General features: G+C 45.8%; 2 protein-coding genes across 5 annotated transcripts in view; one reads left to right on the top strand and one right to left on the bottom strand.

Moving 5' to 3' along the window:
- RNF11 (ring finger protein 11) overlaps window positions 1-39177 on the top strand; it is a 44628-nt gene extending 5451 nt beyond the window's left edge. Inside the window, exons 2-3 of the mRNA XM_044300766.1 lie at window positions 34683-34852; window positions 37375-39177. Of these exons, the coding sequence (XP_044156701.1) occupies window positions 34683-34852; window positions 37375-37546 (342 nt within the window). The 3' untranslated portion in view covers window positions 37547-39177. The remainder of the gene's footprint in view (window positions 1-34682; window positions 34853-37374) is intronic.
- Window positions 39178-54889: 15712 nt separating this feature from the next.
- TTC39A (tetratricopeptide repeat domain 39A) lies at window positions 54890-119890 on the bottom strand. 4 transcript variants are annotated; one of them, XM_044301822.1, is made up of 18 exons: window positions 119603-119890; window positions 102368-102472; window positions 96827-96958; window positions 91654-91730; window positions 90648-90715; window positions 86777-86841; window positions 83568-83667; window positions 77236-77301; window positions 72801-72909; window positions 72605-72672; window positions 69851-69910; window positions 67335-67496; window positions 65863-65954; window positions 63121-63241; window positions 62252-62372; window positions 60752-60866; window positions 56653-56769; window positions 54890-56052 (listed from the first exon to the last, which is right to left on the bottom strand). In XM_044301822.1, the coding sequence occupies exons 1-18, from the start codon at window positions 119623-119625 to the stop codon at window positions 55959-55961; spliced, it is 1695 nt and encodes a 564-aa protein (XP_044157757.1). In that variant the 5' UTR covers window positions 119626-119890; the 3' UTR covers window positions 54890-55958. The 4 variants fall into 4 exon arrangements, with proteins under 4 accessions (XP_044157757.1, XP_044157760.1, XP_044157759.1 ...); XM_044301825.1 differs by lacking the exon at window positions 119603-119890 and adding an exon at window positions 107364-107382; XM_044301824.1 differs by lacking the exon at window positions 119603-119890 and adding an exon at window positions 105295-105346.
- Between the last annotated feature and the right edge of the window lie 7820 nt (window positions 119891-127710).

Below are 127710 nucleotides of genomic sequence, written 5' to 3'. Positions count from 1 at the left end.
GTTCACCCCTTAACCTGCCCATGCAATGTGGTGCCCTAGAAAGTCCTTAGAGCTCACTAAACTTGACCCTGGCACAGGCAGCTTCAGCCAGACGGCTTTTGGCAGCTGCAGATCATGATGGATTGGTCTGCACCCGTGGTAGACGTAGGAGAACAGATGATTGTGTCCAGAGCTATGACATTGTTCAGCGCTCATGTCTGATTGTGTAACACGTATGTACAAGCTGTGTAAACATGGCTCAGCTGGTGCCAGCCGTCCGCAGACAATGGCTCTCATTTCATATGCATTTAAAGGTAAAGTGCCTATTAGAAGATATCTCGGAGGAAGTCCTCCTCCTTATCAGCCAGAGCACAGACCATCTGCAGAGCTCAGTCTAGCCTCATTTTTTTTATGGTCGCTCATTGACCCCAGTGGACGCGGAGTTAAGGGCCCTTTACACGGGCTGAGACTTGAACAGATCATAGCTAATGAGTAATGATCTGGCAGTGTAAATGCACCGCCGAATTCCAGATGAACAAGCGAAACTCGTGTTCATCTGGTAATTGGATCGTTTGTGCAGCTCAAAAAAGGCTTGTTTCCCGGTGGCAGATCATGCTGTGTAACTGCGATCTGCTGCCGGGCAACGATGAGTCTGTATGGGGATGAGGGATGGCACTAGCGATCAATACTCCCCATACTGTGGAGGAGATCGCTGCATGTAAATGCAGTGGTCTCCTCCGCTAGCGATCAGCAGATTGTCAGCAGGAGTGCTTCCTTCGTGACAATCCGCTTGTACATCGTACCGTGTGAAGGGGCCTTAAGGCTTGTTTCACACTAACGGTAAAGCAGATCCAGCAGGCTTTTCCGGCTAGGATCCATCCTTGCCGGGCGCAGCCGTCAATCCGTCTGGCCCCATTGACTAGAATAGGGTCTGACAGAGATACAGCCACAACCCAGCAAATATGCCGAGGAGTGGCCGGACGAAAACTGCTGCGTGCTCGATATTGGTAGGATATGCCATTGAATGTTAGATGGAAGCAGGTCCTATAGGTGGGACCCGCACTTATCTCCAGGACAGAACCTCCTGACGTAAAGGAGACGTCACTGTGCATACGTGGCTGCTCTGCATTCACTGCTATGGGACTACTGGAAATATCCGAGCCAGTGCTCTGCAATTTTCGGAATTCCCATAGCGGTGAACAGAGGGTGGCCGCGCATGCATGGCTGCTCTAACTCCTGGTGATGGGAGCCAATCCCAGAGGTTGGAACTGCACGTATCTGACATTGATGACATATTCTAGCAATATGCCGTCAATATCTGAGAGGGGGGAGGGGGTACATGGATGGGAAGAGTTGTCCTCTGCCAAACAACACTTTTTCCTGTAATACCTAGAACGTCCTGTAGACAAGTGTGTCGCTATTGGTAAACGCTGTGTTAGACCAGGGCAACCAATCGGAGTCCTGCTCCCATTTTTATTTTGGAAGAAGAGAACTGACATCTGATTGGTTCCTTTGGGCGTTTCTCTCCAGCTCTCCCATACCCTACTCGTAATAAATCTCCTCCCTTGTGATTTCTCACCAGATAGGTCTGTTGGGTTGGCAGCATGTGTGTGAAGATTAATGGACGTTACGGGATCACTTAAGCCCCGAGGTTGCGGCTCCTGGTGCGGCTGCACGCTCGCACCGTCGCTGAACGCGTCCTTTATTGTTCCCCGTCTGAATGTGAATGTTCTTTTGACTGTAAAAATCCAGCCGTCCTGCAAATGTATAAAGTAAATATCCTACGTAACAATGTGTGACTTTCATTCCCCTCCGCGCCTCCGAAAGGCAAACAGCTGCGCACTGTGCCGTGATGAATGAGCCTTCTGCCTCCATGTCAGTCCCTGGGCTTTCCGTGCTAGACGCAGCTTGCTTACAGAAAATACTCGGATTTATGGCATAACCTGAGATTGGCGCATGGGGTCACATAGATCAAAGAGCATTCCCTCGAACCAAAAACGGGAGTCGTTACAACGTCAGTTTGTCAGTTGTACGTTTTATACTCCTTTATACACCACATTCAGACGGCCGTAATGTAGCGTACTTTAAGAATCTGTAATATGGTTGCAAGTTCTGGCCCGACCGGGACCTGTGGTGCTGTTTATGGCCGGACCAGGATTTAGAGTCATCGAGGGCAAAGATGTGTTCATATAATGCTCGTTTTTGGCAGCCCCCCCCCCCCCTTGGTAGACCTATGAAGATGAGCGTACTTAGGCTGGGTTCACATCTGCGCTTTTAATTCCGGCAGTCGAAAAGCGCGGATGTGAACCTAGCCTTGCCTGCTTTCCGGCTCTGGATCCAAGAATCGGCTTCTCTGCTCGGCACCGCAGCGGTGACCTGCTCCCCTTGCGTCATGTCAAATGGTCAGGTGGCGCAAAGGGGGCAGAGGGAATGGCCGTAAAATGGAAGTTTACATCCTGGGAGCTAAACGGAGAGGCTGAGCCGGGGAAGAGAAGGAGCCAGTGCTGAGATGCAGGTAAGTGTGCCCCCCTTCACAGGTCTACTCGGGAAGCAAAACCACTTCAGGCCGCCTGCACACGAGTGCGGGTGAATGCGTATATTTGTGCGTTTCTGGAGCATATCTGCACCAAAATCCGCAATTTCTAACCGTGTTTTTTTGGTGCGGTTTTGCCGCAGATCCCACTATCCCATTGAAAAGGGTGACATCTGCAGCTAAAACAGCAATTAATTGACAGGATGCGGATTTGGAAATCCTCGCGGCTGGTCAGTCTCCGCACAGAAAAAATCTGCATCGTGTACGTGAGATTTGTGTAATCTCTAACCCTTTTGCTGGTACTGTGCTAAACTGTTGTTTTTCCGCACGGGAGTTTGCTTGGAAAAAAACGCACTTATTCCACAACATGTGCAGGTAGCCCTAAAGAGTGTCATCAGAAAATTACCTTTTTTAAATTCACATTTTGTGCGTTATTTTTTTACTTTTCCATGTCACTATCTATACTTAAAAAAAAAAAAAAAAAAAAAAAAAGTATATAATCCTGCAATTTTCACACTGGCAACAGGGTCTAATAATCTGTCATGATTTCCTGTTTTGTTCAGGTAAATTATCATTATCACCACAGGCAGAATTACTATGACGAGTAACACCTTTGGATAGATAACACAGGATCCACCATTCACAATAGGTGATGTAACAGCTTATCTACTCCCTCCACAGATCAGAGCATGCATGGTAAAACTCTCCCATACAGGTCAGACAGCTCCTGTCCTTTGTGTCTATGGCCATATAGCCAGCTGCTCCCAAAAGATAAGACTTTTTATGTGAAAAATTGGACATCTCCCCATTCATTGCTCCAGTTGATCTGCTAGATTTATATCAAGCTTTGCAGCTGAAGGAGTGTGTCCTTTCTGCTGCAGCACTCTCCCTATCGCAGGAGGCAGTTAAATGATTAAACTGAGCATGTGCGACCATCTCAGTGAGATGGACAAGGAGATATGGAAAAAGAACAGACAGCAGGTGGTGCTACACAGATTATATTGAATAACTCAATGGGTGTACAGAATTTGTATGCAATTACAAAAGTACTGGTTTTTAAACTGTAGAATATTTTTCATGGGACAACCCCTTTAAAGGGAACCTGTCACCAGAATTTTGGGTATAGAGCTGAGGACATGGGTTGCTAGATGGCCGCTAGCACATCTGCAATACCCAGTCCCCATAGCTCTGTGTGCTTTTATTGTGTCAAAAAAACGATTTGATACATATGCAAATTAACCTGAGATGAGTCAGAGCTTGAAAATATGACTCTTCTCTGGTCACACAAGTAAGATATGACTCTTTTATGTTCATTTGCATATGTATCAAATCGTTTTTTTTACACAATAAAAGCACACAGAGCTATGGGGACTGGATATTGTGGATGTGCTAGTGGCCATCTAGCAGCCCATGTCCTCAGTTCTATACCCAAAATCCTGGTGACAGGTTCCCTTTAACTTATTTTAGGCCTAGTGGCCAGTGTGAAAACTACAGGATTTAACTTTTTTTTTTTTTTTTAAAGGGGAGTTATGAAAAAGAAAAAAAAGGAAAATGAATATATATATATATATATAATCTCTATATCACTTTAAATATATAACTGAGCTAAGTGGATTTTAGTTAAAAAAATATATATTTTCCCTCCTTTCCTTAGTTCTCTTCTGGCCCTTTGTTTACCTGCAATAACACTCTCTGCCCCTCCCCCTGCGGTGCAAAGGGAGTGAATACAAGAGCTGCCCTGAGTGACATGTCAGCCTGCTGGGAGACTCGGCAGCATGTTGTACGTGTAGGACTAACCCTGGGTTCACACTTGAGCGTTTTACAGCGCGTTCCTACGCGCTGTAAAACGCACAACAAGGAGAAACCAATGCTTCCCTATCAGCATGGTTCTCACCTGGGCGTTTTACAGCGCGTACGATCGCGCTGTAAAACGCCCGACGCTCAAACAAGTACCTGACCCTTTTTTTGAGCGTTTGTCGCGCGTTCCCGTACAATAGACTTTCGGGAACGCGCGACAATGTGTGCACGGCTGTCTCTGTATGCGCGCTTGTAAACGCCCGTACAAGCGCGCATACAGAGCGCTCCTTTCGGAACGCTCAGGTCTGAACCCAGGGTTAAAGTCCCAGCTCTACAATGACACTGCTGATACACACAGGATCCTGTTGTGCAATGCTCTGCAGAACTCCTCTGTCCACTCCTGTGCCCGGCATTTGTCTCCTCACTGCCTGCAGCTACTCAGTAAAGCCTTCAGCCCTGAGTCTGTGCTGCTGAAGTGGTTAAAGGGAGTCTTTCACGCAGATTCACCCTATTAACCTAATAACAGTGTTATGTCCACGGCATCTCCCCTATTAAAAACGGAGAAAAACACTTTTAATCCGCATGCAAATGAGTCTGTGAAGGTGCCCAGGCCCCATGGTCATTTTCATACGAAGGCACTCGACTTCCACCGCGTCTGCCTGCCCTTAGTCTCTGTTCCAGCCTCCCTCCTCCAGTCCGTAATCCCGCGCACGCTAAACTGCGATGCCCCGGCCCGACACTCATCTGACAGATGCCCAAAAAAATGCATCGACAGGTCCCTTTGCACTTCAGAGCTGCAGCTTTGGTGCGGTTTTTATGTTTAGGAGTGGAAGATGTGGTCGTTCCATGTGCTCTCCGGTGGCGTACGTACGTATGCCGCTATTTTCTTTGGAGACAAGGGACGTCTAATGCAGAGGCCAAGTAGAAAAGAAGTGCTGTGTGACGCTGCTGGCTGATTCGTTTCCCAGCTTTCGGTCATTGAACTAGTTAAACGTCCACTTTATTGTTACATCCCTTTTAATTATGTCATTTTTTTCCCCAGAACATTAATCAGAAGTTCTGCATTTCCCGGGACCGTTTGATTAGAGAGAGCGCGCAGTTTTCTGCAAACACATTAGTCAGCCGGGGGGTGACGGCGAGGTCAGCGTGACTCCAGTGTTTGGGTGCAGGGCCGAGGCCTAGCTGCTCCCTGTGAGGAGCTTCCTTTGTTATGCTCAAGATGGTGATCTCACCGTCTGCGTCTCCATCTTTCCAGGCAGACGTAACTTTCCAGTCACTGACCCCTGATGTTAGATTGCAGCAGAAGCTTTGATCAGTCATTTGCAGAAAATTGAGTTTTATTTATTCTTTTTTCATGTTTTTGCAGGAGACTTTGCTTTGTTTTTAGCTGATTGTTCGATGTAAAAGGCAGCGGGTTTACAAGGAGGCACACCGGGAGGTGGCATACGCTATATATCGGTATGCACTGTCAGCAGCTCTTCTGTGCTCTGCGGGGGACACAGGATTGCAGTGAGCCTCCACTGGCTAACTGAATGAGCTCAGTGTAGTCGCATCATGTATTTTATGAGCCTAAAAACTGTCCCCCAGACACGAAAATCCCTCTGCGTGTGATGTGCATGGGAACCACTTTTACTCCCATGTAATAATGGTCAGGGGTTTGCTCTTGAGGAAAAACACTTCTGTGTCCAAACTCTGCAAATTGCAGCTCCGCCTGTGTATCTCACAGCAGGAAATCCCAGCAAGACGATCAGATGTGAGAAAATCTAGTTGCGTGTGTGGAGTTTTGCTTTTCTCTTCTTTTAGTATAGTGATTGACCCGCTGAATTCATTGGGATGTCAGCCGGACCCTGCGGCGCTGCGGGAGAGATGAGTCCGATGTGGCCCATGGCGCTGCCTCCAGGAGATGACTGTCAGGTTTCTTTTCTACTCGTAATATGAAAACCTCTGTCAGTCATGGGCAGGGCCACAAGTCTCTTCGGTCTCCCTCTCTCCCGGCGCGCGCTGCGTGGTCCGGCCGGTCTGTACTGTAAAACTACTGACTACTACCCCAAGAAGTGACAGCTCTCTGAAATCAGCAGGTCCGTCACTATACTGTGCTGCCCTCAGGTTTAGCTGTCAGCCAATCGAGCTTTCAACAGACCCTTATTTTAGGTGTATGCCTGCCTTTAGGGTACATCCACACAGGACGGAAACTCTGTGGATTTGCCGTCATGGATATGCGTACAGCAAATCCGCAGCACTTTACAGTACCAGCCAAGTGATGAGACTTTAAGAACTCTCATCCACATGCTGAGAAAAGTCTGTAAACTGAAATGCGGGATAATTTTTTTTTTTTTTTTTTTAAACCCTCAGCAAAATTTTTGCTGCGGATTTCACCCTTTGCAGCAGGTAAACGGCAAAATCTGCAGAATTTCTACAGCATGAATGCAGCAAAGTCCGTAGTGTAAATTCCTTGCCGTGTGACCGTACCGTTAGAGTTAAAGGGGGTTGTCCAGTTTCCTATATTGATGACCTATCCATCAATATCAAATTGGCTGTTGGGCAGTCTCCCAGCACCCCCACCGATCAGCTGTGTAAAGAGAAGGCAGCGCTCGTATAGGACAGGTCATAAATATAGGAAACGGGAGAACCCCTTTAAGAGTTGTACAGAATTAGAGAACAAGGGCTTCTTTTCTAGAAACAGCATCACACCTGGCTGGGTATGGTATTGCAACTCCGCCCTTTACCTTTTAGGCTAGGTCTACACGACGATTTTTGTTGCGCGACAAATAGGGCGCAACAGTTGTCGCGCGACATTTTGTTGCACTAATGTCGCACGACAATTTTTATAATGGCAGTCTATGGTGTCGCACTGCAACATGCGACATGTTGCGACTGCGACGCGACAGTCGCAGAAAAATCCATCTTGAATGGATTTTCTGCGACTGTCGCGTCGCAGCATGTCGCATGTTGCAGTGCGACACCATAGACTGCCATTATATAAATTGTCGCGCGACATTGATGCAACAAAATGTCGTCGTGTAGACCTAGCCTTAGTGAGTCTGACCTGCAATACTAGACACAACCCATGGACAGGTATCCAGAGAAAAGCAGCCATAAGTTTCTCAAAAGGGTCCTCGCTACAATTCTGGTCCCCACATGTAATCTTCCTGCATGGACGTGATCACGTGAGCCAATGACGTGCCATCTCCTCTTTCAGCGGGGGTGTCAGACCCCCCCTCTAATCTAATATTGATGACCTATCCTGAGGATCGGACTTTTAGGCCTCCTGCACAGGAACGTGTGCTCCCCGTGGCCATGCAGCGGCCCTCAATACACTAACCCTGGGTTCAGACCTGAGCGTTCACGATGGTGCTCTCTGTATGCGCGATTGTACGGGCGTTTGCAATCGCGCATATAGAGACAAGCGAACGCCTATTGTCGCGCGTTCCCGCTGAAGTCTATGTACGGGAACGCGCGACAAGACGCCCCAAAGAAGCTCATGTACTTCTTGGGGCGTTTTACAGCGCGATTGTACGCGCTGTAAAACGCTCAGGTGAGAACCCAGCCTAACACCGTCCGTGGGGCAGCGGACCAAGTGAATGGGTCCGCGATCCGGCCGTTCTGCAAAAAGATAGGACATGTTCTATCTTTTTGCGGAACGGAAGTATGGGACAAAACCCCATGGAAGCACTCCGTAGGGTTCCGTTCCGTGCTCCCATTCCGCATCTCTGGATTTCCGTACCCATTGAAGTGAATGGGTCCGCATCCGTCTTGCGGAATGCACAGGGAATGGAGTCCGTGTATTGGGGAACCCTAAATGCGGTCCGCAATACAGCAACAGGACACCTACGGTCGTGTGCAGGAGGCCTTATAATAATGACCTGAGAACATGGAATGAAACTTTTTGGAATGTGCTCCTCGTTTAGGTCTGTCCCTCCTTGTCCTGATATCTTACTGGTACATGGAGCTCCCCCCCTCTAATATCCATAGGATTATGTACAAGGATTTATCCGGGGATTGGGTAGACATAATCCTCTCCCTTGTTAATCCCGCTGACTGAAACCATTCATATCAAATCACTGGACATGCAAAATCTTTCCAGTGTCGAATCTTGACTCGTGTGATCCTTAAATAATCGGTGCAGGTGTCGCCCGCCCTGATAGTGAGATTTCCTTGCATCGTGACACAGCAGATCTCGGTACGTGTTGTTCACGCCCCCACGTCGTCGTATCTCACGGCCACACGTGGTGTAAAGTGCTAGTTCTCAGGATACCGGGAACTCTTCTTCTGATCTCATTTACCGCAGCCTGGATGGTTTCTCAGCGGCGGTGCAGATAATTGGATCTCGCAGTTCATGGACAAGGGCTGTCCTGATTCATCCATGATGCTCCATTTTATTAGTCACACGGATGCCGGGGACTGTTCTGGGCACATCGCCTTGTGTGTCTGGGTTCGCAAGTGCTTTATGAAAGGGAAGCTGAGCAGTTAATAAGTAGTGACTGTCCGAAACGTAGCTTTATTTCATGTTATTTCATATGCACGAGCGTTGGTTTGTAAGGTGGCAAAAGCGCAATGTCAATTAAAGGGGTTATCCCATGATTAATGTAAAAAATGATAATCGGACATCATATAGTAGACGACAACAAGCCCTGTACCTCACATGGATCCTGAGATCTCCCCATTCATTGGTGCAGTTACTCCACTAGATTCTTTTTAAGCTGTTAGCTCAGGGCGTGTCCTTTCTGCTGTAGCTGGTGACAGCAGATTTGTACCTATGACGCTGGCAGACCTGTTACTATGCACTTGGCATCTGTGTTGTTCCCATGTTCATATGTGCCGCCCGCATTGCTGAGAAAAATGATGTGAATGAGCTTCGAGGGGCAATGGGCGCGTTGCCCCTAGAGGCTCTGCTCTCCCTGCAACTGCTGCCTTCGCTCTGCACTTTCATTGAGAGAGCCAGGAAGGTGTGATCATAAAGTTAAAGTGCAGAGGACGTGGCAGTTGCAGAGAGAGCTGAGCCTAAGCCGCTAGGAGTAACAGCAACGCCCCCGTTGCTCCTAGAGGCTCATTTGCATATATCAAAACATACATTTTTCTCAGCAATGCTGGACACATATGGACATGGGACCAACACAGACGTCTTCAGCTGCCAAGCGCACATGTCACAGGTCAGACAGTGTCATGGGGACAAAACTGCTGACAGATGCTCTTGAAACAGGTTGGGGTTCACAAATTTTATTTTTATATTTTTTTTATTTTTATTTTTTTAAATAAATAAAAGTCTGGAAAGCTGAACAACCCTTGGGACGGCTGCCCTGTCTGCACAGTGACCTGCTGTGTGCTTTGGGTCTAGCTGATGTGTGGGAAGTAACGGACGCGCCAAGAAGCCATTCGGCAGCTCTTGGAGCCACAAGAAGGTCGCCATGTTTTAGTGAGACTGCTATATGTAGCTGTGAAGTGAGATTTTTAGCTGGACTCCTTATGTAAGGTATAACTAGTTCAACAGTCTTATTGGATTTGCAAAAACAAAACAAAAAACACTGCGTCGCCGGATCTCAGGTGGAGATATTTCGGGGCAGCGTGCTGCAGCCGATAAGCTCATGAATTATGTCAGCCATTGTTACCACTTCCTGTTTTTACAACGGACGCGGCTCTTGTGGCATATTTTTATTGTACGCCCCCAGTGTGTCATTTGACTATTTTTACATCGGTTGTTTCTTTCTTTTCCTCTAAACATTGCTGTGTACGCCGGCACAACTTCAGAAAGCTATGCGTTAGGGCTCATTGCATGCCGCATCACGTATGCAGACCCATTCACTTCAGCGGGTCCGGAGATGCGGAACACTACGGAAGCACTACGGAGTGCTTTCTGGGGTTCCGTGCCTCTGCACCGCAAAAAGATAAAACTTGCTCTATCTTTTTGCGGAATGGACGGATCGCGGACCCATTCAAGTGAATGGGTCTGCGATCCCCATGCGGCTGCCCCTCGGACAGTGCCTGTGCATTGCGGACCGCGGTGCACAGCACGGGGGCTTCACACGGTCGTGTAAACAAGCCCTTATACAGTGGGTTACAGTCCATGGGTGCTTGCCCTGTGGCACTTTCCCAATATACTTTACTATGCAGCTACAAGTCCCAAATTCTGAAGGCTCAGACCTAATTAAGGTGACCTATTTTCAGATGGAAGCTGGATTGTTCTTGGGTCCTTCAAAAGAATACAAGCTATATGGGCAATTAACCCCTGAGCCGCTTGTCACAAGGGCCCTAGCGGTCCGTTCACTGGCTGTGTAAGAGTCCCACCATCACAGCTGCCATGTCCATGGGAATGAAAATGGTGTCGGTCACCTGGCTTAATCCATGTCTATGTTCTAGCTTCATGGCCGTGTCCTCTTCTGACACATGATTAATCCTCGTGACCGCCATTGTTTTGGTCCCAATGGATGCAACCGTGAGATGTTCACAAAGCTGGTGGATGAGTCGGGGGCAAGCAAGTACATGTGTGATTTCATTAGCACGGACTGGACTGCGGGTCCATTTAGCCTATATCCCTTTTTAAAAATTAAAGAACTCCAGTTTAAAGAGGACCTTTCACCGATCCTGACACTGTGAACTAAGAATACAGACATGGAGAGCGGCGCCCAGGGATCTCACTGCACTTACTGTTATCCCTGGGCGCCGCTCCGTTCTCCCGCTATGCCCTCCGGTATCTCCGGCCACTAAGTTATGGTAGGCGGAGTCTGCTCTAGCGCTGGCCAATCGCAGAGCTCACAGCCTGGGAGGTTATTTTCTCCCAGGCTGTGAGCTCTGCAATGCGATTGGCCAGCGCTAGAGCAGAACAAGGGCAGACGCCGCCTACCATAACTTTGTGACCGGAGATGCCGGAGGGCATAGCGGGAGAACGGAGCGGCGCCCGGGGATAATAGTAAGTGCAGTGAGATCCCCGAGCGCCGCTCTCCATGTCTGTATCCTTACTTCACAGTGTCCTAATCGGTTAAAGGTCCTCTTTAAGGCTACATTCACACTTGCAGTTCGGGGCTCCGCTTGTGAGTTCCGTTTGAAGGCTCTCACAAGCGGCCCCGAACGGATCCGTACAGCTCCAATGCATTCTGAGTGGATGCGGATCTGCTCAGAATGCATCAGTCTGGCTCCGTTTGCCCTCCGTTCCGCTCAGTAGGCGGACACCCGAACGCAGCTTGCAGCGTTTTCGTGTCCGCCTGGCCGTGCGGAGCCAAATGGATCTGTCCAGACTTACGATGCAAGTCAATGGGGACTGATCCGTTTGACGTTGACACAATATGGTGCAATTGCAAACGGATCCGTCCCCCATTGACTTTCAATGTAAAGTCAGGAGTCCCTATTAATATACTATCGGATCAGAGTTTTCTCCAATCCGATGGTATAGTTTAACTTGAAGCGTCCCCATCACCATGGGAACGCCTCTGTTAGAATATGCCATCGGTTTTGAGTTACATCGTAAAAACTCAGATCCGACAGTATATTCTAACACAGAGGCGTTCCCATAGTGATGGGGACGCTTCAAGTTAGAATATACTGAGAACTGTGTACATAACTGCTTCCTGGCAGCACCCGATCTCTTACAGGGGGCTGAGATCCGCACAATTAACCCCTCAGGTGGCGCACCTGAGGGGTTAATTGTGCGGATCTCAGCCCCCTGATCGGGGGCGGCCAGGCAGCAGGGGCCAGACCCCCCTTCCTTCCCTCCCCAGTATTACTTTCATTGGTGGCCAGTGCGGCCCCCCCCCCTTTCCTTCCCTCCCTAGTATTACATTCATTGGTGGCCAGTGCGGCCCCCCTCCCCTTCCTTTCCTCCCCAGTATTACATTCATTGGTGGCCAGTGCGGCCCCCCCCCCCTCAAATCATTGGTGGCAACGGAGAGTTCCGAATTTGCGGCACCTGAGTGTTTAATTGTGCGGATCACAGCCCCCTGTAAGAGATCGGATGCTGTCAGGCAGCAGGGGGCAGTTATGTACACAGTAATTAGTATATTCTAACTTTAAGCATCCCCGTCACCATGGGAACGCCTCTGTGTTAGAATATACTGTTGAATCTGAGTTTTCACGATGTGAAAATTTAGATTTAAAAAAGCAGTCTGTTCAGATACCAGACAGATCCGCACCGAACGCAAGTGTGAAAGTAGCCTAATCTCTAATAAAACAAATGAACAACTTTCTTAGTGGTATATATATTTTTATTTATTTTTTTACATTCCTTTGCTTGGATAAAAAAAGTAGCAAAAATTATTTTGGTAGGCCATTAAACCACCCGCTGCTGAAAATCACTAAAAAGTGTCTGGTCCCAAAGCACTGTAATGGTGCACATTTTTAGTCTCTGGACTTTTGTACTCATGTGCCAATGGGACATTCAAGGCATCTGTCAGCAGTTCTGTACCTATGACACTGGCTGACCTGTTACATGTGCACTTGGCAGCTGAAGGCATCTGTGTTGGTCCCATGTCCATATGTGCCCTGCATTGCTGAGAGAAATTATGTAATATATGCAAATGAGCCTCTAGGAGCAACAGGGGCGTTGCCGTTACACCTAGAGGCTCTGCTCTCTCTGCAACTGCCGCCGCCGCTATGCAGTTTTATTGAGAGAGCCAGGAAGGTGTGATCACTAGGGATGAGCGCATCGACTTTGCATGCTTCATCCGAAGTCTATTCGCATAAAACGTTGTTCTGATACTGTACGGAGAGGGCGCTCTGTACAGTATTAGAATGTATTGGCTCCGATGAGCCGAAGTTATTACTTCATGAAGTCTCGCAAAACTTTGTGTAATAACTTCAGAAATGAATTTCTACTGTAAAAAAACCTTTGTACTGAACTCGGGACCAACACAGATGCCTTCAGCTGCCAAGCGCGCATGTAACAGGTCACCAGAGTCATAGGTGCAAAACTGCTGACGGATGCCCTTTAAATAGATTCAGAGGTCCTATTTGAGGACCACCATAGTATGAGAGTCATGCATGTGTGCTACCGTGTAGGTCTGCATAGAATAAGGTAAGGCTAATGATAGTAATATCTTGATGAAAATGATTCACAAGGATAGCGCAGCCACCAGTCGCCTCCATGGTCACCCACAGTTCTGTTTATTTTAGGACTGGTGCAGCTATAATCCCCCGACAACCAGAAAGAGCAGATGTGTGCCGCACACTAGAGAGGTCATATTTCGGCTCTATAGTATTCAAGGACACCAGTAATGGCAGAAGAGTTTACATGTACATATGTAGACACATACAGATTGTTTGCTTAGTGAACAAACTCTTGGCCCATTCATGTCAGACAAGCCGCTCCCGACATAAAGTGGAAATAGCCAGTCTGCCGCCTGAGAAGACGCGCCATATACCTTCATTACGGAGTAGGACAAAGGTCCGCAGGCTTCACACTGCTCGATTGGAGAAGTTTACTTTAGTGGAAATTCTGTGATTAAAAATGTTATTACTGCAAATGTTCCATCCAACGTTGGAGTCTGACCGTTTACCCTGCAAAACCGCCAGCGCGCTGTTTATGGCGGCCTGTCAGTCATCTCCATATACAGACGTTTTATAAAACCTGCTGGTGTCAGCTGATGAGATTCCAAACAAATGCAATGAGGTCATATTTTTGGAATGTACCTGAAATAACGCCTGTAATAACACCGTATTGGTGATCTGATATGTGCAGTGTATTGCCAGTTTCTGCTGAAACTCGGAGGTGATGTCAAGTATCTAGCTCTTGTGTATAAAAAGAAAATAGGACTAAAAACACTTAAAGAAGAAAAAAACTTCATTTATAAGGAATTTGACTTCTATATCTTAGACAGGAAAGTTGCTGTTGTGACCATCGTATCGCGAATATCGCCACTTTGAGAATATAGTGCTATATATTCGTATTTGCGAATAATGTTTAATATTCTAATCGCGAATTTTTGGCGAATATATTGCATTGCCGATTTTTGAAATCAAGTAAACAATGACTGAAGATCTCGAATTTCCAAATTTATGGCGAATGTTCGGGCAAAAATTTGCGAAATATTGTAAATTTGAATATTACCTTTGCCGCTCATCCCTAGTGTTCTGAAAGCTGTTTGCATCAAGGAATGTTCACACCAAACCATCTTTTTTGAGAAGATTTGTCCGTAACCAAGCTTTGTGTGCCTTTATGGCTACATTCACATCTTCGCTTTCCCTTTTCCGCTATTGAGATCCGTCATAGGATCTCAATACTGGGGGGAAAAATGCTTCTGTGTTGTCCCCATTCAATTGTCAATGGGGACAAAACTGAACCGAATGAAATGAAAGTGCACCAGAATGCATTCCGTTCCGTTTGGCTGCGTCCCCCATCGTGGACAGAATAACGCCTTTTCTGTCCGTGATGTGCTGCGGTGCAAGACGGATCTTAATGTAAATCAATGGGGACTGATCCGTATTCTCAGACCCGATAGAAAACGGATCCGTCCACCATTGTCTTGAAGTGGTGTTCATGACTGATCCGTCTTGGCTATTTTAAAGATAATACGATGGATGAAGACGGTTCTATTAAGGTGACAGAAGCGTTTTTGCTGATCCATGATGGATCCAGCCAAGATGCTGGTGTGAAAGTAGCCTGTTTAATGGGCAAAGCTCTTGTGGAACTCGCACTTCTATTATTTTAATTGGAACAGATTGTGCCAGGTAGCTCTTGGGGAAGTCATTAACACGAGGTCACTTACTTTTTATCCCTGGTAGGGGTCATTTATTAAGATCGTAATGCCAGTTTTTGGCGTAAAAAAAAAAAAAAAGTTGCAAGACCCTATTTTGTCGTATGGGTGTTTTACTCTGTTCTCGCCACTGCTGAAGCTCGAAGGTGATTTTAAGGACCTAGTTCTGGTATTAAAAACAAAATAAAAAAACATTTGGGGCTCATGCACACAAACGTATTTATTTTTTCCGCATCCAATCCACATTTTTTTTGCGGGTCCGATACAGACCCATTTACTCCAGTGCGGCTGCAAAAGATGCGGACAGCACATTGTGTGCTATCTGCATTTGTTTGTCCATTCCGTGGCGTCCGCAAAAATCTAAACGTATACTATTCTTGTGGTCATTACGGACAAGGATAGCACTTGTTCTGTTATGGGCTGGTATCCATGTTTTGCGGACCGTCGTGTTCATGAGCCCTTAGAATGAAAAATGTCATTTATAAAGGAGGTGAATGCTATAGTGGGGAATCTTACAGAGGAAAGTTGTCGTAAAAAGGACCTGTCGCAACCATGTGCAGTTTCATAAAAAGACATTCCGTGGTGTTCTAAAAGCTGTTTGCTTCGAGCCTTGTTCACACCAGTCTTTCATGAGAACAGATTTGTCAGTAACCAGGCTTTGTGTGCCTTTTATTTAATGGACGAAGCTCTTGCGAAACTCACACTTCTCATCTCGTCTCCTTAAGGCTGAATGCATGCGGCCGAGAGCGGTCCGTGGTATCCCGGGCTGGATTCCTGTTCAGAGCAGGAGCGCACGGCGCCATTGGTTGCTATGACGCCGTGCGCTTCATGCCGCCGCTGCTCTACAGTAATACACTATACAAGTGCTATGAGCTGTGCGCTGCGATTGGCCAGCACTGCAGCAAGGGACACGCCTCCTACAAAAAATCAGTCCAGTACAACAGACGGAGCTGAGACACCGGAGCCTATACCGGGCGAACGGAGTGGCGCCCAGGCATACTAGTAAGTGCAAGGGGACCCCTGGGCGCCGCTCTGCCCACAGGTATAGTTAGTTTTTAGTTTGTATACTAGTGAAAGGTCCTCTTTAACATAAGGTTCACTTACTTTTTATCCCTGGACTGGGTATTTCTACTTAATGGGGGACATTTATTAAGATCGCTATGCCATTTTTTGGCACCACTGGAGAGTGGAGGGGGACGGGCCATCGACCCCAGCAAATTCACCAACATGTATGACTGTTTCCAGGCATAAATGGAGTCTGAAAACTACTCCAATCAGGGACTTGAGTAGATTTCAAACTTGGCGCTCATAAATTTGGTGCATCCTATTAGGGGCCAGTCTTTGGTAAATGACCCCCAGTATTTATAATAAGACTTCAGTGGTAGGTACAACTGTTTGTTATTAGCACAGTCAGATTGTGTTTGTCTATAATCGGTGCCTGGATAAGGCCTCTTTGTGTTGTCCTGATCCAGCGTGTACTCCACTTGCCGGAATTACACGCTGGATCCGGAAAAACGCTGTGTACTGAAAGCATTTGAAGACGGATCCGTCTTCAAAATGCTTTCATTGTTACTATGGCAGCCAGGACGCTATTAATGTCCTGGTTGCCATAGTGGGTAGCGCGGGAGCGGTATACTTACCATCCGTGCGGCTCCCGGGGCGCTCCAGAATGACGTCAGAGCCCTCCATGCGCATGGATGACGTGCCATGCGATCACGTCATCCATGCGCCTGGGGCGCCCTGACGTCACTCTGGAGCGCCCGGGGAGCCGCTCGGACTGTAAGTATACTGCTCCCCCACTCCCCGCTACACTTTACCATGGCTGCCAGGACTTTAGCGTCCCGGCAGCCATGGTAACCACTCTAAAAAAGCTAAACGTCGGATCCGGCAATGCGCTGAAACGACGTTTAGCTTAAGGCCGGATCCGGATCAATGCCTTTCAATGGGCATTCATTCCGGATCCGGCCTTGCGGCAAGTCTTCAGTTTTTTTTGCCGGAGCAAAAAGTGCAGCATGCTGCAGTATTTTCTCCGGCCAAAAAACGTTCCATTCTGGAACTGAAGACATCCTGATGCATCCTGAACGGATTTCTCTCCATTCAGAATGCATTAGGATAAAACTGATCAGGATTCTTCCGGCATAGAGCCCCGACTGCTGGAACTCTATGCTGGAAGACAAGAACGCAGGTGTGAAAGAGCCCTAAGGCCTCATGCACACGGCTGTTTCGTTCCACATCTGATTTTTGTGCTTTGGCTGCCGACCCATTAATCTCAGCGGGGCTGCTAAGGTTATGACCGCACCGCTCATCTGTTCTGAGGCCCTGCAAAAAAAAAACCAAATAGAACATGTCCTATTCTTGTTCGTTTTGCGAAGTGAAAAAAAATGGTGCTTTGCACTTGGCCGGGATCCATGTTTTGCAGATCTGCAAAACCCTTACGGCTGTTTGCAGGAGCACCAACAGTGAGAGCACGTTATATTAATAATCAGTGCAAAATGCCAGGTAATTGCATAGGGTTCACTTAGTTTTTATCGTTACTATATTCCATGGTCCTTTTTAAATGTGCATTTTGTCCAGCCGTATTTCCACCGCTGTGGGATCAGTTGGCTCCTTAGATTAACAGCTGATCACTGGGGGTAGAGAAGCTGAACCCTTGCAACCAGCTGCCTTCTGGTGGGGGAGGTTAATTCTAAGAAGGCGTTGTCTAGGTTTAAGACCCCCCTTTTAAAGGGGCATCTAACAAACATAGCAATCTGCCAGCTGTCAATGCAGGCATCTGACTATTCATTTCCTCAGCCAGTGTGTGACATGCCGGCCATTTAAATGAACAGTCGCCCATGTGATGCAGGTCTCTTCTTTCTGGCTTGATAAAGAAGGGACTTTAATTTGACGTTCCTCGTCCCTAATGGGGCATACGGCCAGGAGGTGTCACGAGACAACCTCTGTTAAAATGAGGTTGGATTGCTCCTGCAGTTTATATTTCCAGCAAGGTTCTTTATCGGCCTCTCCCACTTGAGCGCCGCGGCCTTCCCCTTGCTCACCAGGCACAGCGCTGTATATTGGCCGTGCTTGGTATCGCAGCTCAGCCCTATTCACGTCAGTGAGACTGAGCTGCGCCTAGGCCATGTGACTGATGAACGTGTTGTCCCTCGGCCTAGGGAAAACTGCTAGAAAACCGCTACTGTGAGCCCCACCTTACTCGACTAGCTGATCGGCAGGGGTCCCAGGTGTTGGACCACCACCTGTCAGATACTGACGACCTATCCAGGAGCCTAGGTCATCCATATTTAAGTCTCGGAAAACCCCTTTAAGGCCCTGTGCTGCTGACCGGGTTCATTTTACGGTCCGCAAACTGTGTATCCACGAAGTACTGATGCGGTCTGTGTGCATGCTGCGTTTCGACTTCATGTGTCCATTTCGAAAATGTAGAACATGACCCATTGAAGTCAGTGGGTTCGCAATAAAATAAATCATGCACATGAACCGCATCCATATTTTGTGGATCCGCGGTTTGCAGACCACCAAATGGACCTGTTCCTGAGGCCTAAAGGGGTTTTCTTGCATTTTAATATTGATTAGTTATCCTCAGGATAGGCCATCGTTCTCTAATCGGGTTCTGGTTCCCCCACTGATCAGCTGTGGATACCAGAAGTACACAGCGCCATCCATTACTCTGAAGCAGCTGATCGGCGGGGGGCTGGGTGTTAGACCGCTGCCCATTTAGATTTAAAAAAAGGCCTATCCTGAGAGTAAGGGCTCATGTACGCGAATGTATGTATTTTGCTGTCCGCAAAAAATACGGATGATGTCCGTGTGCATTCTGTGTTTTGCGGAACGGAACAGCTGGCCCCTAATAGAACAGTCCTGTCCTTGTCCGTAATGCAGACAATAATAGGACATGTTCTATTTTTTGGCGGAATGGAAATGCGGACATACGGAAACGGAATGCACACAGAGTAACCTTTTATTTATTTTTTTGCGGACCCATTGAAATGAATGGTTCGGCATACGGTCTGCGAAAGCGGACACGGAAAGAAAATATGTTCGTGTGCATGAGCCTGTAGTCATGAATATAAAAATCCCGCAAAACCCCTTTTAAGCTGTTGAGAGCTCAGTATCTGTGAATTATTAGCCTTTGGTGATGTGAGCACCCAGGTACGCTCTACTGTACGCAGGATGACTCCGCGTCTCCTGCACTTCGCCCTGTGACATACGCTGCGTTCACCACATACAAGGTTCATGGGGCAGATTAGTTGCCTCGTGACATAAATTAAGCTTGTTTCGTGATAGCCGAGGCTGCAGAGTCACCATGACATCACCCCCATTGTGTCACTGGAAACTTGGAAAACAAGGATTTTTTTATTTTTATTTTTTATTCAGGAAGGACATGGAGAAACCATTTGCTTCGACCAGGGATGCCAAACTTACAGCCCTCTAGCTGTTGCAAAACTACAACTCTTAGCATGTCTGGACAGCTACCAGCCTACAGCAGGCCATGATAGGAGTTGTAGTTTTACAACAGCATGAGTGCCACAGGTTGAGCATCCCTGGCTTAGACCTTTTTTGGGAACGCTTTCAACTTAAATCCTAAATTAGTTTGGTGCCCCCTATTTCCCCCCCCCCCCTGAAATAATTTAGGATTTCATTTGAAAGACTTGCATAATGTACGTAGACATCTGGATCCCATAGCAAAAATCAATGGGGTCTTGTTGCTGAAACCCTCGGTGATTATCTTCCATGTTTTAGAAGTGTTCGGAGGAGTAAATTAAAGCTGCTGCGCCCCGTTGTGTAATCTAGAACATGGCCACCCAACTGTATCAGAACTGCAGCTCTCTCCAGAGCCAGAGGGACCGGAAAGGAAATACTACCTTTCCACCAATTTTGTAAATTACCTTTTTGCATCCGTGTGTGCATCCATTTTTATTTATTTTTTCTGACCGTTTATCCATTTTTTAATGTCTAGTTTGCATCTGTTTTTTAACGACTGTTAAAACTGCCATTAAAAACGGATGCGTTTCATCATTTTAATTTTTCTTATATTCCAACACCTTCAGTGCCCTCAGTATACATTATGCCCCCGCCCCTCTGAAGTGCCCCCTTAGACATATTATGGCCCCCATAATAATGCCCCTCACGCAACCCCCACTCCTGTTGGTGCCAAAAAACAATACTCGCTTTATCCACTTGCATGAACAGGGACACTTGCTCCTCCCCGGAGGCACCAGGACCTGATGGTCCCATCATGTGACGTCGTCACACGTCAGGACCTGCTGCCCTCTAAGGCTACTTTGACACTAGCGTTCGTCGGTCCGCTCGTGAGCTCCGTTTGAAGGGGCTCACGAGCGGACCCGAACGCAGCCGTCCAGCCCTGATGCAGTCTGAATGGAGGCGGATCCGCTCAGACTGCATCAGTCTGGCGGCGTTCAGCCTCCGCTCCGCTCGCCTCCGCACGGACAGGCGGACAGCTGAACGCTGCTTGCAGCGTTCGGGTGTCCGCCTGGCCGTGCGGAGGCGTGCGGATCCGTCCAGACTTACAATGTAAGTCAATGGGGACGGATCCGTTTGAAGATGCCACAATGTGGCTCAATCTTCAAGCGGATCCGTCCCCCATTGACTTTACATTGAAAGTCTGGACGGATCCGTCCGAGGCTATTTTCACACTTAGCTTTTTTTTTGCCATTTTAATGCAGACGGATCCGTTCTGAACGGAGCCTCCGTCTGCATTATTATGAGCGGATCCGTTCAGAACGGATCCGCCCGAACGCTAGTGTGAAAGTAGCCTAAGGAGCAAGTGCCCCTGCTCGTGTAAGTGGATGAGGTGAGCAGTTTGTTGTTTGTTTTGTGTTTGTTTATTTTTTTTACAATTATACTAGTTTTTAATGGCTGTTAGGCTTCGTTCACATCACCGTTCAGCCTTTCCGTTCTCCTGCTCCGTTTAGGGGCAGGAGAACGGAAAGGACGGATAAGCACATAACTGACACCAAACGGAGCCTGAGGACCCCATAGACTATAATGGGGTCCGTTATGTTTCCGCTCAGAAGATGATTTTTAAGCGGAGACAAAAGTTGTGCATGCAGTATTTTTGTCTCCGCTTAAAAATCATCTTCTGAGCGGAAACATAACGGACCCCATTATAGTCTATGGGGTCCTCGGGTTATGTGCTTATCCGTCCTTTGCGTTCTCCTGCCCCTAAACGGAGCAGGAGAACGGAAAGGCTGAACCGGTGATGTGAACGAAGCCTTAGATGGGTGCACTGCTATCTAAATGCCGTTTATAAAAGCAGACCCAATGTTTTTCATCGGGGTCTGTCGGGCACTGGCCGTTACCACTATTATGGGGGATCTGTGGGCGACACTATTATGGGGGATCTGTGGGCGACACTATTATGGGGGATCTGTGGACGACACTATTATGGGGGATCTGTGGACGACACTATTATGGGGGATCTGTGGACGACACTATTATGGGGGATCTGTGGACGACACTATTATGGGGGATCTGTGGACGACACTATTATGGGGGATCTGTGGACGACACTATTATGGGGGATCTGTGGACGACACTATTATGGGGGATCTGTGGACGACACTATTATGGGGGATCTGTGGACGACACTATTATGGGGGATCTGTGGACGACACTATTATGGGCATAACAGTGCACAGATCCCCCTTCCCATAGCAGTGCCGTACACAGACCCCCCCTCCTCCCCATAGCAGTGCCGTACACAGACCCCCCCCTCCTCCCCATAGCAGTGCCGTACACAGACCCCCCCTCCTCCCCATAGCAGTGCCGTACACAGACCCCCCCTCCTCCCCATAGCAGTGCCGTACACAGACCCCCCCCTCCTCCCCATAGCAGTGCCGTACACAGACCCCCCCCTCCTCCCCATAGCAGTGCCGTACACAGACCCCCCCCTCCTCCCCATAGCAGTGCCGTACACAGACCCCCCCCTCCTCCCCATAGCAGTGCCATAGACAGATCCTCCCCCCCCCTCCCCATAACAGCGGCCCGGCCCCGATGCTTGCATCTTTATTTTACCTTTTTACAATGACGCTCCCGCTCCTGTAACAGCCAGGCAGAGCGGACGGCGGCGTAACGTCACTCAATCATGTGACGCGCCTGCTCCGCCCACTTCATGAATGAAGGAGGCGGAGCAGGCGTGTCACGTGAGTGAGTGACGTTACGCCGCCGTCCGCTCTGCCTGGCTGTTACAGGAGCGGGAGCGTCATTGTAAAAAGGTAAAATAAAGATGCAGCGACCGCCCGCCCGCCCGAATAGCAACGAATCGGCGATTATTCGATAACTGGATTCGTCGACAACGAATCCAGTTATCGAATATAATCGATTACATCGATTAATCGTTGCAGCCCTAGTTATGTTTTCAGTTTAATTAGCGCTGGTGTGAACTCGGCCTTTACACTGGTTTTGTCACAGCGGCTAGGAGCAGCTGGAGAGTAGTCTGGACCTCCGCAGAGCAGAAGGAAGCCTCCATCCTGTAGATGATGGGGATAACGCCTGCGCGAACGTCCGAGGCGTCCTGCCACCGCTGCACAATAGAGAGAACATAGAAAGTGAGGATTGTGTGTTCAGCTCTGCCGGGCCTGTGATTGTGTTCTTGATGTAACCTTCATCTTCAGCCAGAAGAAGCTGCAATTACAGAAAAGCTGATTTTGTGGCTTTTTGATCCCGTATTTCATGTGGCTTCTGGGCAGGTATGTGGCATATAGGACCTTACCCTGAAGAAGGAGCTTTTTTTTATTCATGCTTTGATACATCTGTCTGTATTGGGCTACTTTCACACTGGCGTTTTGAATTCCGTTTGTGAGATCCGTTTTTAGGGCTCTCACAAACGGTTCAAAAGCGATCAGTTCAGCCCTAATGCATTCTGAATGGATAAGGATCCGCTCGGAATGCATCAGTTTGGCTCCGTTCATCCTCCATTCCGCTCTGGATGCGGACACCAAAACGCTGCTTGCATGTAAGTCAATGGGGGCGGATCCGTTTTCACTGACACAATGTGGTGCAATTGAAAACTGATCCGTCCCCCATTGACTTTCAATGTAAGTCAGGACAGATCCGTTTTGACTTGGATACAAGCCTTTGCATTATAGGTGCAGATCCGTTTGTGCAGATACCAGATGGATCCGCACCTAACACAGGTGTGAAAGTCGCCTTACACTAATCTGGTTAAGGCTGCTTTCACACTAGCGTTCGGGTTTCCGTTCGTGAGCTCCGTTTGAAGGGGCTCACGAGCGGACCCGAACGCAGCCGTCCAGCCCTGATGCAGTCTGAATGGAGGCGGATCCGCTCAGACTGCATCAGTCTGGCGGCGTTCAGCCTCCGCTCCGCTCGCCTCCGCACGGACAGGCGGACAGCTGAACGCTGCTTGCAGCGTTCGGGTGTCCGCCTGGCCGTGCGGAGGCGTGCGGATCCGTCCAGACTTTCAATGTAAGTCAATGGGGACGGATCCGTTTGAAGATGCCACAATGTGGCTCAATCTTCAAGCGGATCCGTCCCCCATTGACTTTACATTGAAAGTCTGGACGGATCCGTCCCAGGCTATTTCCACACTTAGCTTTTTTTTGCTAAAATAATGCAGACGGATCCGTACTGAACGGAGCCTCCGTCTGCATTATTATGGGCGGATCCGTTCAGAACGGATCCGCCCGAACGCTAGTGTGAAAGTAGCCTTAGACACGGTCTGTGGATCTCTACAGTTTTCACAAGATCCAACGACAGTCTAGTTTGTTGGTTGAGGTAAGGAGGAACGAAGATCCTTTTCTGTCAAGTCCTATTGATTCTTCTGGAGATCGGCAGCTCCTAAAACACCCAAGGTCAGGATGACCTTGAAATGCGTTGCAAATATGCAATAAATGTTAGCGTTTTTAATTCAGTACCCTTTACCATACTTAGACTTTTATTATTTTTAAAGTATCTGCCAACAATTTTTTCTTTAGGCCCTCCATTTAGCCGGTCCCACACACCTTCCTGTCAGCCGGATGCTCATTCGGCCAAAAGCTGTCCTTCCCCGGATTTCGGTGAGGGTGCTTCTTTTTTTTTTTCAGTAGAGGGGAGGTAAAGGGGTATTCTAGTAGACGCCACTGATAATGAGAACGAGAGCCCCCTGTAATGAGTGGAGCGGTGATCGAGCATGTGCACTGCTACTCTATTCATCGCGATGGGACTGCTGGAGATAGCGGTTTTCAGCACCCGGACATTTCTGGCGGTCCCATAGAGATGGAGGCAGTGCACCTGGTAGACCTGCAGGTGTATGGCTTTCAGGGGGCCTGCAGAAAACAGCCGTGGTCATCAGTGGAGGTCTCAGAGAATGGGGATAACAACATGATCTGACCAGAATATCCTTTAAGCACCGGGCATCACTTTTCTCCTACTAAACTACAGGGAGTGCAGAATTATTAGGCAAGTTGTATTTTTGAGGATTAATTTTATTATTGAACAACCATGTTCTCAATGAACCCAAAAAACTCATTAATATCAAAGCTGAATATTTTTGGAAGTAGTTTTTAGTTTGTTTTTAGTTTTAGCTACTTTAGGGGGATATCTGTGTGTGCAGGTGACTATTACTGTGCATAATTATTAGGCAACTTAACAAAAAACAAATTATATACCCATTTCAATTATTTATTTTTACCAGTGAAACCAATATAACATCTCAACATTCACAAATATACATTTCTGACATTCAAAAACAAATCAGTGACCAATATAGCCACCTTTCTTTGCAAGGACACTCAGAAGCCGCCATCCATGGATTCTGTCCGTGTTTTGATCTGTTCACCACCAACATTGCGTGCAGCAGCAACCACAGCCTCCCAGACACTGTTCAGAGAGGTGGACTGTTTTCCCTCCTTGTAAATCTCACATTTGATGATGGACCACAGGTTCTCAATGGGGTTCAGATCAGGTGAACAAGGAGGCCATGTCATTAGATTTTCTTCTTTTATACCCTTTCTTGCCAGCCACGCTGTGGAGTACTTGGACGCGTGTGATGGAGCATTGTCCTGCATGAAAATCATGTTTTTCTTGAAGGATGCAGACTTCTTCCTCTACCACTGCTTGAAGAAGGTGTCTTCCAGAAACTGGCAGTAGGACTGGGAGTTGAGCTTGACTCCATCCTCCACCCGAAAAGGCCCCACAAGCTCCTCTTTGATGATACCAGCCCAAACCAGTACTCCACCTTGCTGGCATCTGAGTCGGACTGGAGCTCTCTGCCCTTTACCAATCCAGCCACGGGCCCATCCATCTGGCCCATCAAGACTCACTCTCATTTCATCAGTCCATAAAACCTTAGAAAAATCAGTCTTGAGATATTTCTTGGCCCAGTCTTGACGTTTCTGCTTGTGTGTCTTGTTCAGTGGTGGTCGTCTTTCAGCCTTTCTTACCTTGGCCATGTCTCTGAGTATTGCACACCTTGTGCTTTTGGGCACTCCAGTGATGTTGCAGCTCTGAAATATGGCCAAACTGGTGGTAAGTGGCATCTTGGCAGCTGCACGCTTGACTTTTCTCAGTTCATGGGCAGTTATTTAGCGCCTTGGTTTTTCCACGCGCTTCTTGCGACCCTGTTGACTATTTTGAATGAAACGCTTGATTGTTTGATGATCAGCGCTTCAGAAGCTTTGCAATTTTAAGAGTGCTGCATCCCTCTGCAAGATATCTCACTATTTGTGACATTTCTGAGCCTGTCAAGTCCTTCTTTTGACCCATTTTGCCAAAGGAAAGGAAGTTGCCTAATAATTATGCACACCTGATATAGGGTGTTGATGTCATTAGACCACACCCCTTCTCATTACAGAGATGCACATCACCTAATATGCTTAATTGGTAGTAGGCTTTCGAGCCTATACAGCTTGGAGTAAGACAACATGCATAAAGAGGATGATGTGGTCAAAATACTCATTTGCCTAATAATTCTGCACTCCCTGTATAGGGCCACCCCTTTACACATTTGATTGTTGGCCAATCCCAGAAAAGCCGATCTGCCCAGTCGTGCGCTTCTCAGTGCACTGGGAACAACACGTTGAAATCCAACTGCCCAATCCCTCTCTGCCAAATCGTATGAGGATCATTTCCTTTATATTTTTACTGTCATGACTATCTACACCATGGATGTCAAACTCATGGCCCTCCAGATGTTGCAAAACTACAACTCCCATCATTCCCTGATAGCTGTAGTATGCCCAGGCATGATGGGAGTTGTAGTTTTGCCACAGCTGGAGGGCCACGAGTTTGACATCCCTGGTCTACACAGATCTGTTGCAAACAAAAAGTGGATGTCTTAGATTTTTTTTTTTTAGAAGTTCTTTTAAATAAGGCTACTTTCACACTAGCGTTCGGGTTTCCGTTCGTGAGCTCCGTTTGAAGGAGCTCACGAGCGGACCCGAACGCAGCCGTCCAGCCCTGATGCAGTCTGAATGGAGGCGGATCCGCTCAGACTGCATCAGTCTGGCGGCGTTCAGCCTCCGCTCCGCTCGCCTCCGCACGGACAGGCGGACAGCTGAACGCTGCTTGCAGCGTTCGGGTGTCCGCCTGGCCGTTCGGAGGCGTGCGGATCCGTCCAGACTTTCAATGTAAGTCAATGGGGACGGATCCGTTTGAAGATGCCACAATGTGGCTCAATCTTCAAGCGGATCCGTCCCCCATTGACTTTACATTGAAAGTCTGGACGGATCCGTACTAGGCTATTTTCACACTTAGCTTTTTTTTGCTAAAATAATGCAGACGGATCCGTACTGAACGGAGCCTCCGTCTGCATTATTATGATCGGATCCGTTCAGAACGGATCCGATCGAACGCTAGCCGAACGCTAGTGTGAAAGTAGCCTAAGATAGATAATCCAGCTAATTGCAGTGCAAAGTTCCTCCATTTTTTTTATTGCATTCCACACGTTTTAACCCCTTAACACATTGTGGAATACATGTACGTCACGTGCGCAGGCAGGTATCAGGAATCGGAGATGAGGCCAATCCCCATTCCCAGATGTCACGGTCAGTAGTGACCACTGCACCTGACGGGTTACACAAAGTGGAAGCTCCTTCCGTCCCCTGATATAAGGGCACTTTCACACTAGCGTTTTTGTTTTCCGGTATTGAGTTCCGTCACAGGAGCTCAATACCGGACAAAAACTGATCAGTTTTATCCTAATGCATTCTAAATGGAGAGCGATCCGTTCAGGATGCATCAGTTCAGTCCCTCTTGCGTTTTTTGGACGGAGAAAATAAAGCAGCGCGCTGCAGTTTTCTCTCCGGATAAAAATACTGATCACTTGCCGAAATGCCGGATCCGTCATTAATTTACATTAAAGTGTATTAGTGCCGGATCTGGCATTAAGTGTTCCGGCAAAATGGATCCGGATTTCCTTTAAAAATGCAAAAAAAAATGTTATACCGGCTCTGTTTTTCCGGATGACACCGGAGAGACAGATCCGGTATTTCAATGCATTTGTCAGACAGATCCGGATCCATCTGACAAATGCCATCAGTTTGCATCCGGATTGCCAGATCCGGCAGGCAGTTCTGGCGACGGAACTGCCTGACGGAATCCTCTGCCGCAAGTGTGAAAGTACCCTAACCCCAGCGAAGCAATCGAAAGCTGCTGTGGGCCTTATGATGGATACCAGGCCTGCCATCTTATTACTCGCATTACACCCGACCGGTAGGGTATAACAGGGTAACGGCAGAGGCACCATACACTGCAATGCACTGCTGATACACCGGGATTTTTGAAGAGCATTCGGTAAGAGAGTCTCCATTGCGATCAGCATAAACCTGGTGATCCCTTTTAAAGGATTGAATTGGATTAAAGGATTAAATTGCAATTTTTGTATGCCCCCATATTAAAACTACAGTATTTGAAAAATATTCTACCATTTCTTGTATACAGCACTTCCACCGACCTATGTGTCTCTGTACTTATTTTAGGTGGAGGTGAGGGACCTGTTCTACCTAAGTGTTTAGATTGGTTTGCGGCTTTCCACCTCATAGGAAAACATGTGCAATCCTATAATTTTTGCTTGCACTTTCAGTGTAATCAGTGGCCATACACTGTGGAAAGAGCGATTAAAGACCAGAATTGGCCATGAGCCAAGTGATATATTTTGCGCAAGGTCTTTGTTTCGTCGGCAAGGAATGACTCCCTTACTGGCTTTCACAATGAGGAGGAGCACTTGACGGCAGCAGAGAACACCTTGTCAGCCATGCATACCCATTAGTTGTACATTTAATTTAAAAGGACCTGTTAAAAAGCTGCTGAAACCTTTTAACTAAAGGAGCTGCTGCCTTCGTGTATTAGGCTACGGAAGTCATGACTCGATAGTGTAGGACCCCCGCGGATGCTGATCTCCAGGCGCTCCTTTACTCCGTTGGGCAGGCGTGTTCATCGCTGCAGCATCTTTTACCCTTTTCTAAGGCATCATGCACACGACCGTTGTTTGGGTCCACGTCTGATCCGCATCTTTTGAAATCGCACACGGGTCTAAGGGTCCTTTAAAAATGCGGACAGCAGACGGATCACATCCATGTGCTGTCCGCATCCGTGCGGCTGTTCCTCAAATTATAGAACAAGACCTATTCTTATCCTCTGTTTTGGGGACAAGAATAGGCAGTTCTAGTAGGAGAATGAGGGATGCGGGTATCTGTACTTTGCGGATCCACAGATTGCAGACCGCAAAATGCATACGGTCTGAGCGTGCAGCCTAAAGTGGTGGAATTTAGAACAAGTTGTTCCCTGTGACGGGATTGAGTTTTATGTAGGTTTTCCAATCTCTCTGAGCTCTGTAATCTTTCGCTAATCTTTATCCCCTGGATTACCACAGAGCCGCCATCACTGACCTCTTTTTTTCCCATATTTTGTCTTTATGGATGGATGTTTTTAATCTTTCATCATAATTTGGACAGTTGCTTTTCACATGCTCACCGTACACACAACATAGCTCTTGGCCAAAAATGATATATGCAAATGAGCCTCTAGGAGCAACGGGGGAGTTGCCATTACACCTAGAGGCTCTTCTCTCTGTAACTGCTGCAAGCTTTGTACTTTGAGTGAGAGGGCTAGGAGTGATGATGATGATGATTACACTGCCTGGCTCTTTCAAACAAAGTGCAGCAGGCGTGGCAGTTACTGGGAGACCAGAGCCTCTAGGTGTAATGGCAACACCCCCGTTGCTCCTAGAGGCTCATTTGCATACATTAAAACATTAATTTTTCTCAGCAATGCGGGCACATATAAACATGGGACCAACATGGATGTCTTCAGCTGCCAAGTGCACATGTCACAGGTCAGCCAGTGTCATAGGTGCAGATCTGCTGACAGATGCCCTTTAAGGGCCTTTTACAGACATTGCAGATGCTCTTGGCCATTTTCCAATGTAAAGTTGCGCAGCAATCAGATGCTTGTTTGTTGGAATCACTTCACTCCATCAAAACAGGGGATGTGTATCTGACAATGATGGAATCAAACAGCCGCATAAAAAATCCTAAGTAGTGAACAGACATTAAGACAATTATCTGCCTGTGTGAAAGGTCTTTAAAGGGATTGTCTACTTCTTTTATTCTGATGTTCTGTCTTTGGGATCCTCCATGGTTATCTGACCAGTGGGGTCTGATGCCCTGCACCCTCCACCGATCAGGAGCTCTGGACCCGGAAGTCTGTGCCCGAACTGCGCAGCTCCGTCCATTGTGTAATGGATGGTGCTGGTTACTGCAGCACTGCTCCAATTGAAGTGAATGGGAGCAGAGCTACAGTAACCAGCTCTGTCCACTAAAGTATTGCAGTGTAGTAGGACTGCCATAGGGATTACTGTGACCCCATTCCTTGCTATGGCAGCCCTGCTACACTGCGATACTTGGGCGGACCTGTGTAGCTCCGGTGCCATAGTTGCTCAGGAACAGTTGATCACCGGAGGTTCAGGATGTCGGACCCCCAGCAATCGGATATTGATGCACTGACAATAAGTATAAAATTACCAGAGAGCACGTATTGACTTGCTATATAGTCACTCATTACGTGCGGAAATCTTCCTATGTGAAAGGATCCCTCAGGTATATTCACGCTGTGTCAGACGTATACAGCTGGGGGATTTGCCGACCATTATCTTGCACAGATTCTTCTGATGTATACCGCTCTCCAGCACAGTCTCATCCATTGCCCATCGGATCCCTTGTTTTAAAGACCAAAAAATGTAATATGCATTATTATTTTTTTTCTTAATTTAATGCCTCTGTATAGAATAGCGTCAACTATACCAACATAATTCAGCCTGACAATGCCAAAAGAGCATGCTTGGCAATCATTGGGTGACTGGGACACTATAGATTGGCACATAAGCCATATGCACTGTAAATCCAGCGTGAATAGGGAGAGGAGAAAGGGCGCACCAGCAATTATCTGGACTATTTGCAGAGCCACACACATTAGATACCCCTTAGGCTGGTAGTGTCTAACCTCTAGCTCTTGTAAAACCACAACCCCCAGCATGTAGATGGGACAGAAGGGTGAAGCATTTAACCCTGAAACCAGTTTTTTACTGGAATCTTCTCCGACTTGTACAGAAGCCCAAGCAGACGCATTCCTGTGCTGAGCACACACCATAAATATCTATCTGAAAACAACTCCTGTCTTGGGTCTGATTGCACCTCTCCAGTTTATGGTCGCGTGTGTCCTTGTAGACCACAAGAACGTGCAGAAACCTTAAATTCAAGTCCTTTTTACTGCAGGACGCCCTTGATGGGATGTTGAGGGTTCTTGGCAGGGCAGTTCTGAACTGTTGACCTCAACATAGTTTATAGGGAGTAGTTTTTGTGGATACGGGTGGAGCTTGTTGGTCTCTGGTCCACAGCGAACATGACCTAGTGCTTTTGGTTTTTTGCCCCCAGTTGCATAACCTGGTACTGCAGCTTCTGGAAAGAGTTAGCAGAGGTCATTGCACTATGCAAAAAAAAAAATTTCGTTTTCATGGACGCTAAATTGATATCCTTGTAGTCTATGTAGACCCAATGTTTATCTGGGTTTCCCACCTGGTTTGCCAGTGAAGAATCTTAGTCAGCCAGTCCGCAGCCTATAATGGCTCCTTATCGAATGTATTCTGCACCGTGTAGACTTTGTTGTAGCACGCATCCTGTTGTGTCCTTTAGGCCTCTTTCAGATGAGCGTGTCCTGTGCGGAAATCATGCTCAATGTGTGAGAGTGGTTCCACGTTTTGGACACTGCTTGTTTTGCAGGAGCGCATGGCATTATAATGATCTACAGAATTATACTGATGTAATGCTGTCAGTATAATTCAGTAGATACAGGTCACGCAGTGACACACAGCGTTATAAATCAGTGTAATGCCTTGCGAGCAGTGTCTATAACGGGGAAATCGCGCTTGCACACGATGCGTGGTTTCCGCCCAGGACACGCTTGTCTGAAAGAGGGCTTAGTGTTGGTTGCTCTTCTGCTTGCTCTATTAAAGTGGTTTTCCATCAATGTTCGATCATCGGAGTCTAACCCACAGGACCATTATGGTTCAACAGAATGAAGCGTTCATGATCCTCTGGCAGGTACTGCTGCTTTTTTTATGCTTTCACACGTGCACAACCTCATATGGACGAGACCTTTATTCTGCAGATCATCGGGGTCCCAAAAATCAGACCCCTAATTACCAAACGTCGCTGGCTTACCCTAAGGATAAGAAATCAATTTTAAAGACCTAGAATATCTTTTTCAATGGTTGTCTTGTGAAGAAAGATGCCCAGGGTCGGCTTCTGGAAATACGTTTCCCCTGCAGTGGGGTATTAGGTGAAGTACGGTACATTTGGTTCTTGGACGCACTACCACCCCACGGCCATACCGTGTACCTGAACATAAGCTGTTCTGCTCAATCTAACAAAGACTAACACCTGTTGGATTCCATTACAACCTGTGGAGTCTAGTGGGGGGTGTTCACATGGGCTTGTGTTTTACTGCGAGATGCATTTCAGACAATATCCCACATTCATGAAGATTGTAAATGCAACAAAATTTGGCATCTCTAGTTTTAGAAAGCTCCCCTGCACCTTGCTTACCAATGGGGCACCATTTTAAACCAAATCGCACCACATTTTTTCCACAATTCTGTCGCAATATAGGCTGACCAGTGGGTGGTACAAAGTTAGACAAGTGTCTATCCATGGACCATATGTATTGTCTAGTGCAGTGATGGGCAAAGTGTGGCTCTCCAGCTGTTGCAAAACTCCTACTCCCACCATACCTTGCTGTAGGATGATGGCTGTAGGCAGTCTTTGCATCCTGGGAGTCGTAGTTCTGCAACAGCTGGAGAGCCACACTTTGCCCATCACTGGTCTAGTGGACCTTGGTGCAACGTTACATTGCCTGTTATTGCCAGATTTACATTAAAAAAATCACTGTAAACCTCAAATGGATTTGCCACGTGGCACACTACCTGACCGTGTGGCCACACCATTAGGCTTCCGTCTCTATCGGCTTGTAATCCATCACAAACTTGATGCCGATGAGCTTCACAGACCAGAGCCGGTCAGCAGAGGGTGACGGTAGTGGGTCACATCATCTGTGTCCTGGCCTCAGGAGGTCTACAGGCCCCTGGTCATTGAGTGTTGGGTGTATAATTTGACAACCTCTTGAGTGCAGACCATTAGCAGCTTTTTCTTGTCGCTCCTTTTCCCTTTGGGCGGGGATGATTGCGTGTGTACTTTTACCAGAAGAAGAGATCCTTTCAAGTATTCTTAAGCTATTCCTAAGGGCTTGACAATTACACAACTGTTTTACAGTCAAATGAGCTTGCATTTCTGGAGAGCACTGAGTGCTGGGAGGGATATGGATGCAGAAGCCTCTTTTTATTGCCCATGTGTCAGCAGTCTGGTGATTTAATGGTGTAAGACGGCAGCAACTGGCATGGCCTCGAGAGACAGCTGGCCTGGGAGGAGACACTGCTGTCTGGCACATTACATCTTAAGCCTGTGCTGCCCGGCTGGGCAGACTCCTGCGATAATTGGATGTGTCAGATCTCTCAATCCCAGCTCAAGACCTGCCATGAAGATGGGGAAAAAAACAATCGATTCCAGTGAACGAAACTAATAAGTGACAGTGTGAAAATGCATAACTTTACCCCAACGATTACTTTGGCTTGGCTAGCCCACCAGCCACGGCTTTGTGAGGTGAGGCAGTATGTTGGGTAGTGAGCCTTTGGAAGATGCTATGACTGTACTTGGCCGGGACACACCGCGCACCGTGTTCAGCAGCATGGCAAAGCCCTTTGTGGCCCATAAGAAAGTGCAAAGCCTGAGCCAGTGCATATCGAATCGGAGCCGACTCTCCACGCCTTCTACGTCTTCGCGTGTTTAAGATTTATTGCTTCTTGCAACTGGGCAGCCTGACAAATGACACACAGACCAAGCCTGACGCAGGGAAGGACACCTCCGTCGTGCCTAACTTTGGAAGCACTCCACAGGGCCCTATGTTGACCCCTATGGTTGAACACTTTATTTTTATTATTTATTTTCTGAAGTTGGCCATATTTCTTAGATAGCTGTGTGACACCCACTATTACTCCCGACACCCCTCATTGCCGAGTATACATGTCTTCTCAACAGGAAGAGAGGAGGAAGCCATTGTTTCAAATCCCTGCCATATGGGGAAAGCCTCATGCAGTTTAGATGGTCAACTATGGGGTTCGACCGACATATGTCTGTTGGGCCATCTTAAAAGGTTATGCCGAGATTGATGTAAAAAATGAAAAATCCAACATCGTATAGTACATGATGACCTCTAAGGCTAGTTTCACACCTGCAGTAATGCTATCCCGCAGGCTGTCATGGAAGAGGAATGGCTTGCCTGATACTGCCATGTAATACTAGACCCCATTAACTATAATGGGATTCAGAGGTTTCCAGCACGAACAACTGATTTCGGTCGGACAAAAACTTGTGTACACACCGGTTTTTGTCCAGCCGAATTGGATCAATCATGCTGGAAACAGTCCAGCTCCCTACCATTATAGTTAATGGGGTCTGGCGGTTCGTGGCAGTATCACGCAAGGCCGGATACAGTGAACACCAGCAGACGGCTGCTTCTCTGCTGTAACAGGCTGCCGGATAGCATTACCGCAGGTGTGATACTAGCCTTACAAAGCTAGAACCAGCCCTGTACCTCACATGGATCCAGAGATCTCCCCATTCATTGCTCTGCTAGATTTATATCAAGCTGACAGCTCTAGGGTGTGTCTTTTCTCATGGGGAATGTCCTTTCTGCTGCAGCTGGTATCCTATCGCCGCTCAGGGTTTGTGTCCTTTCAGCTGCAGCTCTCAGTAGATGTGAAGACTCATGGTAATTGGAATTAATAAAAAATATATATTTTGGCAGATCTTCATTGTGAATCTTTTCCGTCTCTACCTGCTCTGAGCACAATCGTCAATGTAACTGATCTGGGTTCAGGTTCACAAAGGGTTTCTGGCAAAAGCTCCAAGCAGAGCGAGCCGTCTGGGATTGTGCTGGACTTCCAGATCCGGATAATTAGTTTTGTTAGTGCAGAACAAGCAGTTTACAGCAGCAGCCACTTTTACTTCCTAAACTTGCAGCATGAAAAACCAGAAGCCATTGTCTGCTTTGGGGTTTGGGCTTTCTCCTGCATTGATTTGCTCTTGTTTTTTAGTATTTTTATTTTATTTTCTTGTGTCTTTTAGGAGCAGGCTCCGGTACCCGTATATCACCCAACGCCAAGCCAGACTCGTCTCGCTACTCAACTGACAGAAGAGGAGCAGATCAGAATAGCGCAACGAATAGGTCTCATTCAGCACCTACCTAAGGGAGTGTATGATCCAGGGAGAGATGGATCAGAGAAGAAGATAAGAGAGTAAGTTCTGCACACATACAACACGACCTCTAGAAACGGCTTTGATCTTCCAAAGGCTCTGTTTATATCGTGGATCAGTTGCCAAGGTCATCTTACCTGTGTCAATGCTATTCAGAGGTCGACCATATAGAAGTCAATCAGTGCTTGTGTTTAAAGTGTCTTTCATACGGCCTGATGCAAAAGTGAAAGGTGGACGAATGATCACTACGATCATTCATCCCCCATTCACTTTGCATTTTGTCGGCAGCACTTCCCCTGCTTACACAGGGCGACGTGCTGCTGACAAACGGTGGTTGTCGGATAATTGGTGGCACCTATAACACAGACCAGTTATCGAGAACACATTTTCATATGAACATTCGTTCCCAATAACTGGTTGAGTCCTCAGCCCCTGTGAAAGGGACCTTGGTCAATTTCCATGACCAATTATGGCCAAATTGACCTTTCCTCAAAAGTAATCCAATGTGGCGTCAACCCAAATCCCTCAAGACTCTACAGGTGTCAAGTGTCTGTAACCCCTCCAATGCACACCTTGTAAGATCTAACATTGGAGGGGGTCTGACGAACCCTATACACATAGGAACATTAGAGCCTTCCAGTCGGAAAACATTAATGGCTCTGGGCAACTTTACTCTTAAAGGTGGCCACCACATTAGGTAGAAGTTGGTTGAACAAACATCTGGTGAACGTTCGTTTCACAGACACTGCCTTACACATTTTAGTCCATCTTGGCCGTTACAGTTGTTCAGACTGCCCATACACGTTAAATTAAACTGGGCGATGAAATGTCAATGTGGTCGGAATTGTCTGTTGTGATGAACTTTACACTAATGTGTACAGCCACCTTTATATAAATGAACGTCAGCCGGCAGAAAGAAGCCCCAGGCACAAAAACTGGATGAGCTCACATAGCCAGGTGTCTCCTGAGAGAAGCGCATTGCAACAGAATATCTGCAGGGAATAGTCCTGATGGCAATACCTTGTTTGTGCATTATCATTTACAGATGTAGCAGTGCTGAGATTGCCACTGAAATAACAGCACAGTGCTTCAAAATCTGCTCAGAATCTGTTGCCACATACCTGCGTATCAATCCAAATTAATTGTCAGATGTGCACTGTTCTCCTGAGTCTGGTGCATATATATATATATATATATATATATAAAACACAAAGTCCTGCTCCTTATTGCTTCCCCAGCTTTGAGTGACTAGGCCAGTCAGTGACAACATAATCTCTCCTGGCCTTGTGCTCTCACACCTGCGTGTCCGCCTCGGGGATGCTTGCTAAGCAGAAAGAGTCTGTAATGCATGCACGTCGAATGCGCAGGCGTGAGATCACATGCCTGGCCCTATGGCTCAAAACTAGAGAGGCAGTGCGGGCAGCAACAAGGAGCCGGGCTTTTGGTGCAACAGGGTGCAATGGTGATGCCCTTGTTGCAACGAGCACTTAGTTTGCATATCTGAAAAAACCAAGAGTTTCTCCAGAATGCACCAATCGGAGTGGGAGAATGAGCGGTTTACTCAGGAGGCCACCAGTTTCAAGAGTAGATGATGGGAAGTGACCACTACTTAGAATTTATTCAGAAGGGTTGTCAGATTTCAAGCCTATTTACTCACTGACTTGACAAACTTTAAGAGTTTAATATCTTTACACCAGGACTAATTGCTGACCTCTATGCAGAAGAATATAGACCTGAAGGACGGGAATATTTCGTTAGATTTACTAAAACTTATTTTAGTGCAAGCGTAGACTTAGCCACTCTGAGACAGCCAACCGTGGGGGGTGTTGGACCTACACCGATCAGAAATTAATGGATAGGCCATAAACGGTAAGATCCTGGACAGCCCCTTTAAGCCGTGCCCTTTTCCCGCCAAGCCAAACCCACTTTCCACCGATCCCTGACGGTGGGAAAAAATGACTAATACCCTTAATAAATGTGGAGCAAGGCATGTGCACCAGAATTCTGGTGCATTTGCAATTGTTCATGTGCCCTGCTGTATCCAGATATCTGGCAGTATAAGAGTATGACCACGTAAAGAAGCACTCCGGGCAAATTTGATACAGTGCAGGCCTGAGGGGTTGGAGCATAGCATACAGGTTTTCTCATATGTGAAGCCAGGCCCTTGCACAAGGTGTAACACGGTGTACAGTTTTTCCTGGACTGTTATTTGGATTGTGTGTAGACCTTAAAGGGGTTGTCTGGGTTCAGAGCTGAACCTGGACATACCCTTATTTTCACCCAGGCAGCCCCCCTGAGGCTAGCATCGAAGCATCTCGCCCGGCAGTGTGTTCGATGATGTCACCAGCTCTGATGGGCGGGCTTTAGCGCTTTACTGGCTAGGGCAGCGCTAATTCCCGCCCATCAGTGTTGGTGACATCACCGGGGTTCCTGGCAGCCCCATGGAGAGCCCTGGTACGTCACCGGATCTCCAAAAAAATGCCTTTGCCCTGCGAGATGTATATAATGAAGTACACGGATCTCTAATTTCTTCTTTGAGGGCTAACTCTTATCTCGTTTGCAGGTGCGTGATCTGTATGATGGACTTTGTGTATGGCGATCCCATACGATTCCTGCCCTGCATGCACATTTACCACATGGACTGTATAGACGACTGGTTAATGCGTTCCTTCACTTGCCCTTCCTGCATGGAGCCGGTCGATGCAGCACTGCTTTCCTCTTATGAGACTAACTGAGCCTCCCCTGGACATCGCAGACAAGACACGGCTGCTGGGGGTTCAGCCTGTTTAAGCCCCCCCAAGATCCACACCATAGGGATTAGGAGACTGCACATTCTAGAAGCCACATATCTGCTGGCCTACACAGAATATATACCTTGACCTTGGAGCGAATCCTCTATTTCCCTCAGACTTCACCGTGAGATTGAAGCAGCAGCTTTGGCCGTACAGATAAATGATCGCTTCCTCTTGGATCCCGTGCACAAGAAACGATGCCCTAAATGTTCCTGTCGCTGGACACAAGGCCGGACCAGCGCCGTGTATGCGGATCATGGTTTTCTTTCCTGCCTTTGACTTTCAACAAATACTCGGCATCTTCTGCTCCCCTCCTCCTGTTTAAGCCGGTTCTATTGTTCCCAGTGAATTTGTGGAGGTTTTTGTCTATCAGTGTATGAAGTGCAACCTTGTTCTGGACATCAGGCCCGGAAAGGCGTCACCCACCCAGAACTGCTGTCTTCTCGTTTTTCCAACTTGGACGTTCACAAGAGGAGCTGCTCATCCACCCAGTTTCATCTGAACATCTTGCTTTTCCAACCAATAGGGGGCGTTTAACCCATGGTAGATACATCCTCTGCACACATAGCGGTGGTTCAGGGTGGGAATAAAACCTCATGCAGGCAAACTGCGGCCATCGGGGGGGGGGGGGGGATAGGGCTTAGGGCACCTCCATGCCAAATAGGTCTGGAGGAGAAAGAACTGGCACTCGACTAGTTTTAAAACCCTTGCCCCCCCCCAGAGTTGTTCACGCCGAACTTCTGGCTCCTCCTAGAACGGAGGAAATATTTGCACCTTTTATTATTATATTATTATAATTATTATATTATTTCTTTCCATTGGAAATGGAATTCCATGGCCTTGGGTCTCTGTAAAGTGAAGTTTTTGTAGGACAGGCTCCTCACCGACGCGTACCTACAGTCGTGCATCTCGCTCGATCCATTAACTAGACATCGACTGATTTTTATTATTCATTATTATTATTTTTATTATTTTTGTCAATCCATGTAGGACACCCGTTGCATATTCGTACGGTTTCTTTTTATTAACCCCTTCCCTGTCAGAGGGGACCCCAGCCGCGCACAGACTTAGGCAGCCACTGACTCTGGAGGGACTGACCTTCATTTGTGTTACGTTTATGTTCCTGTAATCACTACGGTATATGTTTTTTTTGTTTTTCGTATATTTTTATTTTTTTTGTGTCTAAAATCAAGCTGTCTTTTCATCAGCCTTTCACAGTGGTGTTGCCAGCTCAGCATCAGATTAAAGCTGTGTATAACGAAAAGGTTTAAAAACCCGGACTTGGCTCTGCTTCAAAAAACGCCTAATACCCAGCACTGAATAGTCCCTGTTCTCAGCATTTCGCCTCTCAAAATCTGCAACTCGTGCTGATGCGTCTGTTTCAGTCCTGTCCGGTCAATAAGATGCCTTGTTTCGATGTGACATTTCTACAGTGAGCTGAGGTCATCTTGCTGCCTGGTGGGCTCCGCAGCTGTCAGAACTATAAACCGTGGCTGGATCACTAGTAATGAGATATCACCCGTAGGACTGATGGCTCTTTGTTCCATATAGGAGAATAAAACCTATAAACTGCACGTGTGTAGCAAGGGTCTTCCAGAGTGTATCTAATGGGCGATGACGGCTGCCATTTTGCATTTTTTCTGATTATTGGCCCTTACCTGCTATTGATGTTTGCTATACCCGCCGTACAGACATCTTGGAAATCAATGGGAACGTTGGCTGGATGAAGAAGTTGGCCAAGGCTAAAACCAGCTTGTCCAAGGGGGGTTTCTGGGATTTTCCAGCTGATGACCTATTTATGTGACTGGGGTCCCCCATTGATTAAAGTCCACTCACACTAGTGGTGGATAGTTGGGGTTCCTCAGTAATCAGACCCCCGACGATCATACGTTGATATCCCTCCCCTAATGATGAAACGTCTTTAAAGTGGATTTTAATATGGAAGACTTATCCTTAGGTTATGCTATTGAATGGGGATCAACGGGGATCTGATTTGAGGCGCCCACAGATAACTGCCAGGTCCCATTGACTGTAATGGGATCCATCTCGTTTCTGGCATTAGTGTCTAGATTCGGCTGGGTGGCGGCTTTTGCCCTGCCAGATCCCATAATAGTCAGAGGTCTCTGGCAGGGAAAAGCAGTATCGGAGTATGCCAGAAACAATAAAATAGGTTGTCTGGGCTTTTTAAAAAAAATATTGATGACCTAGCCTGAGGATAGGTCATCAATATCAGATTGGCGGGAGCCCGGCACCCCTGCTGATCAGCTGTACGGGCAGACGCTGTGTGCGCACATGCCATCTCTTCTCTAATCCTGCCCACTGCTGCGGTCTCCTAGACGTACAGTAGCGGACAGGAAGTCAGAAGGGAGACGGCACGTGTGCACTGCGCGCGCGCGCCATCTCCCCGTACAACTGATTGGAGGTGGTGTGCACCCCCGCCGATCTGATAATATGCATCAATATTAAAAAGCCCGGAAACCCCCTTTAACTTCGACAGGCTGTTCCACTGCCATAAGAGAGTAACAAAAGTGTAAAACTAGCCTTAGTGGTTTCGCTCGCTGGTGACGGCTGCCATACACAACAGTGTCGGCTGTGCAGAGTTGCTCTGTTCAGGTGACTTGGATGGTGCTGCAGTACCCAGAACGGCCACTACTATATGTATGGAGCACTGTAATCAAGAAGAGACCACCGCCGTCCCCGATCACTGCGGTGGGGTCGCCAAGATCTAGTGTTGATAGCCTTTCCTAAGAATAGGTCATCGATATTGAAATCCCAGACAAGCCCTTTATGATATTACAATAATATTATATAGGTCCAAACCAGAAAACGAACATCCAGGTCAATATCGCAAAGGTTCCAGCGGTACTTTATTGATGCGGTTAAAAATGTACATCCAGTGCAACCAATCTCAGTCTACGTGTTTTGGGCTTACACATCTGATAGCCCGAAATGCGTAGACTGAGACTGGTTGCACTGGATGTACATTTTTAACCGCATCAATAAAGTACCGTTGGAACCTTTGCGATATTGACCTGGATGTTCGTTTTCTGGTTTGGACCTCAAGTTATCTGCACCAAGTGCGGTCTATCTTCCGTGCTCCTAGCAGAGAAGGCGCAGGTGAGAGCCGTGTTTCTAATCTGTCTCTTTGGGCCCAATAATATTATATAATAATAACGTGGGTAACTTTTTGTGGGTTTTATTGATGGTCTTAATGGGAAAATAAAAAGTTCCAGAATATATGAACACATCCTCAGAGCTCACAGGTAACGAGCCGTACAGCGGTGCCAGCGGGTCGCCATCATGTTTCTGAACGTAATACCCAATACAGTGTTATGAATGACAGGGACGTTCCTTATTAAATTGACATTAAAAAAACACCATTAGGCTTCCTTCACACACAACAAATTTGGTTTGTAAAGTATTTTCTTTGCTTTTAGAAAAAAAATGCCACAGCCAGAGCATACTGTGAAAAAAATATTCATGGACCCAAAAAATGCACCGCAGGTGAAGAAAAAAAACACTAAGAAAAAGCTTGTTGCAAAATTATCATAGACTTATAGCTAGCATCTGGAGGTGGCATATTGGGGGGGGGGGGGGGGCATATATTGGCAAAAACACCAGAAAAACCTGTGTGAAACTAGCCTTAGGCCACTTTCACACTACAGTTAATATTTTCCGGTATTGAGATCCGTCATAGGGTCTCAATACCGGAATAAAATGCTTCTGTTTTGTCCCCATTCATGGGGACAAAACGTAATAGAACGGAGCGCTACAAAATGCGCTCTGTTCCGTTCTCATACCGGAGAGCAAACCGCAGCATGGGATGCGGAGCAAGACGGAGCCGTCATGACCCACAATGCAAGTCAATGGGGATGGATCTCTTTTCTCTGACACAATAGAAAACGGATCCGTCCCCCATTGACTTTCAGTGGAGTTCATGACGGATATGGCTATGTTAAAGATAATACAACCGGATCCGTTCATAAAGAACCCTGCCGGATCCGGTAAAAACGCTGGTGTGAAAGTAGCCTTAAATGGGTTTCCACGTCTGTCCTCCTTAGACCATAACTATTTGATTGGCAGATCAGTTAGGGTACATCCACATGACGGTGTGTAATCCTTTCCGTTTTGCGGTCCGCAAATAACGGAACCATGTGTGCTCCAGTATGTCTTCCGTTTTTTACGGTCTGCAAAAAATGGAGGGAAAAAAAAAATAGAAAAAAAAATTAGAATTATTAAGGCCTTCAAAAATATGGAAACGGATCCGCAAAAAACGGATGACATACGGAAACCATTCTGTATGTCATCCGCAATTTGCGGATCCATTGACTTGAATGGAGCTGCGGACCGATCTGTGTGGACAATAGTAGTACAAGCTTCGTGTTTTTGCGGACTAAAAATGCAGAAACACGGATGCGGACACCATACTGAGCGCTGTCCACACATTTTATTCACCCATAGAAATGAATGGATCCACATCTATTCTGCAAAATGCGGATAAAATGACACGGTCGTGTGAATGTACCCTTATTCTGCAGTAGCTCCAGCCGTTGATATTGGGTGCTGCGGTAACCAGCTGAGTGCACTGCACCACGGACACGGCGATGTGGTTCCGGAGCTACATTATATCAGATTGGTGCGGGGTGTCAGAACCCATCAATCAGACATTGTACACTTGTAAAGGAGTGGACAACCCCTTTAAATGAGTCTCAAATGATAGGCCCACAATTCGTTGTATATTGTCCATCTTTCCCTTTAAGCCTCATTCACGCGTCCGTGGAACACGGTCCGTGAGATACCGGACTGGCATCCTGCTTGGTGCAGGAGCGCACAGCGTAATTGGTTGCTATGACGCTGTGCGCTTCGTGCCACCGCTGCTGTACAGTAATGTATGATCTATACAAGTGCATTACTGTACTGCGGCAGCGGCACAAAGCGCACGATGTCATGGCAACCAATGACGCCGTGCGCTCCTGCACTAAGCAGGATGCCAGTCCGGTATCTCGCGAACAGTGTTCCACGGACACGTGAATGAGGCTTTATGTGGGGGTAAGGGCAGTGACCACAACTCTGTGACGAGGGAATCTGCAAAGGTAACACAAGAATATGCAGCCGCTGTGACCTTCAGATCTCTCTTCTGCCTGGATCGGAATGATGGTCATGTGCTCACATCTTGTGTAAATGTCTACATGTCACAGACCGGTCTTAGGTCCCTTTCACACGAGCGAGTTTTCAGCGCAGGTGCAATGCGTGACGTGAACGTATGGCACCCGCACTGAATCCTGACCCATTTATTTCAATGGGTCTGTGTACATGAGCGTTGTTTTTCACGCATCAGTTCTGCGTTGCGTGAAAATTGCAGCATGTTCTATATTCAGCGTTTTTCACGCAGCCCTGGCCCCATAGAAGTGAATAGGGCTGCGGGAAAGACGCATTGCATCCGCAAGCAGGTGCGGATGCGATGCGTTTTTCACTGATAATTGCTAAGAGATGTTGTTTGTAAACCTTCAGTTTTTTATCACGCGCGTGAAAAACGCATCAAAACGCATTGCACCCACGCGGAAAAAACTGAACAACTAAACGCAATCGCAGACAAAACTGACTGAACTTGCTCGCAAAATAGTGTGCGTTTCACTGAACGCACTCTGAACGCATCCGGCCCCAATCTGCAACGCCCGTGTGAAACCAGCCTTAGATTTCACTGCCTATGGTTTTATTTCTCAGACTCATGGACACTTTTTGGTCCAATTCACGTTTTTGGTGGATTGCACATGGACGCATTCATTTCCATGGGGCTGCAAAAAAATGCAGACTGCACTGTGCGCTTTCCGCATCCATGTGGCCGTTTTTCAAATTATGGGATGTGTCCTATTCTTGTACGTTTTGTGGACAAGAATGAACATTTAGACAATGGGGCTCACAGAAAGTGGAGACCACATGTGTCCAGTATCTGCATTTTGACGACCGCAAAACACATACGGTCGTGTGAATGAGGCCTTAGAGTAATGTCTACCCCACAATGCAGAGATCATAACGAATAAGGGGACAGTGATTGGGAATGAACTTCCTCAATCCTGAGCGCTTCCTGCTCCAACGGCAAGTGCAGAAGGTCCCTATGACCGTCGTTTGGAGCACAGCATTGCTTGGGATTCGCAATCTGACCGTTCCTCCCTGGAAAAGATAACAATGACTTCTCCTCAGCATAGGTCATTTTTAGCACATCAGCGAGGGTCCAAGTCCTGGCATCCCCACCGATCAGCTGTTTCAGGGAGCCTCCGGTGAGCGATGCAGGCTTCCGGCAACTTTCCACGGACAGCGCCATACATCGTTTAGTGGCAGTGCTTGGTATTGCAGCTCAGCCCCATTGACTTGAATAGGGCTGAACTGCAACTAGGCCACATGACTGCTGTACAGTGATGACACTGGCCTAGGAAGAGGCTGCGGAACTCGAAGCCTCTTCTAACAGCTGAATAGCGGACATAGCCACTTCATCCCGCCTTAGGGCCGTAAGTGTTTTGCGGCCTGCAAATCGCAGAATCTGCAAAAAAACTGATGCTGGATGAGTGCATGCCACCGTTTTTTTTGAATGAGCTATCTTTGTTCGCAAAACAGACAAGAATAGGACGTTCTATTTTTTGCGGGACCGTGGAACGGACTTACGGGTGTGCTGTCTGCTTCTTTTGCCGCCCCAACGAGATGAATGGGTACATGTCCAAGCTGCAAAAAAACGTGCATTAAATGTGTACTGAAACTACGACCCTGTGCAGGAGCCCTAAGACACATTTGGGGTTTCCCTCGGTAATGATCCGTGCACAGTGAGGGCTGTGGGCGTTTGGTTGCAGGAAGCAATTATTGCGGGTACGCCTGTTACTTCATCTCCTCGGGGGGATGTTCTTAGATCCATTGCAACACAAAGGCCCCATGCACACGGCCGTTGTTCACAGCCGTGTGCGTGCCGTGGAACCGCGGCCTGGATCCCTTCCTGTGAGCTGGAGCGCACGGCGTCACTGGTTGCTATGACGCCGTGCGCTCCCTGCTGCCGCCGCAATACACTGGTATGATCTATACCAGTGTATTACTGTACTGTGCCGGCAGCAGGGGGCGCACGGCGTCATAGCAACCAGTGACGCCGTGCGCTCCTGCTCTCAGGAGGGATCCAGGCCGCGGTTCCACGGCCCGCACACGGCCGTGTGCATGGGGCCAAAGGCTTTCTTCTACTTCGGTTTTTCAGACATTCCGGAAAACCACAGCGCTCTCCCTCCTGCATATTATTGAATGGTGTTCATCGTTTTACCGTTTCCTATGTTAGAATCCAGGGACTGGACCGGCAGCCGTATAATTACATTCTATAACAGGATCCCTTATTTTAAGACGTCTTCTGCTCAATGGTAACAGCTTTGTATTATAGAGAACCTGTCGGCCCGCAACGTGCCATTCCTCTGCTCCTGGAAATTAACGGAGTGCTACCGGTCCATCGTCAGTTGGGCTTGTCCTTACATAGTCTGGCAATATCAGCACCGATTGGACTAAGTAGGGATAAGGGGTGACTCCCAGTTGTCAATATATTCATTCATTTCCAGGAAGAATAACAGAGGAACCACACAATGCTGCAGTTCCAATAAAAGTTCCTTGAGAATTGTCATTTTATGGGGAATACAAGTATTTCTGGTGACGTGATTAAAAAGAACTGCTGCTCCAGCGGGGCCTGATCCTTGGAGAAGGAGGTTCAGATACTTGCTGCAGTAGAATTTCTGCTGGAGCTCCATAGTCCTTTTGCTACAGTATAGGCCCCAGGTGATGCTACCATGGCGGTCACTTAGTCATTTTGTCTTCCCTTTTGCGTATCCTATCTGATACTACGTGTCTTTGTATTGTATCTCACTGGTATACAGAACTGACACATCCAGTTCAACCCTTTTGTTCTAGATATTGGTGGGGTGGGGGGGGGGGGGGTCTAACAACCCAGACCAGGCTCGGACTGGCCCACCGGGGAGGCGGGGGATTCCTCAGTAGGCCTCCGGTCTCCTGCCCCCGGAGATAAGACGGAGGAGTAATTATTTCTCTTGTTTCTCAGGAGAGATAATTATTGTAGCCACTAGGTGGCAGTATCGCACAGTGATGCAGCCTCCTACTGGTGTACATTGTACAGGAGGCCCTGCAGTATCTTCTAAGCTTCCCAGCTGCTGGCAGTGAAGGAGGAGAGAACATGTCTGGCCATCCTCCTGTCCTCCCTGCTGTCACAAAACTGTGGTTGCTAGAGAGAAGGACTCCTCTGCGGTGCTGGGCTGAGTTCTCAGGTGTGTGACAGTAGGGAGCTGTAGGAGACTGTAAGGGGGGAATAGGGGATTTGTTTATAGTAGACTCAGATCTGTGTATGTGTGCAGCTCTCTGCAGCGTTCAGAGTAGCATTGGGGGGACTCTGCCCTAGATCCCCCCAATGCCTCAGCTTGAGGTGCACCCCCATTAGTGCCCCAGCTCCAGATGCCCCCACTCTAAATGCACTGCTAATGTTGCCTCTCCTCCAGTTACCACTGCTCCAGGATCCCCACTATTACTCTGCCTCAGGTGACCCTAATACCTAGGTTTCAGTTATGACCCTCCGTTTGTGCCCTTTGCTCACGTTGCTCCTCTAGCGCCTTTTGCTTGGGCTTTGTTAAAGGTTATGACCTGCAAAGGGGGTTGGACTTATGTCCGAAAAATTCTGCACAGTGCGTCACATTCTCCAGTACTGACACGTATTGTTTACATGGCGGTAGTGATGATATTCCGTATTTACAGGCATCACTGCTGCCATGTAAAGAGATACTGGTGGTGGAGGATTTAAAGGGTTTGTCCAGGTTTTCAGGTTATCCTCTCCACACCATAGGGCATAACCCCCCAACCCCCACTGAACCCAGGAACGGGTCCCCCTTTTTGATGGTCTGGCAGGCCACACATATGCCCTGCTGCTCCACTTATTCTCTTTGGGACCACTGGAAATATCCAGCACTGTACGCCGCCATCTCCAGTGACCCCATAGAGGATGGATGGAGAGGCAGAGCAGATGCTCGACCTGCCAATCAAGGGGGATCAGTGGGGGCTCCAGGGTTCAGACCCCCCACAGATCACTTAGTTATCCCCGATCCTGTGGATAGAGGATAACTAGAAAAGTGGACACCGGCCCTTTAACTTCTATTTTAGTTTGACACATATTTTGGCCACCCAAAGAAAACCTTTAAGGATGGGGAATGTGAAAAGGTCTAACAGCTATGACACGACAGGTGATAAGTGTCTGATTGATGGGGGTCTGACTGCTGGGACCCCCGTGGTCAAGGGAGCGTGGTCTTAAGACTCTTGTGATCTTCAAACCACGGGCGTATCTAGATTCCACTCGGTAACGAAGGGAATAAAGAAAAAAGGAGAGATAGGGGGCGAACAATAGGATAGTGCGGCCAACACAAATATAAATTGATTGGAAGACAAAGGTGCTAATGATAGGCACAACACTATTGTAGACTTGTAGGATTATAGACCCTTTTTCCAGGACTGCAGCCGCAGTAAAAGAGTTTCTTTGGGATCAAATGCCCAATCCCCCCAAGGATACTTGTAGGAAAGGAAGTTCTGGTCGGGCGCAAAATCACTGGTGGAGAAGGTCTTTAGAGATCTAATCTTCATTTCATAGATCGCGTATATACATAAAACAACGTGTTTCAGGGCTCAACCTTCATCAGGTTATTAAGTAATAATGCGCCTGATCAGAACTTCCTTTCCATTAAGACCCTTGTGTACATAGATGGCGGTAATGTAACTGAATGTCTCAGGACCCTCTTTCATGATCACTGGGTGTTCCAGCAGTCAGACCCCAGCAATCTGATATTCATCACCTGTAGACGGGCGAGAGGTCATTACGGTAGGACAACCCTTTTAATCATAATGTAGATTATGTGCAATATGAGGAGGTTAAGATTTGGTAAATTTCATGCCAGACATTTATGCTTAAAAGGGGTTAAAGGGTTTGTCTCACAGTAAATGGCATTTATCATGCACTTAATACAAGGCACTCACTAATGTATTGTGATTGTCCATATTGCCTCCTTTCCATCACATTATACACAGCACGTATCCGTGGTTATTACCACCGTGTAATCCAGCAGTGGTGGCCGTGCTTGCACACTATAGGGAAAGGCTGGAAGTGCCACCGCTGCTGGATTACACGGTGGTAATAACCACAGATACGTGCTGTGTATGATGGAAAGGAGGCAATATGGACAATCACAATACATTAGTAAGTGCCTGGTATTAACTTTCTCTACATGATAAATGCCAATTGCTGAAGTGAGAGGACCCCTTTAGGTGTGCTACACTTTATAGGGTTAGGCATAAATGTCTTGGTGTGTGCATTGCGTGTTTCCTATGTGTGATTGGTGTGTGCTATATATGTTCTATGTATGTGGTGTATGTGACATATACATCAGTGGCCGGTGAGCCACGTATAAGTGCCTCGTGTGCCACATCCGTCCAATGAGTGATTAGTGTGCGCTGCATGTGTCTTGTTTCTGACTGACTTAAACGGGTTATCCCACTTCGCCTTTTCATACGTACCTGCTGCCAGTGCACCGTTCACTTCCTGGATTCTGGCTGGGTGGCGGGCTTCATCTTGATTGAAGTCTTCTCCCAGGCCGGGCCGCGCGCTGGACTGAACGCGCACGCCGCCGCCGCGCATGCTTCAAGGTGACTTATACCTGGCCAGTATAGTACAGAGCCGGCGTGCGCGCTCACGTCTCTGTTCTATTCTGGCCAGGAAGAAGTCACCGTCGCGCATGTGCGGCGGCACAGACAGGAGAAAAGAAGGAGTTTTCTGCGCAAGCGCAGCCATAACCGGGGGAGACCGAATGACAACAATGTGGTAAGTGGGGATGAATATTATCCTAAACGGTGGGAATTTGTTAATCAAATATATTTACAAAAATGATCACTGTCAAATCATTAACAGATTTAACAGTGATCATTATGATGGGATACCCCTTTAAGTGCAGGATATCCATATATGTGTACATTCTGCCACATGTATGTTTGTGCTTTTTGGCCATCATACATCATCTTTAATATTTCTGTTATCACTGTAAGGGCTCATGAACACGACCATTGGATGTTTTGCAGTCTGCAAATCGCGGATCCGCAAAATATGGATACCGGGTGTGTGCATTCCACATTATGCGGAAAAGAACGGCCGGCCTCTAATAGAACCGTCCTATCCTTGTCTGTTCTATCATTTTGTATAACGGCCATGAGGACATACGGACACGGAGTAGTTTATTTTTATTTTTATTTTTTTACGGCCCCATTGACATGTAAAAAAATAAGTGAGTGTGCAGGAGCCCTAAGATTGGCCCCCAGAATCCGTTACACTGGTGGGCCCTAAGTACCCCAGTCCGACACTGACCAGGACCTCCGAGGGTCAGTCGTCGATGGAATATCTAATCAACATGGCATCACTCCATATCGTCCTAATGTATATAGCTACAGCACATGCTAAGTATATAATATAACTGCTGGGCAATAGTTATAAACACATTATAATCCACGTCTTGCCGTTAACCCAGAGCAACAAGTGGCCATACTCGTCAGATTAAAGGGGTTTTCCAGTTTGCCTCCACATTCTTTAAAATAATCATTTACGAAGGGAGCTGTAATTTTGTAATGTATTTCTTTTACCTTTATTGCTCCTATCTCCGTTCTGGGCTGTGGTCACATGACCATGTCCTGCAGCTTCAGCTTATTATTTCCTGTCATTTTATATCCATGGGCGTGGCAGTGATAGGGGTGTGTCTATATAAGTAGCTGGGTCGGAGGAGCTTTAAACTAGCTGGGCGTTGTTAGGGGGGAGTGTCTATGTAACTAGCTGGGTGGGAGGAGCTTTAAACTAGCAGTGTGTTAGGGGCGGTGCTGGAGCTGAGGCAGAGGAAGGAGAAATGCATCATGGGTTTGGTTGGATACAGCAACAGGAAGTGCTACATACAGGATGGACAGAAACCTGAGGGATCGGTTTACATGGTGAAAACGGGTCAAGAGGGTCCAGATCGAATAAGACAAAGCTTGGGGAAGGTATCCATGACATATTAACTGCATGAGCTGATCTGTTTAAAACCATAATTATCCCTGAAAACCACTTTGAAGGGAACCTGTCATCAGGATGCACCTATGGCGCTAAATAAACATTCAGACTGTGCCTCCTCCATTGATTCCTAAACTCTTTGTCTAATCTCTAAAGTATTGTATTAATGTAAAAAGCCGATGGAAATCTTGTGCCGCCACAGAAGACTCCATTGTGCTGCCCACGATCCGGACGCTATAGCTTTTGGTGGAACTAGATAACCATGTAACGTGTAGGACCTTCCCCTGATGCTAGGTGCCGTGGACGATAAGCAGCAGGGTGTTGGACTTCAACATGCCCGATCCTTTTTTCCTTGGTGGAGATTAGTTGCAGACCACCATAAATAGAGTTGTTAGTGGGACCCATTGATGAAAACTAGAGATGAGCGAAGTTCACACTTCATTTGGTGGTAAAAGGTGAATTGCGTTATGGATTCCGTTACCACGGACCATAACGCAATTCTATGACTGAATGCCTTTAGAGACATTCCGTTATTCATTCCGTCATAATAGAAGTCTATGGGCTGCAATACGGATCCGTCCCGGAAACGTGATGGATCAGTTTTGCAGCCCATAGACTTCTATTATGACGGAATGCCTCTAAAGGCATTGTGTTGTGCATTCCGTCATCGAATTGCGTTATGGTCCGTGGTAACGGAATCCATAACGCAATTCTGCTTTTACCACCAAACGAAGTGTGAACGAATTTCGAAATATAAAATTTGCTCATCTCTAATGAAAACAGCTAAGAGGAATACAATATGGGAGAAATAATGGGGCACATTTATTAATAAGTCTTAATAAGCCCCTGCCCTGGTGGTGGATCCGCAGGAGGCGCCAGCCCTTTTCATAAATTTGGCGGATCCTCCACCTGTTCTCAATGTAAGACAGCGTCCAAGCTTTCTTACACCTAGGGCTCATGCACACGACCGTTGTTGTTTTGCGGTCCGTTTTTTCACTGATCTGTTCCATATCTGAGGTTGTTTTTTTTTCTCCGATTTAAGTCCTCTTCTGTTCCGTTATTGCACAAAACATATCCGTATGGTTTCCGTACTTGATCCGTTTTTTGCGAATCGGAAACTGAAACCGTAACTTTTTAATCACCAAACACATGAGCAATATGGGCTGGGCATAGCATTTTTTTTAAAGTATGAATCCGCAAAATACGGATGTGTTCTGTGTGCGTTTCTTATTTTTTGTGGACCCATTGACCTAAATGGGGCCTCGGACCGTGATTTGCGGACAATAATAGTGCATGCATAACTTTTTTGCGGAATGGAAATACAGAAACGGAATGCGCACGGAGTACAGTACCTTCCGTTGTTTTTGCGGACCCATTGAAGTGAATACGGTGCAGAAAAAACGGAATGGTGAAAAAGGAGTAGAAAATGGCAGATGAGACAGCCCTGCCGCCCCGTCCCCTTACCCGCCCTCGTCACACCCACTTAATTAGACCTGGCATAAGCGGGGCAAAGTCACATTATTTGCGCCAGAAATATGCCTATTATAGGTGTATTTCAGCTTACTAGATGACCCCCAATGTCCAGAATATACAGTTTATGACGAGAGGAGCGCGGAGGGCTCTGGAGGGCATTGGTTCTCGCCACCTTCACCATCAGCTGTTCACTTTAAACATAATCCTGTGGAATCCAAACATCATAATATCATAATCCATCACAGCGAGGGGTGACGACAGACGGGTGCGGAGGGGGTCGGTGAAAGACGATCATAGTAACTGGTCTGACGAGAATATGTCTATTTGACATTTTTAGCTGAAGTACTAACAGCTGCTATTGAGCACAGGGTTGATGAACTTCCAACTATTGTACTTCTTTTGCAATGTCCTGCATTTTTCTGCATGGCTTGCAGAGTCATCAGGGCTGGTGCGCAGGTCTGCCCCCTCTCTAGTGCCCTCTGGTGGTCAGTCCGGTGGCCTGCTTCTTAGAAGCGCGTATAAAGAAGGGTCGAACACTTTTTTGCATCCAGCATGGGTTCTCTCACCCAAAAAAGGCAGTCCGTATAATCTTCTTACAAAACTTTTAACATATGAAGATGACTTACATCACATATCCAAAGATAAGTCCATAAAGTGCTTTCAAATCCCAAATGGTAACACTCAGGAGACACCGCGTCTGGAGGAGATTAGCACGCAGCAGCGCTCATGAAGCTACGTTTTGGGGGGGGGGGGGGAGAAGAAACCCCGACCCCTTTCTCAAGTATGTACGATTGGTGCTAGACAGACCTTAAGTAGTGGCAATATTTAACCCCTTAGTCTCTATGAACATAAATCTTCCCATATATCTTCGGGCTCATGCACACAAACATATATTCTTTCGGCGTCCGTTCCATTTTTTTGGCGGACCATATACGGAACCATTCATTTCAATGGGTCCGCAAAAAAATAAACGGAATTTACTCCGTGTGCATTCTGTTTCCGTATGTCCGTTTTGCAAAAAAAAATAAAAAATAGAACATGTCCTATTATTAGGATCCAACTGTTCTATTAGGGGCCAGCTGTTCCGTTCCGCAAAATAAGGAATGCACACGGACGTCATCCGTATTTTTTGTGGGCTGCAAAATACATCCGGTCGTGTGCATGAGGCCTTACACAAATAATGCATTAACATTGCAACATCCATTAAGGCCTTTCAGGCTTAAACAATCTGATGTGTGGATCCAATATACTTGCTTTTGTAGGTATTTGAAAGCACTTTATGGACTTTTTGCAACTTACGGACTTATCTTTGGATATGTGATGTAAGTCGTCATATGTTAAATGTTTTGTGAGAAGATTAAAGGGAAACTGTCAGCATAAAAATCCGATCTAATCTGCAGGCAGCCTGTTATAGAGCAGGAGGAGCTGAACAGATTGATGTATAGTTTTATGGGAAAAGATTCAGTAAAACTTGTGTTTGATTCATTTACATTCCTGCTCGTTCTAGTCTGTGAGGTCCAGGAGGCGGAGCTATCAGTGACTGACAGCCTTCCCTCTATGACTGTGTATACACAGATAGCTGTCAATCACTGATAGCTCCGCCTCTTGGACTTCACAACCCAGAATGAGCAGGAAATTAAAGGCATAAAACACTGAATCTTTTCCCATAAAACCCTATACCTCTCTGCTCAGCTCCTCCTGCTCTATAACCTGCTGCCTGCAGCTCAAACACCATGGTCAACGTGACAGGTGCCTTTTAAAGTGAACATTCACACGTAAAATGGTTGCTGTTTTTGTGTGTCTTTTCTGGGTGTATGATATGGACAGCTTCTTAGAAATATAATCTAGCGTATGTAGAGGGGTATGTCGGGGGAGGGGAGGGATAATGCACTCTGCTGTGAGTAATGACACACATCAGTGGACCAAAGGACCATTTATTCTGCACAAATAATAGAAAAATACAGAATGCTTTCTCATTAGGAAACATCAGATTCAGTAAAAACTTTTATAAAAACATGTAAAAGTTTCCGGAATATTTTTGGCAACATCTTTCCTAATCCAAGGAGGAAAAGGAGCAGGTTCAGAATAAAAGACTGGCCCCGATATCAGGTCCGAGCATTACTCCAGCATTGGACCCAATATTGGACATGTGTAGTCAGTGGCGTACATAGAGAAGTAAGGGCCCCATAGCAAAGATCAAACCGGGGCCCCCACACAGGACAGAAGGGTTTCCGCCTAAGCCCCTTTCACTCACCCTTGGGCCATTTTTTCTACTGCCTCGTTTGCAAAAAGTTGTTCCTTTAGAGCAGGGATGCTCAACCTGCGGCCCTCCAGCTGTTGCAAAACTACAACTCCCAGACTACCCGGAGAGCCTACAGCAGGGCATGGTGGGAGTTGTAGTTTTACAACAGGTCGAGAACCAAAAGTTGAGCATCTCTTTTTTTAGAGGGTAGAGTCCTGACCAAGTAAAAGAGGAGATGATTCCAACTGGGCCCCCTCTTGCCCTGGGCCCAATAGCAGTCGCATGGGCTGCCGCTATGGTAAGTTACGCTCCTGTGTGTAGTATTCTGGAAATAGTAGGTAGGGTAACGTTCCTATGAGCATTTGTCCCCAATAATTGGTAGACAAGCCTCCCTTGTCGACAGCACATTGACTTGTGTAAACGGGGATGTGCAGCGGAGAAACAATGGAACTTAGGAGGAATGATCATAGTTGCGATCATTTGTCCCCATAAGACAGCCATCATTGCTAATGAGGGAACAATGATCGTAGGTGAACTTTCTCAGTTCTGATCGCTGCCTGCCCAAACGGCAAATATAAAAAGGGCCCTGTGACCACCATCAGGAGCACAGCAGGAGTGGTGGGTTCACAATCTGACCGATCCTCCATAGGGTTAAGCATTATCCACAGAGGGATAGCTGGTGTTGGAGTGCAGTATTTTGGGGCCACTAGAGGAATTTATAAATTCATCCCCTCCCCCACTGATAGATATAATGTAGCATCAATGAGAATAGGTAAAATAACCCAACAATGTAATAACCCCAGCAGCAGGTAAGTGATCCTCAGCTCCTATGACAGACAGACATAATGGGCTTTTGGATAAGGGCCCATTGGAGGATCCTCTTGTCCGGTGCTCGGCCCTGACCACGGCTGAATCACAAGAGATAAATCTAAACAAATGTTTCATAAACCAAAAATCTCATTTTCAGGATCTTCCAGTTCTCCCAACATGTCTGTTTTAGTAAATATTCCTTAGAATTCTGCTTTTGTATCGTTCTTCTGTTATTCCTGCTAGAAATATATGAATACATTGACAACTAGGGGTTTCCAGTAAAGGATATGTCCATACACAGTCTGACGCTGTCCAATCGGAGCTGACCGTGCCCGACTTTGTAGAGACACACCCTTCTGACAAAGGCGGTAGTGCCACCCAGTTGTCAATGAGCAGTAACAGAGTAATGGCACAACGTAGGATTAAAGGGGTTGTCCAGGATTCGATGTGCTGCGGAAAAACAATAGAACTTAGGATGAATGATCGTAGTTGTGATCATTCGTCCCCATAAGCATGGGCGGACTGGGAACTTAAAGAGGCCCCATGTTGTAGGCAGGTCCAAATTGACTAAACACAAGTAGGCAGAAACAACAGAAGTAGGCGGGGCCTGCAATACTGTAGTGCAGCACAAGATACCGCCCCTGCAGAACCAAATATCACAGTGCAGCACAAAATAGTGCTGCCTATACCACAATATTCAACTGTATCCCTGTCCTGAAGATGGCAATACAGTTGAATTCAGGAGAGCACCTGCGTCCATTGGCCAGGTACATAAGTACCTGATGCTCCTAGTATTAATTAATGCTTAGAGCATCAGTTCGTTTTGTACCCAGCCAGCGGCCGTGAGGAAGGCTTGGGTGACCGGGAAATTTCCCTGTAGGGTCTAAAGCCGGTTCGTCCCGGCCTATTAAGGCAGCAATCATTACTAATAAGGGGACAATGAGCGAGAATGAGCTTCTTCTATTTACTAAAATGGACGTGTCGGGAGTGATGGCAGCAGAAGGGAATTGAATTTCATCACCTTGATACATGAATACACAATTATTAGGAAATGTCATAACATTATGATTGGTGGGGGTCCGACCTCTGGGACCCCTGCCACTAAGCATGTTGTAATTTCTCACATAGCAGGAGGCTGACGGTGCTGCTGTGTGAAGGAGCATTAGTGCTGAACCAGCACTGCTTCTCCGTCAGTCGGAGGATCAGTGGGGGTCCGGGCAGCCCACGACTATAGTGAAAACATCCCTTTAAGAACATCATACAAGTGTCAGACCGCTTCAGCCATGATAACAAAGGAACAATGTCCCACTGCTGCCCAAAACCTCAAGTTTGATCTAGCACCATCTAGTGGTAGAACTCCAAATTGAACCTGACCTGTGAGCCCTTTGTCTTGTTGGACACATTGACTTAATTTTTCACAGACTGCAACATAACAAACATTTTATAGCTAATGTGGAAAGAGTATAAATAAATTCTCAAAACCCTGATTGATGATCATTACAACTCGGTCAAGAATTTTCAGTAAAACATAAGGATCGTAACAGGGAGAAGCAGCCAGATTTAGGATCAAGGCTACAAAAAATACCCTGTGGAAATCACCTTTGGACAAATAATTTAGAGAATCCAGCATACAACCCACCATTGTCCTTTCACTTTACCCCATCTTTGTGGGAAATAGCAGTTCTCGTAAAATAAATACTAGGAAGTTCATCCCCGGGGTGGGGGGGGGGAATTTGTCAGCAACCGTTCGGAACAGATTTGGCTTGTAGTAGAGCGTCCTGGATTCTGAAATGCGTTCGAGACTCCATGGAATAATTCTTGTAATTTTGTCTGGCGGAAGAAAATTCAAGCATCAAACATATAAGCTTTTAAAAGAGGGCGTGTATACTTTTGCAACCTATCATTTTTTATTTTTTTATTTTTTTTTTATGAACAACTTTGCAAATAGCCTTGGTTAGAAATATCCTACCACTTTTTGTCTACAGCTGCAATGCAGGCCTATGGGTTTCTATAGCAACAGACTACAAACAAATCCTTTGTCGTCTGATTCTAAAGCGCCGGCTGGGACTGTGGGAGCACGCATAGGCCGGTGCTTTTTCCTATAGTGTGCAAGCACGGCCACCGCTGATGGATTACAGGGAGGTCGTAAACCCCCCCCCCCCCCCCCCCCCCTCCGGATGTGTAAAAATGAATCCAGCCAGCACAGGAGGCAATATGGACAATCACAATACATTAGTAAGTGCCTGGTATTGACTTTCTCTACATGAATTTTGCTGAAGTGAGACGAGCCCTTTAATGTTCTGGGAGATCGGTGTATGTTAAAGGCTGCAATCACTGCAGATGCACAACTTGTACCAGATTAGTCCTCTATATTAGCGGCACTCGTATACTGTCACATATAAGGTTTGCATATTATACATTTCTCCTTACTTTGCATTTTCAAGTAGCTTAATGGCCTCTTCCCTCCTGTCTAGCTGAAGATACAATAGAGCCAGCTCCAGCAGTGCATTGGGTACCAGGTATTCATCATATTTAATCTTCTTTTCACTGCAAAGGGAATGTATCCGTTATGTAAAATGACAGCAACCACCTTGTATCTACAGATCGGATCCCATTACTTCTTCAGGGTGGACACCGAGGAGCCACAAACAAAAATAGGGAGCTTGTTGTAAAACTTTAGCCACCAGTCGAACTTGTCCCGCCCCCGCTTAGGAGATATCTTAAAGTTAGGGTGCTCCCGAAATCGACCAACTATACTGTAAGGCAGTGATGGAAAACCTATGGCACGGGTTCCAGATAGGGCCCTCAGAGCCCTCTCTCTGTGGGCAGCTGCACCCTGGAAAAAGTCTAGGCTACTGTCACACCTTCCGCTATTGAGATCCATCATAGGATCTCAATGGCGGGGGAAAACTGAACTGAAGGGAACAGAATGCATTGCGTTCCGTTTCATTGCGTTCCCATGACGCACACAAAAGCCATGCAAGCAGCGTTTTTGAGTGCGTCCTGGGATGCGAGCAAGACGGATCCGTCATGACTCACAATGTAAGTCAATGGTGACGAATACATTTTCTCCGACACAAAAGAAAACGGATCCGTCCCCCATTGATTTGCAATGGTTTTAGAGACGGAACCGTCATGGCTATCTTAGAGATAATAAAGCCGGATCCGGTCATAAAGGATGCAGACGGTCGTATTATCATGACGGAAGCGTTTTTGCTGATCCACGACGGATCCAACAAAAACGCAGATGCGAAAGTAGCCTAAGGCGTACCAATAAGCCTCAGACTTTTCCCGCCATTTATCAGCGCAGGGCGCGCTACGAACGACAAAGGCAGCGCATTGAACGAATGATAAAGTACATAGAAGATATACTATATTGGACTGTTTGCTGTGTCGGCACTTTGCGATAAATAAGAGGGTTCCAGCAGTGGCGTACATAGAGAAGTAAGGGCCCCCATAGCAAGGATCAAACCGGGCCCCCACACAGGACAGAAGGGTTTCTGCCTCATTTGCCTAAGGCCTCATGCACACGACCGTTGTTTTGTTCCGTGTCCGTTGTGCCGTTTTTCGTGATTTTCTGCGGACCCATTGACTTTCAATGGGTCCGTTGAAAACTCGGCTAATGCACCTGTGAGGAATATGGATTAATATTTACTGTCAGCCATGTCCTCACACCCCCCATTTGCTGACAGACAGCAGAGGTAGGGAAATCCAGAGGATTTCCCTGCTTCAAAGCCCCCAGCCCTGATTGTAATTTTATGCACCTCTTGGCATGATTCAGTGTATATGCAAAATAAGTTTCCACCCCCCCCCCAGCAATCTGAGTGTCAGTGGGCCAGGAAGACGCCCCAGGGGGTCCAAGCTTCAAGGAGAAGTTCACACCTCCAGGCAGCAGTTTGGAGCCACCTGAATCCGGCAGGAAAACTCTCAGCAGGGGGTATCTGCTCTTGCCCGGATCAATGAGACTCCCCAGACATATTGGCACCTACCTCTCATAAGGAATTATGAAGCGCCCGGCCATCGCAGGCGCAAACCGGATACATATTTGTGTCCCGGTGGCCACGAGGTACGGTCCCATGGTCTTTGTTTACTCGTACCCAGTCGGGGTAGGGAGATACCCATATCTCCCCATAGAAGCCACCTACCGGTACCAGGTTTGGGCTCTACTTGTAGCCGGAACCCAGGCAGGTCCATTAGTCCCAGAACCATCTCCCTGTGACCCTCTGGTCTGGAGCTATGACCCCTAAAGGGTTTTGTGGGTCATTCACCGTCAGCCCAGAAGAGGGGGAGTGGACCCGATGGGCCGGCTACAGGTTAAAAGCCTGGTGCCCGCAAGTAGGCGGCGTCTTTCTCTGAAGAGGGGTCACATCCTACACATGTGTTTAGAGGGACCCAGGAAATAGCAGGAGATCACAGCCCCTCGTGTGGCCTCCAGCTCAGGACATCCCAAGGAACTTTCATCATACTTGGTAACTTACTTTTACACTGCTTAGCCCAGTTGTACCCATATAATCTGTATCTGTAACCTCAGACCACTGTATATATATTGTCTGTGTATATTGTGTCATATCTAGTGCGCTCTTATAGTGATTACATCTATAATTTAATCTTGTGCTATCTTGTATCTCGATCACGAATCCCCACGTCCGTGTTTTGGCCTAGTTATAAGCTACCCCGGGTTGGTTTCTGACCCTATATAATCCCGTTAGCGGACCGGGCCTATATCAAACGAGAAACTGGTGGCAGTTACCCGGGCTGAGTGTGGGCTGTTTTCACTGCGGCAGTGACCAGGCTCTCTCAGCTTGTCGCCTCTCTGTGTCCGCGTGGACAGGAGGTGTGTGTGTAAACTATACCAGCCTGACCTTACGTGCTCTTCTGGAGAGCGTAACTTCACGTTTTTGGTAAACCCTGTGATCATACCAGGTCTCGTGAGCTCGACGTGGTTGACGTCAGCGGGCACGAGGGGTGGTATTCATCACAGCACCGTTTGTCATCCGCGTCCGTGATCCGTGGTTCCAGTCCGTCCAAAAAATATAACCTGTCCTATTATTTTTGCGGAAAAAACCTTTCGCGGACCCATTCAAATCAATGGGACCGCTAAAAAACACGGAGGCACACAAGATTGTCACGCGCGTCCGTTTTTTTCCTATCATTTGCATGGCAAACTTGTCTTAGATTTTTTTACTTTCCTTCATGTCTGGTGATCCTACAAAAATAAAGGAAGACACACGGAAACAGAAATGGATCACGGAACAACGGAACCCCATTTTGCGGAACAGAACACAACAACGGTCGTGTGCATGAGGCCTAAAGTTGTGCTTTTAGGCCTCTTTCACACGAGCGTGACGGATTAGGTCCGGATGCGTTCAGGATGCTTCCAGTGAAACCATTTTGCAAGCAAGTATCTGCGATTGCGTTCAGTTGTTCAGTTTTTTTTTCACGCGGTGCAATCCGTTTTGATGCATTTTTTATGCGCATCATAAAAAACTGAAGGTTTACAAACAACATCTCCTAGCAACCATCAGTGAAAAACGCTTTTCATCCACACTTGCTTCCAGATGCAATGCGTTTTTCACTGAAGCTCTATTCACTTCTATGGGGCCAGGGCTGCGTGAAAAACCCAGAATATAGAACGTGCTGCGATTTTCACGCAACGCAGAACTGATGTACACAGACCTATTGAAATGAATGGGTCAGGATTCAGTCCGGGTGCTGTGCGTTCACGTCACGCATTGCACCTGCGCGGAAAACTCGGCCTTCCGTTGTGTTTCTGTTCTGTTTTTCCTTTCCGTTTTTCATTATGGCATATACAGTATACAGTAATTACATAGAAAAAATTGGGCTGAGCATAACATTTTCAATAGATGGTTCCGCAAAAACGGAACGGATACGGAAGACATACGGATGTATTTCCGTATGTGTTCCATTTTTTTTGCGGACCCATTGACTTGAATGGAGCCACGGACATGTTCTATCTAATAGGACATGTTCTATCTTTCAACGGAACAGAAATACAGAAACTGAATGCTTACGGAACACATTCCGTTTTAATGCGGAACCGTTGAAAAGAATGGTTCCGTATACGGACCATATACGGAAAGCAAACAAACGGCCCATACACTCGCAAAAAAAACGATTGTGTGAACTAGGCCTTAGAGGGTAGAGTCCTGACCAGGTTTTCACGTCCAGTAGAAGAGGAGATAATCCCAACTAAGACTGGACCCCTCTTGCCGTGGGCCCCATAGCAGTCGCATGGTCTGCCGCTATGGTAGTTACGCGCTCCCTCTGTAAAAGTTTCGCCATCACTGCTGTACGTTATATTCCACGATCCAACGTAACAACCCTCTTCTGGTTCAGCACAGAATGCTCTAGATCCAAACTTCTCCAATAACACCGCCCCCACTTTCTTCCGCTTCTTTCTACTGTGTCACCACCCAACCTACTTCAGGGTGCCCACAATAGACTGGCATACACAACGCTGCCCGACGGTTTACCTGCAGTTTCAGTATTATCCTTCCTTCTTACTCACTTTTTCTGGATGTATTTGAAGCACTCCTCGGCATCGCCCATTCTGTCCAGATACTTCAAGCACAGACCTTTCAGCAGTTTCACCAGACATTGATCGTCCATCAGAAAATCTGTGTCTGACAAAGAGCACAAAACACATTTATTTCCATTATGTTTCCGAATGACCCGATACACGGATGGCCGAACCCTGCACTCGGAAAGCTATTAGACGACTGTCCGAGGTACCTGCCAGATGCTTCCATGTAGGCTCAATAGAAGAAAATTACTATGTAAGTAGGATATGTCCGCCATACTGGATTTTTTACTAAAAGCACTGAATATTTTGTAGTAAAAAAAAACAAAACAATGTCACAAAATCCATACTGCTCAGTCATAAATTTCAGATTGTCCTGGACTGTGGCCTCATCATTGACAATGCGGTGGAGACCATAGACAGGGAGGAAAACCTGCCCAGGAACATAAAAATGAAACCATGGCGGAGGGTATTAAATGTGTTGCCCAATGAAAAAAAAAACGGTCTGCTTTTTACTGTCCAGGAACAGCACCACCCCTTTCCATGGGATGCATCTGGTACTGCAGCTCAGCCCATGCTGCAATACTAGACACTGCCCATGAACACGAGTGGCGCTGTTTCTGGAGAAAAACAGAACTTTTTTTCCCTTATATCAGACTACTCATTTAGGCCTCATGCAAAAAATATTTTTTCAAATGGCCCATATTAAAAAAATATATATATTTCAGCTGTTTTTGAGATATATGGGTTAAAAATCAGTCTGAGCATCACCTAGTCCGGCCAGCTGATGGCTCATGTGAAGCCCTATCTCTGATCTCCTGACCTCGTAAACACTCATTTAAGCCATATTCTTATCAGTTGTAATGAGTATTTATAAGGTGAGAAGGTCAGAGATGAGGCTTCACATGAGCTGTCACCGGAGAAGTGATACTCTGCAGACAGACTGATTTTAACCCCTGGATCTCAAAAACGACTGAAAAGTTTTAACAAAGACCAATTGAAATAAAATGATTTTTAGCCCAAAATGAGTAAAATGCAATCATGAAAAAAAAATTACCGGAAGGTGTACATAGCCTTTAATGACATTATGATACAGGTGGTGAACGGGGCACGTAAGACTTAGGGCTCATGCAGACGGACGTATGTTTTTTGCTCTCCTCAAAAATGCGGATCTGTGTTTTTGCGGACAGTTCAGCATTTCCGCAAAAAACTGATTGCATTCCGCTGTTTTGCGGACCCATAGACTTCAATGGGGCCACGTCCTGATTTTTACTGACAAGTATTGGACATGTTTTATTTGTTTTGCGGAGCAGCAGGACAGAAGAAAAGGGCCCCATAGAATTGAATGGGTCCGCATCTAATCTGCAAAATTGCGGATCAGATGCTGAAATCAACATACGGCTGTCTGCATGAGCCCTTAGGCAGGCATCATAAAAGGCAAACCTGCCCTAGAACTAAGCGCTTGCCTTAAACTACAGCAGTTGGTACCTGTAGTTCCTTGCAGTTTCCTCAGACCCTCCTCGGCCTTGCTCAGTGTGAGTAACATGTCTTCTGTGAGGCTCTTCTGCTTTCCAATAATCGCATAGCCATTCCAGATGTACATCATTTCCTGGAAGAGAGAAGAATAGAAGTCCTAGCGGGAATTTATCAATAGCTTTGCACCTGTTTTCTTGGGTTAAAATTTTTTAAATCATGGTGCAAAAATTAGACTTTTCTTGGGACTCCAAACCAGGAGAGCGCTACAGCCATCACTCACAGCGAAGTGAAGGGGCGGTGGAAGCAGCTCATACACTGAGCCTGAAGCACCCGGTGCACTTGTGGGTATGACCAGTGTCGGACTGGGGTACCTAGGGCCCACCAGTAAAATTTATTTTGGGGGCCCACTGTACAGATACATTTGAATATAATAAATAATTAAAGTTTTTTTATATGAACATAGGCTGGTTGAGGTGCTGTACATTGAATATATGTATGTAGTGCAGTAAATCTAATGTGTTATGTGCCACTTGTGCAGGGGCTGGGAGACTAGGGGCCCACCTTGCTTAGGGGCCCACTGGGGGATTCCCCTGTACCCCTGTGGGCCAGTCCGAGCCTGGGTATGACACCCCCAGCATTTCTACAGCACTCCAGGGTCAGAGCTATGTTGAGTATGACCTTCTGTCCCCTACCCCTACCTATGTCTGTCAGCAGTTTTGCATCCACAAAACTGCTGGCAGACTCTCTTTAAAGACCTTCCATGGTATTCTAGAGAACAGTCATTCAGCGTGTCATCCAGCACTTGAGAGCCACATGCCAATACATAGTGGCAGGACGAGAAGGAGAAAATGTACATATAACATAGCAGATCGGGCTCATACCAAAGGGGGGACGGGTAAAGGCACAGGATTCTGAGCTTGATATCTCCGAGATTTTCTTATAGCAAATTTTTCAGTTGGAAGCGATTTCCCGGCTATTTTCACTTTTAGGCTTGGCACCTGCCTGCAGTGGAAAGAGAAGCATATGGTCTGTTACTAATAGAAATCAGGCAAAAATCCAGGGCGAGGCATCAGGTCGCATGTCTTCCCGACATGTACACTAATCCTCAGCTATTCTGCTGAGGCTCCAGCTTTTACGGAAGAAAAGTTTGATGTCCCCTGTGTCTGGCCGTCAGAATGGGTACAGACCTCGCTCCATTAAACGCAACAGGATTTCCTGCTCAGTTATTTGGTTTTACGAAAATATCCAAGTCCTGAAAACCTGAGCCTCAGCAATTTAAGGTGCACAGATCACTTACATTTCCTTTTTTTCCGTATTGCTTGCACTTTAATGGGGTTATTGTATGGAGCACCATGGTACCCGGCCAGGGGTGCACCTAGCCTTTCTGCTGCCTGAGGCAAAAACTGATACAACGCCCCCCCACCCCGAATGCCAATTTCTTAACCTAACCCCTTTGCCACAATGAAAGCGCTCATTGCCCATGCCCCTTCTGCTGCCCACCTCTTGCCCCTACCTGGTGCTGCCTGAGGCGATCGCCTCACCTGGCCTCATTGGTGGTGCACCCCTGTACCCGGCACAGTTGTGTCCTCCTTATACCTGTGTGTCTGTGTCGGGTACTGCTGCTGAACCATGCTCTGTGCCAGTCACTTCAGTGGGTGATGCTGCAGTACTGGGCAAAATACCACATTGTCTACAATTGCTGTGCAGGTGACTACAGTGAAGGGGGCCATGGAATTCCAAAAAGAGCCACTGCCACTTGATTCTGATGATATGTGGGTCCCGTAGGTCAGTGTTCCCCAACTCCGGTCCTCAGGGCCCACCTGCCGGCCAGGATTTCCTTAGTATTCAGCAGGTGATACAATTAGTGTCAATGCATCAGGACTTACCGCAGGTATTCGGGGGATATTGGCAGGTGGCCCTGAGGATGGAGTTGGGGAACACTGCCGTAGGGGTACCTCAAACAATCATACATTGATAACCTCTCCTAATGGTAGACCATTAATATAATATCCTTAAAAATCCTGTTAGCAGGATCAACCCTATTCAACCTAGCATACTGTATGGTAGGGTTTAAAATGATACACGTATCACCAAAATCCGTAACACCTTTGCAGAGTCATGTTAGTTTTAATTGATATGCTAATTAGGACTTCTGTGCACACAGCGCGTTAATGTCCCTGCTTAGCCAGTCATGGCACTCCCCTCGGTGCACCTAAGCCCTAATTTGCATATCTAAACTAAAGAAACAATGGATTTAGTGGATAAAGTTATGGTTTTAATCAGCGAGATCACTCAAACAGGCAATAGGGTTGATCCTGCTGACAGGGACTCTTGAAGGAGTGCTGTAATTAAGAGTATGGTCACTCCACCTATACCCATCACCATCATTTTGGGGATATTTTAAAGGCTATGAACACCTTCGGGGCAATTTTTTCATGATTGCATTTTAGTCATTTTGGGCTAAAAATCTTTTTTTCAATAGGTCTTTATTAAAAAATGTTCAGTCATTTCTGAGATATAAGGGTTAAAAATCAGGCCGTCAGTTTTCTTTGAATCCTGAACACTCTTATCTCTGATCTCTTGACCTCATAAACACTTATTATAGCTCAATTCTTATCAATCTGATAAGACCATGGCTTACAACTGTTTACGAGGTTAGGACATCAGAGATAAACGCAACACATGAGCCATCAGATGATGTTATCCAAAGAAAATAGACTGTGACAGCTGATTTTTAACCCTTGTATCTCAAAAATGGCTGAACGTTATTAATAAAGACGAATTAAAAAATGAATTTAGCCTCAAATGAGTAAAATGCAATAATAAAAAATGCCCCCAAATATGTCCATAGCCTTAAAGGGGTTGTCCCATGAAAAAGATTCTACAGTTTTCAAACCAGCGCCTGGATCTGAATAATTTTGTAATTGTATGTCATTAAACATTTAGCAGAGCCACTGAGTTATTCTATAAAATGTATCTGCATAGCGCCACCTGCTGTTTTTTTCTAATTTCTTTGACCTGCTCATTGAGATGGCCGCACATGCTCAGTTTTATCCTTCAACTGCCTCCTGAGCTGTGATAGGGAGAGCTGAGACACGCCCCCTGAGCTGTGATAGGGAGAGCTTAGACACGCCCTCTGAGCTGTGATAGGGAGAGCTGAGACACGCCCCCTGAGCTGTGATAGGGAGAGCTTAGACACACCCCCTGAGCTGCAGCAGAAAAGACATGCCCCTTGAGCTGTCAGCTTGATATAAAAGTAGCAGAGCCATGAATGTGGAGATCTCTGGACCCATGTGAGGTACAGGGCTGGTCCTAGCTTTGTTAGAAAGAGATTGTCATGTATTATATGATGTCTGGTTTTCATCTTTTACATTAGTTATAGGATAACCCCTTTAAGTTAACCCCCATAACTTCCATTATCTGATCACCAATTCTAACCCCCATTTCTCCTTCCGGCAAAGCGAAGGGTGCCCAGGGGGAATAAACATCTAATGTAATGCAAAGGGGGATCTCATGTGCGGGACGTCCTATCGGGTAAACACAATGTAATCTGACAGAGTATCACTCCCATCATTTCTGATCCCTGAAAACATTCACAAGGAGATGTTTATTTTGGAACCAACCTAAAAAGCTTAACTTCATCCTCTCCGAAAGGCTTTGTGGCTTCTTCTTCGAACATGCTGAGGTAAGCAGCTTTCATGTATATGTATGTAGCCTGCGTAGTCAAAGGGGCAAAAATAAAATGTTACCATACTAGGTAAGACGGGTTTATTAGAAAAAATATCATACACGCGTACACGCCATATGTTATAAGCAGTCAACTTAGGGTCCGTATTGTAGCCCGCATACAGCAGGTCTGCAATATACAGACACCGGCTGTGTGCTACCCATATCACGGATGTGGACCCATTGACTTCAATGGGTCCGCAAGATGCGGTGTGGAGCGGAGGCACGAATTTCGGTCTGTCCCTCCGCACTGCAAAAAAATAGACCATATGTTGCCGATCGCGGATGAGTCCACAAACGGCGTGCATTAGCCCTTATATCGTATTTGAGGTCGGTTCCACCCAACATGCATACCTCCTCCTTTACTTTATTCCTGGTTCAGCCAATAATATGTGATCACCTGACACCCATGAGATCATAGACGTACATCATGACGACCCTCGTAGTAAGGGTGCTGCTCGGCCACATGTGATTAAGCGACAAGGAAATGCCTGACCAGACTTGGTCTGTCAGACCGGGAAACTTCTTCCTTCCCGACTCTAGGCCCTCAATGTTGTTATAGAGCTTATGGACAGAGTGTGTCTTGTGGGGACAACCCCTTGGGGTCCAAATGCTGGAAATATTTTTAAAAAAGTTTTTAGAAGCTCGTGTTTTTGTAGCCTTTCTGCTGCCCAAGGAGAAAACTGAAACGGCGTCCGTCCCTCCACCAATGCCAATTTCTTCACCTAACCCCTTCCCTTCAGCCCATGGCCCCTCCGCTGCCCCCCTCTTGACCCTACCTGGGGCTGCCTGAGGAGATCGCCTCACCTGGCCTCATGGGTGAGGCGCCCCTGCACAGGACATCATCAGTAAGGTCTTATAGGTTATTTGTGAATCGATTCATTCATATAAATCGTTTCGTTCAGCTAAATTAATTTACGCTTGTGATGAAGCACCCCGTCGCTTCAATATGGCAGACAATATGGCCATACATCTCACGCGGCCTTGATAATCTCACGCATGCACTGTTGTCAGGTATTGGTGCCTGCACGACTATGAGTCCGTATCAAAATAATTTAGCGCCGCATGCAGAATCGCTGATTCATTTTTGTAGGCAAATAATTTGAGCATGCGTCCATACTCCCCGTAACGACGCATGCGTCAATATTAATCGGCGGGTAGAGTGAGGAATCGTCTGTATGAAGGGATCGGATTCGCGTGGAATTGATTCGCTCCTCACTAATATAGACCCTAGTGATTGGGTTGGTGTCCTCTGCTGAACCTTCGAGGCCGCCCACTATGGTGTTAGACTCTGGACCTGCTGGTGGATCCTCAGATGGACCAGGACTACAACTACCGGCTAGTTTCTCCATTCTCGTGTATCCCGTACCTTTGACCAGGAGCTCTCCTTGCTAAGGAGATCAGCATAGAAATACGCCATCTTCCACTGCTGCTTGTAGGAGAAGCACCACATTAGCTGCCAGTAACACATATGATGGAACTGCTTCCAGTTCTGTTGAGCTTCACAGCATTCCTCAAACCTCGTGATAGCCTAGAAGAACAAGATGATAGAATGGCACCCTTAAAAGTGAAGATCCTGAGAGGACAAAGACAAGTGAAGATCCTTGGTTCAGGACAGTGTACAACCCACTGCTCTTTTAGAAGAACAATAAGTTGGTTTGTATTCTGCAGGAACGAAGGATCCGACGTGTTGAAACTCCAATATGCCGGATCTTCTCCTCTACCTCTACCATCAGAGGAGAATCAGGAGACCCCCATACACATCAGTTAGCCTGCTGATCTGCTGAAATTGGGGGGGTTCAGCTGACATGTATCTACTATATATAATAAAATATATTTTAAGGTGGCAGTAACCCCCCTTGCCTATAGGGCTCCTATACAGGCTACAATATGCGTGTAAGCTTCTGGTTAATTCTCTAGGATTTCATATTGATGGGCTATCCTCAGGATGGGTAATCGATATTTGATCGGTGAGGGTTTGACACCTGGAAGTCCCACCGATCCTCTGTTTGAAGAGGCCATGGTGTTCCAGTGGGCGCCGCAGCCCCCTCACAACCTATAACAGAGCACCGTGCATTGTATAGTGGCTGATCTTGGTATTGCAGCCCAGGCCCATTCACTTGAATGTACCTGAGCTACACCCTGGCATGTGACCGATGCCCATGACGTCACCGTCACTGGTCTAGGGAGAGGCTTCAAGGCTCATCAGAGTGCCACCGACTCTTCCAATAGCTCCCGTCACCCCCACCTATGAATATTGAACTCCAGGAACACACTTTTAAAGGGTTTATTTAAGGCAGGCATGTCCAAACTGCGGCCCTCCAGCTGTTTCAAAACTACAACTCCCAGCATGCTCTAATAGCTGTAAGCTATCCAGGCATGCTGGGAGTTGTAGTTTTGGAACAGCTGGAGGGCCGCAGTTTGGACATGCCTGATTTAAGGTAATAAATTTGACTCGCTTTAGTCCACAGAATATACACTGTAATATAGCGGGAGATTTATAATTTCCCTCGCACCAGAAAAGAAGCTTTAAAAAGACGCGGGCCGTGTGTGACTTTTTAAATGCAACTTTTTAAAGAAAAAAAAAAGGTCACAACTGGCTCTTTTTACGCCACCCTCGCCACTTTTCCGAAAGGGGCGTGACAAATTTATCTTCATTTACACCAGTTTTCTGGTGCAAATGAAGCCAGAAATCTACGGCAGCTCTGAGCTTTGGCAGTGCACGGACGGCAGCAGGATGCACCTGATTTATGACGAGGCCTGTGCCTCATCATAAGGGCTCATGCACAGGAACGTATTTTTTGTCCCTGTCCGTTCAGTTTTTTTTTGAGGCTGCAGACCCATTGATTTCAATGGTGCCGCAAAAAAATGGAAATAATTCCATGTGCATTCCGTATCCATATGTTTGCAAGTCCTCTCTGCAAAAGGATAGAACATGTCCTATTCGGGTCAGCTTTGCAGACAAGGACAGGCATTGTTACAATGGATCCAAAAAAAAACCGGATGTAACACTGACATCACACCATTTTTTTTGCAGATCCATGTTTTGAAGACTGCAAAATACATACATTTGTGTGCATGAGCCCTAAATTAGGCGCAGATCGGTGCAGAGAGCACCCGTTTTGATAAATCTCCCATACAGATCTAGATACAGATAAACACAATGAATTGGGACAGTGGTTTCGATGCTTCTCTAGAGCGGTGTTTCCCAACCAGTGTGCCTCCAGCCTTTGGTTGTGCGGGCATGCTGGGAGTTGTAGTTTTGCAACAGCTGGAGGCACACTGGTTGGGAAACACCGCTCTAGGGGAACGCCGCCTGCTGGGAGTAGGCAGAGCTGTTCATTCACTATAGCTGTATACTTAGGCCTCCTGCACACGGCCGTTTATTTTCCCCGTTTACTGGCCGTTTTTTGCGTTCCGTATATGGTCCGTATACGGAACCATTCATTTCAATGGTTCTGCCAAAAAAACGGAATGTACTCCGTATGCATTCCGTTTCCGTATTTCCGTTTTTCCATTCCGTTTTAACATAGAACATGTCCTATTATTGCCCGCAAATCACGGTCCGTGGCTCCATTCAAGTCAATAGATCCGCCAAAAAAACGGAACACATACGGAAATGCATCCGTATGTCTTCCGTTTCCGTTCCGTTTTTTCCTGAACCATCTATTGAAAATGTTATAGCCAGCCCAATTTTATCTATGTAATTACTGTATACTGTATATGCCATACGGAAAAACGGAACTGAAACAGAAACACAACGGAAACAAAAAGCGGAACAACGGATCCATGAAAAACGGACCGCAAAACACTGAAAAAGCCATACGGTCGTGTGCAATAGGCCTTATACTGCACATTTATCCTAATAGGAGGCTGCTCATTTACCGCGTCAACATTGCCTTTAATTTCTTCAATTCTTCCAGCGAAAAATAGGAATATGGCCCCCTGAAGAGGAAAACATGGAGGGGGTTTAATCCTGATGATAAAAGCAATGACATTCTCAGCATGGTAAAATAATCATCAATGTGACAACCGTGCCAATTAAACCTTCATGTATTATTATCTCATTGTAGACTGTTGAGGAAGGGTTGAGACGTATGCATATATATATATATATATACAAACACGTGCATGCATGTATAATATATAGGCATGCATTAACTGCCACATTATAGGATGATGTGCGCAGATGTGCCCAGCATCTGCGCACATCTGCTCTTAGTGGTCCACAGGGACTCATTGTGGCCCCTGTGGGAAATATGTGCCCTCTAATATATCCCCCTATGTGTCCCCTCATATATATATATATATATCCCAAAATCATGGCTATATGGTGTATACATGTGTATAGATGTGCCCCAAGCATCCATCTACATGTATATTACATATAATGTCCCCTGGTTCACCTGAAGCCAATAATGTGTCCCAAGCATTCACACTGATGCCATCTGGCTAATTGCATCAGAATGACCGGACAAAAGTCTGCTCATCCTGTATGCGCCAAAGAGCTCCCCTCCTTCTGTTATGCGCATTCCGGCAGCGCGATTACAATCGCGCTGTCTGGAATGCAAAGTGCTGCAGGCGGGAGATCAAAGGCTTCTCCCGCCTGTCAGCAAGTGGCGCGACCCTGCTGTGCGCATGCAGGGACGCGCAGACCAGCGCGGTGACGTCATATCGCCGCGCCCCCTGTGTCTCTTGCCCGTGGCGAGCGCACAGCATAGCGCATGCGCCACAGCGCGGGCGGCCCGGGAGTGCGAGCTGCGGGATATAAATATCCAGCAGCCCTGCACCCGGGGGGGGGGGGGGGGGAGAAGGAGCCTGCAGCCCGGACCAGAAGGACCCCCCTAGAGACGAGCAACCCCCCTGGAAGACGAGCATAAGTATCATTAACCCCTAACTACCCTATCCCACCGATTACCTACCCTATACCTATAGCCCCTATGGACCCCTAACCCTCCCTATTCCACCAACCCTCCCTATACCACCAACGATCTAACCCTATACCATCTGACCCCTACTTAACCCTATCCCACCAACGTACCCTGAGTTACCCCTATTTGCCCACCGGTGACCCCTACCCACCCCTATTATACCATTAACCCCTCCCTGATATACCCCTATCCCTGCTGTCCTACCATTAACCCCTATAATTCCACTGCTACTGTGGTATTTAATCCTTGCCCTGCAGGGATAGTTCCAGTCCAGGTTGGGTGGGTTGCTAGTGTATTGTATAGATAGTGTGTGGGGTGGAATTTGGGATTGTGTAGTGTAGTTTAGTACCGTACATTTAGTGCTGTATTGTTAGTGCATTGTGTGCGTTGTGTACTGTAGGTGTTAATAAATACTGTGTGTCATTTGTACCTACTGTGTAACGTGTGGTTACTAGCGGTAGTTAGTAAGGCGCATGCAGCTAGTTTAGTGATTAGCGTAAGGCAAAGGAATAGTAGTGTTTTTAATATAAAGGTATAAATAGGAGGCGTCATCACTAGATGACGACTCCTATTTATGAATGTTAATTATTGATATTTGCATAAAAATTGGTAATTAATATTCCCCCTTTGCATAGACCACTGGCTACGTGGTGGCTACGACTGCGGTGGTAGAAGAAAGGGGTAACACAAGCCTGGTCTATCTAACCAAGCTCCATTATCCCCTGCAAAGAGGTTTCTTTTTTCCAGGCTCCTGATATTGATGACTTATCCTCAGGATAGTTAATCAATATCCAATTAGTGGGGGTCCGACACCACTTGCCCTTGCCTATCAGCTGCTCCTGGCGCCGGAACTAGCGCTTTGGGCAGAGCCAGAAGCACAGCTATGTTCAAAGTGCTGGGGTACCATTCAGGTGAAAGGGAGCTGAGCTGCAGTGACATGGCCACCACACTTTAAACTGAGCTTTAGGTTCTGGTAAAAGTGCTAGTTTCAGTGCCATTGGCTGCAGGGGACAGCTGATTGGTAGGGGCGTGGGGTGTCAGACCACTGATCGGATATTGATCACTTATCTTGAAGATAGGTCATCAATATCAGGAGTCTGGAAAACCCCTTTAAATGATATAATTCTGGCTTCCTACAGTCACCACTAGGGGGAGCTTACATGCTACTTATACATATATTAGATCTGTATGAAGTTAGATGGAATGTAAGTCCTATTGAGGATGTATTTTTTATTCATCCTATGTAGGTGTGCGAGGGTGGACCGACACGCTACAGTGGAGCAGCTCACCACCAAGTACTACTCTGGCCTCCTAATTCCCCAGACTTGAACACAATTGAGCTGTAGGACCACCTCGATCATCGTATTCGCTCTATGAATCCCCCCCACGCCCCCTCCAGCAGCTGTGGGACGCACTGCATTCAGTATGGCTCCAGATACCTGGGACAACCTACCAGGACCTTACTGAGTCACTCCCGGCCCGTCTAGCTGCTCGCCATACTGCACATGGTGGATACCCTGGATATAAGATGGTGGTCATAATAATGGGACTCGACGTGTATTTTGACCTGTGGCGGTGCAACTGAACACTTGTGTATAAATTGTATCCCAGATTACAGACAATGACTTTAGGTCCATTGCCCAAAGCAGAATAAATTAAAATACAAATTAAATTGGAAAAGTAAAGAGAACAGTGTACCTGACCGTACCTTGGGGTAGCGTTTTAAATATGGTTGCAGCAATATTTCTGCTTCTTCGATGTTTCCTTTGCCCGTGCCTAGATCATGAAAGGATCATCCAGTTTAAAGTACAATGTGTGAACCAGTATGATTTTATGTGCTCATGAAAAAGGATACTGGTTCATAAAGTTATAATGTAATTCCAGTATTGAAGAAATCAGCTCACCCAGCACAAAGCTCAGGAAGGTGTGGTAGCACAGGAGGAGCAGGGTGCAGAGCAAGGCTCGGAAACTGTGGTCGGCTGCCCCCTCCTGGAGCTGCATCAGTCCATAGTCCTGGGAACAATCAACAGGAAAGGATTAGAAATTACACTGGTCCCTCAAGAAGATACAAAGGCCGCAGGATACAATATTTTCAGCAGACAATGGTCTTTTCTGACCCATCGACTTGAAACCAGACTCAACATACAATGTCTCAGACTCAGATCCAACCAATCAAGGCCACTTCTCTGGTAAACTAGTTGCTAGTTAGTAGCTATTCCCGACTGTTATATATAAGGACTTGTTTTATCTGTCTTAGGCCTCATGCACACGACAGTTTTTTTTCACGGTCCGTGGGTCCGTGATCCGTGACCGTTTTTTCGTCCGTGGGTCTTCCTTGATTTTTGGAGGATCCACGGACATGAAAAAAAAGTCGTTTTGGCGTCCGCCTGGCCGTGCGGAGCCAAACGGATCCGTCCTGAATTACAATGCAAGTCAATGGGGACGGATCCGTTTGATGTTGACACAATATGGTGCCATTTCAAACGGATCCGTCCCCATTGACTTTCAATGTAAAGTCTGGAGTTCTTTTATACCATCGGATTGGAGTTTTCTCCAATCCGATGGTATATTTTAACTTGAAGCGTCCCCATCACCATGGGAACGCCTGTATGTTAGAATATACTGTCGGATATGAGCTACTTCGTGAACCTCAGATCCGACAGTATATTCTAACACAGAGGCGTTCCCATGGTGATGGGGACGCTTCAGGTTAGAATACACTACAAACTTTGTACAAGACTGCCCCCTGCTGCCTGGCAGCACCCGATCTCTTACTGGGGGATATGATAGCACAATTAACCCCTTTAGGTGCGGCACCTAAAGGGGTTAATTGTACTATCATATTCCCCTGTAAGAGATCAGGGCTGCCAGGCAGCAGGGGCAGACCCCCCCCCCCTCCCCAGTTTGAATATCATTGGTGGCACAGTGTGCCCCCACCATCGCCCCCCCCTCCCTCCCTCTATTGTATTAAATCGTTGGTGGCACAGTGTGCCAACCACCATCGGCCCCCCTCCCTCCCTCTATTGTATTAAATCGTTGGTGGCACAGTGTGCCAACCACCATCGGCCCCCCTCCCTCCCTCTATTGTATTAAATCGTTGGTGGCACAGTGTGCCAACCACCATCGCCCCCCCCCTCTATAGCAGTAACATTGGTGGCAGTGTGCGGTCTCAACAGTAGAAGATTCATACTTTACCTGCTTGCTGCTGCGATGTCTGTGAACGGCCGGGAGCTCCTCCTACTGGTAACTGAAAGGTCTGTGCGGCGCATTGCTAAAGAACTGTCACTTACCAGTAGGAGGAGCTCCCGGCCGTTCACAGACATCGCAGCAGCAAGCAGGTAAGTATGAATCTTCTACTGTTGAGACCGCACACTGCCACCAATGTTACTGCTATAGAGGGGGGGGGCGATGGTGGTTGGCACACTGTGCCACCAACGATTTAATACAATAGAGGGAGGGAGGGGGGCCGATGGTGGTTGGCACACTGTGCCACCAACGATTTAATACAATAGAGGGAGGGAGGGGGGGGGGCGATGGTGGGGGCACACTGTGCCACCAATGATATTCAAACTGGGGGGGGGGGGGTCTGCCCCTGCTGCCTGGCAGCCCTGATCTCTTACAGGGGAATATGATAGTACAATTAACCCCTTTAGGTGCCGCACCTGAAGGGGTTAATTGTGCTATCATATCCCCCTGTAAGAGATCGGGTGCTGCCAGGCAGCAGGGGGCAGTCTTGTACAAAGTTTGCAGTGTATTCTAACTAGAAGCGTCCCCATCACCATGGGAACGCTTCTGTGTTAGAATATACTGTCGGAAATGAGTTTTCACGAAGTGAAAACTTAGATCAGAAAAAGCTTTTATGCAGACGGATCTTCGGATCCGTCTGTATGAAAGCAACCTACGGCCACGGATCACGAACACGGATGCCAATCTTGTGTGCATCCGTGTTCTTTCACGGACCCATTGACTTGAATGGGTCCGTGAACCGTTGTCCGTCAAAAAAATAGGACAGGTCATATTTTTTTGACGGACAGGATACACGGATCACGGCCTCGGCTGCAAAACGGTGCATTTTCCGATTTTTCCACGGACCCATTGAAAGTCAATGGGTCCGCGAAAAAAAACAGAAAACGGCACAACGGCCACGGATGCACACAACGGTCGTGTGCATGAGGCCTTAGGCTGGGGTCACACGGGCGTTTGGGAAAAGATGCGGTGCGTTGCGGGAAAATGGCAGATTTTTCTGCGCAAGTGCAAAGCGTTTTGATGCGTTTTGCACGCGCGTGAGAAAAATCGGCATGTTTGGTACCCAGACCCGAACCCGGACTTCTTCACAGAAGTTCGGGTTTGGGAACGGTGTTGTGTAGATTTTATTATTTTCCCTTATAACATGGTTATAAAGGAAAATAATAGCATTAGGGATGGAGGGGTTAAAAATTTTTTTTTTTATTAAACTCCCCTCATCCACTTCACGCAGCCCGGCTCGTCTTCTTTCTTCTTCTTTGAGGACCTGGGAGGAAAAGGACCTTTGGCGACGTCACTGCCTTCATCACATGGTCCATCACCATGGGGATGGACCATGTGATGAGCGCAGTGACGTCACCAAAGGTCCTTTTCCTCCCAGGTCCTCAAAGAAGAAGTGATGGTCCATGTGATGAGGGCAGTGACGTCACCAAAGGTCCTTTTCCTCCCAGGTCCTCAAAGAAGAAGTGATGGTCCATATGATGAGGGCAGTGACGTCACCAAAGGTCCTTTTCCTCCCAGGTCCTCAAAGAAGAAGAAAGAAGATGAGCCGGGCTGCGCGAACAAGTGGACGAGGTGAGTTTAATTAAAAAAAAATTCTTTTTTAACCCCTCCATCCCTAATTTACTTTGCAGTCTGTATTCAGAATGCTATTATTTTCCCTTATAACCATGTTATAAGGGAAAATAATAAAGATCGGGTCCCCATCCAGATTGTCACCTAGCAACCATGCGATTTTCACGCAGCCCCATTCACTTCTATGGGGCCTGCGTTGCGTGAAAAACGCACAATATAGAGCATGTTGCGATTTTCACGCAACGCACAAGTGATGCGTGAAAATCACCGCTCATGTGCGCAGCCCCATTGAAGTGAATGGGTCCGGATTCAGTGCGGGTGCAATGCGTTCACCTCACGCATTGCACCCGCGCGGAAATCTCGCCCGTGTGAAAGGGGCCTTAGGCTACTTTCACACTTGCGTTTTGTGTCATGGACGGATCCGTTCAGATAATACAACCGTCTGCATCCGTTCAGAACGGATCCGTTTGCATTATCTTTAACATAGCCAAGACGTCTTGAACACCATTGAAAGTCAATGGAGGACGGATCCGTCAGATTGTGTCAGTAAAAACGTATCCTTCCCCATTGACTTACATTGTGTGCCAGGACGAATCTGTTTTGCTCAGTTTCATCAGACGGACACCAACACGCGGTCTGTCTCCAAAGCAGAATGGAGACGGAACTGGTAAACTGATGCATTCTGAGCGGATCCTTTTCCATTCAAAATGCATTGGAATGCAAAGTGATCCGTTTTCTGCCCTGAATGGATCTCACAAACGGAAAGCCAAAACGCCAGTGTGAAAGTAGACTTAGTTATCTGCTTATTTTTCTTAAATCTTCATTTTCTCTTATCTTGGATGACATTTTGGGGCTTTGGAACCGATTACTCAACTTACAATGGCAGACCTCTCCAAGTGTCCCTCTTTTAAAGGGACAGTCCCTATTTTGGACCCAAGTCCCTCTGTCTTTCTTTTCTACTTAAATGATCTGAGGTATAGATTTGCATTGTTACATTTACAATATTGATCCAGAAAGTGTATATCAGACCAGACCTTGTATATTATTCCATTATTTGATGCAATTTAGATTTTTGAAATTTCTATATTCAGATCATTTTTGCACTAAGAAAACTATTAAGGTGTATAAATATGCTGGGAAAATGGACTTTCACACCATGAGCCATAAGTGACCCTCTTTGACTGTCCAAAAAGTTGCGAAGTTTGGTCGTCCTGGAACCAATTAATATTGTAACTTGAGGGGTCGCTGTACAAGTCTTTACCGAGAATGTGAAGCCACTGAATAGACGGCACACTGCGCTCTCAAGTTCATGATGTCACCCTCCTGCGCAAAAGCACGGCCTGCCAAGAAGAGTGGGGGAAGGGAGGTGACAAAGCCTACTTCTGACTCCGAAATATAGTTGTCACTTTTCAAGTCAAATCAGCCACAGGTGTGACCAACTTAGGGGCAGATAATAAATCTTGCTTCACCCAGACATAAATATACAGGTGGATTGTCATATCTGATTGAAGTCGCTCTCACCTTGTTACCGGAGAATCCGACAAATTCTAGAAGCCGCAATATCCTGGTGGGTAACATTGATAACGTCTAAGAGGAGAAAGTGTAGATGTGAGATAACGACGTCATCATGTAGATAAACGGAAAAGCGTATCGGCAAAAATTATTAAAAATTTTTTTTTTGGACATAAAGCCTTGTTTATTTATTTTTTTGTTCCATGTTGCCGTCTAAATGTTAAAATAAAATCTAAAATCTTGGAGGCCTCACAATTGGGGAGCAATGTTTTTAGAGATCATATGGATTTCCTATTCTGTTCTTGCCCATCTGATAATGGAGAAAGCTTCACACCTATGTCTACCCAAAGGATGCCTGTACACGTTGCGGATTACGTGTGGGTTTCGTGCGGGAAAAAACGCAGCGTAATACAGTTACCAGCAAAGTGTATGAGACCAGACAAATCTCATGTACTTTACTTAGGTGAGGACATTGACCTGCGGGTTTTGAAATCTGCTGCTGCGTTTGTTTTGTGTGGATTTCAGACTTTTCAATGAAAGCAGCAAAACTGCATCAAATCTGCACCAAAAAACGGACAAAAAACACACCAAATAGTGCAGATTTATGTCCGTTTTTTGGTGTGGTTTTGGATCAGATTTTCTACACACCCTGAGGGTGCCTTCATATATCTTTTAGTGGCGGGAGAATAGCTCCGTAATACAGCATGCAGCAGTTTTTGTACTTATGGATTCTTACGGGATATGTAATAAAAATACTTCTGTGTTCCTCTTCACAAGGGCTCATGCACATGACCGTATGTATTTTGCGGTGTGCAAAAAAACGGATCCACAAAAAATTCGGATGACGTCCGTGTGCATTCCGTATTTTGCGGAACGTAACAGCTGGCCCCTAATAGAACCGTCCTATCCTTGTCCGTAATGCGGACAATAATAGGACATGTTCTATTTTTTCGCAGAACGGAAATACGGACATATATGGAAACGGAATGCACACGGAGTAACTTCAGTTTTTTTTGCAGACCCATTAAAATGAATGGTTCAGTATACAAGCTGGAAAAAAAACGGACACTGAAAGAAAAAACGTTCGTGTACATGAGGCCTAAGACTGGAGACACACCATGGCACAGTATTAAGGGCTCATGCACACAAACGTATTTTTGTCCATGTCTGTTCCTTTTTTTTTTTTTGTGGCTCGTATGTGGACCAATTCATTTCAATGGGACCGCAAAAAAACGTAAATGCATTCCGTATCCGTATGTCCACAAGTCCATTTCTGCAACAAAATAGAATGTCCTATTCTTGTCCGACAAGGACAGGCATTGTTACAATGGATCCGCAAAAAAAAACGGATGTCACACAGATGTCATCCATTTTGTTTCCTGGATCCGTGTTTTGCGGACCGCAAAACAACAACAGTCGTGTGCGAGAGCTCTTAACCCCTGGCAGCCTATAGGCATTGTATTACAGTTCCATACAACACAGATCCATATTGCAGCCATATGGACGTGGTACTAATCCTTTACTAATGGTTTTATGTGGTGAATAAGGGCTTGTGCAGATGACCGCAAACCACTGCAAACCACGGATCCACACAAAATACGGTTGACGTCCGTGTGACATCCGTATTGCATCTGTTTTTATTGCGGATCCATTGTAATAATGCTTATCCTTGTCCGCAAAAAGGACAAGAATAGGACATGTTGTATCTTTTTTGCAGAACGGAAATATGGAAGCAGAATGCACACGGAGTAATTTCCGTTTTTTGTGGGCCGCAAAAAAAATGGAACGGACACGGAAAAAAAATACATTTGTGTGCATAAGCCCTAAGGCTGTGTTCACACGGTACATTTGTACTTTGCAATATTTCATTAGTCCCATACCCCACAGAGTGCAAAGGTAAAAAAAAATAAAACTGCATCCGGTACATGCTGCACTCGATAGTATTTATATTTATATTTTTTGTTGTTTAGTTTTGCACATAACACACCTGATGGCGGATTGAAAAACACGCTATATAATGATATGGATTCTCTAACACAAGAGTAAAATATGCCTAAAACTAAGCAGACACCTACAGCAGGTCAAAGTTCAGAGACGCTTAGACCCTCAGGACCCGGCCATTATCCAGCTCGGTAAATATTTACCACCAGATCTCTCTTCCATCTGTTATCTTGTGTTTATAGTTCTGCAGAAACCAACAGCTTCTGATCTGTGTACACAGTATGTGGCGGTGACATCACAGTATACTCAGCGCTTTACACGTCTGAGAAGAACCTTGTGCACACTTAGGGCTCATAGCAGTTGATTAACGAGGTACATATACTACTAATATGTTGTAATGATAGCGGCGGGCAGGAACCGTCCTCTCTTCTCAGGTAACAGAAGAAGCTGCCTGTAGTATGCACTATGCATTATATTCAGGGGCGTACACAGAAATCATAGGGCCCCATAAGGAAATCAAGAATGTGCTGCCCCCTCTCCTGACATGTCTGGTTTAGTAACTGCTTGCATTCCCCATGTAACAACAATTCTGGAGCATCTACTCTTATGGCTCTATGAAGTGCGATTCCTTTTTTATTCCTGCTAGAAGTTATGAATTAATTGCTAGCAGTTTGCATTGAAGGTTCAGCCGGGTGTTACCAGTTGGGGGCGTGTCCCTGCAAATCACTGGCAGTAGTGATTGGATAATTTGATACATTGTTGTGAATCCATCTTGTGTACATTGTAATAGTTAGAGATGAGCGAAGGTTTAAAAAAAATCAATTTGGCTGTTTTGCTGAAAGGTACAAAACAAAAATTTGCTTTGTAATGAATTACTTCATCACAAAGTGCATTTTTTTGTAAGTAGCGGGTGCAATGACAGGGAGCTGTGATAGCGCCGCCCGCCGTCATTGTACCCCTCAGAGCGGCATCTGAGTGTAAAAACAGTGTAAAATTGACATTTAAAAAAATGACCTCAAACTTACCGCCTCCATTTGCTCGCGACAGGCCGGCTGCCGCCATTTTGCTTGAAGATGTGGCGCGAGATGACGTCATACATCACCGCGCACAGGATTTCAATCTTCAATCAATATGGTGGCCGGCCCGTCGTGAGCAAATGGAGGAGGTAAGTATGATTTTTGTTTGTTTTTACACAATTTCAACTTAAAGGGAACCTGTCACCGGGATTTTGGGTATAGAGCTGAGGACATGGGCTGCTAGATGGCCGCTAGCACTTCGGCAATACCCAGTCCCCATAGCTCTGTGCGCTTTTATTGTGTAAAAAACACGATTTGATACATATGCAAATTAACCTGAGATGAGTCCTGTAGGTGAGAGGAGTCAGGGACAGGACTCATCTCAGGTTAATTTGCATATGTATCAAATCAGTTTTTTGACACAATAAAAGCACACAGAGCTATGGGGACTGGGTATTGCGGATGAGCTAGCGGCCATCTAGCATCCCGTGTCCTCAGCTCTATACACAAAATCCCGGTGACAGGTTCCCTTTAAAACGATTCACTACCATGAAGCACAAAGAAATTTGGCTTTGAGGCGAATCGAATTTATCCTGAAATTCGGATCGAATTCCACTTTGGTGGATACGATTCGCTCATCTCTAGTAATGGTCTTTATCATATTTCAATAGATAGCGTCTTTGTTGAGAAATCATCTTTTTATTCTATTTTATACTAAACAGACCCCTGGTGCAACAACGGACGGTGCTGAGGCTCCGTAACTTTCCATTCTCATCCATGTCCCACCACTTTGATTAGGTCGGGCAGTAAAAACTCACGTCTGACCCTTAAAGGGATTGTCCTACGAAAAATATTCTACAGTTTTCAAACCAGCCCCTGGTTCCGATACTTGTTGAGTTTTTCAATAAGCCATAAATGGCCAGATGGACATAAGCTTTCAATGTAGCTCCCATTGAACTCCATTTTATAGAGCTCCCTCTAGTGGCAACAGAAAGAATATCATTGTTTAATTTGATTTTTCTTGAAGGACTCAATCTGGAGATGTCAAAATATCTGGAACCCCGATTCCTAAGTGCAGCACTGTATGGCAGCACAGTACAGTCCCATTAAGCAGGATATGACTGCAGAGTAGAGAACATTTCTATATGAACCAATAGAGGTATTTTGTATAATTCACTGAGATTTAATGAGTGCACTGACTGAATGCACCCAGTCATGGGAGGATTAAGGCTAACATGGGCCCGGGCTGAAAGAAGAATGTTCCCCCCCACCCTCTTTCCTCATCTAACTACATAGATACCATATCAGAACCAAGATTACTACATAGATACCATATCAGAACCAAGATTACTACATAGATACCATACCAGAACCAATATTACTACATAGATACCATATCAGAACCAATATTACTACATAGATACCATACCAGAACCAAGATTACTACATAGATACCATATCAGAACCAAGATTACTACATAGATACCATACCAGAACCAAGATTACTACATAGATACCATACCAGAACCAAGATTACTACATAGATACCATATCAGAACCAAGATTACTACATAGATACCATACCAGAACCAATATTACTACATAGATACCATACCAGAACCAAGATTACTACATAGATACCATACCAGAACCAAGATTACTACATAGATACCATACCAGAACCAAGATTATTACATAGATACCATATCAGAACCAAGATTACTACATAGATACCATATCAGAACCAAGATTACTACATAGATACCATACCAGAACCAATATTACTACATAGATACCATACCAGAACCAAGATTACTACATAGATACCATACCAGAACCAAGATTACTACATAGATACCATATCAGAACCAAGATTACTACATAGATACCATACCAGAACCAATATTACTACATAGATACCATACCAGAACCAAGATTACTACATAGATACCATACCAGAACCAATATTACTACATAGATACCATACCAGAACCAATATTACTACATAGATACCATACCAGAACCAAGATTACTACATAGATACCATATCAGAACCAAGATTACTACATAGATACCATATCAGAACCAAGATTACTACATAGATATCATATTAGAACCAAGATTACTACATAGATACCATACCAGAACCAAGATTACTACATAGATACCATACCAGAACCAATATTACTACATAGATACCATACCAGAACCAAGATTACTACATAGATACCATACCAGAACCAATATTACTACATAGATACCATATCAGAACCAATATTACTACATAGATACCATATCAGAACCAAGATTACTACATAGATATCATATCAGAACCAAGATTACTACATAGATATCATATTAGAACCAAGATTACTACATAGATACCATACCAGAACCAAGATTACTACATAGATATCATATCAGAACCAAGATTACTACATAGATATCATATTAGAACCAAGATTACTACATAGATATCATATCAGAACCAAGATTACTACATAGATACCATACCAGAACCAATATTACTACATAGATACCATACCAGAACCAAGATTACTATACAGATACAGTAGCAGACCTTGGCTCACTGCATAGATACAGTAACCATACCACACCATATACTGCTGAAATTTAATCATAGTTTTTATTTTTGGGGATTATGAGATGGCTCACCTGCTAACTTATCTGGACTGGGTGCTCTAACTTATTGACTCACCCAGTCTATCTTAAATGTACATATATTTTAGTATAGTTAGGCACACCTGACGTGTCCAGATGTAGGTGTGCCTAACTATCTTTATTTTTTATAGGTTTTTTTTGTTATTAATATGGGGAAAGGGGCTGATTAGAGTTTTTATACATTTTCTTTTTTAAAATAGTTTTAAAAACTATTTTGAGTCTTCCTAAGGGACTTTAACATGCGATCCTCTGATTGTTGCTCCCATATAGACTGTACATGTATAGCAGAGGACAGGAAGGGGTTAAAATAAAAGTCAATCCCCCCATATAACTAGGGCCTTGAGCATTATAATAGTGATTGAGAACACCCCTGTGTATTCAAAAACTTTTATTCCCCTTTTATCCAAATTGTCACTGGTGGGTCTTGAACCAGGGATCACGATTGCATCCAATATGAGGTGCATGGAATTATGTAAAAAAAAAAACTTGTATACCAGAAGCTCATCCTTAAAACTCTAAAAGTTAAAGAAGTTTTGAGGACGAATTGCTGGTTTACAAGTTTTTTTTAAGTATCGAGTCCTGCAGCCAAGGTGGTTTTTCTGCATCCTGTCCTGAACATGGCGTGAAAGCAAAGCCTGACCACGAGCGGTGAGCCGGGATGAACGCCCTATTAGTATCAATTTTATGTATGGAATTGTGTACCAGATTAAATGCTCCAACTCCCAACTTCACTCCACCTTCAAAGTGACAGTGACTTTCTCCTTTCATGTAACTGGCGCATTTCTGCAGAGTATCAAGCTCCCTGAAAAAGCAGAAGTGAAGAAGCCGATTAATAAATTGTTACTTACTATATAAATACTACATAAAAAGCTCATCAATTTCATAAACACATGACAAGTGACTTTCGGGGCCTCGGTATGGAGGCCACGGAGGTCATGACTAGCCCTAACCTCCAGCAGGGCAGGGGTCATGTCTGGGTCACATATTCCAAAACCTTATTTTCATTTCCCTCTTCTTATTGGCCCCCCCCCCCCCCATTGTTTCATTTCCCTCTTCTTATTGGTCCCCCCCCCCCCCCCATTGGGAAGGAGAGGTTAGCTTCTACCTTCAGTGTTAGTTCTTCAGCACAAACTACATTGCAGCTTCAGTCTATCAAGGTGACAAGCCCCCCCAACCGCCCCATGGTTTTATCCGTTGTTTTATGTTTTCAAAATCTAATTTTATTATTAAAAAAAAGTTATATATATATAGTACAGACCAAAAGTTTGGACGCACCTTCTCATTCAAAGAGTTTTCTTTATTTTCATGACTATGACAATTGTAGATTCGCACTGAAGGCATTAAAACTATGAATTATCACATGTGGAATTATATACATAACAAAAAAGTGTGAAACAACTGAAAATATGTCATATTCTAGGTTCTTCACAGTAGCCACCTTTTGCTTTGATTACTGCTTTGCACACTCTTGGCATTCTCTTGATGAGCTTCCAGAGGTAGTCACCTGAAATGGTCTTCACTTCACAGGTGTGCCCTGTCAGGTGTAATAAGTGGGATTTTTTGCCTTATGAATGGGGTTGGGACCATCAGTTGCGTTGTGGAGAAGTCAGGTGGATACACAGCTGATAGTCCCACTGAATAGACTGTAAGAATTTGTATAATGGCAAGAAAAAAGCAGCTAAGTAAAGAAAAACGAGTGGCCATCATTACTTTAAGAAATGAAGGTCAGTCAGTCCAAAAAATTGGCAAAACTTTGAAAGTGTCCCCAAGTGCAGTCACAAAAACCATGAAGCGCTACAAAGAAACTGGCTCACATGCGGACCACCCCAGGAAAGGAAGACCAAGAGTCACCTCTGCTGCGGAGGAGAAGTTCATCCGAGTCACCAGCCTCAGAAATCGCAGGTTAACAGCAGCTCAGATTAGAGACCAGGTCAATGCCACCCAGAGTTCTAGCAGCAGACACATCTCTAGAACAACTGTTAAGAGGAGACTGTGTGAATCAGGCCTTCATGGTAGAAGATCTGCTAGGAAACCACTGCTAAGGACAGGCAACAAGCAGACGAGACTTGTTTGGGCTAAAGAACACAAGGAATGGACATTAGACCAGTGGAAATCTGTGCTTTGGTCTGATGAGTCCAAAGTTGAGATCTTTGGTTCCAACCACCGTGTCTTTGTGCGACGCAGAAAAGGTGAACGGATGGACTCTTCATGCCTGGTTCCCACCGTGAAGCATGGAGGAGGAGGTGTGATGGTGTGGGGGGGCTTTGCTGGTGACACTGTTGGGGATTTATTCAGAATTGAAGGCATACTGAACCAGCATGGCTACCACAGCATCTTGCAGCGGCATGCTATTCCATCCGGTTTGCGTTTAGTTGGACCATCATTTATTTTTCAACAGGACAATGACCCCAAACACCCCTCCAGGCTGTGTAAGTGCTATTTAACCATGAAGGAGAGTGATGGGTGATGCGCCAGATGACCTGGCCTCCACAGTCACCGGACCTGAACCCAATCGAGATGGTTTGGGGTGAGCTGGACCGCAGAGTGAAGGCAAAAGGGCCAACAAGTGCTAAGCATCTCTGGGAACTCCTTCAAGACTGTTGGAAGACCATTCCAGGTGACTACCTCTTGGAGCTCATCAAGAGAATGCCAAGAGTGTGCAAAGCAGTAATCAAAGCAAAAGGTGGCTACTGTGAAGAACCTAGAATATGACATATTTTCAGTTGTTTCACACTTGTTTGTTATGTATATAATTCCACATGTGATAATTCATAGTTTTGATGCCTTCAGTGTGAATCTACAATTGTCATAGTCATGAAAATAAAGAAAACTCTTTGAATGAGAAGGTGCGTCCAAACTTTTGGTCTGTACTGTATATAAATAAATAAAAAATAATTAAATGAATAAATAATTACAAATGCAAAAAATAAATATACATACAGATACTATTTCTATATTGTACTGCTTTGTCACAGCTGTATTTTGGCGGGGTTGTGAGGCCAGAACTTGGGGAGTTAATACTGAGACGTGGTACCCCACGGGTTCATCTCTCGGTTGGAGACTCTTGGAAGTTGGGTTATAATATCGTGCCCGCAGCGAATCGCTGCGGCAGGTATATCGTTTTCGGAGTTATGTGTTATTATTCAATAAAGCTGTGGCCAGTTTAAATCCCACATGGAGTGTCCGCTTGTTCTCTTGGTCGCGCCACAGCTTTAGTAAAATCCATAAAGTCTAATAAGTATTGTGTTTGCTATCGCCTGCATGGGATGCACCCAATTCAGCGGTCATGATTTATACTGATCTAGAATCCAAAAATAATAGCACTAGATCTGTCCAGACCCTGAAACAGCAAGTAATCCTGGGAGATTTCAGCTCTGCAGCCTGAGGTGTGACTGCAGCTCTGGGTCATCATACAAGTTGTCACTCAAGGTCACTCCAGGCTACAGATCACCCCGGCATTTATAGAGTTACTAAACTGTAGTTCAGCTCTATATATAACTGTAAAATAGGGGAAAAAAGGATATAGATGTCATACCCTAGTATATAACAGCAGTGTGACCTGGAACATTGGGCAAGCAGTCCTAACATTGCACTAGACTAGATAGATAGATCCAAAAATAAAAGATGGGGCTGCACTCCAATTCCAGTGAAAGGGTGTGAGACCCATTTATTTCTCCAGTTTACGGGTCTCACACCCTTCCACTGGAATTGGAGTGCTGCCTCATCATTCACGTTTGGATCTACCAGTGATTTTTTTTTTCTACCCTCCTAGAGGGACTGCACTCAACAACACTACTGACTGTGCTGCTGCTATTTTATGTTTATTAGATAGATAGACAGATCGATTAGATAATAGATATTAATGGAATTTCCCCATAGAAGACTGTAGTGAGCGTCTATATTATACTCACTTGTACGTCTGATAACTGTTTCTGACCTTGATTCCACCTTTGATGAAGCTGACCATGTTTTCATCCTGCAGTAATTAAAAGAACAATTATTTGACGTAGGGCGAACTGACTACCTGTGAGTGGTTCTCCTTGCAACACATACAACTCAGCCACTTTCTCTCAAGTATGGAAGGTAACTTCATGATCGTGTACGTTGACACACCAAACTAACACATGCCCCTCCGTGACTGTCACAATGGTCCTGGCGACCACTGGGCTCCGGCTGGCTTCCGACATGCCCAGGGGTTCTATCAGTATATCTATCCCATTCAGTTTCCACCGGCTTCCGGCATTCGCATCATCTTCTCCTGTCCCGGAGGTACGGAGCAGGCTCTTCCATATGGGGCATACACTGCTCCAACCGGCTTACCCTCAGGAGTGCTTTTGCAGATACCGCATGTCCAGATCAACCTCTGGAATGCTCTCTGGGTAGGCTTGTGGGAAGTCGTCTTCCTCAAATAAGTCGGGCCCTCCTTTGTAAACATGAGCTGATCCAATTCCCGCAGAACGTTCATTCCCAATACAACAGGAGCTCTGTCCCGAACCGGTTTCTCTACAACACCACTCCCTTCTTGTCGACATCTTGTCCGCATAGCTTTATTCCCATCCAAGCCACCCCGAACACAGGTATAGCAGTCTTATTTACCGCCGTCAGCTTGATCACGATGGCCTTGTCAGGCTTCGTGAGGTGGCCGAAGTATCTCTCAAAGAACTTCACTGGCATCGTGGTTACTTCCAACCCTGTGTCTAAAAGATATTCCATCATCTGTTCTTTAATCTGCACCTGTAGGTAGGTGCTTTCGGTCACCAGGTCCCGGAGGTCGTTAGGGGTAACCTGGCAACTGGCCTTCACGTTTAACAGTGGCTGTTCTGGATTCAGGGCCTTTTATGGGCATTGACGGGAGATATGTCCTCTTTCTCGGCAAATCCAACACTGCGGACCCCTTGCCTTCCGGTCTATTGAAGGACCACACGTCTGTGCATCTGTAGGTGGTGACGGACCAGCCCAGTGCTTGGGAAAGTCTCTCACTCCAGCCTCTGGAATTGCTCGATATAGAGGGGGACCCATGGGGGTAGCACCCCTTTTAAGTAATCGGACTGAACTGGGGCCATAGATGGAGCCTGTAACTGTGCCAATTGTCTCAGAATTTCTCCCAGGGATACACTCAGTGCCTTCACTGCCTCTCGCAGATCCTCTTCATCAGAGGGAGTTCTTTCTCTTCATCAGAGGGAGTTCTTTCTCTTCATCAGAGGGCGTTCTTTCTCTTCATCAGAGGGAGTTCTTTCTCTTCATCAGAGGGAGTTCTTTCTCTTCATCAGAGGGAGTTCTTTCTCTTCATCAGAGGGAGTTCTTTCTCTTCATCAGAGGGAGTTCTTTGACTTCCTGCAGCTTGCATCCTTACGGTGTAAGCCCCATACGCCTGTTCCTTGTCTCGGGCCACAACCTCAGCTTGTATCTTCTGAAACTGCAACGTGGCATCCACCGGGTTTGTTCCCTAAGAGCCTGGCGAAGAGGAGGGCTACGCAATACAAGTATGAAATGGTCCCGGAGGATTTGATCTCCATTTCCAAGAATGTTAGCACCGTTGGCCTCTCTCTTCCGTACATGTGACCAGATCTCCTGGAGGGCGTTGGCAAACTGGGGAATAGTCTCATCTTCACACTGGAAGCGAGTGAAGAAACGGGACCTAAGGCTGCCGGTACTGGTCATTTCTCTGTAGGTAGACTCGATAATTGAGAATATAGCATCCAGTGTTTTCCTTTCCTCTTCTGGACGTAGCATGACAGTGCGTCTAGCATCCCCTTCCAAGGTGTTCAGCGCCACATCTGATTGTAAATCCGAAGCCAAGTTGTACAACCTGAGGGTGCTCTTAAGGTGTGCAGCCCAGTCTGTTAGCAGCATATTGTGGCCATCAAACCGCACTAGCTGATTCAATATTGCCCCTTTTGGCAAAAAAAAAAATCGGAGCTACTCCCACGGCAGGGGGGGGGGGGTGTGATAGGGCCACAGCCGAAACCGCTTCGGAACCGGTTGGGTTCTGGATGGCGATCAATGTACCCTGCTCACAGCACCAAATGAAAGAAGACCGAGAGCTGGGCCCACAGGTACAGAGGGTACACAATGCCACGCAGACACAGACAACGGTTCTTTCCCAGCAGTTGAGTTTACTGAACAATGTAGTGAACAAGAAGCTGAGAATATATAAAACAGATTGGTACACACAGAATAAACCAACAGTGAATGTAACACAGCCTAACAATAAACCAATAAATGTGATGTTTTCCCCAAAGTCCATTAAGTAGCCTAGCTGCACTTGTATGTTCCTGGACGAGTTCCTCGTTGGGGTGCACCCTAAGTATTGCGCAATACTATTTGTGATCCACAGGTAAATGTTGTCTCTTTAAATCAGACTTCCCTATTTGTAATCCACAGGTAAATGATGTATCTTTGCTTGCAGCTGTAATCCTTACTCAAGTTTCCAGTATTTAACACCCTATGAGCAGCCAGTGAGATAGGAAGGTGTCAGCGTATGAGTCCCTTAGGGCTTTGCATTACCTTGCAGCCTGTACACCGCAATGCAACTGTACTTGAAGAGTTATCTGTCCAAATGCAACTTTACCATTTTGATGAAATGTGACACGGCTCAGCCGCACTTGCAAATCCTTGAGCAGGTTCTTGGTGCTTTATCTTATTTCCTGGTCCACTCCAGAACTGGATCCTACAGACACGACACTCCTGGTATCGTTGCTGTAAACCTCCCCTTCGTGCTGTCGCCAGTCTCCACTGTGAGACGGTCCATTCCCTTCCAGAATCTACAGGAACAATCTCTTCTGGTCTCCAGCAGCACCAAGCGCAACCTCTGTCTCTTCATTTCCTGCCCCTCCTCCCCCTCACAGGGAGAATGTGATGCAATAAGTCATTTACTAAGTGCAGTGTCAAACCTGCATATACAGCCTGCTATCACACTTCTAGAAGTCAAAACAGCCCATAATTTAGCTAATTACCAACTTTGCAAACAAAACAGGTTATTAATATTACTCTTATAGGCAGCTCTATGTAGACTTTTAGCATGTTATCCTTTGCAGCCATCTACTGACCAAAGTAAGACATTGCAGTAATTATACAATTTACACATGCAGAGTAATACAATTAAAGTCCCTTGCCAGACATCGTTACACGGTAATACAATTATGAACACATTGGTGCTGATTTAATAGTCTAATAAGTGCAAACTTAGACTAGACCATCTAAAAATGGGCCAGATGTATCCTAGAGGCTGATGCTGGATGATCAATCAGGCACACTTTTAGGGTGGCCTTCTGATTTATACAAAGTATTCGGACACTTTTCCTCTTTGGTAAGAGGTGGTGGACATCACCAGGTGAGTAGGGTGATCCATAATTCCGTTTTCCACCAACACTAATGAGCAGATCATGAATTTCACCAAAGAGCGAAGAACATGGTGCAGGTCATGACTTTTACCAAAGGGTAGAGATCATGGTGCAGGTCATGACTTTCACCAAAGGGTAGAGATCATGGTGCAGGTCATGACTTTCACCAAAGGGTAGCGATCATGGTGCAGGTCATGACTTTCACCAAAGGGTAGAGATCATGGTGCAGGTCATGACTTTCACCAAAGGGTAGAGATCATGGTGCAGGTTATGACTTTCACCAAGGGGTAGAGATCATGATGCAGGTTATGACTTTCACCAAGGGGGAGAATTGCACCATGTGAATTAGGTCCCATATGCAATACACTGATAATCTCAGCAGTCATAGACATAGGTTTATTATCTGCAATAACTAATATATAACACTGACATGTCAGACCTGCAGGAACGTGAGGGCCGCTCTCAGAAGAAGACACTCAGCGTAACACACCTCCGCGTGGATCTCCTCTGCAACACACAAGTTTTTTTTATAATACGTTATAAACAGGGACCATTTCATCATAAGGAGCGGTTCAGTTTACAGAATTAAAGGGGTTGTGTCACTTCAGCAAATGGCATTTATCATGTAGATGAAGTTAATACAAGGCACTTACTAATGTATTGTGATTGTCCATATTGCCTGCTTTGGTGGCTTGAATTACTTTTCCATCACGTTTCCAGAAATTATGACCACCCTGCAATCCAGCAACGGTGGCCGTGCTTGCAGACTATAGAAAAAAAACATGCATTCCTGCTCCTTTTCCCATAGTGTGCACGTACGTCCACTGCTGCTGGATTGCAGGGTAGTCGTAATTCCTGGAAACGTGATGGAAAAATGAATCAAGCAAAGGAAGCAATATGGACAATCACAAAACATTAGTAAGTGCCTTGTATGAACTTTCTCTACATGAGAAATGCCATTTTCTGAAGTGCGACAACCCCTTTAATGGCTTATCCTTAGGATAGAATATCAGACCTGTGGGGTCCAACTCCTGCCCTTCCACCAATCAGCTGACTGAAGGTTCCACAGCGCTGGTAGTGGCTGTGCCTGGTACTGCATCTCAGTCCCATGTACTCAGATAGGACTGAGCAGAGGTGAGCTGCATTACCAGACACAACCTCTACCAAAAGTATGGCTCTGTGCTTGGTACATGATAAAGGGGAGGCAGCACTCTGTAGACCGTCATGTCCCCCTTCAGTCACCTAATTGGCAGGGTGCAGGAACCCACTGATCTGGTATTGCTGGTACAGCCTGAGAACAGGCCGTTCAATTGGAAGTTGAGGAACACCCCTGTAATTTTCGTTCATTTGGAAGTTGAGGAACACCCCTTAAATTGTAAATGAAAACCTGTCTGTGGCCGGGAGAGATGACTGACGAGTGATATTTGCCACGTAAAATGCTGTACCTTCTGTGAACTGATCCAGACTTTGGCCGTGGACTAAATTGTTAAAGGAGTTCGCAACAGTAGATTTCTTCCTGAACCTGGTGAAGATGAAACACAAGGTTGTCACTGACACGTGAAATGTACACAGCAAAGTTTCCACAAACAGGAGAAGACACAAGTGCAGGGAAAGGCAAACAGGATTCTGACCAGGACAAGACTGTGAAAGGGAGGAGGGGAGGAGGGGCGGCTGGGGCGGGGGGGGGTCAACTTTTTCCTTTAACATTAAAAGAAAGAAAAAAGGGTTTCAAAATGTCTTGATGCTATCTCCGTTTATCAAATCTCCACAAGATCAGACAGATACTACCAATAATGGACTCATATATTTTACTATGTACTGTATAATGTGCTCAACACTCAAAAACTTCCAATGTAGGACCCGCATCTAGTAGCCCGAGCGAGGACCAAAAATGTCCATGTATTATACAGCCTATTTTTATCAGAAATTTTGTAATACTTAATTAGCCCTGTGGAGGCGCCGCAGGGAAATGGAACACGTAACAGCGGCTTCTGTGCGACGCTGTTCCCCTGCTTACCGCCGCAGTCCCAGGCGCCGTGTTCAGCGGTGATCTGCGGCCGGTGCTTCTCATTCACCGCTGCAGTCCTGGGCTCTGTCTGTGTAGGTGCTGTTGTTTTGGGATCCGCTCCACAGTTTCCTCTCAGCCCTGGCCACAGGATGCTTGCTACTTCTTTCCTGCAGCACTTCCTTAAGGGCCGGCGCGCGTCACTTCCTGGGCTTTATGGGTTAGGTCATGTGACCTTGCTGACCAATCCTAGCCCTCCTGCGCATATATAAGTGGCTCAGCCCCCTTCCCAGATCCCTCAGTGTCAAGGTCCTTGTGTCCTGCTAAGGTTCCTGGTTTCAGCTTGTGTTCCTGACTCATACCTGTATTCCTGGACTCTGCTACCTGTTAGATCCCTGCCTGTTTGACTTGACTTTCCTGTTGCTGACCCGGATTGCCTGACCTGTACCTGTGCCGCCTGCCCTGACCTTTTGCCTGTCTGACTACGCCTCATCCTTCGGTCCTGCACCTCTGGTACCTTTCTCAGGTACCTCCTAGACCAGCTGTCTCGTGTGCCTGTCCTCCTCAAGAGGTAGCGACCTGGTGTTTCCCTCGGGAAAGTCTATCCACACCATCAGGGGTACTGTGAAGATCCAGGGGTTCACTTAGACAACACCCTTAGAGGAGGTAGGACACGTTGCACAGTGGGTTCACACCCGCTGGTTTGTGACAGAACAAATACTGCCAGGTTTATTCACAGATCACAGCTGTCATAGAGACATATTTGATCAGTGGGGGTCTAAGTGCCGAGACCCCCAAAGATCGCAAGAAAGGGAAGAGAGAAGCATCACATCCCAGGCTCTCTCTCTTTGCTGCAGGAGATGGACTTGAGACGTGCCCATTCTATTGAGTCCATCTCCTGCAGTGAGGAGAGAGCGCACGCTATGTGAGCGCTTCTCTCTCCTTGTTCTAGCAATCAGCAGGGGTTCCCACCAATCAAAACTTCTGATATGTCACTAAGAAAATATCAAAAGTGCAAACACAGCCACTTTAATGGGGATTTCCAACTTTTTTATACCGATCATGAACTATCCTTAGGATAAGTCATGAGGATCTGATCAGAGGGGGTCTGACACCCATGGAATCTCCAGTGAGCACAGCTGCCTCCTCACAGCTTATCAAGCACAGCGCCATGCATTGTACAGTGGCTGTGCTTGGTATCGCAGCTTGGCCCCATTCACTTCTAGTAGGCTGAGCTGCTCCTAGGCCACATGACTAGTGAACGTGACGCCACTGACTTACGGTAAGTTGCGAGAGGCCATGGCACTCACAGGAGCGCTAGTGCCTTCTCAAACAGCAGATCGGCAGAAGTCCCGGTTGTCGGACCCCCACCGATCAGAAACTAATGATTTATCCAGACAATAGGTCATCATCAGTATAAAAAAGTCAGAAAACCCCTTTAGGGCTCATTTAAACGGCCGTATGCTAGCCGCAAAAATGTGGATCAGTTTTTTGGCGGATTAGATGCTGACCCATTCACTTCTATGGGGCCCTTTTTTATTCCACGGTTAAGCAAAACAAATGAAACATGTCCTATACTTGTCTGTGAAAATCAGGACATGGCCCCATTAAAGTCTATGGGTCCGCAAAAATACTGAATGCTATCCGTTTTTTTACAGACATGCTGAACTGTCGGCAAAAAAAAGGATCCACATTTTTGCGGACAGCATCCGGCCATCTGAATGAGGCCTTAATGACAAGGCACCCTCTCGTAAAAAGGGTTTGTTCAAAGCACACAACCTCTTTTATTATTAATTTATATTATGATGGTGATTCTTATTTGTTTTATCATTCAGTTTTGTATCGCTCTGTAACCATTATTTTACCGTTCCAATAATCAACAATAAAAAATAGACCCGTTTAGTGTACACAGCTCCCATGCAGACCCATGTGCCTCCAAGGTGACAGACTACAAGCAGATCTGCTTCTAGGGGACAATCATATGGCATGTGACGCAGCATGCTGTCATTTCATTCTTGAAGAATCCATAAGTTAAAGAAAACAAATCTCTGTTTTTCCATATAATATCAGAGGGACACAGAGGTACGGCCGGGCCTATGGCAGGGCCAATGGGCTGCGTATTATGTATCTGCTATACAGCCTGTGATCGTATCACTGACTCATGCACTGAGATGCAATTATATATGGTAAGTAACTGGATCCATTTATCATAATGAGAGATGAGAGTAAACAAAGCGCGGCGCCATCAGTGGAAGCAAAGTGAATGACATAACTGCATTGAGTCACTGGATAATCAGGAGGTTAATTTACATCTCACCGAGGTAGATACATACCCTTCACTGAAACATTCGCTGCAGCACTTGCACTGTGGACCCATTATTATTATTTATTATAAAATGCCATTAAAGGGGTTGTCCAACATTGCTGTTTAGGGGGAAAAAAATTCCCCAACCAGCTATGGCGCCAAAATAACAGAAGAATGCGTGAATGGGACTGAAGACCTATACAACACTTATGTACACGCCTCCCTGATAACCTTTTTAGAGAAAATAGGCCATGCCGCAGATATGTCCTGACTCCTCCATATACGGGTATGACCTTACCATCTTAGCTCCACCCAAGAGCAACTTAGGTCCACCCAAGAAGATCCAGATTCTTAGCCCCAGTAAGAATCCTAGCTCCAGCTACAAATAATATATGTCCATCTGTTTTGGATCCTGAAAATTGTTCTTCCAGGAATCAAGTCAAACATTTAGCTTTTAAGTGTTATGTATAAAGTAAAGCATTATTAATGAAATGGGATTTTTCATCTTAGGGTTAAAATCCCCTACTAGACTCTATATATACTCATCTATTGTGTTTGCCTTGTTAATTTCAGTGTGTGCTACAGAGATCAGCAGACTGTACCGTATGGCTGCAGAGGGATCCATATAAAAGGAGGATCATGGGAAATGCATACGAGTGCTTATCGCCACTATGAGAGGAACCGGTATGAAACCAATAGGCGGGGACAGATGGTTTTGTCCTTCAGAGTTCTTATCTTGGTTAACGTGTTGGGAAAACCTGTTTGTAGGACTTTGAAAACATTTCTGGATAATCCCTTTAAGTAGATGGCCTACTCGAATTGCAGATTTTTCTTGACCTTTTCTTCTTCCAAGAATCTGACATTTATGTTATGTCATTTGACTTATTCCAATGTTGATGTGTAATACGTATTTTACATTATTTATATATGAGGCTTACACCATAAACAGTGAAACCTCTCCAAAAGACCACCTCCTTATCTACAACAGAGGTCCTGTGACAGATTTTCAATTCCACCATATATTATACTTCCTGGCCATCTTCTTTTAAGGGGTTGTCCCATTAAGAAAACTATTGGAAGGCACAAATGACTATCGTAGATATGTGTCACCGAGGTTCCTGGCCTCAGTGAAGTAAGAGCCAGTATTTAATGTGTCTACGGCAGCAGCTGGTTGACACTTTGTTATTTAGTATAGCTGTGAATAGCTGATCTGGGATGGCTCTTACTGGGAGTAGTCATAGTGCTGGGTGGGTGACTACTCCCCACGTTCCAGGCCGGGTCTTGTCTGGCCTACAAAACAGCCAGCAGTGTCAGGTGGTGGTGAGTACCTCTCTGACTGTGGAGCTCTGTGGAGGGCTGTGTGGGATCAGAATCTGAGCTGGAGTTGCAGTGCCTGAAAGACTCAGGACAAAGCGAAGTCCACATACACCCCCTGGGGTTACGGTACTGTGCAAAACCATACCTGTGTTGTGCTATAGATACAGGACTTTATTGTTTCTTTGAGGCCGGCTGGAGCAAGCCGGTCACTGCCATTTTCTGCCTTAATGTTTTGTCAAGAATAAAAGACAATCGCTGCTTTGCTTTCATCACTAAAAGGCTGCTGTGTTATTATCTGAAGCTACCATTGGGGCAGATCTCTACACAACTTATCCCCTATCCACAGGACAGGGGATAAGTATCCGAACGTCAGGGGCCCGACCTATGGGGCAACTGTCAATCATAAAAGCAGGGCCCCATGCTCCCAGTTTGAACGGAGTGGCAAAGCCACTCTATTCAGCTCTAGGGGGCTGCTTGAGATAGCCGAGAAATTGTAGTCAGCTATTTCTGGCAGTCCCATAGAGTTGAATGGAGAGGTGGACACACTTGTGTGTCATTGACCTGTCCCTTGTTCTTGTGGTCAACAGGGTCCCCAGCAGTCAGACCCCCACCAATCAGACACATCCCCAACTACAGGAGAAGGGATAAGTTGACTTAATAGGACAAGCCCTTTAAGAAGACCACTTCTATAGAAGATCACTTTTAAATGCAATTTTGGGTGGTCTTCTCAAAGAGGTTTCAGGGCTTTTATAATACACAAGGTATCCTTCAGGGGAACCATTTTTTTAAATTCAGATCCCTATGGAGAATGACCTAATTGGGCTACAATCAGTAGACAATACGAACATCATTAAAGTAGATTGCAGAGGGCAGATTGGTGGAGTCTACTGATCCTCCCTGGATATGTATGTTCTTCAGATGGAGTTCAGAGCCTGATATTGGTTCTCAGTCCTGTGTAATATGTCACACGTAGTTACATTTTTATACCAACCTCTGACACACTGCCTGAGCCTCTTTCATGGTGTTCCCAGCGTTCATTATGTCCTGAGGGTCAAATGTCATCATGGCTTGCATTTCCAGTATGGTGGCATAGGTAAGGACATGGTACATGCTCTCCTTGGACCTGTGTATTTAAAAACAGACTTATCATCCATTATTATAATACAGCAACCTGCGTGTACAAGCCCCAGGGAATAGACATCATCTCACAAAAATAAATGAAACAAATGGGCTATGGGTACGGTAGCGCCCCCTATCACTCTCTCCTGTATGTATACAGAATAAATGGGCACAGATACCTTTTATCATTTCACCCCTACAGTCGTCATGTAGGGTGCACAGGACTATGAAGAAATAATTATAACTCATGATACCATCATATTTCTTCACCATATTTGTCTGCCATTATAATGCAGAAAAATATCCAAAGAGCTTACCCAAAAAAACAATAAAAAGAAGAATTGAAGACGAGATGTTGTATGGGGCTAATTATGCTAAGCACCTATGGAAACAGCAAAAACTCTCACAGTTGCCCTGATCCATTCCCGTCTTGATTACTGTAACTCATTACTAATCGGTCTACACTTCACTAAAGTCTCCCCTCTCCAATTCATCCTGAACGCAGCAGCCAGGTTCAACTCCCACCACTAAATCGATGCCTCCGCCATGTGCCAGTCACTGCACTGGTTGCCCATAGAATACAATTTATACTTATGACTGTCACCCACAAAGCTCCCCGCAGTGCCGCACCCCTATATCCCCTGCCCCATCTCTCTCTACCACCCTACCCGTGCTCAACATTCACCATAATCCAAACCTCTCACTCCAGTCTCCAAGACTTCTCTTGCGCTGCACCAGTTCTCTGGCATGCCCTACCCTAGACAATTAGGTTAGTTCCCAACAATCACAGTTTTTAGGCACACCCTTAAAGCACATCATATTAGGGTGGCCTATCACGTTCTCTAATCTAACTTCTTTCCGTTCACCCATCCCCTCCCATCATCCAACAGTATCCCCCACACTCCATGCTCTCGTATACACTACATATCTAGACATACCCACCTCATGGCTGGTGTCTGGTTCATGCACCTTGACATGTTCTATGTAATAAACAGGGCTGGACCATTGTACAAAAATAGGACTTCTACAGTCTGGGTCACTCCTACTTGCCGTAGATTGTAAGCTCTGGCGGGCAGGGCCCTTACTTCTATTGCTGCAATTGTTGATTAGTTTTGTTTACTGTGTAGTGTCTGATCTTGTTTGTACATGTATCCTCTGATTGTACACAGCTGTGGAATCTGCTGGCGCCATATAAATAAAAGATTATTATGATTATTATTATTATGATGGACAGGTCTGGTGACACGACCCTCCATCAGTGGCCATTTTGGAACCATAGGCTTGTGCTGGCATAAACATGGGGTAAACATGGTTCACCTGTTCAGATGTGCTTCCCCAGAGCACATGTGGGGGTGGAAAGATACAACGGACAACCCTTTTAAGTTGACCAGACACATTAGATTAATATTGGAGGAACCTAAAAATTTCGGTGAGATTGGCCATCCATCTAGAGAATATGGGGACGTCCCAACCTTGCCCCCTGATGGCCGATGTTGGGGAAAGATATATCAAGATCCTTTTACATGGGCAATTTTGGTCCCAAATGCTGGGAGTTGTAGTTTCACAACAGCTGGAGTGCCGGAGGTTGCCTACCCCTGATATATAGGTTGATGAGCGCTTGATTTTACACAACATGAAGTTCACTGAGTGGGAAAGAAGGATCGTTACTACGATCATTCATCCCCCATTCCGTTTGTTTGTTTACATGGGGCAATGACTGGGAATGATATTTTTTCACTCCGTTCATCGGCCCATATAAAAGGACCCTTCCTCCCCTGTCCCCTTTGAGAACACATGAACACCTGGCCAAGCTGAGCGTGCATGTGTATAGGGGGTTCAGAAGGAATAGCTGTAAGTGTATGGCCAAGCGTACTGACCATCAATGGTAATTGAGGGCATTGGAATTTCTACGGATCTTCTTCTGACCTCCCCACCTTTCGTTCAAACTTGCCGCTGATAAATGATAATTTGGTACCAAAATGGTTTTGGTCTACGTTACGCAATTAGTCATATCAAGCGTCCAGCATGGGTTACATTATAATACGTATAAAGGAACCTCCAGATCATGTTCCCTCTTTTCTGCAATTCTGCAATCAAAGTATTGCAACCATCCGAGGATTTATATTCAGTAACCTGTAGCATGAACTGGACCTCAAGATTACCACATACCAAGTCAGGGAGGTGCTAGGTGGGCCATATGTACGTTGCCACCCAATTTTGGGTGGTAACATTGTTGGTGAGTGAGTCATGAGGACATAAAAGCTGATCTGCATGTACAAGATGTCCGTATTCACAATGTGTAGTTGTTCCTAAGGTTGCAATTTACCATATTGTTATATGGGAACAGGTGACTATAATGTGAAATTCTAATATAAATTCTGAGTGATGCTAAAATTGGTAAAGAGGCCATTTAATTGTACGATATGTTCCTGCCTGGTTTTATATACACTGAACAAAAATATAAACGCAACACTTTCGGTTTTGTTCCCATTTTGCATGAGCTGAAATCAAAGATCTGAAACATTTTCTACAGACACAGAAGACCCATTACTCTCAAATATTGTTCACAAATCTGTCTAAATCTGTGTAGTGAGCGCTTCTCCTTTGCCGAGATAATCCATCCCACCTCACAGGTGTGGCATATCAAGGTGCTGATTAGACAGCATGAATATTGCACAGGCGTGCGTTAGACTGCCCACAATGAAAGTCCCCTCTGAAATGTGCAGTTTGATCACACAGCACAATGCCACAGATGTTGCGACGTTTGAAGGAGCGTGCAATTGGCATGCTGACTGCAGGAATGTCTACCAGAGCTGTTGTCCGTGCAATGAATGTTCAATTCTCTACCATAAACCGTCTCCAAAGACGTTTCAGAGAATTTGGCAGTACATCCAACCGGCCTCACAACCGCAGACCACGTGTAACCACACCAGCCAGGACCTCCACATCCAGCATGTTCACCTCCATGGTCGTCTGAGACCAGCCGCCCGGACAGCTGCAGCAACAATCGGTTTGTATAACCAAATAATTTCTGCACAAACTGTCAGACGCCGTCTCAGGGAAGCTCCTCTGCTCGTCGTCCTCACCGGGGTCTGGACCTGACTGCAGTTCATCGTCGTAACCGACTTGAGTGGGAAAATGTTCACATTCGATGGCGTCTGGCGCGTTGGAGAGGCGTTCTGTTCACGGATGAGTCCCGGTTTTCACTGTTCAGGGCAGATGGCAGACAGCGTGTGTGGCGTTGTGTGGGTGAGCGGTTTGCTGACGTCAACGTTGTGGATGGAGTGGCCCATGGTGGCGGTGGGGTTATGGTACGGGCAGGCGTATGTTATGGACAATGAACACAGGTGCATTTTATTGATGGCATTTTGAATGCACAGAGATCCCGTGACGAGGTCCTGGGGCCCATTGTTGTGCTGTTCATCCACGACCATCACCTCATGTGCAGCAGGATAATGCACGGCCCCATATTGCAAGGATCTGTACACCATTCCTGGAAGCTGAAAACATCCCAGCTCTTGCATGGCAGCACACTCACCGGACATGTCACCCATTGAGCATGTTTGGGATGCTCTGGATCGGCGTATACGACAGCGTGTTCCAGTTCCTGCCAATATTCTGCAACTTCGCACAGGAGAGGAGCGGACCAACATCCCACAGGCCACAATCAACCTGATCAACTCTATGCCACGGAGATGTGCTGCACTGTGTGAGGCAAATGGTGGCCACACCAGATACTGACTGGTTTTCTGCCTTCTAGTAAGTGTTTGCTGGCTGCAAATATGACCTTAAGGTTTTTCAGGTTCGCCTGCCATTAAAGCGAATGAGGCCTGCCACGAACGCGCGGTTCGCGAACATTTGATCGTGAACGAGCGTTCGCGTATCATCCAGGCCGATGCTCGTCCATCACTAATCCTCTATTACTTGAAGTTACAGATGCTACTCTCTCTGTGACCTTAATGTTTTAGGCACGCTATTCTGTTGAAGTTACAGACCCCCCAAGTTTAAGGCAGGGTTGAGTTGGATTGACCCTGACTTTGAACTTCTGAAGGCTGACATTGTCTGCTTGAATTATGGTATTTCATGAACACTGCCAGCCCTGACCTTTTGCTTAAATTCTGTCTCCTGGTTTTCCAACTACAGACTGGTTTCTAGTTACGTCAGCCACTGCCCATGGATGTCACAGCAGAGATATTGACCTCCATTTGAGACATCAACTATCCACTATCGTGTCATACAATTTTATCAGATTAAATATTCAAATAGAGAGATGTCCTTCACATATACAGACAGATAAATGCTGTTACTGAAGCCAGGTAAAAAGTAATTACAATTGCATTTGATGAATTGGATCCACACCGAGTCTCCATGAGAAAAAAGCACCAGGCAGGAAGCAAAATTTGTAAGTAGTGCAGTCTCACGCTTTGGGGCAATAATTTTAAAGGAGTTGGCCCATCTCACACATTGGTGGCATATCGCTAGGTTAGGCCACCAATGTCAGATAGGTGCGGGTCCTACCTCTGGGACCTGCACCTATCTCTAGGACGGGGCACACAAAGTGAAGGAGGGCACACCAGCCAAGCGCCACCATACTTTACCCGCCAGGTCGGCTTTTTTCTGAACTCCTACAGAAGTGAATGGGGAGTACGCCGACCTGTACGGTGTGCTGTCCTTCGCTTTGGGGCTCCCCTAGTGATAGATGCTAACGATATTGCACCAATGTGTGAGATGGGCCAACCCCTTTAAGTGCTTATATCTCTATATGCATAGAAGAAAATAAATATAATTTTTCACATTTTATTTTTATTTCTGGTAGATTCCTTTAAAGGTGTCATCCGTATCTGATCGGCGGGGGTCTGACTCCGGGCACCCCCATAATCAATTGTTGGAAAAGCCCTTGGTGCTCCTGTGAGCACTGCAGCCTCCTCCTAGGTTAGCGTCTATGGCGGTGTGCATGGGAACATGGGAGGAGGCTGCAGTGCTCACAGGAGCGACTTTTTTAAAAATTGTCGCATTCTAGTTTTATGCTGCCCTTTGCACTTTCCTTAAAGGGTGCGTGACAACGGGGATTGGGGCAGGTCTGAAAAACGTATCTTAATTTACGCCACTTTTCTGGTGCAAATAAAGCCAGGAATCTACGGCAGCTCTGAGCTGTCATGGATTTCCGTTTAGACGCACGGACTGCAGGAGGATACGCCTTATTTATGATGAGGCCTGGGCCCCGTCATAAATAAGGTGCATCCTCCGGCGGCGACCAGCGCAGAAAGCACCCGTCTTGATAAATATTCTCCTATGCACACAATCCGAAACAGAGCGCCAAATACATGGCAAACCCCAATTACCTACCCCTACAAGACAATGCGTGAAGTCAGAAACGTGAGTGAGCTCCTGAGCCCAAGGCTGTAATACTTACTTGGCTTGGAGGTAGGTGAGAGCCTCCTGGAAGTTGTTGTTCAAGAACATATCCAACGCGTTCATACATTCTGACAGCGAAATCTTCAAGTCCGAGTCTGGCGGCCTGGGGAGTCAAAGACGAGACAATGTCAGCTCATGTATGTATTTTGCAGTCCGCAAAACACGGATCTGCAAAAAAAAAAAAAAAAAAAACGGATGACATCCGTGTGACTTCGGTATTGCATCCGTTTTTTTGCAGGTCCATTGTAACAATTAGACTACGCGCAATAACTTCACGAATTAATTTGTACTGTAAAAAAAAAGGTACCACTTGGAACCGAATCCGAGTTCAGGGAAATGGTTTTTTACAGTACAAATTAATTTATGAAATTATTGCGCAAAGTCTCGTGAGACTTTGCGAAGCAATAACTTCAGCTCATCTGAGCCAATACATTCTAATACTGTATGAAGCTCCTGCTCCGTACAGTATTAGAACAAAGTTTTATGTGAATCGTCTTTGGATGTTTCATCCGAAGTCGATTCGCTCATCCCTAGTAACAATGCTGTGCTTGTCTGCAAAACGGGCAAGAATAAGGACCTGTTCTATTTTGTTTTTGCGAAACGAAGATGCGAACATACGGACAGGGAATGCCCACGGAGTCATTTCCGCTTTATTTCAAGCCCCATTGAAATGAATGGTTCCGTATACGGACCTGTAAAAAAACGGAATGGATACAGAAGAAAAATACATTTGCGTGCATGAGCCCTAAATGTGTATTACATACATGTACATTCTGCTAGTAGTAATAATCAGGGGTACAACTATAGCTATAAGGGGCCTTGCTGAAAATGCGCGTTATTAATCATTAATTTAAATGCTGAGAGTTCTACTCCATAAACTAATTTGAGATATAACAAGTTTTCTTTGCAAATTGCTGCATCCTGGCAGGAAAACGTGTCTGCCATACCCGCCTGTCTACACCAAGTACAGTACAATGCTATTAGGCAGCTGAACTAATAAAAAAGGTCAATTATTGATTTACTCTATAATATAACGTTTCACTGTTCTATTGGACTATTCCGTCCGCACTGTGTGTGCCGTGTGCAGGGCCTGATGGGGCTGAAATAATACCGCCTGAATGGGCATAAGCTGCAATACCGGACATAGTGAGTACAGGAAAGTGGTGCTGGGGGGAAACAAAACAAAAAATCTCTAATTTCAGCCAATGTATATCGCAAAGGACCAAATTTTTTATCTAGTTTGGAATGTATGGGGCAGATGATCATTTGACATCTTGTACCAGCCCACTCTGCTGGTTTAGGTTAAGTTCCTCTGTGATCTGCCAGTTTAGCCTGGCATGGCGATGGTCAGATTTAATGGGCGACTGATCGCCTGCATGCCAGCCAATGTTTATATTGTGCAAGAAGCGGTTGTGTCACTTCAGCAAATGGCATTTATCATGTAGAGAAAGTTAATACAAGACACTTACTAATGTATTGTGATTGTCCATATTGCCTCCTTTGCTGGCTGGATTCATTTTTTCCATCACATTATACACTGCTCGTTTCCATAGTTTACGTCCAACACTGCAGAGCAGATACAAGGTGGCGGAACGGGAGCTGCTGCGCATGCGTGTCTGTGCACGCTCCCACAGTCGGCTTTTTTTTCCCTATAATGTGCAAGCACAACCACCGTTGCTGGATTACAGGGTAGCTGCCAGCAAAGGAAGAAATATGAACAATCACAATACATTAGTAAGAGCCTTGTATTAACTTTCTCTACATGATAAATGCCATTTGCTGAAGTGAGAGGACCCCTTTAAGGCCATACGATAGACCTGCCATTACGTCATTAACCGCCTGCCTATGTATTTATGAAAATAAGGTGATAATATGCATTATTACTGCGGGCTGTGAAGTAAACTGCTGTTTTGGATCTATCTGCATCATAGGCCGTATGGCCACTAGAGGGCAGCACATATAAAACCGCAATGTTCATTATTTTTAGGACAAAAAAAAATAAAAATCCATTAAAAAAATGTCTTTCTAATGTTGGGGTCCCTTTAACTTAAATAAAATAAAGCATCCTAAATCTATCCAGTCTCTGCTATTAAGGCTATGTCCATATCTGCACTGGGTCCTCTGGCACAGATTCTGTCAAAAATACTCTGTAAGTGATATAGTAAAAAGCAGGGGTGTAAGAATCACCAGTGATGTCACGTTGGTGGGATAATGTGCCCAGTAATGTCACCGTACTGTAATAAAGCTCACAGTGATGTCACACGGGTATGATACTATGCCTGGTGATGTGCAGAAATGTCACTTCGCAGAAATATTGCAAAAAGTAATGCTCTGTTCCAAGTGATGCATATGTGTGTTCACTTCTCCACGTTTATTGGTCACTAGGATTCTTCAGGTTTGCAGCTCCCTTACAGGCTACCCCCTGAGGTCTGGGGGGGGGGGGTGTACATCAGGTTCCTCACTATGGAAGTCACTATGGCTGAACTCCTAGTCCTAGTTTCTGAGAGCAACTTCACACAACGGTGCAAGCCACATCCAGGACTGACCCAGCAGAGTACCAGAGGATCCTCCTGTGGGCCCAGCCTCTGACCTCAAAGTGGGCCCCAAAGGTCCAGGAGAAAAACCCATTTGGAGCTGCATCTGAAACAAACTTCTCGCACTAGGGTCTTTCTTTGGTTTGAAACCAATTAGTCTTCCCTGAGAATGATATCCCCTGGAGGGCCTAAGGAACCGCAGTCCGACCCTGGCCACATCCATCGCGCGGCAGATGTCTCCAGGTAGCCTCAGCCTCCCGAGCCGCCACGACTGATTTACCACTTACATCCAGAAATAGATGGTAGGATTGTCTCCTCTAGAACCTATCTAAAGACTCTAGAAAGAGGACAATACCGTGCGCCCCGTTTCTCCAATCTCCACTATCCGTACTCAATATTAAAGCCTGCGTTGCTCCTCCATGGACTGAAGTCCCAAGGGAATGTCTACGGTAAACATTGACATAGCAGTAATCACAGCTGGGCCGCCTCGCTGCTTCGCCTGTGCCTTGCACGGTCTACCTGTTCTCGTCTTACGTCACCGAGGTGGTGCTCAATGGAGGGTGTGTGTGAACTGAGGCAGCTGCAATGTGTCATACCAGATAGGAGACCGGGGCAGTGTCACCTGAACTGTCGCCTCCTTCTTGGCAGCCATGGTGCTAGGTGCTATAATAGCAACCCTGAATTTTACGGGCCCTCTGCAGACGGAGGATATAGGCGTGTGTGATTCCGCTCATTCTTGTTCTGCTCTATTGCCCAAAAATAAATCCACTTGTAAAACCAGTTTGCCCAGTTACCACATAGACTGTGCGCGGCATACTGCGGAGATCGGGGTAATGTGGCTGTATAACAGTCACTTGGTATTTCTGAGTATTCCAGCCCTTGGTAAACAAAGGTCAGTACATGTGAGCTGCGTCCTCGGATCACTGATGGCCCTGACATCCACATATTACGCTGATGCAATCAGACCAGTTCCTGTGACACCAGGAAATTCACCGGTTATCCAGGCACCATGCATTATAGAGCTAGCTGAGCCACATGTAATTATACAGTTCACTTAGAGATCCGTTGCTAAATCCATATAGAAATGAGCCTCTAAGTGCACTGAGGGCGGGACCAAGTGCACCTATGCTCCTCCTACTTCCTCTGCCAGCTCCTCCTTCTCCTTGCTGATTGACAGGGTGAGATGACTATGCGGGAACTTGGTCCTGTCAAGAAGGAGAGGAAGGGGCTGGCAGAGGAAGCAGGAGGAGCATAGGTGCACTTGGTCCCGCCCTCAGTGCACTTAACTGCTCATTTACATATAGATTAAAATTCCCTTTTTTCTTCAGAATGAAGCAACGGAACGGTATCATTACATTGAGCAGAGCTAGCCCTACAAGGCCCTGTGCCCGGTCTAACAGTGAATTTCCTGGGGACCGGCTCCCTTATATAATCCAATCTGCACATGTTGGAGCACGACTCTTAGGGTGGCAAACTAGGCAATGGCATAGAGTCTTCATTTCCTGAGGGGCTCACAAGAATGGGGACTTCTGAAGCAAACTAAAACCAACTTGTATTGTTTGGCATGAAACTCTATGACGGTGTTATTGCTATACTGCACATATGGGCACTATATGGAGGTATTATGTGGGTGAAAATTATGCCAGAAATTGAATATACCTGATATACAGGAGTAGACTGATTTTGCTCATTGTCCAGGGTCCCATTTGACCACGTTGGTGCATTCAGGGGCATGCAGAGGTAGCAGTCACTACCGGGCCCAGGAGCCTGAGGGGGCCCAAAGACCCTTGGGCCACATAAGAAGACACCGGTATTATAGAAAGTGCATGATGGTCAAATTACACCTCTGGCTGGAGGGAAGGGGTCAGGTCAGAAATTTGGCATGGGGGGGGGGCAGTTTCAATTGTGCCTCAGGTAGCACCAAGGCTATGCGCTTCCCTGCCCCCGGCCACAAAGCACTGAGGGAAGGGGGGCCCAAGCTGAACTCTTGCACCAGGGCCCATGAGCCTTTAGCTACGCCCCTGGGTGCATTGGTCTTTCACCCTTTGTTGGATAGTTGGGTGTCGTGGTGTTTAGGGGCACCCTGCCCATGTGGATGGGAGCTGGAGCCTCCACTTTCCACTGCCCTGCAAGGCAACTGCTGTAGCTGCCATGGCCATAGCTATAAGGTGGCGCAGAGGAAGCAGTCACACTTGGTCCGTGGTGCCTGGAGGGTTGACTTGAGTCCACCTGCCATATAGGAAGACTCATAATACATGGAAGGTGAAGGTCCCTGTTTTTTTTTTTTTGTGATCATGTGAACATACAAATACCTAACAGTGCCATTATTTACTGAATCTACTATAGAAACAATCAATGATAAGAATCACGGATCTGTCAACAGCAGCTTGTTGGCTATTTACATTAGGCAAACGACAGGAACTGCTACATTATATAATGATTTACTAGAAAAGCACACACCAAGGTCTGGTCTGCTGTATCGGCACAAGAGGTACAGCGCGGAGATGCTACAAGGAGGCCGTCAGCGGAAATAAACACGCGCCGACTGCTAGAGGAAGTGCCGCAAATCCCCCTCCCCGCGGATCATCCGGCCACTGTCCTGCCTAAAACAGAAGAAGGGTGCAGCCAGGATAAGACAAGGTTTGTTTCTAGTTTGTAACGATGGAGATACACAAGTCTGCAGAGGAGCTGTACACACAAAACGGTACAATATTTTTAAATAAAACTTTGAGCTATTTCATATTTTATTTTAGGTGTGTGTCTCATGCTGAGTTGTTCCTTTAGGTCACTATCTACACTAAATGGCCGCTTTATTAGAGTCACTTGCCCTCTCGTCTGGAAATTATGGAGCTTCCTCGTATGGAAATTATACTTGTGACCCCGGAATGTCCCATAGAATCAAGTGACCAAGTTTTCCATGAATCGGTGTGAATCCGCATTAGTATGGAAAACTTTAACAATCTAAACTACTTCGACCAAGGCTTGATCATCGGTGGAGAAGTTCAGACCAGTATTTTAGATGCTGACATGCTTCTGGGGTTTTTGTCTTGCAACGGTGTTGAGAGCACCAAAGAACGATGTGATTGAGGAAGACCATCCAACGAAAGGGGATCCTGTGAATGTGAACAAGTCTTTGTGGAAAGGGAGATCAAAGGGTGGTCAAAAATCCTTCTGATGAACAGATGAGGCACAGCCAAGTAAACTGCAGAGAAATACAACGCTGGTGCTCCAACTAATGTGTCTGGACAATTCGCCGTTCCTCAGAACGCATGCGACCAAATCCAGTGCCATTGCTGTCTAATGGAAACAGAAAGACAAGACTCCAGTGTGCAAAAATGTGGACAAATTGGATCACTGAGCAGTGGAAAAACATCACCTAAAAATTCTGATTATTGTAGCACTACGCTGATGGAAGGGTCAGATGTTGGTGTAATCAGCATGAGTTGATGAACCCTTCTTGTCCGGCTGGTGGAACTGGAGCAATGGCTTGAGGAATGGTTTCTTGGCACACCCTGGGACCTCCGATACCTGGGGATGGACCTTTGGACAGTAGGGCATACCTAAGCATTGTGGCAACCAAGTTCATCCCTTCATGCCAACTGTTTACCTGGTGGCAGAAGGACATTTTCAGAAGGACAGTGCACCATGCCACAAGGCTCATATAGTAATGAATTGGTTCCAGGATCATGACAGCAAGTTCTCCTTGTTTCCTTCATAGTCTCAGGATCTTCAAGGGTTTCTAAGAGTCCGAGTAGCACTTTTTGTTAGGCCGGGCAGGGTGCAGGAGTTAAAGAAAAAAGACTCACCCGTCATTGGCCCCCTGGTTACAGCGTTAAGCTCCTTTCCCCTCCTGCCACCGACACATGCATATAGATGGCACATCATAATTCTGGTCAGGAGCTCCATGCTGGAACCAGAGCACCGGTGACTCTTGCACCCTCCCTGAAAAGAGGTTCCCAGTCTTGGAAGATCCTATAGAGCATCTCTGGAATGACGTAGAATGGGCTATCCTGTCTGCATTGCAGGCCAATGGAGGTCCAACGTTTCTACTAGATAGGATCCTGTAATAAAGTGTCCATTCCATGTAGATCAGAAATAGCTTGAGAGCCTCTGCTCGTCACTTATGTCAGCACACTGCCGCCTGGGATTGGCTTGGCCTTAGCATATTGGCAGTACTAATTCAATCCAGCCAGAAATGTATTATCTCTGTGTTGGCATCAAATGTGCAAATATGTAAGAAAGATAATATGTACTTATCACAAAGATATGAACTAATGCCAGATGTAAGTGCTGAGGAGCAGATCCTTCACCTTCAATGCCCCCTATGTATCTCCATGTGCCTCTAATTCCACGTGGAGGCAACATACAGAGATCTGTTACATTGCATCGAGGTATTCTGCCATGTCTAATATCTCATAGATCTCATAGAATTTTTTTGGCCCCCTGAAAACTGTTACCAAGTAGATGTTGGCGGATCTGATATTCCTGTATTTACACTGTGATATTGTTGCTCTACACTGGAAACAGTTGACAGTATACTTCCCTCAGCAGGCTGATCTGCAGAGAGAAGCCTTCCGAAGTTCACTGGATCCACTGATGTTCACCACCGGACACCATTGACTATAATTGGATCTGGGGGGGATCTGGCCGCTTTCCGGTGCCGGTTTTCAGCCAGACAAAAGCCATTCTCCCCGGATCCCATTATATTGGCTAGGCCGGATCCGGTGAACTCTGGCAGACTGTTCTTTGCCGGAACCATTTAACAAAAGTGTAAACCTAACCTTAGGAGGCGAAGGTTGATCAGTCTGCAGAGTTTTCACATGTAATGGTCTTTTCTTTCCTTATTGGAGCAGTGATTCGTGTTTGTTACACAATAAAAGATGAAAAAGTCAAAGGATCTGAACTCTTTTTACAAGCCCCGTGTGAGAACGAGCTAGTAAACATGTAGTGAAGTCACTGAGATATATTTCCCCCATGAAATGAGGAAACTACTATGAAAGAAAGAAGGAAAGAAAGAGACATAGATAGATAGAGAGGTAGATGGATAGATATGGGATGGACAGATAGATACAGTAGATAGACGGATAGATAGATAGTCATTGCTTGAGAAAGATCCCAGGAAGCGGATCGAAAAGTTGCATGTCTGGTGAATAAAGCCATTATATTCAATTTTACTTCTTGGATGTGCCGTGGAATTTCTTCAGTTAGATAGATGGATAGATAGATAGATAAGATAGATAGATAGATAGATAGATAGATAGATGTGGGATAGATAGATAGATAGATAGATAGATAGATGTGGGATAGATAGATAAGAGATAGATAGATAGATAGATGGACAGATAGATATTAGATAGATAGACAGACGGATGGATAGATAGACAGATGATAGATAGATAGATTAGCATGGCTGGAGGCTACTACTAGATGATGTGCACTGTAGGAGGTTGGGTTATCTCTTTCTCTTCTCTACATGAGATTATTAATTATTTGCTTCCATTATTTCTCGCATTTGGAAGGCGAGAGTCTTCTGAGTAGATGTGTAAAGGCAGGAAGGAGGAATGTGCTGCACAATGTAAATGTCAGGCCTACCACATCCGGCCATACATGGTGCCAGACATCCGGATCAGAGACCCCTCTCCTGAGATGGGGCAGAGCTATTCTGTGGGTGCAGAGATTACGGTGGTGCCCTGGGGTCTGATGTCCCCCTGTCCCATATGAGTAGACTAGTACTAGCCATAGGTTCCAGTTTCTGATTAGTGCACAGGGGCTGAGGAGGACCTGACATGCTGGACACCCCCAATGCATCCAGCAATGATCTGACCACTATTGATCAGATTATTACATGTCTACAGCATGTGTGGGAAGCCAGAGATGAAGAGTCTGCTTCAAGTCCATGTGAGGCAGAGTCATTAGGAAATAGTGACATAGGTGCATGCTGGAGACGTATCTCCCTGATGTAGCAGAGCTGAATCTGTTCTGAGTTAGCAAAGAGATTAGTGCAGGTTTATACACAGCACATACGATTGTACAGGGCTGTACAGAATACGTGTGTGACATCTAAGCCAAGAATGTGGCCTTTCTGTCTTTTAAAACCTGTCTGATGTGGCACCAGCTCCACTACAGCAAGACTTCTCCAACACCTTCTCGGCATTATGTCTTCTAATAAGACGATGGAATTCTGGAGAGTTTTCCATGTTAAGACACCGGCCAATGTCTGAATATCCCAGAAGGGCACATAGGACCTGTCTGTGTCCTACAAAACCATCCCAATAAGCTAGGACACCCACTGCTGTAATACCTCATTTACCCTATGGGGGCGCTGCAGGGGAATTGAGTACTTGCTGCCAGGTTACCCACAGATGACAGCTGATTGCTAGCGGTGTGTAACATCAGCCCTCTAACACAGGGATCAGCCATCTTTGGCACTCCAGCTGCTGTGAAACTACGACTCTCAGCATGCACACTTACTTGGCTGTTCTTGTAACTCCCATAGAAGTCAAAGGAGGATTCTGGGAGTTGTAGTTTCAGAACAGCTGGAGTGCCAGCAGTTGCTGTTCCCTGCTCTAACACAAAGAGGACAAGCTTTATAAAGAGAATATGGCATCAGAAAATTACCTAATGCCCAATTTTCTATGTAATAAGATTTTTCGAGATTTTTGGTGTTTTTTCCAGTTGCTATTTACATTGAAAAATTATATCCTGAAATCCTGCAGTTTTCACTCTGTTTTGTGTAGAGATACCTTTCTCATTAGTCATCTTAGCTATCATCACAGACAAGATTACAATGACAGGTAACACCTTTATATAGAGGATCACATCATTCACAATAGGTGATAGTCGCAGCTCACCTCATCCCCCTCCCTGCACAATGACCTCTGACCACAACACTCTCCTGTAGAAGTCAGTCATCTCCAGACTATAGGTTCCTAGGGTCCATGGGGCTACTGTAAAACATATCCCTGAATGCTATTAGGAGCCGCTCAGGCAAGATGGCTTCCATCCTTAGAATAAAATAAACCAATCAGAAAATAACAATAAAATAGAAAAAAGAATATTTAATAGTATCTGATTTTTTTCCCTTCATGGGAGTTACTACCAGAGTATCAAGCATAGCAGGTATGGACCCCAACAACAAAGGGGGCCCGTCTCCAATCAGACCTAAGGTGTAGGTAGTGATGACTATGGATGAGGGAAGGGGGTGTTATGGTTTGCATGCTGTGACATCACTGCATTGTCCACAGTGTCACACGGTGCACGGGGACCTTTGTGTGTGTAGTCTGTGGTATTATATCATGGTGTATACTATCCCTGTGACATCACTGTGTGCACTCTCCCACTGTTGTGGCATCACTGTGTGCGTTATCCCTGTAGTATGACATCACTGTGTTCATTATCTAACTATTGTGACATCACTGTGTGCGTTATCCCTGTAGTATGACATCACTGTGTTCATTATCTAACTATTGTGACACCACTTTGTGCATTATCCCTGTACTGTGACATCACTGTGTGCGTTATCCCTGTACTGTGACATCACTGTGTGTATTATCCCTGTACTGTGACATCACTGTGTTTATTATCCCTGTACTGTGACATCACTGTGTTTATTATCTCTGTACTGTGACATCACTGTGTTTATTATCCCTGTACTGTGACATCACTGTGTGTATTATCTCTGTACTGTGACATCACTGTGTGCGTTATGCCTGTACTGTGACATCACTGTGTTTATTATCTCTGTACTGTGACATCGCTTTGTTTATTATCTCTGTACTGTGACATCACTGTGTATTATCCCTGTACTGTGACATCACTGTGTTTATTATCCTGTAACTGTGACATCACTGTGTGTATTATCCCTGTACTGTGACATCACTGTGTGTATTATCCTGTACTGGGACATCACTGTGTGTATTATCCTGTACTGTGACATCACTGTGTTTATTATCCCTGTACTGTGACATCACTGTGTTATTATCCCTGTACTGTGACATCACTGTGTTATTATCCCTGTACTGTGACATCACTGTGTTTATTATCTCTGTACTGTGACAGCACTGTGTGTATTATCCCTGTACTGTGACATCACTGTGTTTATTATCCCTGTACTGTGACATCACTGTGTTTATTATCTCTGTACTGTGACATCACTGTGTGTAATTATCTCCTGTACTGTGACATCACTGTGTGTATTATCCCTGTACTGTGACATCACTGTGTTTTATTATCCCCGTACTGTGACATCACTGTGTATTATCCCTGTACTGTGACATCACTGTGTGTATTATCCCTGTACTGTGACATCACTGTGTGTATTATCTCTGTACTGTGACATCACTGTGTGTATTATCCTGTACTGTGACATCACTGTGTGTATTATCCCTGTACTGTGACAATCACTGTGTGTATTATCTCTGTACTGTGACATCACTGTGTGTATTATCCTGTACAGTGACATCACTGTGTGTATTATCCTGTACTGTGACATCACTGTGTGTATTATCCCTGTACTGTGACATCACTGTGTGTATTATCTCTGTACTGTGACATCACTGTGTGTATTATCCTGTACTGTGACATCACTGTGTGTATTATCCCTGTACTGTGACATCACTGTGTGTATTATCCTGTACTGTGACATCACTGTGTGTATTATCCTGTACTGTGACATCACTGTGTGTATTATCCCTGTACTGTGACATCACTGTGTGTATTATCCTGTACTGTGACATCACTGTGTGTATTATCCTGTACAGTGACATCACTGTGTGTATTATCCTGTACTGTGACATCACTGTGTGTATTATCCTGTACTGTGACATCACTGTGTGTATTATCCCTGTACTGTGACATCACTGTGTGTATTATCCCTGTACTGTGACATCACTGTGTGTATTATCTCTGTACTGTGACATCACTGTGTGTATTATCCCTGTACTGTGACATCACTGTGTGTATTATCCCTGTACTGTGACATCACTGTGTGTATTATCCCTGTACTGTGACATCACTGTGTGTATTATCTGTGTACTGTGACATCACTGTGTGTATTATCCCTGTACTGTGACATCACTGTGTGTATATCCCTGTACTGTGACATCACTGTGTGTATTATCTCTGTACTGTGACATCACTGTGTGTATTATCCCTGTACTGTGACATCACTGTGTGTATTATCCCTGTACTGTGACATCACTGTGTGTATTATCCCCTGTACTGTGACATCACTGTGTGTATTATATCTCTGTACTGTGACATCACTGTGTGTATTATCCTGTACTGTGACATCACTGTGTGTATTATCCTGTACTGTGACATCACTGTGTTATTATCCCTGTACTGTGACATCACTGTGTGTATTATCTGTGTACTGTGACATCACGTGTGTATGATCCGGTACTGTGACTCCGTGGGTATTATCCCTGTATGTGACATCACTGTGTGTATATCCTGTACTGTGGACATCACTGTGTGTATTATCTCTGTACTGTGACATCACTGTGTTATTATCCCTTGTACTGTGACATCACTGTGTGTATTATCCCTGTACTGTGGACATCACTGTGTGTATTATCACTGTACTGTGACATCACTGTGTTATTATCCCAGTACTGTGACATCACTGTGTTATTATCCCTGTACTGTGACATCACTGTGTTTATTATCCCTGTACTGTGACATCACTGTGTTTATTATCCCTGTACTGTGACATCACTGTGTGCACTATTCCATTATTGGGACATCACTGTGTGCATTATCCCTGTACTGTGACATCACTGTGTTCGTTACCTCACTATTGTGACATCACTATGTGCATTATCCCTGTACTGTGACATCACTGTGTGCATTATCCCTGTAGTATGACATCACTGTGTTCGTTACCTCACTATTGTGACATCACTATGTGCATTATCCCTGTACTGTGACATCACTGTGTGCACTATCCCATTATAGTGACATCACTGTTTTCATTATCCCCATCATGTGACATCATTACACAATTCCTGCACTGTGCAGATAATGACTGTGCTGTGACATCTTCTGTTTGCATGTTTCTTGTACTGTGACATCACTGTGTGCATGATTCCACTATTATTACAACATAATTTCTGTGCATAAGGAAAACCAAAGAAATCAGAAGATTTTCATGTTCTGAACTTTATCCTAAGGATGATTATGGTGGAAGGGGGGCCTTTCCAAATTTTGATATTGGGCTAATGGTTACTTGTAACTCTTGATTCTCTTATACATGTATCCCATGAATAATGGAAAAAATGTAAATCAGACATGAAGTACATAATAATCTGTACCAAACTTAGAACCAGCCCTGTACCTCACATGGATCCAGAGATCTTCCCCTCCAAAGCTCTGCTAGATTTATATAAAGGCGACAGCTAAGGGGGCGTTTCCTTTCTCAGGGGGTGTGTCCTGTCTGCTGCAGCTTGTGCCAGTTGAAGGATGGATCTGAACATGTGCTTCCATCTCAGTGAGCTGGACAAAGGATTTTCAAAAAGGGCAAACAGCAGGTGGCGCTATACAGAAAGAGTTCAGTGAATAAATCAGTGGCCATAATACATTTTTAGGCCTCATGCACATGACCGTTGTGTGCATCCGTGTCCATTGTTCCTTTTTCCGTGATTTTCTGCGGACCCATTGACTTTCAATGGGTCCGTTGAAAACTCGGAAAATGCACCGTTTGTCATCTGCGTCCGTGATCCGTGTTTCCTGTCCGTCAAAAAAATAGGACCTGTCCTATTTTTTTGACGGACAACGGTTCGCGGACCCATTCAAGTCAATGGGTCAGTGAAAAAACACTTAGGCACACAAGATTGTCATCCGCGTCTGTGATCCGTGTCCATTTTTTTTCCTATCATTTTCAAGGCAAACTTGACTTAGATTTTTTTTTCCCTTTTCTGGTCTGGTGATCCTCCAAAAATCAAGGAAGACACACGGAAGAAAAAACGGACACGGAACAACAGAACCCTGTTTTGCGGACCGTGAAAAAACACTGTCGTGTGCATGAGGCCTTAGTTGAAGAAGTATTCAGATCCAGGTTCTGGTTTGAAAAATGGGACAACCCCTGTCTAAAATATATTTTCCCCAGAAGCCGTTTGTACTGTAAATCTATGAATATAATTGGGTGTTTTCTTAAAATACCAACATTTTATTTAATCTAATGTTTCGTTTGTAAAAAAAATCCCAAAAATTAAAAAATTCTAATTCTTAGGCCTCATGCACACGGCCGGTCGGCAATCCACGGCCGCCAGCCACGTGCACCAGGCATTCAATTGAATGGGTCCGCAATTCCAGAAATGCGGAACAGAGTCACGGAACGGAACACCAGCAGCACTACGGCGTGCTTCTGTGGGGTTTCTTTCCGTTGTTCTGCACCCCAAATAAATATGACATGTCATACTTTTTTGCGGTGCGTACAGACCATGGACCCATTTAAGTTGAATGGGTCCGGCCCGCTGCACGGATGTTGCCCGTGCATTGGGAACCGCAATTGCAGTCCCCAATGCACGGAACGGCCGCACATGAGGCCTTAAAACGTGATTTCAGTCCTGTGGGTTAGCTTGTTACAGTCCCTGCGAGCTCTCTCCAGCACAGCCAGATGACCCTACGGTGCCTTCCTTCATTATCTGTACTCGTACACCCTATTACTCCTGAGCGTGCGCCCACATACTCCCACCACAACCGCGCAGCTCGGGGATGGGAGCTGTTACCAGGACAGCGACAAGCGCGTGATATTAATGAGACCAAGATAAAGGACATTATCCCTTGCAGTGCACTCAGTCCCAGCCAAAAATAGGAACTGGAGAAGGATAATCGCCTTTCATGCAATGCAGAAAATACATATTTAAGGAGGAGTTCACACCAAAGGACTGGGTGAAGGCACCAGAAACCTAAAGGAGTGGAAAAGTGTCATCTCATCTAATATAGCTCTCAGTCGGAGGTCCTATGTTCAGGACTAGAGATGAGCGAAGTATAAAAAAATTTGATTCGGCTGCTTCTCAGAATTTTACAAAACAATTTGTTTGTGACGAATTACTTTGTCAAGAAGCGCATTTCTCTGTAATTAGTGGGTGCAGCAATAGCGCCGCCCCCGTCCTTGTACCCCTCAGATGCCGCGTTCATAGCTGATTGCGGCATCTGATAGTAAACATTATTTTTTTTAGGTATTAAATCATACTTACCGCAACCATTTGCTCGCGACAGACGGGCCTCCGCCATCTTGATTGAAGATCTGGCGCAAAATCTTGCGTGACCCGTGATGACATCATCATTTCGGTCAGCGTGGTGACGTCATACATCACCGCGCACGGGATTTCATGAGAGATATTCAATTGAGATGGCGGCGGCCGGCCCGTCACAAGCAAATGGATGAGGTAAGTATGATTTATTTATTTTTAACCGTCATTCAGTGAAAATCGGTTCTCTACCACGAAGCACGAGGAAATTTGAGAATTTTTCCTGACTTCGTGGACTTCGATTTGCTCAACGCTATTCAGGACCCTTCTCTCACTCTGGAGGACCCGGCAGGTCCATTGAGTTCAATGAGAACTATGTAATACTTCATTTCGCCTGTGGTGGTGCTGCAGGGAAATCGAAGACCTGCTGGTGGCTAACCAGTTGATCGCTGGAGCTCCCTGCAGCAGGACACCCTGTGATCGCCTTACTGCCGAGGGTACCAGGCTCGGAGTGGCCCACAGGGGAATGTGTAAATCCACTGGTGTGCCACTGAGGGAGGGTCCGCAGTCCCCCATACCCTGCACAAGTGGCACAGTAGACTGGCTGCACTACATACAGGCAAACAGCATCTCAGCCAGCCTATGCATCCATATAAAATTGGGAAGATTATTTAAAGGGAATCTGTCACCCCATCCCTCCATAGTAGTCCAAACGAATTGGCAGATGTGTGCTTGTCTGCTGATACAAGCGCGGAGAGAAATTTATGCTTTTATTATATGTAAATAACTGGCACCAAAAGCTCCGCCCTTTTCACTGTTTGGCCACGCCCTCCAGCTTTAAAGGGGTTGTCCCATGAAAAATATTTCTACAGTTTTCAAACCAGTACCTGGATCTGAATACTTTTGTAATAGCATGTAATGAAAAATTTAGCCTAGCCAGTGAGTTATTCAACGAAGTCTATCTGTATAGCGCCACCTGCTGTTTGCTCTTTTTCTAATTTCTCTGTCCTGCTCACTGAGACAGAAGCACATGCTCAGTTCCATCCTTCAACTGCCACCGGCTACAGCCGAAAGGACACGCCCCCTAAGCTGACAATTTGAAATAAATCTGCCAGAACAATTGGAGCAATGAATGGGGAGATCTCTGGATCCATGTGAGGTTCAGGGCTGGTTCTTTGTTAGAAAGATGTTACAATGTAGTAGATTATGAATGATTTAAATTTTTTACATTGTTTATAGGATAACCCCTATCACACCTGGCCCTGAACTCTCGCTCCTGCCCATTCACCTTAGGGATCGGCGCATGCGCTGCCCAGAAGCCCTCTGCCCAGCAAGTAGCAGGCCTCGACTGTGCGTGCGCTGATCCCCCTATGACTGGCTGTCTGCAGCAGTGACACGTCTCCCATATGTCATCTCCAAAAACTTTTTTCTTTAGTATCAAAACATAATAGAAACTATATAAATTTGGTATCGCCGTAACCATACTGACCTGCAAAATAAGGTAGTCATGTCATTTTTGCCGCACAGTAAACACCGCCAACACAAAACCCCAAAAATCATGGGCGAATAGCATTTTTGTTTTTCAATTTCATCCCACAAAGATTATTTATTTATTTATTTTACCCATTTTTCAATACAAGCTATAGTGTGAAACGGCGCCAACTTGTCCCGCAAAAAAATATAAAAAATCCTTCGTATGGTTATGTGAACGAAAACTTTAAAAGGTTATGGCTTCTGGAAGGTGGGGAGGAGCAAAAAAAAAAAGAAATCTGGCCAGGTCCTTAAGGGGTTAAATCTTGCAACATTGTATCGATCCTTATAAAAAGTCAAAACAATGGAATATCTGCATTGCACAAAATGTAACAATCTTAAATGAGTTTTGGCCTGCCCCGGAGCGGACGGAAGCCAAGATCTGACAACTTTAACCACTCAGTGGGGGACGCAGATTATGGGCGCAGATTATTTGGCGATATTATCGAGTGCCTGATAGCTGCTCAGACTGATGATGGTGCAGATTATCGGCACAAACACTATCTTTCCTATTGTACACATCAGCATAACATCTGGGGTTGGCTTTCATTTTTCAATATAGTAAAAGCAGTGATTTTTTTTTTTAAAGTCGTGTTCTACCAAAAACATGATGGGCATCTATATGGCGGTCTTAATCTAGACCACATAGTTTGCCTATATAAAACCTGTGGATTTGTCACAACCTATATCTATGTTTTCTGCATTGCTACATTTCTGATTGGTTTCATTTCCAGCCTGTTCTTCCTGCTGTAAGAGTTTATATGACAGGGTGGTATAAACTCGCTTTGGGATATAACGCCGCCATCGTTATGTAACGCGATAAATAAAGAACCAGCATAACATTAATGAAGAATTCATCAGGTTTGCCTGACGCCGGGTGCTGCTGCTGGGGGAACAGCTGTGCCTCCCATGCCCCCAGGAGTGGGCACAGAGGAGGCTGGGTGTGCAGTCAGTAGGTATGGTCTCTGTACTCACCCTCCACCTGTATCTCTGGACATGCTGCTGGCCTGGCACTGGGCACAGTCTCCTATAGGAGTGCAGAGGATAGACACACGGCAGCAAGGACTGAGTGACTGTCACACAGACACAGGGCTTGGGCAGGGCTGGCTCTGCCCTCTCACAGCTCTCTGATTGGGAGCTACCTTCACACACGGTCTGCAGCCAGCCTTCCAGACGTCAGCTGGGTGCCACTTACATCCTTCACATAATATGCTAGATTGCTAGCTCCTTGGTGACAGCATGCTGCTGGTGCAGTGGCTCTTATCACAGCTGATCCCCCCCGCCGTCCGTCCGTACAGGAGAAACTGGAAGAACTGGAGGAACTTCCTACACCAGTTAAAAAAAGAGCATGTGAATAAAATAATCTTGGCAAGGCAAAGAGTCTGCAGGACCCCATTAACAAAGCGGCTTTTCATAAGATGAGAAAGGGTTCGTAGAGGAAGTATCGGCAAGAGGTTCTGCAGCAGTCGGTGCATCTATTACAAAATAAACTTTATTGTAAAGTTTTTAAAGGGGTATTCCGGTGAGATTACTTTATCCTCAATCCACCGTGTAGGGCCGCAGTGATGGCTAACCTCCGGCACTCCAGCTGTTGTGAAACTACAACTCCCACCATGCTCCATTCATTTCTATGGAGCAAAGCAAAGGGAGGCATCTTGGGAGTGGTAGTTTTACCACAGCTGGAGTGCCGGAGGTTAGCCATCACTGGGATAGGGGATAACTATATCCCCCCCCCCCTGAAAGGCATGCGTGCATCCGCTCCATTGATGACTATGGATACAGACGCCGTGCGCTCCTGCTCTCAACAGTAATCCACGAACCGCTCTCGGCTGCGGAACACGGCCGTGTGCATGAGGCCTTAAGTGAATGAAACAAATCTGCCATGTGCGACGATACTTTAAGGCAGGCATCCTCAAACTGCGGCCCTCCAGCTGTTGCAAAACTACAACTCCCAGCATGCCCGAACAGCCTACAGGTATCAGCCTACGGCAGGGCATTGTGGGAGTAGCAGTTTTACAACAGCTGGAGGGCTGCAGTTTGAGGATGCCTGCTTTAAGACCTCTTGCACACGGCCGTTCTGGGCATTGGGGGGGCACTATCTGTACGTCTGCAGCGACAGATCCGGAGCCATTCAACTTGAATGGGTCCGTGATCCACCTGCACCGCAAAAAAATAGTTCTATTTTTTATTTTATTTTTGCAGTGCAGACGCACGGAGAAAACCGCCACGGAAGTGCTTCGTACTGCTTCTGTGGGGTTCTGTGTCTCCGTTCTGGATTGGGGACCCATTCAAGTGCATCCGTGATGCGGTGAGCACATGGCCGGTGCCCGCGGGTCTGCAATATGGGCCACGGCCGTGTAAATGAGGCCTAACTCTGAAAACCTGCCCGCTTTTCTTTCTTTTCACGTGGACGCGCGGAGGCTTCAGAACTATTGCTATTGCAGGAAAGCGTCTGACCCCGTAGTGACTATAGATATACTGCAACGTCCGACTCATACGTGAAGAGGAAGCGAGAGAGGAGCCTAATTTGTGGCACATGACACAGGCTTGTGCGCAAAGCTAATTACAAACCTGAGGGAATATTTTAATGGAAAGCCATTAAGCGGCTGTAATCTGTACTCACTGACCAGATAAATGGGGGGGGGGGGGGGGGGGAGAGGGGGGACGCTGCTGGAGAACTTCCCTTATCCGTGTGCACGGATTATTATTTTACGTGCATTTCGGGGAATCAAGCCTCTAGCGCCTGTTTTCTCTGTGATCTTAATGAAAAAAATACTGTATTTGCAGCAGGAAAAGGTCCCGCTCGGAAATTATTCAGTTGTGTTTTTTTTGTTTTATACTCAGGTGTATATATAACATCTCTTGTAATACTGGAGCATTCTGCAAAGAAGATAATAAAGTATTATTTGTGCAGCCTAAAAAAAACTCGATGTCAACCAAATGTCATATTACATGGCGGCATTATTGTGCAGTGGGGCAGTGTTAGGACTTCTTTGCATAGCTGTTACTGGGGCACTGTATGGCGCTGCTCTCTTATATAACAGTATTATTCCAGCACAGTATGATGCTGTTATATTTTCACTGTACATTGGTATGGTTTGGCGCTATAGATCACAGCTATCTGTTCACTGTGCAGTGGTATTGAATGAGCACTGTATGACATTGTTCTATTTTTAGTGTCTAGTGGTATTATTTGGGCACTATATGGCACTTATATCTGTTCATTGTATGGCAGTAACTGTATGATCCTGTTATATCTACTGTATAGTGGTATTATTTGGGCGCTGTATGGCAATGCTGTTTATTGTAGAGTAGTATCATTTCAGAACTGTATGATGCTGTTCTATCTACTGTATAGTGGTGTTTGGCCACTTTATAGTACTGCTATCTATCTTTGAGCATTATATAATGCTGTAATATCGACTGTATACAGGTATTATTTGGCCACTATATGGCACTGGTATTTGTTCATTGTATAGTAGTATAATTTGAGCACGGTATGATGCTGTTATATCTACTATATAGTGCTATTATCTGTTCACTGTATAATAGTATTATTTAAAGACTAGATGCTACAGTTATATCTACTGCAAAGTGGCATTATTTGGCACTATATGGCACTGATATTTGTTCATTGTACAGTAGTATTACGGTATTTAATCACTGTATGATGCTGCTGTATCTACTGTATAATAGTATGATTTGGGCACTATATGGCACTGGTATCTGCTCACTGTATAATAGTACTATTTGGGCACTATATGGCACTGGTATCTGTTCACTGTATAATAGTATGATTTGGGCACTATATGGCACTGGTATCTGTTCACTGTATAATAGTATTATTTGGGCACTATATGGCACTGGTATCTGCTCACTGTATAATAGTATTATTTGGGCACTATATGGCACTGGTATCTGTTCACTGTATAATAGTACTATTTGGGCACTATATGGCACTGTAGGGTTCAAATAGCCGAACGGCTAATAATTTCCCGTTTAAGGTCAAATAAAATATAACATTTATTAGATATTCATTAAAAAGAACGGGAAGATAGAAAAGAAAAGGGTTTAAAATTCCAGTGTTCTAGTGCATGGTGATAGTTCACTTGTTTTATTACTGGTATCTGCTTATATTTGCAGTTTTTCCCAGAGTGTATTTCGATCCTGAGGAAAAAATCCTATTAAATTTCCCCTCCTCCGGTTCAATAGGATTGTGACAGAATGTTGCTATCTGTCAGCCCTGCATCGGAGTGGATAGAGTGCTTATAACTCTCTCCCTAAATTCCTCTTTAGGAACGAGTAACTGTTGTAATCGGTTACACCTAGTGTCTGCAGCGCACCAGGGTCCGATAACAATGCACACTACACTGAGCTAAAAACCTAAACTTGCAGCTCCCCCGACATGTTTCACCACAGATGTGGCGTCTTCAGGGGCTATGGAGCTACTATCAATAGTAGCTCCATAGCCCCTGAAGACGCCACATCTGTGGTGAAACATGTCGGGGGAGCTGCAAGTTTAGGTTTTTAGCTCAGTGTAGTGTGCATTGTTATCGGACCCTGGTGCGCTGCAGACACTAGGTGTAACCGATTACAACAGTTACTCGTTCCTAAAGAGGAATTTAGGGAGAGAGTTATAAGCACTCTATCCACTCCGATGCAGGGCTGACAGATAGCAACATTCTGTCACAATCCTATTGAACCGGAGGAGGGGAAATTTAATAGGATTTTTTCCTCAGGATCGAAATACACTCTGGGAAAAACTGCAAATATAAGCAGATACCAGTAATAAAACAAGTGAACTATCACCATGCACTAGAACACTGGAATTTTAAACCCTTTTCTTTTCTATCTTCCCGTTCTTTTTAATGAATATCTAATAAATGTTATATTTTATTTGACCTTAAACGGGAAATTATTAGCCGTTCGGCTATTTGAACCCTACAAATTTAAATCCCGGGTCCAGAGGGTCCCTGAAGGGAAACTATATGGCACTGGTATCTGTTCACTGTATAATAGTATTATTTGGGCACTATATGGCACTGGTATCTGTTCACTGTATAATAGTATTACTTGGGCACTATATGGCACTGGTATCTGTTCACTGTATAATAGTACTATTTGGGCACTATATGGCACTGGTATCTGTTCACTGTATAATAGTATTATTTGGGCACTATATGGCACTGGTATCTGCTCACTGTATAATAGTATGATTTGGGCACTATATGGCACTGGTATCTGTTCACTGTATAATAGTACTATTTGGGCACTATATGGCACTGGTATCTGCTCACTGTATAATAGTATGATTTGGGCACTATATGGCACTGGTATCTGCTCACTGTATAATAGTACTATTTGGGCACTATATGGCACTGGTATCTGTTCACTGTATAATAGTATGATTTGGGCACTATATGGCACTGGTATCTGCTCACTGTATAATAGTACTATTTGGGCACTATATGGCACTGGTATCTGTTCACTGTATAATAGTACTATTTGGGCACTATATGGCACTGGTATCTGTTCACTGTATAATAGTATTATTTGGGCACTATATGGCACTGGTATCTGTTCACTGTATAATAGTATTATTTGGGCACTATATGGCACTGGTATCTGCTCACTGTATAATAGTATGATTTGGGCACTATATGGCACTGGTATCTGCTCACTGTATAATAGTATGATTTGGGCACTATATGGCACTGGTATCTGCTCACTGTATAATAGTATGATTTGGGCACTATATGGCACTGGTATCTGTTCACTGTATAATAGTACGATTTGGGCACTATATGGCACTGGTATCTGTTCACTGTATAATAGTATTATTTGAGGACTGGATGATGCAGTTATATATACTGTAAAGTGGTATTTGGGCACGGAAAGAAAATACGTTTGTGTGCATCAGGCCTAATAGCGTTATACCAGTTGAGCGTGGCCCGGTGCGCACAGCCCCTGTTCAGCTTGAGGGGAGCGAGACTGGCTTATTCACTAATTAGGACAAAGCCACATTTTCAGGTTTTTTTGCGGCAGCTTTTGAAGCCAAAATCAGGAATGAATCATGAAAGAAGAGAAAGTATTAAAGGGGTCATCCAAGGCTGGAAATGCCCCCACCCCCCTCATATGCCCGGGCCCCTCACACTGATTCTACGTACCTAGTTCCCTGCGCCTCTCCCGATCCCCGCACGGCCACAGCTGCTTTTCCCCGTGCTTGGATGAAAACATCCGGTGTCGGGGGGAGCAGCCAATGGCAGGCGTGACAGGAGCGAGCCTCCCTAGCATAGTGTATGGGGGGGGGGGCATTTCCAGCCTCGGATAACCCCTTTAGGCCTCATGCACACGACCGTATTTTGTTTCCGTGTCCATTCCGTTTTTTTTGCGGATAGGATGCGGACGCATTCATTTCAACTGGTCCGCAAAAAAAAGTGTGCTGTCCGCATCAGTATGTCCGTTCCATTGCTCCGCAAAAAAAATAGTGCATGTCCTATTTTTTTCTAGTTTGCGGACAAGGATGGGCATTATTACAATGGATCCGCAAAAAAAAAAACGGATCCGTAAAAAAAACGGATGCCATACAGGACGTCATCCGTTTTTTTTGCGGATCCGCAATTTGCAGACCGCAAAACACATACGGTCGTGTGCATGAGAACTTGCATTAAGAATCCTGAACATGTTGCGGTTTCCTATGTGCGTGTCCCGGTAGTCGCATGTCTTTTTGAGGACAAATAGATTTATTCTTGAAGTTGCACAATCACGGGACCTACTTGGGGGTTGGGGGACACTACTTCCATTTTTCTAATACACAGCTGACATTATTGGCCATGTAACCCTTTAATTACCAAGGCGTGCTGAGCTTTCTAGTTCTACAGGCCTCATACCTTTACAATAAAGGGCTTGTTTTATCCTCCTAGGTAATGATTGCTGTTGTGTCGCTGTATTGGAGACACATAGGGAAGGTGGAGTAACAGCTCACAGTCCACTTTGCCCTGGATAGAGACACATTCACTGCCTGTATTAGCGGGTTCGCCGGTCTTGGCCGCCCATATTAAACATTAGCTGTATAGAATGAGTCACCGTCCAGCAGGCGATAACTGCGGTAGCGCAGAAGCTACAGCGGTGGTATAGACAGGCTCAGTGCCGGACCCTGCTAACGCAAATGTGAAAGTAGCCTAAGGCGAGATTTCCGTGCGGGTTCAATGCGGTAGGTGAACGTATTGCACCCGCACTGAATCCGGCACCATTCATTTCAATGGGGCTGTGCACATGAGCGTTGTTTTTCACACATCACTTCTGCAATGCTTTAAAATCGCAGTATGCTCTATATTCTGCGTTTGTAACGCAGGACAGGCCCCATAGAAGTGAATGGGGCTGCGTGAAAAACGCATTGCATTCACAAGCAAGTGCGGGTGTGATGCGTTTTTCACTGATGGTTGCTAAGGCCCCTTTCACACGAGTGAGTTTTCCGCGCGGGTGCAATGCGTAACGTGAACGCATTGCACCCGCACTGAATCCTGACCCATTCATTTCCGTGGGTCTGTGCACATGAGCGTTGTTTTTCACGCATCAGTTCTGCGTTGCGTGAAAATCGCAGCATGTTCTATATTCTGGGTTTTTCACGCAGCCCTGGCCCCATAGAAGTGAATGGAGCTTCGTGAAAAACGCATTGTAGCCGCAAGCAGGTGCGATGCGTTTTTCACTGATGGTCGCTAAGAGATGTTGTTTGTAAACCTTCAGTTTTTTATCACGAGCGTGAAAAACGCATCAAAACGCATTGCACCCGCACGGAAAAAACTGAACAACTAAAAGCAATCGCAGACAAAACTGCCTGAACTTGTTTGCAAAATAGTGCGAGTTTCACTGAACGCACCCTGAACACATCCGGCCCCAATCCGTCACGCTCGTGTGAAACCAGTCTAACACAGTGTTCCCCAACGCCTGCCCTCGGGGCCCACCTTCCAGTCATGTTTTCAGGATTTCCTTAGTATTCAGCAGGTGATACAATTAGTGTTGATGCATCAGGACTTACCTCAGGTATTCATTCTGTGGGATATTCTCAAATCATGACCGGTAGGTGGCCCTGAGGACTGGAGTTGGGGAACACTGGTCTAACAGGACCCTGAATGGTGGCCGTGGTGTCAAACGGGGAGTTAGTCCTCAGTGATAACAGATGAGGCAGTCCGTAAATGCAATTGCTAAGTATCCCTTATATTCAGGGACTAAGGGCTCATGCACACAAAGGTATTTTCTTTCCATGTCTGTTCCGTTTTTTTTTTGCGGACGCATACAGAACCATTCATTTCAATGGGTCTGCAAAGGTTGCAGACAGCACTCCGTGTGCTGTCCACATCCGTTGCTCCGTTCCGTGGGGGCCACAAAAAAAATCAAAAATAGAACATGTCCTATTTTTGTCCGTTTTACGGACAAGAAAAGGCATTTCTATTATGGGTGGCGCGTTCCGTTCAGCAAATTTCAGAATGCACACGGACGGCATCCGTGTTTTGTGGACCGCAAAGCACGGCGCGGTCATGTGCACGACACCTCAGTGTTTGGTCAGTGATTGTGGGTCAGATCCAGGAATGAAGGCTGCACAGAAATGAGGTATAATGGGGAGATTTGCTGCTGTTCACAGTGACTGACGGAAACGCTGACTCCGTGAGAGCCGCCCCAGGCCAATTTCCTTGTTTCTTATCTGCACAAACTCATTTATCATTTTTGCCTTCATTGTCCAGGGTCGATGTCCTTGATAAATAAGAAAATGGATTTGAAGACTATAATAAAAGAACACAAGAGTTTTTTCATGTCACTTAGGTTATGCAGATTGCATCAGTCATGATAAGGTGGTGGCGCTCACAAAGGGTTAACTCAATGGGTGCTGACATCCACTGACTTCCAAGACGTCCCGACTCAGTTTGTGGTGCCCAGCCGTTCCAGTTAATTGAAAGGTGGAAAGGTTAACCCTAAGGCCCCTTGAACACGGGAAGCATGGATTTTGTCCGGATGCGTTGCTCATTTTTTTCCGCGTGAGTGCAAAGCGTTTTAATGCGTTTTGCACGCACGTGATAAAAAACTGA

This window comes from Bufo gargarizans, chromosome 7 (assembly GCF_014858855.1).
Source record: "Bufo gargarizans isolate SCDJY-AF-19 chromosome 7, ASM1485885v1, whole genome shotgun sequence".
Taxonomy (NCBI): Eukaryota; Metazoa; Chordata; class Amphibia; order Anura; family Bufonidae; genus Bufo; species Bufo gargarizans.
Note: the sequence above shows the minus strand (reverse complement) of the source record. Positions and strands in the feature narration are given on the sequence as shown.

What these genes read in the sequence shown, in the direction of transcription:
- TTC39A (XM_044301822.1), bottom strand. Translation starts at nt 119,625, where the DNA reads ATGTCCAGAGATACAGGTGGAGG. An exon ending in TTCAAATACATCCAGAAAAA is followed by an intron (nt 56,770 to 60,751) that starts GTGAGTAAGAAG and finishes TTCCCTTTGCAG; the next exon opens with TGAAAAGAAGATTAAATATG. An exon ending in AAGCTACTTGAAAATGCAAA is followed by an intron (nt 56,053 to 56,652) that starts GTAAGGAGAAAT and finishes TTCTTCCGCCAG; the next exon opens with ACAAAATTACAAGAATTATT.